Source organism: Marmota monax, unplaced genomic scaffold (genome assembly GCF_021218885.2).
Source record: "Marmota monax isolate L192 unplaced genomic scaffold, Marmota_monax_Labrador192_F-V1.1 WCK01_AAM20220418_F8-fsc00633, whole genome shotgun sequence".
Lineage (NCBI taxonomy): Eukaryota > Metazoa > Chordata > Mammalia > Rodentia > Sciuridae > Marmota > Marmota monax.
The window spans coordinates 842,245-985,618 of NW_026695216.1; the positions used below are offsets into that span (position 1 = coordinate 842,245).

At 46.3% G+C, this 143,374-nt stretch overlaps 3 protein-coding genes and 1 long non-coding RNA gene across 10 annotated transcripts; 3 read left to right on the plus strand and 1 right to left on the minus strand.

The window, feature by feature from the left end:
* Window positions 1-38,229: 38,229 nt before the first annotated feature.
* Window positions 38,230-46,581, plus strand: Alkal2 (ALK and LTK ligand 2). The gene is made up of 5 exons (XM_046431986.2): window positions 38,230-38,790; window positions 40,137-40,190; window positions 40,272-40,352; window positions 42,964-43,029; window positions 46,011-46,581. The coding sequence occupies exons 1-4, from the start codon at window positions 38,532-38,534 to the stop codon at window positions 43,026-43,028; spliced, it is 459 nt and encodes a 152-aa protein (XP_046287942.1). The 5' UTR covers window positions 38,230-38,531; the 3' UTR covers window position 43,029; window positions 46,011-46,581.
* Window positions 46,582-47,729: 1,148 nt separating this feature from the next.
* Acp1 (acid phosphatase 1) lies at window positions 47,730-61,468 on the minus strand. Of its 2 annotated transcripts, none has more exons than XM_046431981.2 (6): window positions 61,336-61,468; window positions 55,946-56,019; window positions 55,595-55,708; window positions 50,744-50,805; window positions 48,871-48,976; window positions 47,730-48,735 (listed from the first exon to the last, which is right to left on the minus strand). In XM_046431981.2, the coding sequence occupies exons 1-6, from the start codon at window positions 61,436-61,438 to the stop codon at window positions 48,658-48,660; spliced, it is 537 nt and encodes a 178-aa protein (XP_046287937.1). In that variant the 5' UTR covers window positions 61,439-61,468; the 3' UTR covers window positions 47,730-48,657. The 2 variants fall into 2 exon arrangements, with proteins under 2 accessions (XP_046287937.1, XP_046287936.1); XM_046431980.2 differs by lacking the exon at window positions 55,595-55,708 and adding an exon at window positions 55,745-55,858.
* Window positions 61,469-61,699: 231 nt separating this feature from the next.
* On the plus strand, window positions 61,700-92,040 carry Sh3yl1 (SH3 and SYLF domain containing 1). Of its 6 annotated transcripts, none has more exons than XM_046431978.2 (10): window positions 61,700-62,270; window positions 71,324-71,434; window positions 73,165-73,278; window positions 75,279-75,343; window positions 83,012-83,124; window positions 84,024-84,152; window positions 85,580-85,742; window positions 86,265-86,343; window positions 89,865-89,921; window positions 91,815-92,040. In XM_046431978.2, coding segments are annotated over exons 1-10 (1,023 nt in total). In that variant the 5' UTR covers window positions 61,700-62,269; the 3' UTR covers window positions 92,006-92,040. The 6 variants fall into 6 exon arrangements, with proteins under 6 accessions (XP_046287934.1, XP_046287930.1, XP_046287932.1 ...); XM_046431974.2 differs by lacking the exon at window positions 61,700-62,270 and adding an exon at window positions 66,110-66,334; XM_046431976.2 differs by lacking the exon at window positions 61,700-62,270 and adding an exon at window positions 66,110-66,319.
* A 16,370-nt stretch (window positions 92,041-108,410) lies between these two features.
* LOC124084665 (uncharacterized) lies at window positions 108,411-127,770 on the plus strand. The gene is made up of 3 exons (XR_006849180.2): window positions 108,411-108,654; window positions 109,953-110,126; window positions 125,611-127,770. It is a non-coding gene; the product is annotated as an uncharacterized LOC124084665 (long non-coding RNA).
* Window positions 127,771-143,374: the final 15,604 nt, after the last annotated feature.

Consider the following 143,374-nt stretch of genomic DNA (forward strand, 5'->3'; position numbering starts at 1 on the left):
TCCACCTGACAAAATCCAAATAAAGTCTATTTAAAAAACAAAGTTGCAATTATATCCTTGACTAATCAGGTAACTTCTTTCCCTCAGGCAGTATTGGAAACAGAATCCTCCTAGTTAGATGTGGGCGGCACAGTCTGAATGCTTAATTCTAAAATACAGCTTCCACTTTCCAGAGCACATTTTTATGAATGAGCTCAGGTCTGTTTCAGGACATGGGGGTGGTGTGTTTTTATGGCTTTGGTAAATTGCACCTGACAAAATAATGAGGAGGTCACGCCTGGCCATCAGGGAGCGAGTGGGAGCTGAGGGCAGAGGGTAGCCCAGCCCAGCATGGGGCCCTCCCAGCTCTCAGTCTGACCTCTGGCCTCTGTGGCTTGGACTCGATCATTCCTGTGAATTCTTTGTTCTAAGAACAACTTGAGAAAGCACAAGGGAGATCTCCTAGACATCAAGTGGCTCCTGAAGGTCAAGTGTACATAACTCACATTTGTTTCCGCCAGCCTGTCTCCACGACGTGCTAGCAAGGGAACATGCTAGCAAGGGAACACGCTAGCAAGGGAACATGCTAGCAAGGGAACACGCTAGCAAGGGAACATGCTAGCAAGATGTGCAGCAGCTGTCTGACGCCCTGCGGAAAAACCAGGGCTGTTGGAGCGTCTTCCTCCTGAGTGTCCTCCTGGGTGTGTGGGGGGAGCCTCACCCCCTCTGACACCACACCAGCCCCCAGCAGCCAGAGCAGTGAGTTCAACCTCACAGTGAAATATAGACAGCCCGTAAGTCCCCATCCAGCTGACCCTCCCACTCTGCAGTCACCGAGGAGCAAGATGCTTGTGAAGGATGCCAGGTTCTGTGAAGGGGAAAGTACTTCAAGCAATACTTGGATCTGCCTCCAGAGTGCTTCAGAACTTGTGGCGATATGGCCAAAGGCAGATGTGAAACAGGCCACTTGGGCGACAGTGAGACCCAGTCACTACTGAAAGCTACATGTAGGAGAGAAACAAAAGGGGCTGAGGGGCAAAGACAAAACCAGAGGAGGAAGGAGCCAGCCGAGGAAGAAAGAACCCAGCCAAGGTGCTCATGCGAGGGCAGGCCCCTGGGAGCCACAGTTCCCTGTGGCAAAGAAGGGACAGCTTCACGGGCCTCCACTTGATTTTAATTGTCATGTTATTTTAAAAGCAAGAGCTGTATGTACTGTCATAAAACAAATGTTCACAGATAATTACATAAAGGGAAAGGACTTTAAAAATTGTCTTGGGTTTTCATCTTTACTGGAAAAGATAACTTTGAAAAATGTGAAATAAGAATTATACCTGTGAGCATGTAAGTTTATATGCACCTGCCACAACGTTTTAAGAGTCTCTATATTATGAAGAAGACATAACCATTAGCAACCACTGCTTTTGTGACCTGAGTGACGGGAGAAACTGCGAAAGCATGATGAATAACTCTCGGGAAGATCTAACTGGAGAGCCACCGCTCAACGCCAAGTTAGCTGTGATCAGCCTCATAAGCTCATGCTCAGCCCGGTTCCCTGTGTCCATGGGTCCACAGAAGGGCCACCCCACCATGACACACACTCTGCTCTTCTCCCCCTTGAGGCTTGTGTGTTTGCACATGTAGGTTGCTGACCAAACATGGTCAGTAATCCAAATGGAACTGAAAGTGACCAGAAGCACAATGCCTGCTTACCCCAAGGTAAGTAATTCTCACTTCCTTGAAAACCCAACCAGCAAGTGTGCCACCAATGCTTATCCAAGACACTCCAGTTCTGGGACCTGATCTGAGTCCATAAGATAAAGTTCAATCTCAGGGACACAGCAAGCACATCCACATTTCTAAAAACCAGTATCTCCCTTTATCACATTGAATCCAATGGCACATTAAAAGGTTTATACAACATAAAGAATTAGACTTTGGGCAGACGCTGCTGCAGTGCCCGGAGGTCGCTTCTCTGGGCATGGCCTCTGTTACAGACACAAATTCCCACACTACCTCTGTGGTCGCTGGGGCTGAAAAGGAAGTCTGTCAATCAACTGCCTCCTATACCACTACTGCCATGGCTGCTGCCTGTTTCCGCTGCTGTCAGACTTAGGTTGCCTGGAGGTTTTCTTTCTGTGTGCTGCTCCACAGAAGAAACCACTGCCCGGGTGCAACCGCAGCCGACACTGCTGTTAACCCCCTGAGTTTGCCTGGTGACCCTACCTCCATGCCCCACAGCTGCAGTTGCCACCACTGTGGATCTGCTGCCTGCTGCCAACAACCAATGCCACTTGCGGCTACCACAGCTTAGAGGACTGCTTCAGGGGAGACTCTAGTTTTGGTTGCATGTTGCTGCACCCATTTTGGGACACCAGCCAGGGCCTGGGTGCCAGCAGGTTGAGCTCCACAAGAGCCTTTGTCTGGAAACTCCATCTGGGACCTGAAAGTTGAGTGTGGGGTGCCTGTGGGTTTGGAGAAGCCTGGGGTCTTCCTGCTGAGAGTGCTGGTGGCGCTTGTCTTGCTGCTGCATCTTGGGGTTGCTTCTTGACATGAGTGCGTCCCTGCAAGTAGGAGCAGCACTGAGATCTTGGGACTGCAGGTGGCTGAGCCTGGGGTATCTGAAGCCCAGATGGGAGGGATAGAGACTGGGTTTGTGAGGGCTGATCTGGGTTTGATGATCCCAAGACATATCAGAGACAAGGCTGAGAAACCGTTGAACACTGACAGAGATAGTTCAACTTTCGAGCAAAATTTATTTTATTTTATTTTTTGATTCACTAATATCTCTAAAATATTTGGAACAGGATTTTTTTATGCATCAGTGTTTTTATGTGCCAGTGGAGGACAATGATATATAAATGGTGTTTTGCATTTTTGTTATATTCTTATGTCTTTAATTTTTTTCTCTTTCTTTGTATTCTTCCTCTGTCTTATTTATTTTCTTTCCAACTTTTCTCCAACCAACTGCCAATCTCTGATGACTCATCTTCCACTCTTCCAGTGAATTTTTACTTCTAGCTTTTCTCTTTTTCCCTCATGAATGTTGCACACTATACTACCTCTGTTCTCTCATCCACCATTTGAAATTGTAAATTGTTTTAACAAATATTCTGTTTGTACTATAGGTAGTTATTGAACATTTTGGTTTAATGTGAGAAAGCAATAAACCCCTTGGTGGGAGCTATTGGGTTTAAGGCTACATATTGTGTACACTGGGAATGTTGATATTGGTCTCACCAGTAAAGGTGAAGCACTGAAACCTTCAGGGGCACTATAGGTCTACAGGGTAGAATTTATCCTGTCTTAAATACATACTTTTAGATGGGAAAACACACTAAGAACATGAAAAAACAAAGAAATAAAGCACCTCCCATAAACAAGATGCTTCAACAACAGAATCCACTGATAACAGAGTAGAAGAAATTTCCAGGAAGAAGTTCAGATTGTATATAGTTAAACTGATATGTGAAGTAAGGATAGATAAGGAGTGAAATCAAAGAAAAAATACAGGAAGTGAAAAACCACTTCAATAAAGAGTTAGAGATCATGAAAAAAAAAAGCAGAAATTCTCGAAATCAAGGAATCAGTAAATCAAATTATTAATTCAATAGAAAGCATCATCAACAGACCAGACCACTTGGAAAACAGAACCTCGGAAAATGAAGACAAAATATATAATCTTGAAGTACAGCTGACCATGCAGAGAAGATGGTCAGAAACCATGAACAGAACGTCCAGGAATTATGGGATAACATGAAAACACCAAATCTAAGAGTTATTGGAATAGATGGAGGAGCAGAGATGAAAACCAAAGGAATGCACAATCTTTCCAATGATATAATAGCAGAAAGGTTCCCAAGTCTAAAGAATGAATGGAAAATCAAGTACAAGAGACTTACAGGACCCGGAATGTACAAAATTACAGCAGACCCACACCAAGACACATTATAATAAGAATGACTAATACAGAGAATAAAGATTAAAATCTTAAAGGCTGTGAGAGAAAAAAAATCAAATGACATATAGGGGAAAACCAATTCAGATCTCAACTGAATTCTCAGCCCAGACCCTCAAAGCCAGGAGGTCTTGGAATAATATAATTCAAGCTCTGAAAGAAAACAGGTGCCAACCAAGAATTTTATATCCAGCAAAATTAAGTTTCAGATTTGAAGATGAAATTTAGACATTCCATGATAAACAAAAATTAAAAGAATTCACAACTAGAAAGCCAGCACTACAGAACATTCTCAACAAATATTCCATGAGGATGAAGTGAAAAAAAAAGTGAAAACCAACAAAGGGAGCATCTACACTTAAGTAATATTCAACCAAATGAGAAACTAGGACAAATCAAAAACCAGAAGTAAATCAAAATGACAGGGAATTCAAATCATATCTCAATAATAACCTTGAATATTAATGGCCTAAACTCATCAATCAAAAGACGTAGACTGGCAGATTAGATTAAAAAGCCAGACCCAACAATATGCTGTCTTTAAGAGACTCACCTCACAGGCAAAGACATCCACAGGCTGAAGGTGAAAGGATGGGAACATCTTATCACTCATATGGATTGCACAAACCAGCAGGAGTTTCCATTCTCATTTCAGATAAAGAAGACTTCAAACCAAAGTTAATCAGAAGGGACAAAGAAGGACATTTCATGATTCTCAAGGGAAGTATATATAAGAAGGACACAACAATTATAAATATGTATGCCCCAAACAATGGAGCATCTATGTACATCAAACAAACCCTTCTCAATTTCAAGAGTCAAATAGACCACAATGCAATGATTCTGGGTGACGTTAACACACCTCTCTCACTACTGGACAGATCTTCCAAACAAAAACTAAATAGGAAACTGTAGAACTAAATAATACAATCAATAATTTAGACTTAACAGACATATATAGAATATTTCATCCATCAATGAGCAAATATACTTTCTTCTCAGCAGCACATGGCTCCTTCTCTAAAATAGACCATTCCTTATGCCACAAAGCAACTCTTAGTAAATACAAAAAAAGCAGAGATAATACCCTTCATTCTATCAGACCACAATGTAATAAAATTAGAAATCAACGATAAAATAAAAAATAGAAGCTACTGTAACAAATGGAGACTACATAATACACAATTAAATGATGAATGGTTGGTAGAAGAAATCAAGGATGAAATAAAAAAAAATTCTTGGAGGTAAATGAGAACACTGATACAATATGTCAAAATCTCTGGGACACTATGAAGGCAGTATTAAGAGGAAAGTTTATTGCATTGAGTACATTCATTAAAAGAATTAAAAGTCAACAAATAAATGACCTAACACTACATCTCAAAGCCCCAGAAAAAGAAAAACAAACATCAAAAGCAATAGAAGTCAGGTAATAATTAAAATCAGAGCTGAAATTAATGAAATCAAAACAAAAGAAATCATTGAAAAAATTGACAAAATAAAAAGTTTTATTTATTTGAAAAAATAAATTAAATAGATAAACCCTTGTCCATACTAACAAAGAGAAAAAAAGAGAAAACTCTAAAATACAAGATGAAGAAAGAAACATCACAATGAACACATCTGAAATACAGAAGATAATTAGAAACTATTCTGAAAATTTATACTCTAATAAAATAGAAAATATCAAAGACATCAACAAATTTCTAGAGACATTTGACCTACCCAAACTAAATGAGGAGGTCATACATTATTTAAACAGATCAATTTCAAGCAATGAAATAGAAAACCCCATCAAAAGCCAACCAACCAAGAAAAGCCCAGGACAAGATTAATTCTCAGAACTAAAGAATTTTAATTCTTTCAAAGAATAATTAACACCAATACTCCTTAAAGTATTCCATGAAATAGAAAAGGAGGGAATCTTTCCAAATTCATTCTAACAGGCTAATATCACCCTGATAACAAAATCAGACAAAGACATATTAAGAAAAGAAAACTTCAGACCAATATCTCTGATGAACATAGATATAAAATTCTCAATAAAATTCTGGCAAATGGCATACAAAAATATATTTAAAAGATAGTGCACCACAATCAATTGGGAGTCATCCCAGGGATGCAGAGTTGGTTCAATATAAAGAAATCAATAAATGTAATTCATCATATTACTAATCTTAAAAACAAGACTATATGATCATCTCAATAGATGCAGAAAAAGCATTTGACAAAATACAGCACACCTTCATGTTCAAAACACTAGAAAAACTAGGGATATTAGGAGCATACCTTAACATTTTAAAAGCTATATATTCTAACCCAAGGCCAGCATCATTCTAAGTAGAGAAAAATTGAAAGCATTCCCTCTAAAAACTGAAACAAGACAAGGATGTCCTCTTTCACCACTTCTATTCAACATCATCCTTGAAACGCTAACCAGAGCAATTAGACAGAAGAAAGATATTAAAGGGATACAAATAGGCAAAGAAGAACTCAAACTATTGCTGGTGACATGATTCTTTATCTAGAAGATCCAAAAAATTCAACCAGAAAACTTTTAGAACTAATAAATGAATTCAGCAAAGTAGCAGAATATAAAGTCAACACCACAAATCAAATGCATTCTGATACATCAGTGATGAATCAACTGAAAGAGAAATTAGAAAAGCTACTCCATTCACAATAGCCTCAAAAAAAAAAAAAAACCTTGGAATCAATCTATCAAAAGAGGTGAAAGACCTCTACAATGAAAACTACAGAACACTAAACAAAGCAATTGAAGAAAACCCCATAAGATGGAAAGATCTCCCATGCTTCTGGATAGGCAGAATTAATATTGTCAAAATGGCCAAAAGTGTTGTACAGATTTAATGCAATTTCTATTAAAATCCCAATGACATTCTTCATAGAAATAGAAAAACAATCATGAAATTTATTTGGAAAAATAAGAGACCCAGAATAGCTGAAGCAATCCTTAGCAAGAAAAGTGAAGCATGAGGCATCACAATACCAGACCTTCAACTACATTATAGAGCTGTAGTAATGGCATGGTATTGGCACCAAATAGCCTTGTATACCAGTGGTACAGAATAGAGGACACAGAGACAAATCCACATAAATATGGTTATGTCATACTAGACAAAGTTGCCAAAAACATTCACTGGAGAAAAGATAGCCTATCCTACAAATGGTGCTGGCAAAACTGGACATTCATATGTAGCAAAATGAAATTAAGCCTCTATCTCTCCCCCTGCACAAAAATAAACTCAAAGAAGATCAAAGACTTAGGCTTTAGAACAGAGACCCTGCACCTAATAGAAAAAAAAATAGGCCCAAATCTTCACCACATCAACCTAGGATCTGACTTCCTTAAAAAGACTCCTAAAACACAAGAAGTAAAATCAAGAATCAATAAGTGGGATGAATTCAAATTTAAAATCTTCTCAGCAAAGGAAACAATTAATAAAGTGAGGAGAGAGCCTACAGATTGGAAGAAAATCTTTACCACATACATCTCCAATAAAGCATTAATCTCTACGACATATAAAGAGCTCAAAAAGTTTAACACCGAAATAACAAATAACCCAATCAATAAATGGACTAAGGAACTGAACAGACACTTCACAGAAGAAGAAATACAATCAATCAATTAATATATGAAAAAATATTCAACATCTCTAGCAACTAGATAAATGCAAATCAAAACTACTCTAAGATTTTATCTTACTCCTGTCATAATGGCAGTCATCAAGAATACAGGCAACAATAAATGTTGGTGAGGATGTGGGGGAAAAGGTTCACTCATACAAATTGGTGCAACCACTATGGAAAGCAGTATGGAGATTCCTCAAAAAACTGGGAATGGAACCACCACTTGACCCAGTTATCCTACTCCTTGGTTTATACCCAAAGGACTTAAAATCAGCATCCTATAGTGATGCAGTCACATCAATGTTTATAGCATCTCAATTTACAATAGCTAGACTATGGAACCAACCTAGGTGTCCCTCAATAGATGAATGGATAAAGAAAATGTGGTATGTATATTCAATGGAATATTACTCAGCTTTAAGGAAGAGTAAAATTATAGCATTTGCCAGTAAATGGTTGGAGTTGGAGAATATCATGCTAAGTGAAATAAGCCAGTCCCACAAAACCAAAAGCCAAATGTTTTCTCTAATTTATAGATGCTAATTCACAATAAGGCGTGGGGCAGTAGGGAAGAATAGTGTTACCTTGGATTAGGTAGAGGGAAGTGATGGGAGGGGAGGGGGAATGTGGAAATAGGAAAGATAGAAGAATGAAACAGACATTATTAATGTATGTATATATATGTTACTACATGACCTATATGATTCTGCAACACGTACACTCAGAAAAATGAGAAATTATATCCCATCTATGTATAATATATCAAAGTGCATAAATGCATTCTACTGTCGTGTATAACTAATGAAGACAAACAAAATATTTTTTAAATGATGGCAAAAATAAAGCATTAGACTTTGTGTGATTTACTTCAAGAACATGCAGATAATTTGACATAAGAACACCAGTCACTGTGACATACCTCATAGACGAAATGAAGCACAGGAAGATTATCTCAATAGATGCAGAAGTAGTATAAAATTCGATACCCTGTGGTGATAAAATGCATCCTTAAAGCTAGGAATGGAAGGGACTCCTTTAGCATGATCAGGGCTAATGGAAAACATACTGCTAGCAAACTTAGGGGTGAGAGACAAAGCTTCCTTCCAAAGCCATAGCAAGACAAGAATGGACAGCTTCATGCCATTGTTCAATACTGTGCTACAAGTCTCAGCAGAGAAATTAGGTAAGAAGGAGGAGGAGGAAGAAGAGGAGGAGGGTGACTCCCATATCCAAGTTGGAAAGGAGGAAGTGAAACTGTATTTTGCAGATGACATGTCTATATGCAGAACACACACCCACCACATGAAAACCCATGGGAGCTGAGAGGCCCAGCATGGTTGCAAAGTACAGATCAGATCAACACAGAGCCAGGCATTCCCAGTGGCTCAGGAGGCTGAGGCAGGAGGATTGTGAGTTCAAAGTCAGCCTCAGTAACTTAGCAAGACCCTAAGCAATTTAGCAAGACCCTACCTCAAAATATTTTTAAAAGGGCTGTGGAGGTGGCTCAGTGGTTGAGCACTCCTGGGTTCAATACCTGGTACCTCCCCCCAAAAAAATCAACACACAAATCAGTTGTGTTTCTGCACACCAGCCATCAATGATCCAAAGAAGAAATTAAGAAAGCAACTCCATTTATAGCATCGCCAGAATAACAAAATACTGTGAAACAAATTTAACAAATGAACTGAGAGACTTGTGTGCTCAAAGTATCATTATGTGAAGAAATTAAAGAATATCTAAATAAATAGAAAAATATCCCATGTCCATGGACAGGGAGACTTAGTATTGTTGATATGGCAGTACATCTCAAGTGATTTGCAGATTCAATGCAAATCCTATCAAAATTTCATTTTTTTTTCTTTCTTTCTTTTTCTTTTCTTTTCTTTTCTTTTTTTTTTTCTTTTTGCAAAAATGAGCTGATTTTCAATTCTTATGGAACAGTAAAGAGCCCTAAACTGCTGAATCAAAGATGGAGGACTCAGAGTTCCCTATTTCAAAACTGACTACAAATTTATAGTAATCAAAAGTGGAAGCGCTGCGAAAATGGACACAGGGCTTGGCATGTGGCTCGGTGGTAGAGCACTTGCCTGGCATGCACGAGCCTGCGCTCAATCCCCAGTGCTGACAACAGAAACAGACGTCAGTCACTGGGAAGGAGCCTGGAGTCCAGAACCAAAGGCCAACATCTAAGGCCAAGACATGAGGGAGGAAGGAACCGCCTCTCCAATAGGAGGCTCCAGAGCAAGCGGATGGACACGGGGAACAAAACTGGATCCCACCTACGACTCAAGCCATAACCCTCCCAGAAGAGGAACAGAGGCAAATCTTCCCTGATTTAGATTTGGCAATGGAGTCTTAGATTTGACACAGAAGTGACAAGCAGCAAAATTTTTAAAAAGATAGATTTGACTTCATAAAAATTAAAAGCTTTTGAACATCAAAGGGCTTTATCAAGAATGTGCTGACAATCTATAGAATGGGTGAAAACACTTGCAAATTGTGTATCTGATAAAGGTTTAATATCTGAAGCATATCAAAAAAACTCCTACAACTAAACCACAAAACAAATGGCCTGACCTAAACATGAAAAGACTTGGATAGTCATTTCTCCAAAGAAGATACACAGATGGCCAACTACACATCAGAAGGTGTTTAGGGAAATGCAAATCTGAACCTCACTGAGAGTTCAGTTCATGCCCACAAGAATGGCTTTAATCAAGAAAACACAAAAAGAGCAAGTGTTGATGGAGTATGAAGAAGAGGAACCCAAGTACATTCCCGAGGGAACATGTGGCCTGCGGGGCACACACACCGGAACTTGCTATGACGTGGATGAACCCCAAGAGCACGGTGCCAAGTGACAGAAGCCAGATGTGGCAGGTCACATGGCATCCCATTCCTTCTGCAGGATTTGTCCAGCACAGGCAAAGCTTGAGACAGAGACCCTGGAGGAAGGCAAGGGCTGGAGAGTGCCTCTGTGGCCTCTGTCCTCGCATTCTGAAATTCTCATGTGCTAACAAAATGAATCTCTAGTATGGGAGGTCTAAGTTTTCTAACTTTCCTCTCACATTTTCTAACTCTGTCTTTTAGCACTAAATTCCAAAAGACTTCTTCGACAACTTTTCCAACTCTTAATTCCTGAGTCTCACCTCGCAGTTACATGTGTTTTTAACTTCCACGAGTTCACTGTGCTCATGCAGATGTTCCTGTCCAGTAACATGACACATTTGATGGCTGTGCTCCCATTCCAATCTCCCTTGGGATATCAATGATTTTTTTCCTTTGCTTATAAAGTCTTCAACTTTGAATTATTTTTGTTGTGAGTTTCGTTCTTAACTTTCCTGTCATAAATTTCCATAATTCTTCCAAGAGTTTCTGCTGGTCTATACCAGTTGAAAGAGGCACCCGACACCTGATTGATGGGAAACTTACTCAATGACTAAGTGATGGGAGGAGCGCTGAGCCCAGTGTGGCTGGGCAAGCTTGTCATTGTGCCAGTGCCACAAACCCTGCCTCTGTGCTGGGGAGCCCTGAGATGGTGACACGGTCCTGGGCAATTCTGCTTGTGGGACCACCCAGGGCAGGCAGCCTTCATGACTGACACATCTACATGCAGCATGTGGCTGTGTGTGGGCACACCCATTCTGTGACACTGCCTTCTCCCTGCCTGGATCCAGTTGACTTCAGAGGTAGGAACAGGCTTTGCTTCAGCTGCTAATAAGGGCTCTGAGCTCCAAGATGTGGAAACACCTGAGTGAGGGGAGGACACACCTGAGTGAGGGGAGGACACACCTGAGGGAAAGAAGGGCACACCTGAGTGAGGAGAGGACACACCTGAGTGAGGAGATGGGCACACCTGAGGAGGGAAAGAAGGGCACACCTGAGAGAGGGGAGGACAAACCTGAGAGAGGACAGGACACACCTGAGTGAGGGGAGGACACACCTGAGAGAGGGGAGGACACACCTGAGTGAGGGGAGGACACACCTGAGGGAAAGAAGGGTACACCTGAGTGAGGGGAGGACACACCTGAGTGAGGGGAGGACACACCTGAGAGAGGGGAGGACACACCTGAGAGAGGGGAGGACACACCTGAGTGAGGACAGGACATACCTGAGTGAGGAGAGGACACACCTGAGAGAGGGGAGGACACACCTGAGTGAGGACAGGACACACCTGAGTGAGGGGAGGACACACCTGAGAGAGGGGAGGACACACCTGAGTGAGGACAGGACACACCTGAGTGAGGGAGGACACACCTGAGAGAGGGGAGGACACACCTGAGTGAGGACAGGACACACCTGAGTGAGGGGAGGACACACCTGAGTGAGGACAGGACACACCTGAGTGAGGACAGGACACACCTGAGAGAGGACAGGACACACCTGAGAGAGGGGAGGACACACCTGAGTGAGGACAGGACACACCTGAGAGAGGGGAGGACACACCTGAGAGAGGGGAGGACACACCTGAGTGAGGACAGGACACACCTGAGTGAGGACAGGACACACCTGAGAGATGGGAGGACACACCTGAGAGAGGGGAGGACACACCTGAGAGAGGGGAGGATACACCTGAGTGAGGACAGGACACACCTGAGAGAGGGGAGGACACACCTGAGAGAAGGGAGGACACACCTGAGTGAGGGGAGGACACACCTGAGTGAGGACAGGACACACCTGAGTGAGGACAGGACACACCTGAGGGAAGGAAGGGCACACCTGAGTGAGGGGAGGACACACCTGAGTGAGGGGAGGACACACCTGAGTGAGGACAGGACACACCTGAGAGAGGGGAGGACACACCTGAGAGAGGGGAGGACACACCTGAGTGAGGACAGGACATACCTGAGTGAGGAGAGGACACACCTGAGAGAGGGGAGGACACACCTGAGTGAGGACAGGACACACCTGAGTGAGGGGAGGACACACCTGAGAGAGGGGAGGACACACCTGAGTGAGGACAGGACACACCTGAGTGAGGGGAGGACACACCTGAGAGAGGGGAGGACACACCTGAGTGAGGACAGGACACACCTGAGTGAGGGGAGGACACACCTGAGTGAGGGGAGGACACACCTGAGTGAGGACAGGACACACCTGAGAGAGGGGAGGACACACCTGAGAGAGGGGAGGACACACCTGAGTGAGGACAGGACACACCTGAGTGAGGGGAGGACACACCTGAGTGAGGAGATGGGCACACCTGAGAGAGGGGAGGACAAACCTGAGAGAGGACAGGACACACCTGAGAAGGGAGGACACACCTGAGAGAAGGGAGGACACACCTGAGTGAGGGGAGGACACACCTGAGTGAGGACAGGACACACCTGAGTGAGGGGAGGACACACCTGAGTGAGGGGAGGACACACCTGAGAGAAGGGAGGACACACCTGAGTGAGGACAGGACACACCTGAGTGAGGGGAGGACACACCTGAGAGAGGGGAGGACACACCTGAGTGAGGACAGGACACACCTGAGAGAGGGGAGGACACACCTGAGGGGAGGACACACCTGAGTGAGGGGAGGACACACCTGAGTGAGGGGAGGACACACCTGAGTGAGGACAGGACACACCTGAGTGAGGACAGGACACACCTGAGGGAAGGAAGGGCACACCTGAGTGAGGGGAGGACACACCTGAGTGAGGGGAGGACACACCTGAGTGAGGACAGGACACACCTGAGTGAGGGGAGGACACACCTGAGAGAGGGGAGGACACACCTGAGTGAGGACAGGACATACCTGAGTGAGGAGAGGACACACCTGAGAGAGGGGAGGACACACCTGAGTGAGGACAGGACACACCTGAGTGAGGGGAGGACACACCTGAGAGAGGGGAGGACACACCTGAGTGAGGACAGGACACACCTGAGTGAGGGGAGGACACACCTGAGAGAGGGGAGGACACACCTGAGTGAGGACAGGACACACCTGAGTGAGGACAGGACACACCTGAGTGAGGGGAGGACACACCTGAGTGAGGACAGGACACACCTGAGAGAGGGGAGGACACACCTGAGTGAGGGGAGGACACACCTGAGAGAGGGGAGGACACACCTGAGTGAGGACAGGACACACCTGAGTGAGGGGAGGACACACCTGAGAGAGGGGAGGACACACCTGAGTGAGGACAGGACACACCTGAGTGAGGACAGGACACACCTGAGTGAGGGGAGGACACACCTGAGTGAGGACAGGACACACCTGAGAGAGGGGAGGACACACCTGAGTGAGGGGAGGACACACCTGAGTGAGGACAGGACACACCTGAGTGAGGGGAGGACACACCTGAGTGAGGACAGGACACACCTGAGTGAGGACAGGACACACCTGAGTGAGGGGATAGGCACACCTGAGTGAGGGGAGGACACACCTGAGTGAGGACAGGACACACCTGAGAGAGGGGAGGACACACCTGAGTGAGGGGAGGACACACCTGAGTGAGGGGAGGACCTACCTGAGAGAGGGGAGGACACACCTGAGAGAGGGGAGGACACACCTGAGTGAGGACAGGACACACCTGAGAGAGGGGAGGACACACCTGAGGGGAGGACACACCTGAGTGAGGGGAGGACACACCTGAGTGAGGGGAAAGCATAGACATGTTCCTGGTCAACCGCTCTGTCCACTCCTGCCCAGGCCAGGATCTGCCCCCGGGTTCCTCTGGCCCCATCTCTGCCCTGGTTGTGACTCCTGCTTGTCCTGACCCTTGAGGTCTGGGCACAGGTGGTATCTCTATGTCTCCTACAGAGGCAGCACCCAGGTGAGGCAGCACCCAGGGGAAGCCGCCCAGCTGTGTTCCTGCAAGCCTCTCAGAGCCTCCCAGGTTGCCATCTCCCCATGGCCTTTGTGCGGGCCCTAGGGCAAGTATGAGACCAGGTAGGGTGGAGCTTCAACTTTGTCTTTGTCAAAAGTTCTCTAGCAATTCTGGGTCCTTTGCATTTCTGCAAATATTTTAGAATTTCTTGTATTTTCAAAAGTAGCCTTTGAGATTTTGGTTAGTTGTATTGATTCTAAAAATTGGGGAATACTTGGATTCTTAATAAAATTAAGAATTAAAAAGAAAGTACATATCTCCATTAGTTCTTCAACTTCTCTGATCCTTTCTAGACCACTTTTGTAAAAAGATGGCACTATTGTATAGAACAAGAGGAGATACATCTCTTCTTGATTTATGAAAGCATTTCACTTTACACTTGATCACACTGCTTTGCAGAAATATGATTAGTCTTTTTGTTTATTTTGTGCTTGTGGCCTTGCTACACTCCTGTGGTTCCCACAGCAGTTGTCCTGTTTATCCCTTGGACTTTTCTGTGAGCAGAGCCCTGTGTTTCTTCCTCTCCCAGCAGCTGCCGTCCTTGTTTTCCTCAGCTCCAGCATGAGGCGGGCCTCAGTCAGAGCACTGTCACTGTGCTCCGGCTTTAATATTCCACTCTGTGTCGTCCTCATGGACACTGTTGCCCCACCAAGGAAGTTCCTTTGTATCCTTTGTACTTGCTAACAGGCTTGGTATGAATGAGTGTTAACTTGTCAGATATTCTCTGTGCTTACTGAAATGATCCTAGGCACCTGCTCCTTCATCTGCTGCAGGCTTACACTGATGCTTTTCGCATGTTGACTGACCTTGCCTTCCCGGCACCTATCACCCCAGCCACGGTTTGCTCTCCTCCTGTTGTCCAGTGAGATTCTTGAGCTCCGGCTGAGAGCGGTGCTGTGCTCCTTTCTCGACGTGCCCTTGCGGTGCTGTGAGGGGGCCAGTGAGGGCGCGGAGAACATGGGGTCCCATCCCTGCACTCTGAAAGCCTTTGTTTTCTGCCTTTCTCCCACCACACTCCTAGGTCCAGGCTCCAGGCTCCACGTGCCGCTGTGGTGAGGTGTTCTGAGGAGCTTCGGAGACAGCAGAGAAGCGCCGAGCCATTGGTGTGGGCTAGCAAGTGCCTCACTTTCTTTCTGTCGATTTTGGTAAGCTCATCTTGCCAAAGAACTTCTCCACTTCCTCTAAGTCATCAAGTTTATTGGGTTAACTTTGTTCATGATATTTCTTTATAATATTTCTGAATTATATAAAATTACATTGATATCCTCTTTTTCTTTTCTCATACTGATAATTTGTGAGGATTCTTAAAGTTCATTATTCTTCTTAAAAAATAGCTTTTTAAATTATCTTTATTTTTGTTTTTTTAAAATATTTTGCTTATTTCAGTTTTTTAATATTCCTTCTTTCTATTAATTTGGGGTTGGTTTCTAGATTCTTCGGTGAAAATACAGAACAAGTTTAAGTTCATGTTCTTTGATGTCAGCATTTGAAGCTGTAAATTTCCCTAGACACTCGTATTGTTGTGTTTATTTTCATGAAGCAAAAATAAGTTCTAACTTCCCAGTGTTTTCATCCTTTACCCATGAGTTGTTCAGGAGTGTATTGTTCAAATCCAAGTGTTTAGGAATTGTGTTAGACTTTTTCATTTAGTTCCACAATTACTGAGGAAAGAATGTTAAAAATATCCTCTGCAATTTTGGCTTTGTCTAATTCTTCCTTTCATGGCACCATGTTTACCCCATTTATGATGAGGCTGTGAATTTAACTGCATCATTGTTAATAATCATCTTTTCCTTTGGCCCTTTACTGTTGTGAAATATGGTATTAGCTTTCTGTCTCTGTAACAACATCCCTGAGGAAAACAGCTTAAAGGAGGAAAGGTTCATCGTGGCTCCTGGTTTTGGAGGCTTTAGTCCATCACTGCGTGGCCCCACTGCTGTGGGCCTAAGGTCAGACAACACATCATGGTGGCTATGGCTGAGCACAGCTGCTCCCTTGTGGAGGCCAGGAAGCAAGAGAGGACACTCCTGGCCTTCCAAGACATGCCTCCAGCCTGCCCCCTGGACAGGGCACACCTCCTCTGGCTTCCACCCCTCCCAGGTCCATTCAGCTGTGAACCCTCAATGGATGATCCCTTGACAAAAACAGACCTCTCATGCCCAGTCACCCTGAAGACTGCTGCCCGGGGACCAAGCTTTCAACACTCTGGGCCTAAAGGTGACCAGGCCCCTCTCAGGTTGTGGTGATGACCCGGCCTCTGGTCCACACTGGTACACTGTTGCCACACATCACCTTCTTAGCTGATTTTCTGGTGTGTTCTTTTTATCCTTTCACTTTCAACAGACATTGCATCATAGTTCAGGAAAGTCTCTTGGAGAGAGCACATGGCCAGCCTCACTTTCACCTTGTCTGACAATGTGTTTTGTTTGAAATGCGTGGCCCCTTTGAACCTCACCTTTTTACCTGTTCCTGGATGTGACTGATTGCCTAAAGGCTCCATGCCATCAGGCTGGGCCGGGCTGTCCTGGCAACTGAAGACCACAGGGAAAGGAACCCAGACCTCCATTGTGCTCCAGAGCTCCTGATCACAGCCCGCTGACCACTCCACTCTCAGTGAGGCCTCCTTGGTCCCCACCAGCTGGACCTGAAGCTATCCACCAGTGATGGAGAGACCAGCTGAGTGCCCCAGGCCGGAGCCTCGCCTGACTTACCCACCCAGCTCTGCACTGAGAACACTGCTGCTCACTCATAAGCCTCAAGGCCCTCTCTTGCAGGGCCTGAACTGCCCAACAGGTCTCACAGGCTGCTGCTTAATTGACAGATTGCCTGACCACCTCTTCCTCTGCCTGCCCACCTCTATTTTAATTCAAATTCAAATATCTCCTTGCTGGTACTTTCCCCAGATTATGTGTCTGTTTAGAATCTGCTAAGCCCACCTCTCACTAAATGTTTTGCTACGTTTCACTCCAGGGGATGATCATGTTTGAGTTCTTGACTTCAGAGACCTCTGCTTGCCCTCAGGGAATGATGTGCCTTTGTAGATGACCCAGGTAACTCCCCAAACCTTCATTCTGGCCATTAGGTTCCCTGTTTTCCCTCTAATGCATTTATCCAGTCTCAATCTTTCCCCTTCTTTCAAAAACAGATAGATCTGCAATAGAGTCACCAAGCATCTCTTTGTAGACAACCAAAATTTTCTCCCGTGTCTATTACTGAATCATCACGTAGGTAGGGGCTATGATGCTGCTGTAGAAAACCAAATCAAAATGCAGAGAAGTGTCTGCATGTTTTCATATGTTTGCCCTAAAGTTGTTCTTGCAGAGCTGAAAATATCCCAAGGAAAGAACAGAGCCCATAAAAAAAGTCCTTGGTCCCTAAACTACAAACATCAAGACACAAGTCAGGACCAACCCCAGGATCACAGAGCACCAACAGGTGTCATGAGGAATAGTGGATCCTCCAGCTCCCCCATCACAGCCAGCCCGCTGAGATCTCTGCTATGGCACAGAGGGCACACCGTGCACACTGGGGGGCACCTGCCACTTGCTGATCACCATGTAAGAGAAGGTTTGCACAAGATATCACTCACATTTCATGAATAAATTTTTTTAAAAAGTCAAATGCTTATTTTGGCATCACTTTTGCATCTGAGAATCATTTTTAGTGTAAAATGCAGGGTTCCTGAAGAACAACTCTGGAGACTAGAATATTAGGTACTGCTATTTGCTAAGCTATATTTGTTTTTATACCCTCTCACTCTCAAAGCACAATGTTTTATTTATGGGACTGCTATATAAAACTTGGAAAATTAAACAAAAACAAACAGACATGGTTGGCTTTGGAGTCATGAGAGCTGAAACTGGGCCCCAGGACCCTTCTGAGCCGCACCTCGATGAGGACTCAAGCAGACCTGCAGAGGTGGCTAGCCATGCCCCAGCCCACACACCACCCTCTTTTGGGACACACCCTGTTTCTCTTGGCTCTCTCAGGAACAATGAGGGTCCCAGATTCAGCCAAAGGCACCCCAAGTTTGTGAAAAATAACGTTTCTGGCTTCTAAGTCTGAATCTGCAAACCATGGACTTGGTGCATCTGGAGACATTGGGCTGTAGGATGCCAGCCGTGAGGGCGTCCTCAGAGCTGGGAGCACCCTGCCTGCCAGCCAGCTCTGCACAGAGCTCTCTCCCCCACTTCCCTGCTCACATTGGCCTCTGGGTGTGACCCTGTGACTCCAGTCGGGTGGGCGACCAGAATGAGACTTCCACAAACACCCTGTAAACACCCAAGCACCCCAGATTTTTCAGGGGGTTCTCACTGTGGTGTTACCCTGTGGAATCTGCAGGCTCACAGGCAGGACGCAGGTGTCACAGTCTTCCTGAGAAGTGGAGTCTGTTTTTATCACTTTTAGAAGCTTGCTCTAGGTACCAAGTTCCAAGCTGTAAAAGTTGCAGAGCTTGAGAACCACACCCGGCTGATAAATACACACAGGCACACCAAGACTCACTAGGCGAGAGTGTCACCCAGCACATGCTCTGGTCTCAGCGGAGCAGGCACCGTTCTGCCATCTGCACCTCCTCAGTGTGTTGCTCACTCTGCTCTCAACACATCTCTCTTCTCCCCTTCCTTTTAAGAGCCAGAGAGAATTCACAGACCAAACATGGGCCCTGGGGAACCCCAAGGATGGCACCACACCTGCTTTATACAACCCCCACTAAGCTCTGGATTCAGAGGCTCCTTCCTGCCAGCTCTACTGATAGGAGTCCGTGCAGGCAACACCTGTGCTTCCGCAAGTCCTGAGGCCAGATTCCTCCCCTGCAGAGTCCCCTGGAACTCCCACCATGCTGGGGCACCAGGGGCCTGTAAGCTCTCCCCAAGTGCCCAGCTGCAAAAGTTGCGGAGCGTGAGAACCACACCTGGCTGTGTGCTGTGCAGCTTTGGGGATGGTCTTGGTGGTGGCCTGTGTTCACAGGCTGCTTCCTACACCACCACTCCTTGCTCGCTGCACGATGATGATGGGCAGCTTCATAATGATCTCATCACTCAGACCCAAAACCATCATTGCAGTATCGAAAAATCAGCATTATCTTAGGTGCTCAGTACATCTTAAAGTTTCCTTTCTGACATAGTTTTCAGCCTGGACGAGTAGTGCCAGGCTGGGTTGAGTTGGAGACAGACACATCTCCAGACTCCTTGGTGAGCCCTTCGCATTTGTGACTTCGTCCCCACTTTGCCCTCTCAGGGTGAGGACACTGGGACTGGTGAGCATATGAGGCTGCGTCCCTGGCAACCTCTGTCACCTTACAGCCTCTCCCACCCCATCCTCCCAAGAACACCCTTTGCCATCCCTGGCTTTATTCTATGTGGGACATAAAAATCACCTCTATTGGGCCAGACCTCAGAAGCGAGAAGTGTGAGAATGAGGCTACCCCATCATGGACTTTCCCTGTGGTTCGCAAGGCCAGTAGGAACTGTGCACTTTTCCACTCCACAGATGTAAAACTCGAGGTCTACAGAGAGAAGGTGATTTGCCCTCCCCACCTGGCCACTGGAAAACCAGGCTTTCTCCACAATTTCACTGCACCACTTCTGTGACTGCAGCAAGCCAAACCCACCCCAACCACACAAATGGGTCAGGCATCTCCATGGACAGAGCACTTTCCCCAAATCAGCGGAACACGTACTGGCATGTGTCAATTGAATGACACTTTTCTTTTCTACCTTATTTATTTAAAGATTCTCTATAAAAAGTGGTTCTGCCTCATGTATGTGCTTCACCACCCACATCCTGGCCTGAAACTGCCACTCCATGTAATTCCCAGGTTGCGTGGAGCCTCAATGAGGTGTCTAGTAGTAAATTACCCAGAATCTATAAGCTGTGTGTCTAGTAATGGGCTGGCAGCCAGAGCTGTGAGGACACGCAAGACCGATCACCATCCATAAGGGCTCAGTGGGTAGCTGCTACGGACAATTCTGCTGCTGGGTGTGAGGCAATGCTCACATCTGCACTGCAGGACAGAGCATTCTGCCTATATTCTTCCAGGAGATTGGAGGAGAATCTGATCTCAGGGCTTAGACATGCAAGTGTTTTATCTTTCATACAGTCTCCCTCTCCTTCCTCCTCATAGTCACGTTTGGCCCTCCCCCAGCCTTTCTTAGCAATGTGCAGTCTTCCACAAGGAGAGATTTAAGAGAGGGTATCATTTAGGAGAGGCACAGTCTCAACTGTCCATTGCAACTTGACCTCACATAGTCTGACCTTCCAAAAAATGGTGACTTCCATAGCACCCCTTCCCAGATCCTTTTCTGAGACGGTGCCTACAAAAGCAGGTGGAATTCATTCTTGCACATGTGACCAGTGGGCTAAGTTTGGCTGTGACCAAAGCAAGAACCTCGGTGTGGAACCTCACTGTGAAAGCACTGGAGCTGAAGAGAGGGATCAGGAGGGTAGGCTCAGCTCTACACCATTCAATGACACAGAGACCCTGTGGCCCAGGACACAGATGCAGCACCCCTGGCTAAGCACAGAGACAGGAACTGGGAACTGGTTTCCGTTCCTGTGTCCTCATTTTGTATGATTATACACTGTAAACACCCATTCATGAAAAAGAGTTGGGGTTCCTGTTATCCCAGAGTTTGCAAATCTTTCTTCTTTCTTTTATTAATAAATAAATAAATAGAACTTTTTAGAATCCCATGGATGGGATTCAGAAGGTGCAAAGCAGTGTGGCACACCTCCCAGCGGCCCCTGGTGCACCTCCCAAGAAGCCACAGAGCCGAGTCAGCTTCCCAGCCTCTGTTCAGCTGATTCATAAGTCCCACAGGATCATCCTGGATACTGTGCCCTGGCCTCACCAATGCAAAGTGTTGAGTTTCCCCCTGTGCTCTCCTCCTTCATTGACTGGGTGGGAGCTTCTGAACCTGGTGGGGGAACTGCCTCCTCTGCCTTTGACTAAAGCTCAGCCCAACCCAGGGCCCTCTGCAAACTACCTTGCCAGGGTCCTGGGTGCCAGGTCCCAGGCAGAGTGACGCCCATGTTTTACTCGCCCTCTCATGAGGAGCATGTGCAGCATGAGCTGCCTGTGTCCAGGGCAGAGGGAGGGCGAAGGCCCCACAGAGCAGGGTCCATCATGTCAAGCAGTGGTGGGGGTGGGGTGCTGGCCTCGCTCCAGCCCGCCCAAGGCCCTGGTGCCGCTGTTTATATCTGGTGCTTTCCCTGTCACTTGCTAAGCCACCACAGAAGATGAAAAACTCTAGTGCTGGTGGTGCATAAGTGATTTGGCCAGAGGCCAAGCCAGTGGCCAAGAGGCTGCCATGCAAAGCTGATCACGGATTCTGCCTTTATTTGGGTACCAGAAGAAGGAACACGAGCAGGGAGGAAGAATGAAAGCTAAGAACATCCTTCTCCATGAAAAATACAAGTTTCCCTTTGGACATGAGGGCCCAGAGGCTTGTTCTAATGCTTTGGTGCCGAGGAAAGAAAACTCCTATGAGCCGCAGGCTTCCTGGCCCTTGTACATGCTCGACAGATGTCTTGCATTATGAGCAGAATGCTGTGGCATGAGGCTTGTCTAATCAGCGTTCATTAAACATGGACATATAAGGGAGCCAGATCCTCAGCAGCCCGTCCCCTCCATCGCCACAGACACTAGCTGTGATTTACACTTGGGGCATGTTGAGCAGCACACGAGCCCCAGCTCTGTGGTATAGCTGCTAGCTCGCCTTCTGCAGGTGGGCAGGAGCCAGAGTTGGTCATTCCTGCTTCCTGAAACAGCCTCCGCCTTTTGGCTGACTCCAGATCCTACAGATTTTGGCTGTTGCTCTGCTCTGAAGGCAACTTAAATCAGGTTTCTCAGTCTTTTTTCATCTTCTGATCACTATCACAACCTTGATTTGGATCTAAGTTTTGCATTACCAAGCTTGAAGGTTCACCTCTGCGAAACAAAGCCAGCAAGTTGTGGGGCAGTGAGAAACTTGAATCTTAGAGGGTAACACGCCAAAAACATTGCTTCACAAAAACAGGAAAACTTTTTGCCGATGACAGTCAAGCCTCCTGAGGCGCTGAGGAGGGTGTGGGGTGGCCTCCCTCTGGCTCAGCGGCCTCTTCACAGCAGTTCTCACTTAGGACCCAAACTCAGTGGAGACGTCCAGAGGCTGCTGAGCTTCTAGGTGGGGCGGGGGCGGATCATCAGCAACAGAGACGGCAGGGACTGCAGGAGCTTGAACCTTGAGCACATGGGAGTGGCCAGAGCACTCCCACTTCCTGCCTGTTCCTTCAGTCCCTTAGGCAGACATCAGGTGGCCTGGCCAGCACAGGAGGGGGCCCGAGATGTGTGTCTGAGCTGCCACAGAACCCTGCCACAGCCAGCAGGAAAGGGCTTTGGCTTTGTTCTGTCACAGTCAACACACTTAGGAGACTCCATCCTGGACTGTCTCCGGGGCCACAGCTCTGACCACAGGGCACAAGCACTTTCTCAGGTGAGCAGAGAGTCACGGTCACCACACTCCCGAATGTGTGTGGGACACACAGGAGCCTGAGGGATCCCTGATTTCATGGTAAGAGCAGGGGCCACAGTGCAGGTGCTGTCTGGGGGCAAAGGCCAGCCTGTGTCCAGCATGACCCGTAAAGAGCCCCTGCTGAGGAACCCTGGTTTCCCAGTGCCTTCTTGCCTGATTTGACTCAGCTGAGCATGCATTCTCCTCATTCGGGTATTTAAACCAAGCTTTCTTCAATGGTTCCAGCCATGCTGACCCTGATGAATGGGTTAGGAGCAGCCACAACTTTTTCAGTCCACCCACATGTTCTATGACACTCTCAGACCCAGGTGAGGCAGAAGGAAGGGACCCACCCCCCTATTGCTGTCCTGTAATACTTCTTTACTGGTAAATAAAAAATTTCATTTGAGCTCTACTAGATAATATTACGGGCACACGCCCAGGTACTGGTGCTAAGCCTAGTACACCATTAATATGAGCAACGCTGTCTGGTCCTTCCTGCAGATGTTAGTTTTGTTAGTATGAGCAATGCTGTCTGGTCCTTCCTGCAGATGTAAGAGTCCTTTTGAACTTGCTGGTGGCCCCATGAAAAACCTTGCTCCTGGGAACAGCAGCTGTTTCCATCTGACTGGCCTTTGGGAGGACCATTGCCCCCTGTCCAGCAGTTTTCTCTGTGGGTGGAGCCTGCACCCCTGAGTGAGCAGTTCTGGTCTTTTCCCCAGGACCTGCTTGCAGTCTGCACTGTGGATGGACAGCGAGGCACTGATTCACTGACTCATGAACCCCTGTTGATGTCTGCTAGGTGTAATCCTTCAGCTATCAGAGAAGTTTGCTGAGGGCAAGTCTTCCCAGGTCTCATGATGCTCATGGTGGCAAGGAAGCTGGTGGCTTTGATGTGAAGCTCACCAGAGGCAGCTCAGCATGCACCCAGGCCTGCTGCACCCTGCCAACCCAGCAGCACAACCCTATGGAGCATCATGGGGGTACTGGACTATGCTCTGCACGGACCAACACCCAGGTGCCTGCCCTGGGTGCTGAGTGGGGCAGTACTGCCCAGAAGCCACTACCATGCAGGTCACCCCTGCATGAGCCTCTTATTGCAGAAATTCATAAGATTCACTATAGAAATTACTGGATGTCCTCATTTTTATGTGCAAGAAAATAATAACAAATTGTTGTTCCTTCTTTCTCTTCTCCTCACTTCATGAACATCCTTTCCATTAAACCCAAGAGGGAAATACCAAGTGAGTATTAAGTGAATGAACTTAGGAACAAGTGAGAAACCCAAGCAGCACCTCCAGCACAACACAGGTAGCGATTTGGAGGGAGCTGCCCCTGCACCAGCAAAATCTTCTCTTGCAAGGAGATTCTACCTGCTGTGCATCCCCACATTCCTCCCAGCCTGCACACATCAGGGTGTGCCCACCTTAGCAGAGGCAAACACACTCATGCAGTCCCAAGAGTCCTGCAGACTCAACAGGGGGGCTTGGCTAGGTGGGACTCTGAACGTCTGGTAGGGGTCTGACGTCTCTCCTGCTTGAGCTGACCTTGGTGCTGCCATGCGTCTTGTGCATCATCCTGAAGACTAGCATTGGCTCTTTCTAAGTCACTTTAGGGAAAGCTATCATTCTCTCCTTATCTTTGTGGGGGCTCATGTGTTCCTGGGAGCATAATGCCTTCAGATGCCCTGTCCTGGCCCCTGAGAAGTGACCTACAAGGGTTCAATCCCACATCAAGCCCACAGAGGACAGCAAGGCAGTTTTAGAGTAGTTGATGTGCTTCCATTTTACTATTTTAAAAGAGATGGTCAGCCTCTGGAGGAGGGAGACTCCATACATCACAGAGGTGTGCTCCTCAGCGAAGTGGCCAGCCTCACGCGCCACGGGCCTCCCATCAGGCTCCCAGTGAGCTCACTGAGCAGAAGCACCCATCTCTGGATGAGCAAAGAACATTGAGCAGAAATCCTCAGGCAAGATAGGTGAGTTTTGCTCTATTAAAAAGTATGAGATGTAGGCTGGGAAGAGAGAGGGCTGGAGAAGATGGGAACTGTCTGCACCCATCTGTTCTGGAGTGGGGAAGGGGAGAAGCAGGCTTCCGGGGATGGTTTCCCAACCCCGAAGGAGAAGTGGGCACCTGACCTGTCCTGTGGAAAGCCAGTGGCGTGGCCCTCTAGCTGCAGCATGGTCTCTATGCTCCGGGTATCATTCCATGGAATACAAGAGACGTTCTGTGCTCTCTCAGATGCTCCTTGGCAAAGTTAGCCATTGACACAGCACAACAAATAACTGTAGATGCAGTGAAACCAGGGGGCAGAACCAGAAGGGGAAATATGGAGCAGAAAGCAGGGCTGGCTACAGAGTGCACAGAGCAAAGCCTCCTGGTCAGCAGAGCGGCCAGATTCCAGCTGGAACAGAATTTCCCTTAACAGTAGCATGAGTGGGTGGGGTGGTTGCCATAGCAACGCCAGCAAGCTAGGGCCTTTCGGAGCACCAGCTCTGTGTACTTGCTGAGTCAAAGTATTCCGACAATCTGTGACACAGCTCTCACCTGTAGTGCGTTTCCTCCCTCAGGAAGTCTGATTCTTATTGGACAGAAGCATTGGCACAAACTGCGTTAAGAAACAAACTGACAGAGAATATGCAATACATTTAAGAGAGTACATATGTGTTGCCATGATCTGCAAACTCACCACATCGCATGTCCATCAGCACCCAGGGTGTTTCCTCAGATGCATCAGCTCTCCTCTGGTCCCCACCCCTGACCTGTTTCAAAGGAGGTCACCCCTGTAGCCATCTGCCTCTGCCCTCCTTATAAAGTAGGCACCCCACACGCTGTGTGCATGAGAAACCAGAAGGGAGGTGGGAGCATAGAGCCCTCCAAAGCCAGTCTTTGCCTCAGCTCTGCCACTGTGACTTCAGGGTTTGAATTCTCTGAGGACTGAGAACAGGTAAGTACTTTAAACATGTGTTTAGGCAATGAAACTCATCATTTCCCCAAGTGTGGCCACAGGCAGGCCCTGTTGGCTGAAAGCAGTTTCCTGGATGAGGTGAGGTCAGCACCTCATGCCAGACTGCTGAGACTCCTGCCAAGGCTTGGCCACTAGCCCAGACCCTAGCGCAGCCCCAGAGCAGCAGTCCTGATCACGTCACCTAACAGGACAGCAAGAGAAACAATCAAGACTTTCACACAGACACTATTAAGCAGGAAAGCGTCCCACTGCCTATAAGATGGAGCTGGCCCTGCTCCCGGACAAACACAGAGATGGAGGAGTTCATCTGCACAGGTGGGGCCTAGAGCCAGGCTTGCAGGCAGCCCTGGGTCACCACTGGTGGGCAGCGGGCTGGTTCACTGACAGGCTAAAGGAAGGTACTGGGGTGAGTTTGGTAATAGGTACCAAGACACCTGCTTGTTGTGGCTTGACCAACCGGAGAACTACCTCTCTCAGGTGAGCCGTGCAAGGCAGGCAACCAGCCCTGGAGCAGGGCCATGTGTCCTCGAGTCCCCTACTTTCTGCTTCAAGAGTCCTGGACTTAGCTCTTGTCTTTTGTCTTCATGGTTTCCAGGTGGCTTTTGCTTGAACGTTGAATGTGTGAAGCTGGCCAAGGCTCCTGCTCTTGGCTGGGTTTCCATAAGTGAGAAGAGGAGGAGCTAGCTATGCCTGCTGCCTTCAGCTTGATTGGCTGGTGGCCTCTCCCTTTCTGCCCCCTGTGTCCAGCCTCAAGGGAGCTCCTGAGTGGAAAGAGGGATGCATGCTGCTGTGTCCCTTCCCTCTGCTGGAGAGCCATGGAGAAACTGTCTGTCCACCAGAGGTCATCTCTTCTGCACTGCCCTCTCCCTGGGAGTGGAGGGGACTTCCATGGTTGTTGCAGTCACCCTGGGGCTTCCTAGTCCCATTCCCAGTCATTATATTCCAATGACCAAGCAGAGTGTTGCTGTCCCTGACTGACCAGCTAGCATCCGTGCACACAGCCCCACCCACATGCTCCTCCTGTCCAGAGCCCAGGGCTCAGGCCATGGGAAGTGCTCCCATGAGGACCATGTGTGGTTCCTCCAGGCCACAAGCCTGAGACTGCCCATCAGCAGGACCGACATGCCTGGTGGAGGAGGAACCGGGATGGGCACCATCAAGTCTGCAGTCGAGAAGAGTCAGTGCCCTCTGTGGATATGATGCCACTGCTGCTGGAGAGCCCTGGCGGCGGGGGTAGCCCCCAGTGTGGGCCCCAGTAGCTCTTGCCACCTGGCCACGGTGTGTACTTCACGTGTCATTGTGAGCCGTTTCTGAGTCACTGCTCAGTTGCTCATTTTCAGCCTTTGTGTTGACTGAGATGGAGGCTGATTTGTGGATTTGGATGTGATGTGTGCATTGTCAGCCCTCAGAAGGAGAACATAATCCCAGAAGCAGAAAGTGAGAGTTGGTGGCATGGAGAGCACAAGGACAATGGCTTCATCTAATGTGCATGAGGATTTGTGACGGGTAACAGGACAGCCGGAAGCAAGACAGAAGAGTAGCTGCATTGGACATGGGTGAGGAGAGAGGAAAGGTGGTGGAACAAGGGCTTCTTCTCTTCATACCCACAAAGCAGTGGTTTTCAAGCAGTCTGGCCTCTTTACAATGGCCTGAGTTAGTGCCTCTCACCTTCTGTGTGGACTCCCAGTGCCGGCAAACTTGCCGAGAGGCAGACCTGATCCTCTGAGTGAGGTGGAGTGGGTGCACTGTAAGCCCTGAGCACATCCCAGCAGCACCTCCTTTGGTGGCCTCTAGGCACTCACAGGCACAGGACGAGATCTGGGCAAGCTCCTGGCCTGAACTGACCACTGTGTCCATGTGCCCTTGAAGGGAAGTACACACCCAGGAGAGGGCAACTGCACAGTGGGGGGCAGTCTCTGCTCGACCCCAGGCCGTCTCAGAGACAGCGGTGATGGTAGTGAGGAGGGGAACGTACTTTTCCTGAATGGCAGAAGGGGTGGCGTGTGCTCCCCAGCTGTCCTCAAGCTCAGGGCCTGGTGCCACTGAGGCCCGGAGAAGCCACTTCCACAGCACCTCTGTTCTCTGCAGCCAGAAAGTCTTAAATTTAATATTAAAATAATTATGGTAAAATAAACGGACAGAAATAATCAAAATAATTCTAAAGCATTCACATATTATTTTAAAAATCCATTTCTACATAGTGACATAAATTTAGACTGACCAAAAAAAAAAAAAATAACAATAATGGTTAGTGATTTTCCTTATGAAGTCCTTATTTGCTTTAAAAATAAATCACCCACAGGTTCTTCAAATAACAGACCTCATTAGCACATTTAAGATTCATTTCGACTTAAGTTTCACCAACATCCTCGGGATATATGTATGTAAGTAATCAGAAGCACACCCTTGGGCCAGCTCAGCAAGATGGCTTGCAGGGAGTTGTGCCTTCTGCAGAGGGAATTGCTAAGAATGTGGGGCAGCAGCGTTGTAGGCTCCATGTCTCATTTTGCATCTGATTGTTCTTGTATGTTGTAGAGTAGACATTGACATATAGCAGTTTCTCAATACTGAACACGTTTTAAGAAATGGAGGAAGTTGTAATTACCATACCCCTACATTCAGGACTGTTCTTTCACAAATCTGCTAATCATAAGAGTTCAAATAAAAGTCAAAGCTGTAGAGGCTTTCACTTCTTGTACATATCAGAGAAAACCTGGGCCCAATGAAAGCTATGACTTGAAGTTGACATAAATTTGCTTTCACTGTTTTCTATCACTCTATGATTTCAACCTGCTGACAATAAAAACGGAATTTTTTCATATTGTGGTATATACATGGAATCAGTCATTAGGAATATTCATCAAAGTCTGGGCAAGCACACAATCATAGGCAGGAAGAACTGTCAACTACTTTCAGCCAAAATATCTTCTCTCACCTGCCCACTGCCAACACCTCACCAACCAGGCCTGCACAGGGGCAGGAGTGTGCAGGTGTCCCCCAGCCCACCTGCACACCCAGGAGCATCACAGTTACTGGGGTCCCAGCCAGGGCCTGTATAACAAAGCCAGCCCCCAAGGTTCTGAAACTTGCAGGTGGCACTTACCTTCTTCCCTGCACACCATTGTTGTTTTGAAACATAAATACAATTTAAGGGTCAATTATCAAAATGTGCAAGGCTATTTGGTCTTAGCATATAGTTATGAAAGATACAGACTTTACAATAAAATTTCCCTTTTAAAGATTGGATCCCTTCTCAAATTCAAATATTTCTACATGGGGAAACAATAATTACCCATTGCCATCTGTCAAACCTCACTTGTGCAAGATACTGTTCAAACTTAAAACACAGAACTGTTAGAACCGACCATTATTATCCCTAGCCTGATGATTTTCTGAAGTGCATTTGAAATAAAAACAATGCCGTACATCAGCAAGACATATACCTAAAACATTCAGCTTCACAGCACTGATCAGTAATCAGGGGAGCTGGGGAGGGAGCCTGTGGCCAGCCCCAGACCCAGCCTCTGGTTCAGAAAGCAAGCTGACAGGCTCCTGCAAGCTCCCAAGGACCCATGAAAAGAACCACAGTATGGACTTGGTAATGACCTGTGACTATGGTCACCTGTCCACAGACAGGACAACAGGGAGGGTTCCAAATGGACCTCTTCTGAACACCTACAGATCCTCTAAAGGGGGCCCTCAGCTCAGCCAATGACAGGGCATGACCTCATGTGTCAGTGCAGACAGTGTTCAATTGAAAGTCAAGCTTACAAGGCCATAGGAACATCAGAGACTGACACCTCAAGCTGTGATGAAAAAACACAGTGGCTCTGCAACCTGCACATGAGGAGGGGAATGATCCAAAACACACTGGATGCACTTTGCAGAGTTTTGACCACACTGCAGTGGAAGCCAGGGCTCCCAGCCAACCTGGTCCTGGGAAAAGCGGGCCCTACACACTGGACACCACAGACACAGCCACTCACTGCACAGCACCACTGACTTGAAGGGGGGCACCTTCAGCCCTTGGGGCAGGTCTCTCTCTCACTTCAAGACTGCCATCTAGGAACAGTGCCCAAAACGCAGCACAGAGAGGAAGGCCAGGTGCATTCGTTCAAAGTCATGAACAGCATGCAGAATAATGCTGCCTGCTTTGGAGTTTATAAAGAACATTAAATCCTCTTTAAAAGACCCTGTGTCTACAAGGAATAGGTGCATCTCCTCTGGGCTCATGAGGACAGGAGCTGAAGGGACTGGTCTTGGGTGCAGCCAAAGTGCAGGGCAGACCCCATTGTCCCCGCTGAGTGATCTGAGTCAAGCTTCTCCCTGTATTCAGAAGCTGACTTGTTACTTCCTCTGGAATTTCACCCTCAATCCAGGCATACAGGAACAAAGAAAAACCTCAGAAATATGTCTAAGAAAGTCTGAATTATGCTGAGGATGGATTAAAGAAAGGATCTTCCACATAAAAATGTGAGCTTCTAGAGCTTGTGGCAGAGAGGTGCATGGATCACAGACTCAAGCACATCCGAAGACTCTAAGGGGATTCGCTCCAACACTGACAACAGCCAACAGAAGACTGGTAACATGAAGAGAACAAGGAGCATGCTCGCAGCAATGGCTTCTGGAAGGCAAAGGCACAGAGCTGGTGGACATGGGGTCTTTCCATGGTCCAGAGATCCGTACAATGCCCAGAGCTGTGCCAATCCCAGTGCCTGTCCATCTGTGCATAGTTGGGAACACACCTGGTTCTCAGCACCGGTCCCCTCTGAGAAGCCCAGTGCCATCCACCTGGGCAGCCATCCATTTATGTAGCAGGAAAGGTCCTGACTGAGGAACTGTCATCTTCAGTATCCAGACAAAGCTGAATTAGGGAGCTCTGCTTTTATAAAGCTTACTTTTGTGTGGCATTTCTTGTTAGTAAATTTTCTATTTATTTTTCTAAATAGGCTTAAGTTCCGTATTTGAAAGGCCAAGTCATGGGAACCATGTTTGCTCACTGCAGTGTGGCTGACCTACTGGGACTATGCTGCCCACGGTGGTCCAGGACTAGTATTTTCTGAGTGAGTGAATGGCTGACTTTATGGTGGTTATAAACCGTTACTACTTCAAATTTTCATTCCTTTTTCCCACTACACTTTTAAGTGAACTTCAAGAAGTGTTCATCTCTAGGAACGCCGTTGTCAGGATGAAACGATATAGAGACAGATGATCTTCCCAGGAAGCACAGACTTTTCTCTGCTTTCCATCTCATTGCCCCAGCTGGTTCTGTGCTCCCTCTTATATCTACAGCAATTCATGTATCACTTTCTCTGTTCAGTGACAGAAAGAAGGATCAGATGGGTAGATGATGGATGGATGAGTGGATGATGCATAATGGAGGATGGATGAATGGGTGAATGAATGGATAGATGGATGTTTAGAAGATGAATGATTGCATGGATGAATGGTTGGATGGTGGAAGATGGATAGATGGGTTGGTGAATGGATTGATGGGTGGATTGTAGATGGATGGATGGATGAATTATGGAAAATTGATGGGTTGGTAGGTGAATGGATAGATTAATGATGGAGGATGGATGCATGGGTGAGTGAATGATGGATGAGTGGATGGATGAATAGGTAAATTGCAGATGGATGGATCGATGGATGGATGGGTAGACAGTGGATGGATGGACAGATGGTGGAGGACAGACAGATGAGTAGGTGAATGGATGGATGGGTGAAGATCCCTCACTGACAAAATTGCCACTTTCCATAGTCCTTTTGGTCCTTTCTCTTTATCTAGCCCCAAAGAACAAATCTGACTATGTCAATCCCCTGCTCAAAGCTCACCATGTATAAGGTTCAAAGAACTCAGAATAGCATGTAGAATGGCCTCTTCTCGCTCATTTCCTCCATCACACTCTGCTCTAGAAAGGGACTCTGGAAGTTGGAGTTTCCAAACATGCCATAATCTTTTGTACTTCCATACTCTTTACACCGGTTTTCTCTCCTCCTTCTCCATAACCAAGCCTCCACACACACGCATCATGTTCTGTCTAGTGTTCTTTAACATACAACTAATTTGAGGGCAGAAATACTCACCAATGTCATGAGCACCTGAGAGTTCAAGTGTTGGCAATGGGATATAGGAGTGAGATCCTCGGTGTGGATTTGCCCTCCAGGGGAGGTATAGACTTGCTTTTGTCTCATGTCTGTTTAAAGCCTGAGTTCTACCAGGACCAGAAATCTGCCCTTATTGATGGGTGCTGCTATGGTCTGAATGTTTATGTCTCCCCCAAATGTACATATTGAAACTTAATCCCCAATGTGAAGGTATTAGGAGGTAGGGCCTTTGGAGTGGAGCCTTATGATGAGATCAGTGACCTTCTGGATGAGCCACTACTCTGAGCCTTCACCCACTGGCCTGGACCCCGAGTCGCTGGCCTGGACCCTCGGCCACTACTCTGAGCCCTTACCCACTGGCCTAGACCTGCAATCACTGGCCTTGACCCTTGCTCACTGTTCTGAGTCCCCATTGACTGATCTGAGCCCTCAGTCACCATCCTGATTGCTGACTGATCACATGAAAACTTACTAATTCAGGATATTTCAGTTCACTTGCTAACTATAGTTTCAATGCAGCTGCAAGCACGTCACAGATTCTGATGCCCCAGACACCCCATAGGATTTGAAAGATGCTGTTTTTCAGGATGCATTGTTAGAAATGACATCAGGGGAAGGGAGAGATATACCATGAGACAGTACATACCAAAAGACTTGGCCATTGTTACTGCCAATTAGCTGGCTTGTAAAACTTTTGCACACTGCACTATGAACTTAACAAATCTCAGTGTTCACAAAACCAGTTCATTGTCCCAAGAGCAGTAGGTCCTCGTGTTGTTTCCCTGACAGATGTGCAGAAAGGGGCTCCAGAGGAAATGCCACCCAGCTGGGGCAAGGGGTGGGAAGTAGTGGCTCTGGGCTTCTCCCCTCGTCCACACTGTACTCTGGAGAGCTGCCCAGCTGTGCCCCCCGCAGACTATCATTGCAGCTGGACTCCCAGGTCCCAGTCCCCCTTGGGAGCTTGCCTATTCACTTCTCCTGTCCAGCATGCACAGTACCTGGACCAACATAAGCAATTCCTACCCATCATCTAGGGCATTTCAAATGCTCCTTTCTGTCAGGTCTTCCAAGATAGCTCCAGGAAGGCATCATCATGTGACTGACAGTAGATTGACAGATCCTTCCTGAATGATAAGATCCTTCTAAAGAGATGTCCACATTCTCCTTATATTTCTAAACACTGGTTTTCACAGCATAGGTTTCTGTGATGACTGATTTTGGCATCAGCTTGACTGAGTTAAAGGATGCCTAGAAAATTGGTACCAAGAAGTGGGTGGTTACTGCGCCTGCAGCTCTGATGTGGACAGGCCTTTGGAATCTGGGAAAACTTGGGAATGCCATAGTGGAGCCTAACAAGCCGATCTGGTGGAATCTTTGAAGACCAGTACCAGTAGCCATGTGGACAGCAAAGGTGATACTGCCAAGGTTTCTGATAGAAAGGAAATTGGAGACTGGACTAGAGGCCACCCTTGTTAGGCCTTGGCAAAGAATCTGGTTGCATTTTTTCTCTGACCTGGGACTTTGTGGGAGGTCAGGCTTAAAGGTTATGAATTAGTTTGTCTGACAGAGGATATTTTAGGGCAGCACAGCACTTGGACTGTGGCATGGGTATTACTGGCTACTTTTAGCCAAATTTACAATGATAGAAAGAAGAGCAGAGCAGAAAGATTCGGGGGGAAAAAACACAGTCTGGGGAGAAAAGGAGTTTTACAGGTATGGCCAAGGAGGGTTCGTCATCACTGCCAAGAACAACAGGCCAAGTGCTTTGCACCAGGACAAGAGGAAAGATGCCTCACGTGCATCTCAGGAGGAGGCCAGACCCCACCACCACAGCTCAGAGATGTAAAAATGCAGATTTATTTCCAGGACAGAGTCTTTTGAGAAGAGAGCCCAGAGTATGCTGCCCCTACACAAACATGTGCCTAGGAATCTGGCTTCCCCATGTACTGCCATACAGGCACTTGAGGACAGCTGCACTGTCCTGAGTGGGCCCAGGTCCAGCCCACCTGGCTGAAGACCTTGGCACCATCCACTTGATGCTTGGTTTGCAGATGTGCAGAATGCCGGAGTTCTGAGGCCATGGAAGCTTCCACAAGATCTCACAGGGAAACCTAGGAGCCAGAGAGTGTACAGCAGGGTCAGCCTGCAATCAGTCCCTGCGAGGGTGGTATGTGGAGCTGTGAGAGTGTAACTGGACCTCAGGAAGTTGGAGATGCCAGGAGGCAAGCACAGGCAGTGAGCAAAGCCAGCCAGAGGGGCTTAGATGTCATGCCTGCCCCTCTCCCCAAACTCCTCTCAGTCCTCCTCACTTCCAATCAGGCCCATGTCCAGGTCCCAGAAAGGGAGGACCCTGGATTGAGATAGCCAGGCCAAAGGGCAGAGCCATACCTGGGCCTCAGTTTCTGTCATTTCATCTCCTGCAGAAACATAAGGAATGCAGTACTTGCGGGTCACACCTGCCTACATGAAGACTCTACTTTGTTCAGATATTCCCATGAACCAGTTTGGCAGTTGACAGCCCTTTTACTAAGTGGGGAGGGTCTTTTTTTTTTTTTAACTATTGAGAATGGGTGTGCACGTTCAAATTTATTCTCACTGTGGCCATCAAGACATGCCAGGGTCAGGAGTGGGGGCTCATACCTATAATTCCAGTGGCTTGGGAGCCTGAGGCATGGGGATAGCAAGTTTGAGGCCAGCCTCAAAAATTTAGTGAGACCCTGTCTTCAAATTTAAAAAAAAATTAAAAAGCTGGAGATGTAGCTGAGGTGGTCAAGAACCCCTGGGTTCAATCCCTGGTATCAATAACAAACAAACAGAAACATGCCAGACTGGGACTTCCAAAAGTCCAAAGCACCAACGTCTCAAGACTTCTCTAGCTGGAACTTCTAACTTAAACAGAAGTCCACATGTCCTCAGGCCTTTCCCATGTGAAAGTCCTCTTCATCTCTGCTACAGGTGGAAAAATCTGAATAAAGTCCATCATGCTGACTGGTATTCCAACCCTTTCTGCAAAATGTGTAACTCATGCCTCTTCTGAGCTACATCATGTGGTGTTGCAGAAGCAAAAGTTAAACCAAAGAATGTGAGAGGCCCATGACCTGGGTGTCCTTAGCATAGGAGGGAAAGAATCAGGCAGGAGGCCCCTCATGGACACAGGCAAAGCTGCTACTTGTGAGGCTGTGCTCCTGCACCTTCTCAGGGAGACGGTCCTATGAGCAATCTTGGCTTCCTAAAAGCTTTGGTCATTCCTAGCAGACTGATAGCTACTGACTGGTAAAGGCTAAACATGAAGCAATATTCATTATAGCACATGAGACTATCTTTTATGAAAGGTGATTGTTTTCTTTCTAATGAGATATTAGGTTGTTAAATGAGTGATATAATAGTTTAAAACCTGTTAATACATACCTTTGTCAGAAGTCTTTGTAGAGAGTTAATATTCATCTAAAATTAAATTAATACCTCTTTTGACAAGACAAGAATGATTGTGGCTGGGGTGCTGCAGCTTTCCTTACACTGCTTAAAACTGAGCAAATGATGTTCCTCTCATGAGCCGAACATCTTGAATAAAGGTTGAGGTGCTCACAACAACTAACTCAATTCCAGCAAACAATTTTTTCCAATAATTTCAAAACAGTTTGTTGCTAATTTTCCAGCTTTTTGGATCCTTGACAGTAGACATTTGTTCAGTTACTAAAGGAGAGAATTACATTATTTAATATAAATGCATTACCTCTTCGTGCCTGAAAGTAGATGGATAAGCTCATAATGATGACTTCAAGTGAATTACCTTGAGATTTTTGTAGGAAACACTGCATTTTTTCACATATTTTTGAAGATCGTGTAGTTTTACACTAGGGACAACTCCAGCCTCCCTGTTTTACACAAAAAGAAGTGGAGAGACCGAGTGACTTATGACACAACTTCCTGTCTCCGTGAGCTGGTACATACCTGCCTTCTCAGGCCTCAAAGCAGGGAGTTCAGCAGATCAGACTGCGCTTACATTGAGCACAAGACACATATTTCTGGAAGCTGGAGAACTTCACAGAGTTCATCCCAGCAACACTGCAAATTGAAAAGTCTAGGAAAGACTAGTAAACCAGTATAGTCTTCTATTTAAACTCTATAAATCTGTGTATATAACATGAGCGGCACTGGGAGTGACTTTAACACAGAACTTGACACAAGTGAATGAAAGAACACCTGGAGTTTCTAATCCTTAACTGTCAGGTTTCATGGATTCAAATTCCAACCAGGTGCTGGCTCTGTGCTGTGTAGGTATCTAGTTAGTGAGTGAGGCTGAAGCAGCATCCACACAGTGGGCAGCAGGAAGCAGCCATTCAAGGAATCCACTTGTCCCATTAAAAAGTGCAAAAGAAGAAGGGTAACGCTTGTCGAAACTTCCTTGTTAGTAGTATTTGTGGGAAGTAGATCCCACTGATGTCCTTTATAAAAGTGTAGTTTTTCATTCTGTGAAATGCTTATATTTAAAAATACTATTTAGGTAAGTCTAAAATAACACATGCTTAGGCTGGAGCAACAGCAGCAACGACAGACAGAAGCTTCATCAGCTCCCACTACCTTGCTCACCAGCTGTGTGCACACCCTGAAGCCGCCAGGCTACCCTGACCGCTCACCCAGCCAGCACCAGAAAGCATTGGGCGGCAGGCGTCGCTCTTGCTAGAGGAACTTAGAGAACTTAAATTTCTCCCTATTCATGAAAAGGGGAAAGGGAGAAAGGAAAAATATCTCATTTCATGTGCCTAATATATTTGACATAAAACTTTACTTTTTCCTGAGTGTATTTCAGCAGAAACGTTAGCATGTTAGTAATTTTGCTTGCAAACCCAAAACAAAACAAGAGCCTTCCTGGGAAGTCAAACCATTTGTTTTTAGAGAGCAGATATAGACATGCCCAAGGGTCCCGCTTTAGTATCTCCCACCTCTACCCCACCTCTACCCTGACACACATTTTTTCTCCCCCAACAGACCTAGGGAAGAGAGCACGCTGACGATAGACAGAACTGAGCCACTCTCCGCGATCGCTGGGGGACAGTGACTTTAGCCTCCTGTGGAGGTGCGGGTCTGCGCGCGCGAGCGCACCTGCACCTTGGCTGCATCTTGGTGCCACCGCCCGTGCAGCTGCCGGTTAATGGTGGAGGCTTTTAATCCTCGCCCACTCTCTCCCTTTCTGGGACTGTGTTAGAACACCTTTCCCAATCAGATCAGATCGCCGACTTGGAAGACATCCAGCTCTTGCCCAGAAAGCACCAATAAAATGGGAAAGTGCGCAATTGATTGATAATACATTTTACAAGAAAAAAAAAATCAAGTAAACTATGGAACCGAACCCTCACAAAAGTGCTTGGCTACATCCAAAGAATCAAACTTTCTTAAAGACGAAGCCCTGGAGGAAGTGCCCATGAGCAAACGACCCGCGGCCGAGGGTCCAGATTCGGGGCGCAGGTGGAGGGCCCCAGTCCGAGGCCCGGGAAGGGCGCGGGGTCCTGCCGTTCAGGGCGGCCCACGGGGACCCGAGCGTCGCCCCGAGCGTCGCCTTCTTCAGCCCGGGGACCCGACTCGGGCGGTGAAGACAGCTCGGGTCCCGAAAGCGGCTCTGGCCTCGCCAGCAGATTCCTTCAAACCGGACAGACGCTAATTGACTTATTAAATAGCGAGGCAGTCAGCATCTCCTTTTTCAATAGCCCCAGATCTGCATTTAGACAAAAACAGATCCGAGTTCCTGGTAGAGGCGTTTCTTCCCATCCTGTCACGAGTGACAGGAACGGGGAAATAGACTGCGGGAGAGGGGACAAGGAGGCGGGAGCGAGGGAGCGCAGAGGAGAGGACGCGCGCGGAGACTGGGGAGGAAGGGGCGGGGAGACGCGGGGGAGGGGCGGGGGCGGGGGCGAGCGGGCCGGGGGGGTCTGACGAAGATCCGCGCCGGCTGGGAGCGCTCGCGGCCCTAATTAAAGCCGCGCTCCGGCCCTGGGGACCCGCCTGACGTCGGCGGCCGGGGGGATAAGAAGCGCGGCAGCCGAAGGACTCGGCGCGGGCACCAGGCGACCGCGATCCCCTCGGAGCGGCGGTTCGCGTCCCCTGCGCTCGGGCGCCGCGGGCCATGGAGTAGCGTCGCGGCCGGGCGGACGACGCGGGTGGACGCGGGACAGACGCCCACGACGCGGGCGGACGCTGGGCGCAGGGCACACAGCCGGGCGCAGGTGGTGGCGGGCGACGCGGGCAGGTGCGGGCCGGGCCTCGCGTGGCTGAGGGCTCCCGGGCGCGGTCCCTGTGGCGTGGGACGCCGGCGGACCCGAGGCCGGGCTGCCGCTGCGGGCGGCGGCTTCCTCGCGGAGGTGGCGAGGCGCCCGGAGGCTGAAGAAAGTTGTGTGGACGCCGGGCCCTTGCGGACACCGCGTGCGGGGAAAGTTGAGGGCGCGCGGCCCCGAGGCGCCGGTGTCACCGCGGTCGCCCCCGGCACCGGTCCCGGTGATCTACAGACCCCACCTCCCACGCTCTCCCTCGGTCCTCGCGGCCCCACAGCCCTGCGACCCGGGACGATGCGCGCGCCCGGGCGGCCTCTGCTCCTGGGGCTGCTGCTGGTGCTGGGCGCAGCAGGGCCCGGCCGGGGACGCGTGCAGCCCCAGGGACCCACGGACCGGCAGACGTTGCTGCGGCTCCTGGTGGAGCTGGTCCAGGAGCTGAAGAAATACCACTCTGGGGAGTCCAAGAGGCTGCAGGTCCTCAGCGAACCGGACTTTGCCCTGGGCCGCAGGGAGGCCTCAGACTATGGGACAGACTCAGAGGAGCAGAGAGTGGGTAAGTGTCCCGCCAGTGTGGACCCTAGGGAGCAGCGAGAGGAGAGGGTCCTGGCTGTGTGGATCTGAGGGACAGAGTGAGTGCTCTGGGCAGGCAGTGTGCACAGAGAGGAGCAGTGTGAACTGGGGTCTGCTCCCCAACTGTCTAGCTTCCATGTCTGACACACTCGATTCATATTTACTTGGAAATGGAAATGAGAAGCACATTTTAAAAGATAAATCAAGTTGATTGTTTTTTAAAACCAAGGGGTATTTTTTTTTTTAAGGAAATGGGAATTCTGTGCCTGAGGCTTGCAGATAATTGCCCCTAGTTTGCTTATAAGATGTGGAGCTGTTGCCTAGGTCAGGAATGTGCACCGAACTGGCGTCTGTTATTTTGGAACTGGAAGTATTCTAAGCACAGCATTTCAGCTGAGAAGAAATGGTCCAGAGCTTTCCCCTATGCATTGGCCTTCTCAGAGCAGCTGCCCCACAGGGAATTTCCCAGGAAAGCATGCAAGCTTTTAATGCTTTCATGACACAATTAGGTCAAATATGATAAGGTCAGTTTATATGGATTGACTCAGGTGAGGAGTAAATGAAGACTGACACTAGTTTCCCCCTTGCACGAAGAAGGCTCCAGTGCATCTGTCCCTGTGCAAGGAGCAAAGCATGCTTCCGAAGTGCAGCATCACATACATCGCAGCAAAGTTCCTAACCCACATCAGGGGACAGAGAGTGACCAGAGGACTGTTAGAAAGCAAAGGCTGGAATCAAAGAATGGCAGGGCAACAGTGATGGAAGCAGGTGCCAGTGCAGAGCAGGGGTGTGGAGCTGGCTTGGGAGCCTTCTCCTGGAAAGTCTTAGCTGTCTTACAGGCCAGGCCATTGTGCCCTTCCATTCACACCTTCCTGGCAGGTGGTTTAGGCATTTAACCCTTTTTTCTAAATATATGTCCAGAAAAATGTAATGTTCTATCACTCAGCTTTTGTTTGAAGGGTCAAGTTTTCTTTCTAGCACTTTGAATGTCATGGGATTTGATTTAAAATGAAGTGTCTAAAAGTGATTTGTTCCTAGCAGCTAACCATTTAAGAAACAAGAAGTCTTCTTCATCCTGCAGCTCTGTGGCCCCTGTTTCTATCCTAGTCATAGAGAGTAGACAGATATCACTGGAACTTTATGAGTAGGTAACACTATTTGAAGAAAAACATGTCCCTGGTGTAGTCTTCATTCCATTGTATGTGAGGATCCAGGGGGCTCCCATGCATGATGCTGTGGCTAATTCACATTCGTGGGTTTCTCGACTTTAACTGGGGATCACATTAAACATGGTTTCTTCAGCCAGTGTAACATTTTCTCCCCCTACAGAAATTGTCCCTCGAGACCTGAGGATGAAGGACAAGTTTCTGAAGCATCTCACAGGTGAGCCCCCCCCCCCCTGCCCACTGCCTTCCCTGCCTCTCTGTTCTCTGTGTCTTCATGGCCTTCTTCTTCCTGTTCCAGGTCCTCTTTATTTCAGTCCTAAGTGCAGTAAGCACTTCCACAGACTTTACCACAACACCCGAGACTGCACCATCCCGGCATGTAAGTGAGCGGCCTGCCTTCTGAAATGCACTGGGGCCGACTCTTCACTAGCTAAGAGTTGGGCCACCATCCCCAGAGATCGGAAGAGATAGCTAACCTCTGCATCAGGCAGTGCCACACTGAACAAAATTTACGTAGTCTCTGGAATTAATAATTCACTGGAATTAGTCCATGCTTGGAGTAGGCTGAATGCTTTGATTCACTTTCTCATTTTGTTTATGAATTCTGGTGTGGTGTGTATATTTGTTCTGCTTAAATGTGACAATCAGACAGGTGAAGCATGAAGTACCAGCTGCCTGTGCAGAGGTCTGAGGTTTACATTTAAGTTGGCCTGGAACCTTCAGGTCACATTCTTGATCTTGTCCAGTGCTGTGACCTTTTTTTACATTAGTGATAACCTCATCACCCAAGAATCTTTCAGTTGTTTCAGAATTCTGCACTTCAGACTGCCTTATTTTCTAGCAGAGAAATGTCATTTGCTCTCATATGTCCAGTTCTCAGTCATGGCTGTCCCCTAGGGCTTCTTTCCTTTCTCCTTGGCATGCTTCCAGCTGTTTGGCCATAACAAAACATTTTATTTCCCCAAAAGTGGCTCTTTGTGCTCTTCATAAAGCTATTTTTTAATTGGGACAACTTCCACTTCATTCAAGGCTGACAGGAGAAAAACCATGAAGACTGCTTTCAGAGACCACCAAGGCCAGCAGCCTGCCAGAGACTAGGCATCTGTCCTGCCTTCCAAACAGAGCCAGGTCACAAGAGGTTGTTTTCCTTGTGGGGCAGCATAGCTGCCCTGGTGGTAATGTGCATTGTTTAAGAGCTGTGTCATACACCAAGAACTTTGCTAGGGCCATTCATATCACACCTATGGGTCTCAGCCAGTCTGGTAGCTTGTCTAGCATCTTTCACTGTAAGTAAAGTTCCTAGGTTCACAGGGAGCATTTCTTGAGCACCACACAGCTCCATCTCAGCTCATGGCACATTGACTGGAGCACCTTTATTCCCACTCCAGCCCTGCTTTCTTTTTGTTTCAAAATCACTCAGATGCTTCCTGGGGCCAAAGAAGCTTTTTATTGTTTAATGTGCATATATTTTAAGTTCAGTATTATCTTATAAGAGTAGGACCATGAATTTTACATGTGGAAGTGACCCTAAAGAAACTGCTAATCCTTTCATTTACAGATGGAGACAATTTTAAATTGCTCATTTTCAGTCAATAGGTGTCAGCAAGGCAGGATTCAGGTATCGTGTGTCACTCTCTGCAGTGTCTTTTCCAGGATGCCATGTTATGCCAATGTTGGCCACCTCCACTTGGTTGCAAAATACCAAAACTCCTAGTCACAGTTCACCCTGAGTCCCCAAAGGTGGAAGGCAACATGTGTGTGCACTTAGATGTGTGGCTGCCTTCTCCTCTTCTCAGCCTACAAAGAGCTGGAGAGCTAAGTTGACCACTTCTAGGTTGCTTTAGGCTGCATAAAAGCATATCCCTGGAATCCTGACATGCTGGAAGTGAAAGGGGTCTCAGAACCTTCTTACTCTGTGGTCCGTGGGAGCCTGCTAGAATGCAGAACAAAATCCCTCCCAGACCTAAGGAATGGAATCGACATTTAACTAGATCCCTAGATGAGCTCTGTGCATTAGGGTCTGAGGGGCAAGATTAGACACATCTGGATTAAACAGCATGGGCACCAACTGGGATCTCTAGACAAATTACAAATGGAAGTATTTACAGTTTGCCAATTAGACCATCCTTGAGGTGACCAGCTGCCAGTGGGTAGATAGTTTCCCTGCTTGGAACACAAAGAGTATGAACTCTGAATATTTAGAAGGTATACTCTTATTTAGAGGTGGAGTAAGTTCCTTGTCTGACATACTGTGCATACCTATTATTGTCAATTTACCCATTCATTCAGATTCTTAGTTCAGTATGAGCACTTCCCTTTTTAAGTTGGGTTTTGTTGCTTCTGAGAAAGAAGTGTTAGTAATTTATGAACAACTGTAGCTTTACACAGAATTTATCCTGAGGAAATTCCCTTATGGCTGTGGTCACAGAACCTTTCCATGGATTCTCTGAGGTAGCACCTGGTGGAATAGAGGAATGGGGAACACCAGTCTGCACTCAGAAACTAATTTAATTCAATCTCCAGCACCCCTCCTCCTCAAAAAAAAAAAAAAAAAAAAGGAAAATTAGCTTATTGGGTTTTTTTGCTGTCCAATCCGGGTCTGTGTTCCGCTAATGTGACCCACTTTCTTTAGGACATTAACACACAACTTTTTGCAGCATGGTCAGCTCAGTTTACACATGACCTAAAAGTTTAGTCATGCAAGGAAGGGCATACTAAGATTCTGTGTTCTTGTAAGCAACACTACAGGCATTTCCATGAGCTCTGACATCTGCTTGTGATGCTGACATCCTTGAAGAACCATAAATTATTAAGTCAACAACTTAGAAGCCATGAATGTGGATGACAGAGTCTGTGTCGTTTCCAGGAAATTCAAAATATTTTTTAAAGTGGCTATATCAGTTTATATATTTCCAAAAATTGAAAAATCTACTGTTTCTTTTAGTGTTGTTCAGATAACTGAAAGGGTCTGTGGTTTATTTTTGCTGTAGACTATAAAAGATGTGCCAGGCTTCTCACTCGGCTGGCTGTCAGCCCAATGTGCATGGAAGGATAAGGTAAGCTCCCCACAGCTGTGTTGGCCACTCCCTGAGGGTCAGAATCTGGTTTGGGATATGAGGAGCTCAGAGTTAGAACACTCATCCTTTGGCGGAGGAGTTAGCCTTCCTGAGAGAACTTAACACTCGGAATAGCTCAGAAGGCTACCATGAGGAGCAGGTGCCCCCTACTGGCGGTCCAAGCAGCCCTCAGCCGTCCAGCCCGAACTTAAACAGCAAGGAGCAGGCTGGTGGCTGACTTTGTGTAGATGTGTGCCTGAACTAGGTAGGGCACTCACTAAGAACCATGCCCATTTCCTTTCAGGCTTTCATTCACTCACTGCCACTGAAAAGTGAGTACCAGTGCTACTCAGTTTACAATGGGCTACGTCCCAGCAAATCCATCATCAGTCAAACATGCAGTACGCGTAACCTAGACAGTGTGCTGGCTGGAAGATGTGGCTAGAGGCTGCTGCTGCCTCACAAGGAAATTGTAGGACACATCAGCCCAGGAAAAAATCAGAAATCAAAATCTGAAGTACCATCTGTACCTCGTTGTTACACCAGGGTAAAGTTAAGACATCGTGAGTCAAACCATCCCAAGTAGGGGCCTGTCCATATGTGACTAGGTGTCCATGTGAATTTTATGCTGTACCTGATAAAGGTTGGGAATCTTTTTGTACCAAGAGGCTTCAATAGAATAGTCATCCTCTTTAACTGTTCTCATCAATGGTTTTCATAAGCTGTAGTGGCAGACATGTAAATGAATTCTCAAGAGTTTAATTTTACATTGGCCTCTCAAGGTGTGCTGTGTAACAAATAGTATCAGCTATTGTCCAGGCAGCCAGCAATGGCTAGGAGGTACAGCTTTACTTTCCTGACAGATGCCACAGGACCATCACTAATCCTGCACCAGCAGCAGGTGACTATAGGTAGTAAGTAGCATGGTGCACCAGCTCGTCTCAGCAGTGTATGAGTGTGGTGCTTTCACACATGCCTAGTGTGCAAAAGCAGCAGAGGCCGATTTGGATTCTGCTGTGTGCTGAGCTAGTGCCCGGGTGCTTCATGGCACTATCCTCACCATCTTCACATCCTCTTATCCCCATCAGGAGCAAGTACCCCTGGAAAGAGGAGCAGCACTGAGGACAGGGTGTGTGGGTGCAGAGGGTTGCAGAGGTTCCCTGGCTCGCTATTTGGTAGAGGTGTTCTGAAGCCAGTCAAAGCCAGAAAGTGCAGCTTCCTACTTCCCTCCACATCCTAAGCCCATCAGCTGCCTTGTGGCAGGCAGGCAGAATACTCCTTCAATCCATGAACAGACATATAGCCTACTTTCTTTCAAGCCAAGAACAGACATATAGCCTACAAGTCTCCCATGGGAAGGTGTGGGGAAGACAGGGCCTTTAGCTTGCCATCACTGTTTAGATGTTAGCCACACACCCTTGGAAGTTGCTATTCACTTACAAGTGGGGAGGGCAAAGGTGCCCTTGCCCATCTACAGAGCTCCAGCTACATGTTGCTATCTTCTGGGCAGACCACGGGTGGACATTTGGCAGACCATCAGGGACACTGGGCTTGTGTGGCTCAGCTCTGGCCTGCAGAGGGATAAGATCAGGAAAGTAGCCAGGGGAAGGCATCCTGTGTGCTGAGCCACAAGGCCCTGGCATGGCCTGCTGTCCCTTGGTCACTTCCCCATGCCCACTGCCAATTGTAGGATGAAGGCATGTGTTTGCATGCTTCCAGGCCCAGGGCCACCTGCTTGTTGCAGTCATGGTTGTCACAAATGTAGCCAGGTTCATTTTGGCCAGGAAATGGGTAGATTTAAAACAGTGGGATTTCTACTGTGATGTTTTCATGACTTTTATGTTTTAAAGATTAAATTCTTCCAAAAGTCTTAAATTGCAATAGCTAACTCCTAACTGGCTGGGTCACCAGTGTAGACACAGGTCAGTTTCTCTGTGCTTCACAGCTTGGCTTGGAACATCAGTGAGACCCTCAGAGGCAGAGCACATGTCCCATGACACCCATGGTGGGGATGATATGCTGGGAACCCTAAGCAAATGTTCTGCCAAGTGGCCATGCCATGTCCCTCTGCTGTGCCCAGTGGCCTCTTCTCCATCCCCACACACAGGCTGCAGGGTAAGATCCCATTCTCAGCACCTGCCCAGAGTCCAGGAGGGCAGGTCTCTATATCGGCCAGGAGCAAAGGTCAAACTTTGGGCCCCTTCTCTGGAGCTCACTGACCTCAGACCAAAGAGAAACTACATTCCCTACATCAAACATTCCTTTACAGGTAGTTGGATGAAATGCCTGAGTTCAGGGATATGTTCAAAAAAGTGTAGTTCTGAGCAGTATATGTAAATATCTGCTTTATCATACAGGCTACAGCCTCTTAAACTTGCAGATGTCCCCCACTTTTAAAAATGACGGGTAGGGGCTGAGGTTGTGGCTCAGCGTTAGAGCACTCATCTAGCACATGGGAGGCCCTGGGTTCGATCCACAGCACCACATAAAAATGCATAAAATAAAATAAAGGTATTGTGTCCAACTACAACTAAAAAATAAATGTTCAAAAAAGAATGAAGGGTAATCATTATTCTAGGAGTACCAGAAACCACAGCACTCCTTTTGCTCACCTGTGAATAGAGGTAGAAAGCTGGCCAGCCATCTCGCAGAGTAGCCACCAGCTGCAGACCCCATGGAATGAGCCTGAGGCTGTGACCACACACAGAGGGCCAGGCAGCTCAACATTCCTGTGCTAATGCTAATCAGAGTTCCCATGAGTGGATGGTTTTCTTCCTTTGGTGCAGTGGGCATATGGTAACTGCAAAACTGAATTATTTTCCAGAATAAATGAGACTGCTTTTTGGAATGCACAGCTATATGCACACACATAGAGACTCCATGTTTCTAAGTGTGCTCTTAAACAGCTAAAGCCACAGGTCCTCTAGCACTGATAAACAAAGTGTGTGCAGCCACATGACACCAGATGCATTTGTTTTCAGCTGGAAGGAGCCACACAGCAGGACCCTGAGCAGTGCCTTGGAGACCAGCCGGACAACTCTCCACACCCACTCCATGTGGACAGAGGTTTATTTTTACAGACAGACTCTTCCAAAATTCCTTTGCATTTTGTAAGCTGTTGACACTGTTTGCAGATATGTATTCAGTAAATCAGTGTATCTGACAGAGATCCTTGCCACTATATCTTAAAAAACAAGAGAACACTTCACATTTGATGTGCAGTGTTATGAGAGACTATTTCATTTTCCAGATTAGATGAAATTAAAAAAAATTACTTTAGAAACATAGGGAGAATCTTAAACTATATTTTCATAGAGCATATAGTATGATTCGATATTTTGTATTACTTTTACAATTAAACTCCCAGAATATTATTTGGACCTGCATGAAAAATAAAAAAAAAAAAAAAAAAGAGGTAAATAAAAACTTCAGTCATGTTTTGAAGACAGTGGAGTATAAATTTGTGAATATATCCAGGCCAGTTCCGTTTGTTCTTATATGGTAAATGAAAAACAGCACTCCTGCTATTGTGCAATATGTAAATACTGTAAATAAATAATAAATGAACAAATGTTGTTATAATGAAGAGTTTTTGGAGTGGTCCTTTACTTCTCTTGGGTTCATCACTGGGCATTTGTGGCTTACACACCTGTCAAGAGATCCATACACTGGCAGAAGTCCATAAAACTTAAAAGGCATAAGTGAATGGAATTCAACAGCTAAGGATCCCTGTAAAGGGCAATTAGCATTTTCTAAAAGCAGAGGTTACTATGCATCAATGACATAATCTCCTGAGGTAGCTTGGTCTCTGCTAGTTAAGTATTCCAAATAAGTTGTATCCACTGTTTCCCAGGTAAAGGAATTTTAAGACTTGTGAACAGTTAGGGTTGGATATATCTTGAAAAGACATGGGATCTAATTAAAAAGTTACGTTAAACTCACAAAGCAGAGAGTCCCTGGCCACAATGTGAGCAGATGACACCTAGGGCAGCTGTAGGGACACAGCATCATTCTACAGTTTGAGAGTCTGCTTTTAAGATGCATATCAGAGAGAACTACAGCATTTTTTTTATTTACAGGGATGGAAAGGATTAAGAAATACTCCTGACAATGGGATTACAAAGCAATTAATGACAGGGAACAGCCCTGTCTGCTTACTTAATCCTGCTTCCCTACTGTGGCTGATCATTTGACCTTTTCTTTCCAGTTCTTTAGCTTGGGGACACCATTATCATATCCCTAACCTAACCTCTGGAGTTTTCTGTATGACACAGTAATTCCGCCAGGACCCTCACTCAGGGTGTCAGTCCCCCAACTCTCCCTGTTCTTAGGTTGGTATTCCACTCAGCCTTTCAACAAGGACTGATTTTTTGACTAAAAGTCCTCTACAGGTTAGAGGTCACCAGCTTTGAATGCAGGACCAGGATAGGATAAAGCAAACTGCCACTCACCTGCTGAGTGGCAGGACAGCCCAATCACCACCTCCACAAGGAGAGTTGAGAGTGCCTCTGTCCCAGGGCCCCGATGTCTTCCATACCTAGATGCCAGTGTAAGTGGAACAGCTTATTATTTTCATCATTTTACTTCCTAGTACCAAGGGTAAATATGCACATACACACCACAGACCATCTGAAAGTGACAAGACAGACGGTTTCTCAATTGTTCCTCATTGGTAAATAAAAAGCAGGCGAGACATCAGATTTATCTGTTGCATTTTTATAACTCCCAAGTTTATTTTGAAAACAATCTTTTCTGACATATATCCATGTGAATTTGAGATTATAGTGAAATTACCTGTATTTGCCTATAGCTTTTAAATACTCATGAAACATTTATTAACGTATCAATACTTAAGGACACCAACATAATTGACTGCTTAAATTATTTTTTCATACCTAAGCCAATTTACATTTGAGTTACCTGTGCATATAAAACAAACATACCCCTCAACCAACCATAGGATACATAGCATACAAGTGTCCTTTCCAGATATAATTACATTTTTGGATACAAAGTGGCTCAAATGAGAGCAAATAAGCTGACTTGGTGAAATAAATCAGACAAAAACCAACAAATACTAAAGGTGCTAAAGATCAATCTCATCGGTCTGTCTCCTATCATGTGCACTGTGTGTGTGTGAGCTAAAACACTTGCTGAAGCCATGGAGAGCCGCTATGGACAGGGTCACTGTGACTCTGGATGCACAGATGAGCACAGGTGCCCTGTAGGCACTGGCCAGCCACACACAATCACTGCAGGGAGACCAGGCCATCCAACCTTACTGGGCACAGAGACTAACCTGGGCCTTTGGGTGTGTGTACTTAGTGGTTGGGGCTGTTTTTCTCTCTGCTCACTCCACTAGCATAATCAGGGCAAAGTGAAGGCTCCACTAGTCTAAGAACTCTCACTGCACCCTACAAACTGTCTTTGAGTCCAACATTTTTATTGATTCTTCTGTAGACACAGCTGGTTTCCACCTACAATGATCTGTCAGGTCAGGTCAGAGACAACAGTCAGCTGAAGGGGCAGGCGGGGCCTGGGGCAAAGGAGTGGCAGTACACCGGAGCACAGGATGAGGATGCAGAACGTGGATAGGGAGCGTCCCCAGCTGGTAGCGGGCAGGTGGTCCTAGTGGGCCTTCTCCAGGAAGGCTTTGCAGCACCTGAGACACTGCTGGTACACCACTTCAAAGTCAGCATCGTTCCCCTGGAAGACAGGAAGAAGGACAGCTGGCAATACCAGCACCCAAAGTGTCCTTGAGGGACCTCAGCCTGTCACTTAACACCGCAGGCCTGGACTTGCAGATCTTTACATTGGCCCTACCATGTGCACTGTACTTACGTAATAGGGATCTTCAATAATGAGTTGTTTCTGTGGATCATAGCTTCCAAGCAGTTCAATTTTAGCTTTGCAGTTTTTAACTTGATTACTTTTTCTATTCAAATCTCTGCAAAATCGAAACATGAACTTAGTTTTCTGATCTATGGTTTCAAGTTAAACAGGGACATCTGCTAGGGGTTTATGAAATACCCATATCAAAATCCAGCAAAAGTGACCTGATTTTCAGTGAAACCAAATCCTGCACTGAGGCACAGGCCCTTTGTGCAGCTGTGTGCCACAGCTCTGTCTCCTGGGCAGGGAGCGAGCAGCAATAGCACGTCCCGCTACTTCCTGCACACAGGAAGTACACCTCACCGTCAGACAGCAGCTCCGTGTTCTCTTGTGAAATACACTGAAACCATCAAGTCAGAAAGATATTTCAGAGAGAAACAAGGTGACATGAGGGAACTCCAAGAGCCACAGTTTCTTCCCGTGGTGGCCAAACATGCATGTTCATGGCTCTTGCCTCACTACTTATGCCCACACCACTCTCCTGGTGTCTTCACTTCTAACTTTCACACTGCTACATTTTTATCATTCTTCCACATAGCTGACAAATTCCAACTGAGCCCCTATGATGAGTCTAGGAGCAGGACAGACAAGAACATCCCTGTCCAAAGTCTCAGAGCTGAATCAGGCTCAGTCCCTGGACCTGCAGGGCCTCACAGTCAGTGGACAATCTGGTCCAGGCTGCAGGGCAACAGAAGATCCAAGAAGAAGTGAAATTAGGCTGGGACACAAAGGCCAGAGCACCAGGGGAGCTTCACCCAGAACTGACCCGACTGACATCCCACAGGGAACACTGTACACTCAGCAACAATCAAGAGTATCTAGTCTCCTGATAGGATGCCTTCTATAATACCTATAAGCTGTGGTATTTTTTTAGAAAAGTAAGGACAAAACAAATTAACAACTGAACAATAAAAATGAAAAAAAAATCTGAATTTTAATGAAGGGCCTAATTAATACAAAAACATAAGCAAAATTGTTATGATGGTTACTAGTTCATTCCTATAAGTAATTAAAAGCACAGATAATATCGCTTCATCAAAAACATGGAATATTTTTAAATAAGTAGTGATGCAAGTCAATAAATGCTTATGGTTACACTGACAGCAGCAATAATAAACACCAGGGGGCTGGGGGTGGACAAGATGAGGGCACGATGATGTGCGAGGAAGCTGTGGCGGTGGAGGCTACAGCCTAGGCCTCCCACATCCACCACCTTTGCTGTGCACCTGAAGTAGTAACTAAAGCTCGCCATTCCTCAGTTTCCTCTCTGACAATAACAGAAACTTCCTGCAGAAGTGCTGGGGCCTGCAGGCATGTAAGCTTGAGGTTTTATAGTCACTGGTCTATAATACCTCAGCCCATTAGTTTTAGCTCAATCTTAAATCCAGTAAAAGGTCTTCTGCCTTTCCAGTCTCACTTTGAGTGGGGGCAGTGCTAATGGAGGAACAAACACTCCTAGCTCGTGAATTGCTGCAGTAAGGAAATCAATCATAGGAATCAACACATCTCCTACAACCACAGACCCCAGCCCTATTGTCCAGCTCTATCATGCCAAACGGATTTTCCTGTCTATGTTTCTCTTTGTAAAGAGACCCAGGAGAAATACCAGATTATTCTCTGAATTTCCATTTATGTTATTTAAATAAATAATTATGCACATTGTAACAGCACTGTGTATGAGAAACTGTAACATAATGAAAGTCACTTTGGATAGCAAACTACTTGGCCTATTACCACACTGAGAATGGGATAAGATTACGCTTTGAAAATAGATTCAATCCCTGGTATCTCCCCTCAAAAAAAAAAAAAAAAAAAAGATTACCTCAGGTTGCTTTCATCCATACACAATATATAGTCGAATGTGGCCAAATCTTCTTTGGTCACCTAAAATTGAGCAAGAAGTCAAAATACAGTTATTTATATTTATACCTCTCAAAAATAGAGAAGAAGAAAAAATAAAACAGAACCAAACACTATGTTTCTTAAACTTGCTAATTAACAATGTAATTAAACAATTCAGGACACTTTTAAGTTAAAATACAGTTAATCTACTTCCCAAGTTGTACTAGGGCTTACAAGAAAATTTTATCTCCTAAGACTCCTTGTGGTGATCACTAAATAGTCAGCTTCATCCCCTAGAAACCAGATGCAGCCTGTGGGCACACAACCCTCCATCACTGTTTCTCATTCATGGGCACTGAGTGTCCCAGGCCCTGTTACAGACCCCAGCTGAAGCCACAGGCCTTGTCCTTGTGAAACTACCCAATCAGGCAGGAGGCACAGAAACCTCAGAAAACACCAAGGACGGGGTTCTGGGAGAGGGAGGAGGCTAAATTTCCAGCAGGGAGGTCAGAAGAGGTTCATCAGAAGCAACTGAATTGTGGACTTTACCCTGACCAAACACCCACAACTTAAATATGACACAAGGAGACTACCACTCAGGATCTCCTGAGTCTAACCCAACATCATCAATTACAAATGTAAACCACTTACGATGCAAGTGAAAACTTATTTTATAAACTGTGATTATTAAGAAAATAATAAAACAAAAGATCAACATGTTGCAGAATAAAAGTGAAAATAAACCCTAGAATATAACTTCAATAATAATCTTCCTTGTTGAAAAAAAATCCTCTAAAATGTCATTTAATATAGGAGACAATGAAAACCTGGTTGAAGGAACAGTAATAATCTAATAGATAATGAATACAGCAAAAGAACAATAAATATGCTTATTCTTCATTATTCTGTTAAAAATGACTTCATATGCACTTCCATCAATTTTTAGTGTAGCAGATCAATAATTACAAAGGACTGGATTGTATTAATACTCCCAAGACACTAATTAACCTATTAAAAAATAATTTATCTACTTTAAGATATTAGAACAAAAATTATACTAAGCACACTACATTATTTTTTCAAATCACATGTGAGAAATGTCCAAAGATTTACTGTTTAAAAATTGTTAATTTTGGATGAACAATTTGGATTGTAATTAATTTGCCCTAGAAAAAGAAATACTTAGCAACTTGCTAAGTGAAGTCACACATGATTTTTAGATGTTAAAATAACTGAGAAAGAACAGCAACAGCTATAACTTAATGCTTCACATGAAATGTCTAGAAGAGGATTTCTGTTTGCAGACAGACATGTATGGCTTGGGTCAAATTAACTCTACTACCAAAAACAACTAGAAGACCCTCACCCACCCATACTGCTCTTGAAGTCATGAGTGCTCCTGCAACCACTTGGTTTTGTGGCCCCAAGAACTCCTGAATGTGCTCAACTCTGCAGCTGTGGCAGCAATGCCACCAGATGGCACTCAACAAGCTGGCTGGTCTCACAGGCTGCTCACACAAGACAGCAGAGTCTCACCTGCTGATGTACCAACACTGATCGTAGCTCATGGTCAGCAGAAGAGCCTAGGAACTCTCAGAAACTATTCAGCCTTGCCTTAAAGCAACTTGTTTACAGGGGTTATATCTACCAATATTTGTCACCATTACTAATAATGTTTAAATAAATTAATTGTTACAATTTAAAACTTTTTTTATTTTTAATGAAAAACAACTATAGTCTCCAAACCAGCTCTTGGTTAGAAGAGTGCCACTGGTTAGGATGGATCTTCCTATGTCTATCTGCATTGCATTCTGTTGCAAAATGCTGCTGGAGTTGCACTACATGAAGTAAATTTAGCCCCACCCAAACATACAGTTTAAAGGAGTGTTTCAGCAACCCTGCAGATCACTACACAAAACTGAAATGTGATAGACAGCTTCTCAGTGGTCAGCTACAATGCAGAATTGGAGGTCCAGTCAACAATCATTTCACACCTGTCTATTCAGGCCCACTGCTCAGTATGAACCTTTTAATACATCTTCAAAGGAGACTGATGGCCACTGGGCCACACTTAAAAAGCTGTATTTTAGCCAGGGGACTGGGGTTCTCATAAGAGGGGACAGTGAGCAATGCCAGATGTTCTCATTGTCATGACATGGGGCGCTGATGCCAGGCAGGGTGCTGCCAGATGTTCTTCAAGGCACATGACAGCTCTCCATTAAGAACTGGGTTGCAAGAGTCTGCTTAAGAGGTAAGAGACCAAGGAAAGCAGGGCACCGCTGAGCTGTCAGAAGTTCAGAGGCTGAGAAGAAAACTGAAATTAGGGGTGGTGGGACAGCCATCCCTGGAGGAACACAGGTCCTGGAAGACGGGGGCCTGGCACATGCTTTTTTTCTAAGAATTTGCCAAGTCTTCCACCAACCCAGGGCAAGAAGCTCCAGAGGGCACCTGGAGGCTGCACAGACTCAGTAAGAGATGAGCACTCTACTGTAGAAGCTGCCACGTTGGAGGCATTCTGCCAACTCTGTGCCTGATGCTCCCAAAGGAAAGACTGGGAAGCTCAAAGGTGGATTAAGCCTCCTGAATGAAGGCTGTTGCCAGCCTCAAGTAGCTCCACCCGATCATACTGAGGTGACCACCTACCTTCTTCCCTGCAACAGCCAACCATATGGGGCAAAACACAATTACCCACAGGTTCCACCATGCCCCACATACCACGTTCAGAATTTAGTGGGAAGTTAGCAAGCATACAAACAGAAGAAACAAAGATAGCAGGGTCACAAATGATCTAGGCTTGAATTCAAACTGTTTGAAGTAACTCAGATGGGCTGGGAGATGTAGCTCAGTGGCAGAACATTTACCTCACATGTACAAAGACCCAGGTTCAAGCCCCAATACCTCACAACAAGAAACAAACAAAATAAACAAATGTGCATTTGGAAAAGGATTTCAGAGAATTAATCTATTAAAAAAAAACAAACAAGTAAACGCAGTCCGTCAATAAAACAAAAGTCACTAAGAACTCAGAATGAACAATTCCACAGACTTTAAATACAGAAGCGTTAGTATATCAGAAAACAGGTCAGTAGGAAATCTCAGAATGAAGAACAGTAAAAAGGATGGAAAATGGAGAAAAGATCATAAGAAATTTATGTTCAATATAAACTGACTCTCAGAAGAAAAGAGAAACAGGAGAAGTAAAATATAAAACGATAACATCCCAGAATTTTCCACAGGTAAGTAAGAACACTTTGGCCTCCCACAACAAAACTGCTGAAACTAAATACCAAAGGAAAACTTAGCCAGAGAAAAATCAAAATCTTCTTCAAACTTTTTCAAAGAACAGAAGTGGGAACATCTCAGTGTGCTCTGAGTCTGGATTCCCTGACATGTGGCATACCAGGCTGGGCTCAGCTGTGTGCTCACCACCCTCCACCACCTGTGCAGCCCAAATTAGCAATAGCCCACACCCAGCAGGGCACAGGGGCAAACAAGCTGTGGAACACACAGCATCCAGCAAGGACAAGGAAGAGCTTTTGGGACCAGCAGCAGCACAACAGAAACAGCTGGCACAAGAATGCAGAGGCCCAAGACCCTACTTCTACAAGGCTGAAAGGCAGGCAATATTTTGGGAGTGACCTTTGCAGGAATGGGCACTGGTTTCCAAAGGGCTTTAGGGCTACACTCACTCTGTGCATTTGTCAATGACAAGTTTACTGAAAAGAGGAAAGCTTGTATAACAAAGAGAAATCTCCATGCAACCAATGGACTGAGAGCATACTTCTCCAGAGACTGATTGAGTTGAAAAGAAGTGAGAACTGTAAAAATGTATCATCTATTACACCTAGGTTGAAAGTACAAGGGAAATAAGAAGCGTACTGGAACAGTCACTACACAAACTGTGACAACTGGTAAGGAACATGTGAACATAAAAGACCTGATGTGACACTGCTTACAGGCATGCATCACCACAGCCAGCCACAAAACATCCCTGAGAGTAACAGGAAGAAAAGCAGAATTAGACTCCAGAAATGCTAGTTCCAAAGCTGGTAATCAAAACTGCTCCTAAAGTTTTCAGCTTTGCTTTTTAGGGCATGTGTATTTGAAATAACCCATCCACATCCACTTTTGTTATATACCTAGTGCATGAAAAGACATCTGACCTGAAAACAGACTGCTCATAATGCTGAAGGACTATTAAAATAAATATATAACCTTAAAAAATACAAGTAGAACCTGGCAAGGTATGCAAAAGCCTGGAAAGATCACAATGAACACATGATATAAAATGTTTCATCTTCTGCCGAGTGAAAATAACAAGCTTAAATAAAGAACTCTCAGAAACACAACTGTATTTTCTGATTTATAATATAAATACAAAGCTACCTTCATTTGAAGTTTGTTAAACCTCAGTGGACTTCAAACTTAGGTCCAGCATGACATCCTTAATTAGGGACCCATAATAATATCAGTATTACCTTTTATTTGTTTAAGGTACTTATAGTTAAAATATGCTTTTGTATATACTACGTGACTGTGTTCTAGCAACAAACTTGGTAATGTAAGCAAACAGTCACAAAGGCCTTAAATGTCTAACTAAAACTCACGAGGTGGTAAGAGAACGGAGACCACAGCTCTAGCTGGCAGCCATCTAGCAGTCACTGCTCTCAGTGACTGACGTAATTTTATGTGCATTTTAGTAAGCAATCCCAAGGTCATGCAAGTCTTTCAGAACTCCACACGTAGCAGGTTGGTTCACCCCAAATACACACAGCTGTGAACACACAGGCCTCTCCACCTCTGTGCAGAAATTAAACAAGATCTCTTCTACCTGTCTTGCCTTATGGGCTGTGCTAATGCCATGATTTCTTAGGCAGTTCACGGCTCTCGGGTCCGGGGCCCGGCCCACGTTCCAGTCGGAAACAGCACCGCTGTCAATGGTCCACTGTAACACAGAACACAATCAGTTCTAGTACGGTACCTGCCGGGCAACGTGGTTCATGGGGATGCCATGCTTCCTCATGCAACTCTGCCCACGGTAGTCAGGGGGGTTCCCCACTTCATAGGTAGATGTGGCTGCACTGTCTATCCTCCACTGCATGAGAAGAAAGAGAATGTTTTCGGCACTTTCTTGCCCAGAGGTGTTCAGGTTGGCCTCTTTAATGTACTGAACAGTACTTACGTTGTCTAAATCGTTTTGATCAGTTACAAGTTTTCTGAAAACTGCTTCTGCGATGGGTGACCGGCAAATGTTACCTTAAAAAGAAGGGAGAGGACATAAAGAGTGTGTTAGTTGCGATGCAAAGACTCATATGCCAGGTGGGAGGTATCTGCATCTTCTCTACAGAAGAACAAAAAACAAAACTGCAGGGCAGAGGAACCCTGGCAGAGAATGCTGATCACCAGGTTCAGTGATCTGACACTAACTGCCCAGATACAAAAACAGAAAGCAATTTTAACCAATATTAGTTTTACAGGTTGCAACTAATGACCCGAAATAGGTTAAGAAATCAATGAAGTAGGTTGTCATCAGCTTAATTTAAAACAAAATTGAAAGAACGTATTTTCAAATATAGATAACAAAAATGTTTCATAAAATATGCAAATAAACAACTGTATTAAGACATAAACAGTGAGTGAACACAAACTTTTACTCAGCGATTGCTGCAAAGCCCTGTGCCAAAAGGACTGTGCCATCAGAAGTTAGCTAGCTTGAGGTTTAGGGTGCAACACTCCCAGCCACTCAACTGACATCAGCAGCCAGGTTAGGGACTCCTGGGTCATCCTCACTCCAGGCTAGCTGGCTACAAAGTCTGGGGCCCCCTTAGGTGTAATGATTCTCTAGGAAGATCATGAAGCTCAGGAAGTGCTACAATGATGACAGCTTCATTATAAGAGAATACAGATTAGAACCAGCCAGAGGAAGAAATACTAGGGCTATTCTAGAATGGTTCTAAACAGGAAGCTTCCATCTCTTCAGAAACCCTTACCCGCCTGCCCATGATCAATGCCAGTACTTTAAATAAAGGGTACTAGTACGGCCAACCTAGGAAGCTTGCCTGAGCACGGTGCTCAGAATTGTTATTGGGGTTCAATCACGTAGGGATGACAGACTGAACCTCCAGGCCCACCCCCGACACATGTGGTTCACAGAGCACATGACTCTTGAGTTCAGCATAAAATGTGGGGCCACTATGAGTAGTAACAGACACTACCACTCACAGAAAATCCCAAGGTGATTACAGGTTACCACCCAGGAGCCAGGACAAGCAATAAATTCCTTAACTGCACGGGGAAAATGACAAAAGGCAGCAGCTCTCATCTCCAAACAGATCATGTACAAAGTCACAACTTAGAGGAGACATAGTATAACAAAAATATGAAAGATATGCTAATAAACAAGCATTATACTACCAAAGCACAGAAAATAAAAATGCTACAAAGCACAGAAGAGACATAAGAAAACCAGACAGCTGATGTTTATGGGAAGAGAGTCCAATAAGTAGGGCAGGAGAGACATTTAAGTCAGGGCTGCAGGATTAAAAGACGTAACTATGGTACTTTAGGTACAGGAAGCAGTGGCTGCCAGCCAAGCACTGAGACAGGGCCTGCACACAGAGATATTTAAGACAACAGACTATTCCTACAAGTTAGAAAAGCAGCTGGCAGGGTTAAGAAAATGCTGGACAACCACAGGACTGAAGGCAAAAAGACCATCTATGAGGTGAATATGAGAAAGCACAGGAAAGACAGTGAGGCAGGAAGGTGTGACTCCTTTCCTCACTTATCCTAAAGACTGCAGCCTGCACTTCTATAACATAGGTCAAAAAAGAGAAAAGCATAACAGGTCGATTTAAAGTTTTATGTGACAATGGAGCCTTTAAAAGGAAGACCCAAAGGGGAAACTGTCTAGTTTTATGCTTAGGTTAGATGAAGAGTGACAGCTGTACAGAAGAATGAGTGAACAAAGGGCTACTAACTAATGGTAAGAGACAGGGAACTCAGTCATGCCACCTGTTCAGGCCCTTCCTGGTCTCTGATGCAGCACTCTTTCCTCCCAGGTCTGGGACAGGACTCACTGGAAGGAATGTCTTCAAGTGAGAAGGGAGAGAGACTCTAGGTCTGAAGGCTTCTTTGGGGAAAAGAATTCTCTTTTCAATAACCTGTCTTACAGAAATTCTGGTTTCCATGACTTGCTTCACTTCAGGAAGCAAGACACAGGAAGGCAAGAGATGATCAGAGAGACTTTTTTCAAAACTACTCATCAAGACAAAGTACCATATTGTGGGGTATTGTGTGATCCCTGACATTAGTAACTGATTTAAGGAGGTGTAATAGAAAATGAAGGGAGGAAACAGAAATCTCAGAAGAGACGAAGCTAGAGGACACACTTCACTCTGGCTTCTATTAAACATGTTGAATTGGAATCTTCCAAAGTGTAGTGAAACACACAGATGCCCCCTGGTCCTTGGGCCGGCTCACCACCCTGAGCACCAAACCGTCAGCCTCTCTTTTATAAGACTTGCGCTCTTCCACACACGTGGTTGTGCATAGTAGTTAAAAAGCTTTTCTGTAAGGCAAGGGAGGAAAGAAGACAGGAGTTCACCATGGATAGCCTCCATGTGCTAGTCTATGCTGTGAAGCTCTTCCCTTCCACACTCCAAATTTTGGTTTGATTTTTAAGACAAGTATTGCCATCAGCATTATTTAATTTCTGAAAAGCTTCCTCAGGGTGTGTTAACATGTCCCTTGTTACCACCGACCTGGCAATACTTTAATAGCAAACCCTCTCACCAAACTAGGACAACTGTTGTTATTTTCAAACTCTACAAATGATAACAGATGCCCAGTATCTCAGCATCTAAAGACACAATAAAAAGACTGGGACCACCCCTTTACTCATAATTTTCATTAACTGTAAAATAACAGATTAATTTTCCCACAATACAAAAACTTAGACTATTTAATGACTTAAAACACACCCATCCACACTTATGTTTTCCCCTGATAGCTCTATTTAAAGGAGACATGTAAAGACTATAATTAATAAAAACTAAGAGACTAGAAGTGAAGTCATACTGTCTACAATATCAACAGAAAAGAAATTGAAATGCTAGTAACTTGCCCTCTAGATTTCAAAAGTTGACATCACATATCACTGTGCTAATGTTATTAAAAAATGTACGGGCTGGAGGTATTGCTCAGTGGTAGAGCACTTGCCTAACATTGTGAGGCTTTGGGTTACCCCATCAACACCAAAATATAAATAAATAAAAATAAACCAGAAAATGCAGCACAGAAAAGTTATCACTAAAGCACAGAATCCCAGGTGCTGCCTCTAGGACAAGTTCTGGAAACTCTAATGCCAGCACAGTCTCTGGCCACCCACAGGGGTGTCCTCCTCCCAGTTCAGCTCCTCCTCCAGGCTATCTCAGCACTACAGCTGGAACTAGTCTTGTCCCTCCCACATCTGCTAGAAAGTTCTCAACGCTTGTCTCATTCACAGAGACCATCTCCTCACAGAGCCGCCCTTGATCTCCCCCTCAACACAGGGACTAAGGATGAGGGCTCATAGGCTAAGAATGATTTTTACAAACTTGAACAGATGAAAAAAAATGCAAAACCAGAAAATTTTGTGATATGTGAAAATTTACATGTAGGGTTCCAACACTGACTGGTATCTATGAACAGTTCTACTACACAGCCAAGCTTCATCTATGTGGTATCTGGGGCTACAACACTGGCAGGGCCCATGAAGCTGAAGTATTCACCGTGGCACTTTACAGAGTTTACAGAGCCTGCTCTAAAGCATCTGATACATGTAAGGAATAAACTTCCCATGCATCTAGAATGGCACTACTTAGGTATCCATGGAGCCAAGTAAACAGTCACTCAAGTGATGTACTGTGTCTCACACACAAGAGGACTCCTGGCTGAGAAGAACACCAGGTCTCCAAGCCCAGCCACTGTGGCTTCCCTGTTCTGGAATCTGGCTAGCACTCTCACCTAGAAACCACACAAGGTGTCCTGTGGGCCCAAGATGGGCATGTCTCCTGACTCCTTCAAGTCTCTGCTCAGAGCTCACCTTCAGGTGAAGGCTTTCTGACCACACACCTGAATGTCCCTGTTTTATTTTTCTTAACATCTCATACCAAAGAACGAGCCCATTCACGATGCCTGACTGATGATGAGACAGCGTGAGCTCCAAAAAGCATGGGGCCTGTCTGTGGGTCACTATTCTATGCATCCCCAGTGCCTAGCACATAGGAAGCACTAAAAAAATTGCTGAGCTATATCGAAGACAAATGCATGTGAACATATACCTCCCCTTTTTCAGTTAGCGTTGTGCGTCACGCCCACATAAGCAATAATATTAAGCAAAGATTAGCCTGGCAAGGGGACACCATAGGTACCCAACTTGAAATAAACTACTGTTTAATTTGTTGATTTCCTTAAAAATCAAATGGTGTCCACTATCAATGTGTAATGGAGCTTTTTACCTCCCCCCCCCATAGAAAATGTTATACTGTATTGTCCTGAAACTGGGGGGAAAAAAAGAAAAAAAGCCACAGTTATTGCCCACAAGAATGTTGGCTCTGGCTGGGATCTCAAAAGGCTGTCAAATAATTATTTGTGGAATACAATATCTCTATAAGGAATCAAAGGAAGCAACTAACAGTCTGAGAAACCAAAGAATGTAGAATTTAGGTTTGACTTTACAAAAATATAAGGGGTTCCATACAAAATACAACATAGTGTCCAGTAAAAGACTCATCAGTCAAGGCACAGTAGTGTTTCCAGTGTGAGTAGCAATGGTGCTGGAAAGTCAAGCCCTCCCATATTAGGTGGGAAAATGTAAGGGAGGCCAGGGGGATGGACCTGGCAGAATTCTATCCTCAAGAGGAGCAGAAGCAAAACAAACCAGGTAGAAAACACCAGGTAGAAAGCATAATTTGGGACTATCCCCCTTAGTGTGGAGGCACCAAGGAAGAATACTGCAAACTAATAGGAAAGTGAATTATATTTCAAGTAAGGGAGGCTACGTGCTGATACTCTAGGAATGAGAACAATTCTGATCTGGAAGGTACTTGGAGTAATAAATTGTAAAACCTCACTTTCATGTGAAACTGGTACACTGACAGGCTGGAGACCAAAGTTAGAGAGAGACCTGAACCTGAAGAACCCAGAACTTGGAATGATAGGGATGCACCTCTCATTAGTTGAGATCCACTGTGAGTGAAAGCCAAGGGCACCAGCAAGCGAACCAGTGTAGTTACTGGTGCAAAGCCCCACAGAGAACACTTGCAGCTTTGGGTCCATCTGGGCACAATGGAGGACAACCAAAGATTCTAGCAGGTGCAATGAAAAGCATCCGGCTTAGAAAGCCTGCTACAGATGCCAGGACTCGGCTGGGAGGCAGACGGCAGGTGAGAGGACACAGGATCGGGGGATCAGAAGCGAGGGTACCGGGCTCGGCCACCCGCCAGGCCCCTCCGGCCCGCTGTTCATGGTTAGCGACGCAGCCCAGAGCCACACGGCACAACCCGCCGCTCCAGGAAGGAAAACCCTTACCCAAACACACGAACAGCACGGACTTAGGACCATTCTCCGCCATCTTCAAACGCAGACACTCGCGCCCAGCGGCCGCGTCGGCGTACGTCCTGACGCAGCGCATGCGCGTCGCCAGCCCTGGACGGCGAGCCCTGGGCCGCGCGCCTGCGCAGTCCGCCGCCCGGCGCTCCAGCGGGGCCGCAGGTGGGGCGGTCTACATCCTGGGCGGGGGTGGGGCCTAGGGGAAGAGTCCCTTTCTGCCGGGGAAGAGCCGGAAGAAAGGGTTGGGGCTAGGTGGGGTGAGGGCCTCCCCACCTTGGGCAGGGGCCGAGCTGGAGGGGCGGGGGCGTGGTGAGCCGCCTCTCGCAGCACCTCCCGTCGGGGCGGGGACGGGTAGGCGAAGCCTGATTGGACCGGTCTCCTGCCTCCGCCAGGCAGGACGCCTGCAGTGTCTAGCGCTGCTGTGCTGCTCACCGGAGCGGCGCGCCGTAGGGGCGCAGCGATACCAGCTGGCGGGCGGCTGGCTGAGGGGATAAGCAGGGCCCTGCGGCAAGTGAGGCCTGCGGCACCCTCCGGGGCGCCCTCTGGGTCCCGGTGGAGGAGCCTCCTGGGCGTGAGGAACCCTCCGCCCCTGTCCGCCAGGCAGCCATCTGAGCTGTGTCCCGAGAGGCTCAGCGCGCATCGGTTGGGTTTTCCCTCTTTGAAATAATGGAATGTTTTCGAAACTCCGTGGAGTGAGGAGGTCGAGCGCAGCTGTATTGTTGTGCCCCGCGAAAATGTTTAGGTACTGCGCAAAGGTGGGGCGGCACACACTTGTTCCTTGCGCGTGCCAGGTGTGCCCCTCACTGGAGCCGTCCCCGCCCTGGGAGGCGGAACCGAGAGGAGGCCGCCCTTCCTCTTCCTGGGCAGGTGTGCGGAGCTCGAGGGGCGCGGAGCGGAGCAGCTCGCCGGCACAAGTGAGTAAGGCGTCTGGGCGCAGACGAGCCGCACCCGGAGTTGGGACGGGACATTTGTTAATCGTGACCACCTTCCACTGTTAAGAAGGCATTGCTGGCCACGGTTATCGTTGGTGACAGAGGACCAGAGAAAGATCAAGTCGCTGTCCACACTGGATCGTTTCGCAGATCGTCCAAGATCGGGATTGATAGTTGCCAGAACTCTTGGCCACAGCGGTTTTCATTCAAATTTAGCTAGTTCACTCCAGTTCGTAGGAAAACTCTTATTATGTTTCGAATTTTGACGACTGAAATGCACTGTGTTATTTAAAACTATCTAATCGGTTACCGATTTTCTCGTTCTAACTTGTTTTTATGAAAGGCTTCCGGTGCGCTTGACACGGGCAGGAGTCAGCTCCTTAGCTGCCAAACCCTGAACGTTCCTGTTGCCGGGTACTGCGGAAAGCAGGGACGAGCGCTAGGCCCCACCTGGCCCTGGGACCAGGAACAGGTGCGCCATCACTAAGGTGGGGAAGTCCCCAGCGCTGAGCCTGGCGCCGCTGGGGCATCTCCCTATGGTGATGGCTTTTCTTTTTAAAAATATGGAACTACTCTGAGTTGGTTGATAACCTTGAGGAAATAGGATTTTACTGTTGACTGGAAATCATTTTCACTCTAGCAAATATTCCATTGTTGCCGCTGCCTTGCTGCAGCCAAACTAAATAATGACACAAAGGCCAGAGGTTTCTGCCCTAGTAGAGAAGGCTTGGCTTGGCTCTTCTTACAGGGTGTGCCCGTCCTGCATTCTTGTTCACCTCAGTGTTTTATTAAGATATGAGGAAGTGTTTGGATTAAACATGAGTTAGTCAGAAAGTTTGCACACACCACTCAGAGAATAGTAGGTCTCTGGTTTAGGTGCTGCTTAGCCTGCTGTGCTGGCCTATTATTGAAATACCTGAGCAGTCTGATTGCTTCCAAATTGCTATGTTGGAGGTTAAAATAATAAGGGGGATGATCTCCATCCTGTCATCATATTTAAATTAAGAATTGGTTATAGGTTTATTACTGTTCAGTTTAAGCAAAATTTCTGTAAAACAAGTCAATACTAGTCGTTTTTAAGATTGAAAATAATTTTTAAGTGCTTTGGTACCTTTATTCTGTTTAGGAAAACTTTATTTTCAGGAGATATCTCAATATTCAGAAATAAGCTTTTGGTGTTCAAAAATAAAGTTGATAGGGGTCAAAGGGAACTATTGTGTGATGTGAACACTGAGGGCTAGTCCTGAGTCCCTTGTGCTCATCAGCTTATTTGCAGATGGTATCATGACAAGACATACTTCTCTGCCATTTAAGACCTAAGCATGTTGAATGTTTTTATTTTCTCTGGAAAGAGTCCATTTTTTATACAAGACAGTCAGACCAGAATGACCTGTCTGGTCCTTCAAGGTCTTGCCTAAACTGAGGAGAAGTGGAGCTGGTGAAAGCCAAGCATTTTCCCACCCGTCATTCCTGGCTCTTGACCTCCATCCACAGCCTTCAGTCAGAGGGATGAGAAAGAGGCACAGGGCACAGGAAGATCTGGTGTTCACATCGTTGGTTGGCTGGAAGTTTGAATTAAAGAGGTTGGTAATCTGACCAGGGACTCAGGTTCTGATTTCTAGAACTGACAAGCTTTGTCTCCTTTAAGACAAAGAAAGTAGTTTAACCAAGGCCCCAGAAAGATAGGCATGCTTCTAAGACACAAAGGCAGTAATTGTCAGGCAGCAGTGTTCAGAGTTGGATTTACTGAGAGAGGCAACATTTTAAAAGCCTCTTGGGAGATTACACAGATAAAGTTTATTTTGGCTAAGATTTAATCAGTTTGTTCTAAATTCTGTATATCCTTAGACACATTCTAGTTTCTTTTGATCTTGGTTTTGCAGTTTTATCAGTTTAGCAAGTTAACTCTCAATTCATGTAAATTATAAGATTTAATAATTTGATTAGTATATAATTAATGGAAATTTAGAAAACCATTTATAAGCTCACTTTTCCTATAGGTTTCCCTTCATAATTTAGGGTCTGTTGAAGAAAATCACATAATTGATGCTTACTGATGGAATGAAAGTTTGGGATCCCCGACTCTGGTTGATGGTTGGGGGAGAACCCTTTGGTTGCTGGCTGCTGTTCCTGACCCTGGGAAGAGGTCTAGGTTGGAATTGGTGGCCAGCTTTCTCACCCAGTAGCAGTTTATTACAACTAGGATTCAGATGTTGCTATTGGCCCCCAGGGGCCATAGTCCTGAGTTATTGACCTCTGGTCAACATGTAAAATTATTTATATATCTTAAACTCATTTAGGCTGTTGAGGTTTTCACAGTAAAAATTTCTTCCCAGCACTTCATAAACTCCTATTAAATTAAAAAAAAAAAGTCTTTGTACAGAAAATTTCAAACATTTCAATTGCTTTTTTATAGAATGCTGCACATCTAAGAGTTTCTTGGCTTGAGGTTTGGTGGCAACCCTTAGGAGAAAACTCAGGCATTAGTAGACAATTTGCTTGGCTTTGGAATTCAAAGCTTCAGACTTCATGACTGTTCAGATGCATCCTGACTCCGGCAGTGTGAGAGAATAATATCAACCTCCTGGTCAGATGTACTCTATTCCTCAGAGCAGAGAAGAAGGAAAAGTAGGTTAAAAACTGAGGACAGAAAGTGAGGTTTTATATCTAAATTTTTCATTTATGTATTTTAGTTATGACAGAAATTCACTGTGCATAACTAGGATCAGGCAAAGTGATTTTATTAGAAGTTTGATAGAACCCATAGTATTTTCTGAAGTTCAGACATGCCAGGAGTCCTCACTGTGGCTGGGCTTGTCAGCAGCCTGTCCATCCATAGCTGTGCGGCCTGTGGGGAAGCACTGCATGGACAGCAGCTCCTGGGCCCATCTGATCACAGAGCTCTCCTGCCAAGGTCACAGCACTGGCCTGACCTTCCCCCCAGCAGGACATTGCACAGCAACCATTGATTGTAAAATTTTCTTGTTTGACTGGTCTAATATAGTTCAGTTGAGAGATTTCAAAGTAAAAAGTCCTTGTGGATACAATTTATGTACAATTTACTGTGCTTTAGTTACACTTATCAGAAAATCTGACTTAAATGGTCCTTAACAGAACAGGATTTTCCTGGTCCATGTGACTTAAAGTCTGGGGATCCTCTGAATTCAACTTGCCTCCATAGTGCCCAGTTTCTCCCTCCACCTCTACCAAATGCTCTTATGCATGGTTATGTTCCCAGATCCCCTATGAAAATATCCCCCTCAAGTTACACCCAAGCGCCATGAAGGGCCAGGCAGAAGAGTAGGATTCCAGAGAGGGAGTGCAGGCTAAAACGTACTGTGTTGAGCTGTTTTAAGGTGTGTATGCTAATAGAAGAACTTGGTAGATCCAAAGTAACATACCATACATTTAGCATTTAATGAAAAGGAAAACCATGGTTATACTTTTTTTTTTCCAGAAGAACTTCCAAAAAATGTATTGTGAGTACTGAGTAATCGGAGATAAAAACATTGACATATAGGTTAATTGTTTATGTATTCTACCCATTTTCCCATTTCCTAAGTGACTAGAATGTAGATAAAGACCAGTCAAATCTAGTCCCATAGTAGAAAATTGAAGTTCAAAGTAATTCTCCAGCAAATACCATGGAGAGATCAGGAATATTCTTCAATGGTATTAGGGTATGGTTAGCTGCATAATAAATAAGCCTCTGGTTCCCACTGCTCAGTGCAGCAGGAATCCCCTCTCCCTCAAGTGGGGTGTTATGGGTGGGCTGGTCTTGCAGTAGTGGTTGAGGTCTCAACCCTTCCTTCCTCATCCAGCAAGTGGTGGACACAGCTTTCTTGACCATCCTGGTGTGGAACGCACACACTACCATCTCTGGGGATGGCCAATCCTATGGCAGGAAACGTGAATGAACACACAGCTGCACTGCCTTCAACCAGCATGGCAAACCCTCTGGTGGAACCCTCATTCTGTGAAAACCAAGGCTGTATGTCCTTGCTTTCCTTATGAGCCAAGTCAGGAAACAGGTGTGTTGCAGACAGGTATGTGTCGCAGCCAGAGCATGCACCTGGTGAACAGATCCGTCAACCTCAGCAGTTTTCTACTCATATGCTTGCTTGTCTTGCTGATTCACCACAGCTTGATACCTTCCCTCCTACAATCAAAATGTCAGGAAGCCAGTATGTACACACCAGAGAGTTCAAAGTCTGTGTGCTGAACAAGTATAGGTGGAAACTTGGAAACTGGAAATGCCCTTTCCTGTATTTTTTTTTTCTTAGTCATTTGTGGAATACCAAATAAACAGTTTTCCATCTTTAGTAAGTTACCTCAAATCACGACTGAAATCTGCCTCCATCAGTTGTGCTCTGTAGGCCCAAGTGTTTACCTGGAGTTTTCCTCCTTCTCAGTTTCTTAAGACTTTCTGAATCCAGACTGCATAACAAGAGCATTAATAAGAGGAAAATGTTAGCGGGCACCAGCAAATAGATGTGGGTTTTGAATGGCGTCCTTAAGACTCCTCCTGTGCTGTGTGGATTCTGGGAGAGGGACAGAAAAACCCTTTCCAGATGGAGGCCCAGGTCCACCAACATGACCAACCAAGCCTGTCTCTTGTTGGATGAGCAAGACCTCTGGGGAGTTCTTGAACCAGATCAACCCTAACAGTCGATTTAAACGTCCTGCATTCAGACTTCAAATGTGACTAAGGCTGGCTTGTGGCTGGACTGCTTAACCAGGGAGAAATTCTGAACCCAGGCGTCAGGTGGTGGTTCTGGGACTTGACTCCCAGAAGCTCCCCTGGGAACCTGCACTTTTCTTCCCAGGATAATCCTGTATGTAGTCAGAGCTCCACTTGGCCCCTCTGTCCTCTCATCTCTGGGAGGTGAGGGCACTGCACCCTGTCCTTGAATGTGTACACCTCTGCTGTCCTTGAATATTGGCTTGTGATTGTTTTCATCAGGTCCTGGAATTTTTAGGGGTGTAAATCAGGAACCTACCTGGACTGGGTTGAGGTCATGCTACCGCCTTGGAGGGACCTCCTTGCCCCCTGTCCAATGACACTTGGGTGCTTCTGAGCATCTTCCTGTGTGTGTGTTACCCTCATTTTCACCATTGCAGGTAAAAGCTGTGGCATCAAGCGTTTCAGGCTTTCCCTATCTCAAGGTCACCACCTAAACAGGACCGGTCTTCCAGGACCCACGGAAGGCTGCAGGAAGCATCTTCCTGCTTCCTGCTGCTAGTGACTCCTGGAGCTCCCTGCAGGCAAGCAGCCCTCTCCAGTTCTCTCTGCACCCTCTGTCTCCTGTGATCCCACTCAGGTGGTCAAGGTCCATTCTACAAGTAGGTCTCATTTTCAGGTTCCAGGTAGACCTGTATCTGGGACTGCCCTCCCCCATGCAAGCCCCTCAGATGTGCCCTGTTGGAGGCACTGCCTCAGGAGCTCAGGTCTCCTGTCCTGGAGGCTGGCTCTCTCACCATGGCCAACTGCCCCTGCACGCACTTCCTGGCAGACCTGTAGATTTTCTCTCTGATGGGTGAGAAACGCAGGCTCAGCCACCTCACTTTGCTTTCTCCTGCTTCCTGGTCCATCTGATCAGGTTTCATCCGCTTACTGACCACAGAGTCTTCCTCTCCTGCAAATAAGCTGCCTGGGTGCCTTGCCCAGCTTCCATGCTATCTGTCTCTCATTGAGTCCCAGAAGTCTCTCTATGTCCAGATCCTAGATCTGTGCAGCGTGTGTGTGTAAGAGTGTCTTCCAGTTTGTGGCTTCTATTTTCATCTTTGAAGTGTCTGTGGGCACATCTTTTTAGCTTTTTATCTGTAGTTCTCCTTTATTTTTATACCTTGTTTGTGGAGTTCCTTTAAAAAGATACTTTTTTTTTTTATTTTGGCATTTTTTTGTTTGTAAGTCGTGACATTGTGAACTGGTTTTATTTCATCTTAATACAGAGGACTGGTTATCTCAGAATGCCTTGTTGTGTGGTGTGCCTTGATGTTCAGATAATTTCGAATACAAATGCCTCATCCTATTGCTATCCTCCCAACATGCCTCCTCTAAGCAGAAGACACTTTGATGGCAATGCCCAGCAGCTCTAAACATGGCTAGTATTTTTGGAAAGCATATGGACAACATAAAAACTTTAAGGAATAGGCATGTGGCTCGGTGGTAGAGCACCTTGAGATTGTTGGACATTTTCCTTAGCAGTTCTAACTTAAGAGTGTGTGCCAAGATGATTACTACCCAGCGCAGGCGTCTGTGACAGCCAAGGCAGTAATGGCCTGCATGTGTAGTGCAGGAACCTTCCAGGTGCACCTGGGAAGGGGACTGAGCATTGGTGAGATTAGCAGCAGGGGCCTCTTTCCTCACATTTTTTGGACTTTTAGCTTTATAATGCACTTGGACCATAACTTCAGGTTTTTCCCCAAAGACCTTTGTCTCCTGTCACTTTGACATTGACCTGAGGCTCTGTCTTTGTCATACATGTTCTTGCATGTATCTGGGTCACTTCTGGGTTTTCTGCCTGGTGAAGCTGGTTCTGCCTGGGCTTGTGTCCACTGCAGGGCACTGAGATGAGACCTCTTCATATGCTCCAGCTTTGGGTGGAACTGGCCCTCACTGTTCTCCTTGTACAGTTTTCCCCAGCTCCTCTTGCTTCTTTATCTTTCCATGTGAATCTGAGAATTAGTATGTTTAGTTAAAAGAAACTTGTGGTACTTAAAAGATAGATTTGACTTAATTAAAGAAAAAAAGTGGAGAAGACCATCACAAAAGACAGATGGGAAACAGACTCCAGAGAAAGGTGAGTCCCCTTAGTGTAGGAGTCAGTAAGAAACTGTGTCCACAGGACTGTGTCCCCTGTGGGTGGACATGAAGTATGAAAGCACTCAACAGCAATGGAGAGGTGGCCTTGACTGCTCACTGTGAGGACCCAGGAAGTGCACACTGAGCTCTTGCCAGGACAAAGAAGCTGGAATACACAAAATCCATGATGCAAAGATCTTTTACAACTAAATAAAATAGAAAACAATCCACTTTTTAAAATGAGCAAATTTTTAGCACTTGCTACAAGATACAAAAATAAGCATAAGGAAGTGTTCAACACCATCAATTGTGGGAAATAAAAACAATGCACAATGAAATTCATGGAAATAACTCATTTACAAGACTGGCCATGCCAAGGCTTGGTGAGGATGTAGAGTGCTAGAACTCTCCCAAATTTCTAGTAGACATGTGAGAGGATCTCGGATAGCCTCCTTGGCAGCTAGCATGTGCTTGCCCTATAAACAGGGATCTTGTGTCTAGGTATTTGTCCAAGAGAAACACAACATCTGTGCACAAACTTTCATGGGAATATCTACCAGTTTCATTTGGAATAGCCCAAAACTGGGGAGGCCCCGGCAAAGGGAGGGCAGGAGGAAAAGTTCCCACAGGTCAGGTGCCCTCTGACCAGGAGGAGGGTGAACTTCTGATCCACATGGTGACATCACAGGTAGCGTCAATCCTGCAGTGAGTGAGATCAGCAGTGGAGAAGGAGACGCGCTCCACTCCATCTGTGTAGTGTTCTGCACAGACAAAAACTGCCATATGTGACAGAGATTGGAGTGGCTCTTACCTGTGGCTGGGAGAGGCTGTCTGACTGCAAAACTCAGGAAGGATGTGGCTGTAGGAGAGAAGTGTGATACACGCTCCTTATGCTGCCCTGAAAACATAGGTGAATTCCATTCTGGAAGGTGCATCTCAGAGGTAATTGGAAGAGCCTGCAGCAATAGCCAGTGTATCAGCCATTCTGAAGTAAAAGCTGGGAGAAAGTGAAAGGTGCCACGACATACGGGTGGCATGATGCCGAAGGGGGAAAAGGACACATCACACCATATGCATTTTATCCTGCTTGCACAAACTCTGAAAACATTCCTCTAAGCCAGATGCCATGGGGCACACCTGTAATCCTAGCAGCTTGGAAGGCTGAGGCAGGAGGAGCATGAGTTCAAAGCCAGCCTCAGCAAATGTAAGGCGCTAAGCAACTCAGTGAGACCCTGTCTCTAAATAAAATTCAAAGTAGGGCTGGGATGTGACTCAGTGGTTGAGTGCCCCTAAGTTCAATCGCTGGTACCCTCCCCCTCAAAGTAATTCCTCTACCCAAACTAGTCTCACTGATGATTCACAGACTTGACGCTGCACTGTGGAGTCTTGTTGATGCTCCTGTGTTGACCCAGAAAACCAAATTGACTTCTCAACAGAACGAAGCTCCAATATGACCCAACTCAGTTTCCAGTTTTAAAATGTATTGCATACAGTAAGCATGCCAGATGCCCAAATGCATCACATTACTTCAGGAGAAATACGAGTGTTTTGCTGGATCAAAGGACTCTTTCCCTGGGCCATTGGATCGTCCTGTCTGTCTGAGCGTCCTTTGGCATGCAAGTTGTACCAGAGACAATATGTGCAGGGGTGCCTTCACCTTGCCAGGTGTGCACCTTGCAGAAAGTTAAGTGAGGGGCCACCTCCCATACTGCAGAACCCCAGGGCCACGAGTGCTGTTAGAGAAGTACACCCAGGGGCACGTGTGTGCCCACAGCCCAGGGAGGCCTTGGTGAGTGCAGTGGAGCCAGTTCCCAGGCCCCCAGGATTCAGCTCTAGGAAAGTCTGCAGACAGCCTGTTCAGTGTTCTGATGAGAATGGCCAAATATGTTAACTTTACACTTTACTAGGACACCACTAGTTGTGAAATGCACCTTTTCCTAATTTTAAAATTCTGAATCTTTTTGATAGTCATAAGGTGCATTGATGATGTGAAGGAGACCCAAAGTGGGACTGTGGACCAGATTCTCTCATCCTTAGAATCCTACAATGTTATGATTTCTGAGATTTTGAGAGCTTAGGGTTTTCTAATCAGTAGATTTGATGTCTTAGGAAAAAGACAAAGTAGTCAATAATTGAAGAACACCAAGCCATTTCCTTGGGGGGATATGATTTATTAAAGCTTAATGTAGATTTCTTTCATTAAAATATGTTTTTAAAAAATTGTTTTCAGTGAATAACCCTATACCTTCCAATCTGAAATCAGAAGCAAAGAAGGCTGCTAAAATCCTAAGAGAATTCACGGAAATAACTTCTAGAAATGGACCTGATAAGATCATTCCTGGTGGGTGAATCTCTGAATGTGTTTTTCTACATTGCCCTTCTGCATTCCTCAGCATTGCTCCAGCATCGCTCTGCTGATCCCACAGAGACTAGTAAACATTTAGGCCACCTTTTTTTCTCAGGGATGATCCCTGCGGTGTCCTGGGTCTCCTGGGCAAGGCAGCAGCGGCCTGAGCCAGGGGCAGGGTCTTCCCCCAGCTACGAAAGAGATGCTGGGCCAGAGCCTTCACGGAGCCTTCTTGGTTCTCCTATACTTGCCCCACTCTAAGTGCTGCATAAGCAAATCTTGCAAACTTACTAGCTAGTAAGAAAGTTAACAACCTCAAAAACAAGTTTTAATTTTGTGCTTTTCTCTTCCATCTGAGATACCAGATTCTATAGTGGTGTACAGAGACATTTATCAATAATTTCCAACACAGCTGTGTATCACTATGCCTTTGTCATTAAAACTCAGGCCCTGAACCCTGTTCTGACCCACTGGACCAGATTCTGAGCAGTGGGGCCAGCAAAATGTGTACATATAACATATTCATGAGACTGTTGTGTGCTCAGGTGAGTGCTTGGAGCTCCTATCTGTGGGTCATCAGTTACTTCCAAGGTGTTGCATGGAATACTCCTCTCCTATGGAGAAGCTCCACAGGTAGTTGGTTTGGGTATGTGGCAGACTAATTATTAATCCCAGTACATGACTGTGTCATGTGTTGAATAGTTTTTTCTTAGACTTTCTGAAGTCATTTAACAGCTTTCAAGGAGCTTTAAAATGCTTGTTGGTGTAATGACGTTAATAGTAGTATCATTTTTTCTGACTTCAGCCTGGCTGGTTCTCCCGCCCTGAAAAGCTGGAGCGAATGGAGCTCTGCTGCTTGCTAGGTGCAAATGGCTGAGCTGCTGGGCCCCCTCGGCATTCATGAGGGGTCTCCCAGGCCTCAGGGACCTGCGTTTCCCAGAAGGTCCTCAGGGAGCCACACAACCGGCATGTGGGAAAAAACCCCAAGTGCCCCAGCAGTGTGCTGCAGCAGGGGACAGGAAGCCTCTTGGCCCAGGGGTCCACACACGTGAGCTTGGGTGGACAGTGTTTCCCAGCCTAAGATGCCAGTGTGGTTCATGCCCCTGGATGTTGTACAGCACAATTCTGTCTTGCTGTACATCCCAGGCTGTAAATGAAAAGCTAAAAGGCTCATTGTTCAGAGGTTCCCTGTGCTGGCACTTGATGTTCCTGGATTTGGATGGACAATCTGGAAAGACATAGTTGGCATATGAACCCTGTTCATTAAAGAGTATACTGTTGTGTTTGCTGCTTCTAAGCAGAGGTGATATATAATGACTCCAGGAGCTTTGGAGCTATTTCATGGGTATCTTTGGGCCTCATCATTGGTTTGGAAGCTGTGCCATTGTGTAGATTCTCAGAACACTGAGGTTCTGTGTTCAGTGGATTCCAACATTAGTCACCCTCATTTATACAGAATTCTCTGAAATGTGAATAAACCAGTATGTTAGAAATTGAGTTATAGTTTCAGTGTACTAGTAAAGTAGTGGTACAATTGAATACTATAGCAGATCATTTATAATGCTAAACAACTTCTTAAAGGAGCAAAATCACTTGACTGGTATTCTTGAATCACAGTTTTCACATCAACCAAAGGTGAACTTTTCTACATTGTGTTAGGGTAAGTTCTGCCCCACACTGCTTTTGCTCACGCTTTGGTTTTCTGTTTGCTTTTCTTCTTGTAGCCCATGTGATTGCCAAAGCCAAAGGCCTTGCCATTCTGTCTGTGATCAAAGCTGGGTTCCTGGTGACTGCCAGAGGAGGCAGTGGGATCGTCCTGGCCCGCCTTCCAGACGGAAGTAAGTCAACCTTTGTACAGTACCACAATTCCTTTTTGTCTTCTTTCCATAAGGATGCTTCCATGGAGGGCATGGCAGGAGCTGGACATGACATCCTGCCTGTTGGGAAGGAAGCCTGGGAGATGATGGGTAGGACTCAAGGGCAGGCCTGCTTCATACTCGTTCTGCAGGTCTTCCACACAGCCCGTAACGGAGCAGTGTCTGCTGTCTGTCACTGACTGTGAATGCTCTTCCCCATCTTTATTGGTATTGTTCTCTCATTTTTTCTGAAGTTGCTGTGGAAGAAAGGACCATCTGCAAGCACCTGTGGTTCTGTGGGACCCGGTAATATCTGCAGTGTTTGAAGAACCACCAAGGGAGAACCTACCCAGGCAGTCTAACTGGCTGTTACTTTCTGGGGTGAAATCTACTTTACCTCTCAGAGATGAAGTCAAAGTGTATTTGCCATGAATCCCAAGAACCAACACTTGTAGCAGTGTTTATAATGTATGCGGGTGTTGTGACCACCAAAGTGCCTCTACTGTGCTTTGACATTTGCTGTCCATCATATAGGAACACACTGCTCTGCTAATAGATATTTTATAACATAGTAATTTACACTTACAATAAATAGGAGTGTTCGTGGAACACACATTCTTTAAATTTCAGATGGTTGGACTCACTGTTTCCTCCACACAGCCCCCTGGGAAACTGAGGCTCTCTTGAAGTGTGGCTCGGCGTCATAGCTCTATGTGTGGCTGTGATTTGGGGCTGCACCGCAAGACCTAGTCTGCAAGCCACTGTATCGTATCCATCAAGCATCTTCCCTCTTCAGACCCTTCATGTGAAAGTTCAAAGAAACATGTAGATCAAAACTGTTTAATTGTTAATTAAAAAGTTTGTTTTCACAAACGTTAAAATAATCTTAAAAAGCCTAATCTTCAAAAATTGAAAACAAAAAGCATTGCCCACTGTTCATGGGAAGACTTTTCAACAGTAAAGCTGAGCAATGTAGCTTCTCTGAGGATTGCCTGCCAGGTGGGACTGGTATCTGCAGGAAGTTCTTGGAGCTAGGCTGGTGCAGGACCCACCCGCACCCAGCCCTGGGGGCCTGTCAGCTCCAACTCACCTTTCTACCATTCCAGAACCTCAGTTCCTCTCCATCCTGAGCAGTGGCTGCATACCAGGTGTGTGTGGGTGGGGGGGGGATTTAAAAACTGCATCGAGACAGAATGAGTTTTCCTCCCAGGGGCCTGTGAGCCAGGGCAGCTCCAGCATAAGTAAAAAGTAGCCTTGGCATTATCAGACTGACTTCCTTAATCAGCCTGCTGAGGCAGAGAGTGAACCTGAGAAGGCCTTTCTCATGCTTTCCCACCCCCACCAACTTTCTAGACTCGCTTAACGTAACTTTTTATATTGAAGAAAATACACAAAAATCCTAAAATATACCATATCATGGCACATGGAATTATTGCACTTGGTTTCCAAATGTAAAGAAACTTCCCTTGTTAGAATTCTAATGATCTTGAACTTGTTGTCTATAACTTGTGCTCTTCTAGGAACAAGAGCCTGCCCTGAGAATTGACAATGAAAAGAATTCAGTATTAGTTCACCCCAGGAGTGAAAATGAACTCTTGAATCCTCTGATACCTTTTGTCTATGATGAAATTGTATCCAAAGACTAGAGTTGAGGTTCGATGGTACAAATGTTGGCAGCTGAAGGTAGCAGACAGCACAATAGTTTGGAGTTATGCATGTTGGCAGGGAGGGTTATACATCTTGGCGGGGAGCTTGAGGACGTGAGTCTGTGAATCTCAAACCCATAGTAAGCATCTAACACCTTTGAAGTATCTTCAGCTTTTGGAAGACTGCATATGCTTTTTAAAGAATATTTTTAAATGCATAGAGAAATACCTAAGTAATTTTAAAAAGCCATCTTTTACATTTTATTATATTTCCACAGTCGTTCATATGTCAGGGGTGTTTAATGTTACCGTATGCTTTTGTTTTTGTTTTATCAGCGTGGTCTGCACCTTCAGCCATCGGGATAGCTGGGCTTGGCGGGGGATTTGAAATAGGAATCGAGGTGAGTGGGTAGCGTGTGTGTCCCTGAGGCCCTTGAGTCTCAACATGTGAAAGCCATAGGTTTCCCTTGGCTTCTAGTCTAATGCCTTGGGGAATGGTTCCCCCTTATTGTCATTCTGCATCCCCTCCCCTGCCTCCTCTTTGTTCTTTTTTTTTCTTTTTCTGTGCTAGAGATCTCACCTGAGGCATACCTGTGTGTGCAGACCCTGACCACATCCACCTTCTTCTGACTCCCCTAGGAAGCTTTTGTTCCTTTCCCTGGAAGGAGGGTCTGACAAATGGTTGTTGGCATTGGCAGTTGTGGGTCACTGACTGCAAAACTGCTTACTCCCTAGGTGGGCAGGCTCCACACAGGGCGTCACCATCTGTGGTTAAACACAGTTTCCTTCAAATTCTGGAAGTGCATGCTAGCACATGTTATTTCTGTGTATGACTTATCTCCTCATAATTATGGAGGTTATCAAACGACTAGGAATTACACACTGGGGTGTCCCTGTTTACAAGTCTGTCTGCTGATGGCTTCATCCTCAACAACAACAACAAAAAAGGTGTGGCGTCAACTCATCCACGCTGTTAGAGTTTCATCTGTTGCTTTACTGCTAAGTTCTTGGTAAATCAGATCTCCTGATGTGCTGAAATCATTTCTTTTCACATTTCAGTCAGTTCTTTCTGAGCTGTCTTTCATGATTTGGCCTAATTTTTTCCTCTGTGAAAATAGCCTTCCTCTGGCTTTAAACTGATGAGTGAATAAATGGGTTTATACCTGAAAAGCACTTGGAATGGTTGTATTGTTACTCAGCTTGTCATATATAGAACTTTTGATTGCAAAGCTTATCCTCATGACAGAATGGGAATCAACTCTGAAATTTCACTTAAACAACAGGCATAAACGATAATTACTAGCTTTTTAAGGTATCAGTTTCAGTAGAGATAATAAAAAGCATTTCCCAACATTTGGAAACCTACTTGAAGCTTTCTGAATGTGGCCAGACTGCTGCTCTGAGCCCAACCCTTGGAGATGATAAGGGGCAGTGATGCTAGAGCTGTCTGTCCGTCACTCTCCAGCATCAGCAGGAAGGATGTGTAGCTTTCAGCACAGATGTGGTCTCAGACCAGCCCCAGCCCAGCATTTCTGTCTGCTTGGGTCAGAATGGGCAAGGAGGCTAGAAAGAGCACAGCCTGCCACTTCCCTGAGGCTGCCCTTACGCTGTCTGCCAGGAGCTTTGGATCTGCAGTGTGCATAGCAGCATGTGGTTGGATTTTTTTTTTTTTTTTAACTCTAGCCTGACAGTCTCTGCCTTTCAGTTGGGTCGTTTAATCCATTTATGTGTACTGGTATTATCGGTACCATTTGATGGGTGTCTGACATTACATGTTTTCTCTATCTAAAGTTGTATTTTTCTTTTGATTTTTTATTATTTTTGAGTCATATTTTTAGTGGTTGCTGTAGAGTTTACAGCACATCTTAGCAAAAACTATTTCAAATTTATATTAGCATTATTCTGTAAGACATAGAATTGTTGTTTTATTTAGTCATATTCCCTTTTCTCCTTTTTTTTGCTATGAATGTGTTATTACATCTATAATTATAAGCCCAATTATACATTTTACAGTTGGCAGTTATATAATGTCATGTTTTTAAAGAAATCAAGTGAAGAATTGAGAGCAGGTGCTTATTTTCTGATCCCACTATGGGCCTTCTAACTTGCCACCTGTGGTCCTGCATGGCTGCTCCTGTGGATTCCAGGGGACAAAAGGTGTGGTGTCCATTCTGCAACTCAGCCCTGCCCCTGCCCACTCCTTTGATCTGCTGGTGGCAGATACATTGCATTTCTCAGTTGCAGGCATAGCAACACAGTTCATAGGAGGCATTTCAAACTGTGCGTTATACTCAGGTCAGGGACCAAGGAGAGAGACGTGTGCACTCCTGCTCCTGTTTCCATGCTTGTCTTTGCCAGTGCTCTGCTTTATATGGTTTTGATTGCCACCTAGGGCCCCTGGCTTCAACCTAAGGAGATGTCACTGGCAGCACTTGTAAAATGGGTCTACTAGCAACAGCATCCCCCAGTTCTTTTTCCTTTGGTCTGGGGACGTGTTAGTTTCACCTCCATTTCCAGAGGCGATTTTGCTGGTATTGGATTCTGGGTTGACAGTTTTCCCTTCAGAACTCTGATCTGCCATCTCAGGGCTTCCCAGTCTCCGCTGTTCCTGGTGGGAAACCTGCATGCATCTTGCTGAGGTTCCTTGCACATGGTGAGTCCTCCTTCTCTTGCTGCCTTTGAGATTTTTCTCCATGTTCCAGCACTTTTGCAGTTGTGTGTGGGGGTGGATCTCCACACATCTAGCCTGCTCAGGGCTCACTGTTCTGCTTGGGAACACTGTCTGCTCCTATCATCAGCTGGGGATGTTTCCAGTCATGGCCTCTTGGAGAGTGTCCTCTGTTTCTTCCCTATGGTGCTGGCATCCCCATTGGCACCTTGTACCTCGTGGTGATGGCATCTGCTCATCCTTCTTCTCTTAGTCTTAAGGTTCTTTATGGATCTGTCCTTACATCGCTGACTCTGTTTTGCCTGCTCAGCTCTGCGGTTAACCCCTCTAGGGGATTCTTCATATCTGTCACCTGTTTTCAGTCCCAGGACTTCTCCTTGCTCTTTATGTGGCCTCTGTCTGCACCAGTTGAGCAATGATGAAGTGCTCTATCTTTGAGGCAATGTTCTCCTTTTCCAGAGTTTGCCTCTTAATCATATAATTCTTTGAACATAATCTGAGCAATTTCTGTCTGCTAAATGGGAAAGGCAGTTACTCATGTTTGCTTTTCTTGTGTTTGGGTCATGTTCTCCTGCTTCTTTGCTTGTCTCATAATTTTTATTGAAAACCCATGATTTGGGTCACGCATCCTTGTCACTTAATGACACTTTGTCAAGGAGCCTCACGTGGGATGTCGTTTAGGGTTGTGTTATCTGGTGCTTACCCAGTTCTTGTCTGTAGCCATCCTCGTCCTGTGTACACTCTATGATAAGGATCTGCCTGGAAGTCGCTTGGTCACCTCAGGAGGTCCGGCCCCTGTCAGTCTCTTTACAGTAAGGGTGAGCGCAGCTGATTCTGAGGACTTGTCCAGTTAGTGATTCTGCTGGGCTGTCTCAGTGCATCCTCAGCTGCTCCTGGAAAGGTGCAGGCGTGGTGCGCAGACAGCAGGGCTCTTCCTTGGTCTCTGTGGAGCTGTCTGTTGATGACTGTTGATGTCACTCGGGTGTTAGCCTGCTGATGGCTTCATCCTCAACATATTGCTCCACTGTTCTCATGGAGCTCCAGCTGCTTCTTACTGTGTCTTCAGAGACCTTGTCTTGCCACTCTGCTTCAGTTCAGCTTGCTTCCCCAGGGAACTTTGGAACTGTGATTGAAGTCTGAACTTCTCTCTGGCCAAAATCTCCATGCCATTCCTCCAGAGCTGGAGGCTGGGACCGTGGTATGCTTCACTAGCGTGACTCGAGCATCTCTGGGCAGTCACAGCCTTTTGTCTTCTGGGTAGAACTCGTGACTGCAGGTGAGCCAGACCAAGGAGGAAGGGCCCTGCAACTCCTGGGTAGGCTTCTGCCACACAGGTTGTGTTTTAGTCAGCTCTTCCACTGCCACGTAAAGGACCTGACCAGCACAACTGTAGAGGAAGAAAAGCTTATTTGGGGGCTTACAGTTTCAGAGGTCACAGTCCATAGACAGTTAGCTCCATTCCTTGGGGATCAAGGTGAGACAGGGCATCATGGCAGAAGAGTGTAGCAGAAGGAAGCAGCTCACTTGATGATCAGAAAGCAGAGAGAGAGGTCTCCACTTGCCAGATACAAATATATACCCCAAATCCATGTCCCCAATTCCTACCTCCTCCAGCCACACCCCACCATTTCAGTTCCACCCAGTTAGTCCTATCAGGGGGTTAGTTCACTGATGAGGTTAAGACTTTCACAACCCAATCATTTTTCCTCTGATGCTTCTTGAATTGTCTCACACATGAGCTTTTGGTGGACACCTCACATCAAATCATAACAGGTAGAAAGGCCTGAGGAGGGGCTGTAGACAGCCCCTGGACTGCAGCCCCTGCAACAACAAGCTGGGGCCAGGGGCTGTGTCGTTGTGCCACTATCCTGTAGGGTGGCCCACCAGCCGAACCTGGGCTGCGTGTGTAGCACCAGTGTCACCAGCTGCAGCGACCTCGGCCAAGTCTGAACACAGTTCCTGAGTGTGTATCACTTTGTTGACATTGCTTGCCTGTGGGGCAGTTTCCACAGATGGGAAGTGCTTTTTCTAATTATTTTTCAAGTTATTGTTGGTTTGCAGGGACTCTTTGCACTGCTCTGGAAGCATTCCCCCTTTAAGTGTGTGTTGAGCCAACTTCCTGCTGCTCCAAAACCCTCCATCTTCAGAGAGCATTTGATTGGCAGATGTAAAACATAGACAGGGTAGAGAGTCCACCTAAGAAGTTCAGTTTTAGCTCTTCTTTTAGCCCTAGAACATTGGGCAAAGTATTGAATCTTTCTGAACCAACCCTTAGAGCACCAGGGCTTAATGCTGAGAGAGTCCTAGTGGAGAAAGACTGAAATCTTAATGTGGTTCTTTTCATGCCTTGCTGTCCGAGTGTATAACTGACAACTAGGGCTATGGACAGGGTGTGGCTTCAGCAAAGGCAGCTTGCCTGATGCTCCTGAGCAGTAACTGTGGAACCTTCACCACCCACAGCTTCATCCTGGTCTGTACACGCCAGGAACCCTGCACTTTGCCAGAGCCACAGGCACAGTTGACATGTTTGGACCTCAGATTCTGCAAGGTGGGAGTTGGGTACTGACTCCCTGTTCCTTTGGATATTGAGTGTACTGAGTAGCCCTCTAAATGAATAAATGGCTGCCTACATCTGGAATAAGGGGTAGTTTGGGTGGGGAAAGTTCTTTTGGTAGGAGAGATTGGTAAAGAGAGATGGTTGAGAGAAGTGAAGGAAACAATGTCACAGAGGCCCAGAGTGGCCTGTTGTGGGACCTGTTATGGTGGGACTACTGGATAGTATTGGATAGGAATCTATCCAATTGTCTTTTGTACCAAATTCAGAGTTCACATTGCATTAGTAACTCTGGGAAATCTTGCTTTCACTGCAGTTTGGAGAAAGGATTCAACTTCTTCCAAGGAGAGCTTACCTTCTGCCTTCCTAAGGAGGAAGGCCACTGGGCTCTAGCTGAAGAGTGATGTTGTTAGAGGCCAGTGTGAAGGACCTGTTGTGTAAGGAGTGGGATGTGTTCGGAGAGGTCCCAGGTTGGTTCTGCAGTAAATCTGGCCACATGCTGGGAGCAAGGAAACCTTGGGGCCCACACCGGAGCCCTCACCTGCCAAGAAGAGCTCAAAGAGTGGGGAGGGGAGGGCAGCTTAGCTGTGCCGGTGGGCAGGAAGCTTCCCACAGAGCCATGCAGGAACCCCAGGCCTTATCTGGTGCCCAAGTTGGCAGCCCCAATTCACATACAAGCCAGACTCTTAGCTGGAAATGGCAGCAGGGGCAGAGGGAGGTGGTGCTAGTCCCCAGCAGACTTCCGAGCAGCAGCTGCAGAGTTTAATCCTTAGAGTTACAGATTTGTTTAATTGACAAACTGGCATCTTATTGATTAATACCAAGGAAGCACCTATCACATTTTCTCATGGCTTCTCACCCTATGGCAGTGTTCCCCCTGCCGGTGCCCCTGCAGGAACCTGTTCTGCTCCTCATTCTGTGCTTATTTCTCTCCCCAGAAGTAAGCCTGGGGCTGCTGGTACTCACGTGCTGCTTGAGCTGTCTGTGGAGCTGTGACCTGATTCTCTGCTTCATTAGTGGTATTACGAAAGAACACAGGATCATTTTACTCCCATTTCAAAGGAACCGAACAGAGACGGATAGAAGATTAGAGATGGATGTTTTTCCTTAACTGCCTCTTAGAGCTTTTCCATGCTTAACTGAGACATCCCGAGCAGGACAGGGCAACTAGAGCAGCTGCAAGGTCCTGGGCAGGTGTACATGTTCCAGGTGTGGATGCTGAACACAGCGCAAGACCCAGGCCGTCTTGTCATCTGCAAGTGCCTGTGAGGCACAGGCTGTGATCACTGCCAAAGGGTTTAGCTTTGAGAGAAAATGCAAGTTGCTCTAAGTCATTCAACCCCATTTCTCAGAGATCGCCTGTATGTGAAGTGCAAGTAGTGCTCGGCAGGTGCCACAGGGAAGCCTTTCACATGGGTCAGCAGCCTCTTGTACTAGGAACTCCATCTGGTCCTTTCAAGTACAATCTCCTTTGGTAATAACATGATTTTTTGTAGGTCAACAAAAGCATTGGTTTGAAAACATTCAGAGAGTAAAGAATGGGCAAGTCAAAGCATCTGTCAAGGTTGACTTGGCCTCTGTGCTTTTTGAGATGTGGGGACTACTCCAGGCTTCGCCATGATTCCCACTCATCCTCAAATGGCCTTACAAATGCAGCTACTGTGATTATGCCCATGTTATATAGAGGAAACCAGGGATTCGAGTGGCTCAGTAGTCCCCCCAAGATCACATTGCCTCCAGCTGCCTGGTGCACATGGCCATTGGGTTGCTGCGTGGCCCTGTGGGAAGCTTTAAGGGGGTATTAACCTTGGGCTCTGACACAGCAGGACCTGCAGTGAGCAGTCAGCTGGCTCTTATCCCAGGTTTTCCTTCTACTTAGAGGAAAACAAACTCCCAGTAGTGGGCATTGCTAATGGAAACCAGGTTACTCCTGCACTGTGAACATCCATGGCCAAGTGCCTGGCTGCACTTCCCTGGGGGTGTGCATGCAGCTTCCCCCAGAGCACTATGTGGGTGCTGCCTGGATCTGCCACTGCAGCTTCCTAGGTTCCTAGGTTTGTGTTTTAGTCAGCTTTTTCACTACTGTGACAAAAAACCTGACAAAAACAATTAAAGGAAGAAAACTTTATTTGGCCTCACTGTTTCAGAGATCTCAGTCCATAAACACCAACTTCATAGCTCTGGGCTCATGTGAGGAAGGATATCATGGGGAAGAGTGTGGTGGAAGAAAACAGCTCAGAACATGACCACCAGGAAGCAGAGAGGGAGAGCTCCACTCACCAGGAACAAATATAAACCCCAAAGATATGCCCAGTGACCTACCTCCTCGAGCCCCAACCAGCCTCCCTACAGTTACCAGTTAATCCAGCTGTGGATCGGTGTGCTGATTAGGGGAGAGTTCTCAAGATCTAATCATTTCACTTCTGAGCACTCCTGCACCAGCTCAAACATGAGCTCTTGGGACACACTTCATACACACACCATTCCAGTCTGGCTCTCCTGGAGAGAGTAGTGGAGGATATCACAGGGCATGTAGATACTTCCCTCCTGCCCCACTTGGACGGTCCTGGCAACAGGAGTGGCAGCTTGTAGCCTCCTATACCTGGGTGCTGGCTGGAGCAAGGAATAGAGCCAGGTGCCCCTGGAGCACAGATCTAGTGCTTGGGGCCTGAGGGCTTGGGGTACCACTTCTGCACTCTTGGTGTCTTAGCTCAGAACATTGGCTTCCTGTTCTCTGTTTGCACGAAATTTTACTACATTATATTAGGATTTGTTTGAGTTTTAATCGACCTTATTTTAAATGATATTTAGTTGTAACTTTTTAAATAAATTGGTTTTACCTTTTAGGTATCGGATCTGGTGATAATTCTGAACTATGATAGAGCTGTTGAAGCTTTTGCGAAAGGTGGGAATCTGACGCTTGGAGGGAACTGTACTGTGGCTGTTGGGCCCTTGGGAAGGTAAGGTTTATAAAGTGGTTTTAGAATAGATATCAAAGGCGGTAAAGACTTAAAAACTCCTTTTTTTTTTTTTTTTTTTTGCCTTGAGATGAAATTTTAATTAAAATAGACAAACTTATGATTTCTGCATCTGCCAGAGATGGTTATCAAGCCAATGCAAAAAAAAAAAAAAAAAAAGAAGAAGAAGAAGAAGAAGAAAGACACGAAACAGCCAGCACAGAACAACACTCACCATGAGCTCTGAGGAAGATCGGTGGGTGGTAAAGGATGGCAGGGCCAGAAGAGGAAGCCTCTTTCTGAGTCCTGAGTGCTGAAGTGGGGGATATTCACAACAGTGAAGTTGCATATTTTCCTTCTCTGTTGATGAAGTGCTCTTCTTGGGTTAATTAAGCAGTGTGGGAAAATTTCACATTTAAGAAAGTCACACAGAAAAATCATCTGAAAGACATGTATTTTAATGAAAGTGATATGATGTTAGTTGAAATCAAGCTCTTCAGCACTCTCTTTTTTTTCTATTATTATTATTATTATTATTATTATTATTATTATTATTATTGTTTTGAGGCAAGGTCTCACCTTACTAAGTTGTTGAGACTGGCCTTGAAATTGCAGTCCTCCTGTCTCAGCCTCAGAAGCCACTGGGCTTACAGGTGTGCCTACTGCACCCAGTTCTTCAGCTCTCTGGAGCTGTTTCCATGTCTAAAGGGTGTCAGCTATCCATGCATCCTCTGCAGAGCAGGGCTCCAGTCGGGCACCCTCTGTCTGTTCTGGTGCCTTGCTTTCCCTATAGGCACCTCAAAGCTGTCTTGCAGCCATCAGGAAGTGACCCTGCCAGACCCCCTGGAGTGAGTGATGCTTGTACAGTGCTCTCTGTCATCTCAGGCCTCCGTGCTTTTCAGGAACCTGGAAGGAAATGTGGCCCTGAGGAGCTCTGCAGCTGTCTTCACATACTGCAAGTCCAGGGGACTCTTTGCAGGCATCTCTCTAGAAGGGAGCTGTCTAATTGAAAGGAAAGAAACTAACCGGAAGTAAGTTCATGCTGCAGATTGTGAATGACTTAGAAGGTGACAAGAAGATGATAGTTCAAAACTGATACAGCTCTTTAGTTTACAGAGTACCTGTGTATGTTTTCTTAAATATAATGAGATGTGACTCTAAACATATATTTTATATTGAAACATACAAGATAAAAGTAATATATACTTATAGAAAATTTAGAAGAAAAAAAAAAAACAGAAGAAAACTGCATCGCTCCAGCACTATCATTGTTTACATATACCTTCTGCCTCTAACAGTCTCCTAGGCATGCTTGTCCTTTGTCCCATCAAGGAAGGTTGCAGCATGCTATCTTTTCACTACCACCCTAAAGACGGTGAGCACTCACTGGTTGCTACATAGCACTCTGCTGGCCAGAGACCCCACTTCAACATGTTTGTAAAGGTCCAGGGAGGGCTTCGCGTTAAACTTGCAGGTCAAATGAAATGGGCCTCACTGTGAGAGATGTTCTGCTGTTACACTCTGCCTTTGCCTTCCCTCCTTATCAAATGGAGACCAATATTAATTAGAAATACAGTTTGGTTTTTAAAAAGCATTTGGAAGTCCTTACGGATGAAGGCTGCTCTCTAACTGACCTCTGGAGAGTTTTCCCAGCCGCTCCTAGATGTTGCCCTACTTTAGTCCAGTTAGGATTGTGGCTGAGACTGAGGGCAGGCTACTTCCAGAACCCCAGGAAGGCCCAGACCGCCTGCCTGTGACCCAGGTAGTGCTGCTTGGCAGAGCTTCCCCAGGGCCAGGAACAGACCTACCACCACAGGGGACAAGAGAACTCAGTAGCACACCTCACATTAAAGCGTCTGGGAGCCACTTGAAAGCAGTGTTGGTGGGGAGAGTGAGGACACAGGGCCGTTTATGCTGTGGAACCAGAGTTCTCATTGCTGGATTTAGTGGTCTGAGAAATAGGACTTAAGAATGCTTCATCAACTTCTGATTCCAGGTCTTTGGCTGACATTTCCACTAAAGTTCTACTAAGACAAATATAGTCCTTAATGAACCGCAGGACTTCCAAACATATAAGACAAATCTTTAATTTTAACAAAATGAACATTTTAAACATTTTAAAGAAATCACACAGCCATGTGTATAGCTACCATTTTTGAAGAAACTAACTTAAAGGGAAAAACCTATAAAACTGCACGATTTTGTTATTTCTGTAACCCTTTCCATGTAGATGTGTGTGGTAGATGCATAAGAATGGGTCTGTGTGCTTTCTGTGCCTACGGAGGAAGGGTGCGCGTCAGAGTACTCAGGGCAGTTGCCTCTGGAGGCAACCTGAGGGGACTGCAGAGCGGGACAGGACGGCTGGGGAGGCCGGCCCACGGGAGCCACAGCGCATGGCTGCAGAAGAGACATTCCTGTGCCTGCGGAAACAACTTTCTTAATGGCCTGTTCTTCTCAGATTCTACTGCCAGGACATTCGAGCCTGTGACATCTTATTTGGAGACGTGCCACGACCTGCACAAGCCGAAGATCTTTATGAGATTCTTGATTCCTTCACCCAGAAGTACGAGAGTGAGGCGCAGCGTGCCAACGCCAGGAGAGCAGCCAGGGAGCTACACAAGGTTCTGAGCTTTAGCCCTTGGTCTCCTCGCGTCCCAGGAATCCCCTCCGTAGAGCCCTCTGTCCTCTGTCCCTGGTGTCAGGCCCCACGACCCCTCCACTTCCCGTGTGACTTCAGTTGCATGGCAGTGAGTGTGAAGATGTCACGTGACCCTGACGTGCCATCTCAGGGCCAGACTTCCTGAAGGGGAGGACAGCCACACTAACCCCGTGCCAAGCCCACATCCTCAAACTCTGTGGGTGTTTCACCACGTCCCACGACAGCCTTTTGTACAGCCTGGCCCTTGCCGCACAGTGCGTGAGGTCACTGCCCTCCCCTGGGCTGCCCAGTCACGCCCAGCCCCCCTCCCACCCAGGCCTACTCGGTGTTCCCAGTGCCAGAGGTCCCTGTCAGCTCCTAGTGTGCCACCTCAGTAAGTGCATGGGGCGAACGTTGCTGCTTAGACTCATTAGACGCAAAAGCATCCTATGTTGCTAAGTGTGAACTGGACGGAAGAATTATGTCATATTGTCATTCCTCGCAGGCTAAGGAATTACCTCCAAAGCCGTCCTCAAGACCACAGGGGTCATCTGCAGCAGCCCAGCCAAGCTCCAGCTCTCAAAGTACATACTCTTGTTGCAATTTAAGTACATTATAATTAAGTAATTAATAAGTAGTTTGTTAAGACTTCAAGCAACATTGTTACACTTTTCAAATACAAGAAGTAATGGCGTATTAAGAAAAAAGAAAATGCTGGGTCTCTTCTGTATCCTGAGTTCTCAGCCATGTGATTTTGAAAACTTCTGTTCTCACTCATGAGATGCTTTCTTAAAGCTACAAAGAGATATATCTTTCAAGTTTTACCATTTACTTTGTCTTTTCTTCTGAAATGGCTGTGCTACTGATCCAAGCACAGGAGCCCACCCGCCTGTACTTTGTCACACTGAGGTTTACCAGTTTGAACACATAAACCTATTCTGGGGTATGTTCTCACACCTATGTTTCTTTTCTTTTTAAAAAGTTTTTTAGTTGTTGATGGACTTTTATTTATTTACTTATTTATATGTGGTGCTGAGAATCGAACCCAGTGCCTCGCACATGCTAGGCAAGCACTCTATCACTGAGCCACACACAACCGCAGCCCTCACACCTATGTTTCTGAGTATTATTTTTACCACCTATTCCTGGGATCTCAGGACGTTCTCAGGTGAAGTTTATAAAACATCCAATTTGGGTCTTTACTATCTATCAGTATGATAGTAACTCTGAGACTTCTGTTTTTCATATATACAAATTAGGTATAAATAGAAATATACTAAAATTGGTGCTCTTTCATGTAATGGACAATCATTATATAAGAGGCACTGTGCTGCAGTGTTTTGGAGCACAACTCAAAGATTCTGCTGTTAGTGGATTTCTGTATAGAAGGAGAGATTGCATATGAATGTGTAACTTTTACTATGGGAAGAGGATTAGACAATGTACTGAAGCTCTTCAGAGAGTAGAAAGCTCCTTCTCGGACTCCTCAGTCCTGTTTCACATCTATTTTCTCCAGTTTTCAGCCCAGCTCCCTCACATGGGTTCTTAGCATTCTCCACCACAACCACACCTGATCACGCTCATTCCACATCATATACCTTCCTGTCACACACACAGTCCACCTGAAACATGCTCCACTATGAGCATTCTGCCAGACACATTCCCCTTCCCAAACATCCCCAGGATATATGGGTGCTCGCCCCACAGGCTGCCCACCTGCATTCTTCCCACTCTCTCCCCCTACCTTGCTCTCCCCCACGCATTCACCACCACATACACACCCGCCACGACATTCCCAGAATAACATTACCTTCAAAATGTTCACATCCCTGCCCACAGCTTTTGGCTCTGGAGCATTCTCAAGTCTTTGAACGTCAAGACTGGAAGTTTTCATCCCCATCATTGTGAAGTCAACCATCTCAGATTACCAGTGTTTAGAATTTCTGTTGTATGAGCAGTCTTTTCATTACCTTGGTTCCTTTTTTCCTAATGGAATGTTTGTTGCCTTCTCAATTTTTGAAAATGATCTATGTTTCAGGGGCTTTGTCATTGGGTTGCAGTAGTTTTTTTTACATTTATTATGTGTTTATTTTATTTTTCATGTTTTACTAGTTGAGAGCTTTAATTTTTATGTAAAAATTTGCCTAACCATCTAGTTTTTATGAATTTATGTGTTTTAATCATGGTTACAAAGGTCTTCCTATGTCAGATAAACAATTGCATTCTCCAGGATTACTTGTGCTATTTTTATTTCTGATTCCTGAATACTTGTTCTTCCTGTATGTTAAGATCATTTACCTTAGCATTTCCTCCTCTGCCATCTTTCAGTTCTAGTTGAAATCATACTATGAACTCATGTTCATGCCACAGTATTGTAATTAATCACCTGGAGACCTGGGTCCCTTCTGCCTTGCTGTGGTGCTGTGTCTCCCAGTGGGCCTTCCTGGAGCTGTGCCCTTCCTGTGACTGGAATACACTTTTCCATTTCTAGACCAGGGTGCAGGAAATCACAAGGGGCGCACATTTTGCTGGTCTGAAATTTGGTTATTCACCCCAAATTATTTCTAGTCAGTTTCTTACAGCACATCCCTTGGAGTATCTGTCCTGCCCACCATCATTTGCAACTGTGTCTGACTGCCTGAGCTCCAAGGTGTGCTCCCGTCCTCAGGGTTCACAGAGATGCCAGCCAGGACCTGTGGGCTCAGGCATCTCTCAGGGCAGTTTCCAGATCCCAGGTCCTGGAATTCTTCCTCCAAGCCAGCCACTGAGCATTGTGTACAGGCTCCATCTGCATCTTCTGCCCTGTTTTCTGTATGTGAAGAGGAAAAGCAAACTCTCAAGCATGCTGATTCTCACCAAGTGAAATTGCCTACAGCCCTAAAAGCAGGCCAATTTGAAACATGGATGTGATACCAGTGCCCTGAGCAAATGGTTCTGGTGGACAGTAGAGCCTCCACGGAGTGATTTCTCTTTCTTTATATTCAACAAAATTGAGGAAGAACCTAAGTGAAATTTGTCTACTTTTATAATGAAAAAAGTAGTTCATAGTCTCATTATATAGTAATTATTTTTTAAAAAACCAAATAGCTATTCATCACCTAAACAAAAGTTATATAATGTTTTATTATCTTACAAATATGTTGTTTTGATGAATGATAAATGTGAGCTTTTTAAATTATTTTTTGGCTTCTAAGAAGGGCTATAAAATAATTCAGTTACATTGCTATAAATTCCCTCCTTCTAGTCTTCTCTAGTTTTTATAAAAACCACTTTTCCTATTGGGGGTGGGGGGTGGCACCTGTGGTCCCAAGCACCTGGGAGGCTGAGGCAAGAGGATCATAGATCCCAGGAGGACAACATAGTGAGGCCCATCTTCAAAAACAAAAAGAACCTCTCTGAGCACCTGTATCTATAGAAAAGTGCACTGAACCATGAATGGATGTTGAGCCGATGTCATTCCAACAATGAGAAGAAGTGACCTGTGCAAAAGAATGAATTTTAAAGCCTCATTCATCTATTCAGATGCTTTTCAAATACAGTTTTACTTTTATGTTTAGTAAGCTAACAGAGTTCAGAATATGCTTAAATTTTGATCAATCATCTATAAATAGTGATTATAATGATAACTCAATCTATTATAAGAATTTATTTAATAGAAGCTGTGCTTGCTTAAATTTAAAAAGTAAATTTACATACAGATTTCTGTTGTAGGAAAATGCTACATAAAAATACAGTTTAACACATTACTGTAACATTTTGAGACAAATGGCATCGAGGTTGAAATATGATTTGAAGGTTGAAGTGAGTGCTAGGGTAAGCCAGGGGATGTTCAGAAGTCCCTGGCTTGGGCTGACAGTCTTGTTCACTTAGCTTTTGCATGGCTGCTTCTGGAAACAGATATTTTGTGTCATAGGTACCGGGTTCCTGAACTTGGTGTATCTGTTCAGGTATACCTTTTGACTTATAGCACGACTGAATATTGGTTTCCTACTGTGTACAGCGTCTTAAGGTGATTGAGGGACAAGAGCAGGATTTGGCCTTCCTGTGTGCTTTATGATACAGTACACACTAATTACCTTTCTAAATCCTCCCCCCCTTTTTGCAGGTAACAGAAATGAACATAAACTGTATCCTGAGCTTTCCAGCTACCATGAGACAGTTGGTAAGTAACAAAAAATTATTAAGAGTGACTCATGGGCTGAGATTGTAGCTCAGTGATAGAGCGCTTGCCTAGCACATGTGAGGCACTGGGTTCGATCCTCAGCCCTACATAAAAATAAATAAATAAAATAAAGAAATTGTTTTCATCTACAACTGAATATATATATAATTTTTAAAAGAGTGACTCATCCATCTTATAATCAAACTTTCTAATCAATCTGGTAGATTGGGGAAAATCTTGAGAGCATATTTCATCCCCTGTGGTTTATAGGATTTCCATATTTGTTTCAAAAGTGCTTCTTGTGAAACATAGTGCTTGTGTTCTCTCACTGGCTTCTAATCTGAGAAGATGAGGGTACCTGAGCTCTTGAAGACCACTGCCCACCACCTGCAGTCACACCTGCACAGGGCCAGCTGCTGCCCATAGAGGGCTTTGGGTGCCTAGTGAGAAGAGTGCACATTTGGTAATTTTGCATTCCAACAATCACTATTGCAGTCTCTGAAAGTTTGGGCCCCATGAGTTTTATATTTTTAAGAATTGTTTTCCTTTCAAATATTTTGCTGTTATTGGGAACTATTTAATGAAACTTATTAAGCTTTTCCATAGTAAAAAAATAACCCTTCAACCTGACTTACTTAAAATAATCTTTAGAAATTTTCCTTGAAAGAATTAAGCAGTTACTTATAAAAGTGAGTGGCTCACAAATGGTCTCCGAGGTCTAAAGAGCCCTATTAATCTGTAACAAATAAGGTAAATAAGGTCACAAAGCCATACACCACAGAACTAATGCCCATGAGGAATTAGCCATTTCATGTAAATACGGCGTCAAGGAATCAGGTACCCAGATTGTTACCATGCAGACACAGTGCGCAGACTCTCTTTCCTGGTGGGCCTGGGTTTCATATGACACATCTGCACACAAACATGAAGTGACTTCATCAGTGCCACCCTCAGGACCTCTCCTCTCCTTCCTCCTCCCTCCCAGCCCCTTCCATGGTCCTCCTGCTCTCCTTCTGTTCTCATGAGGTACCTTTTCCCCCTATTTCCTTCTGGCTTCCACATAGGAGAGAAAACATGTGACACTTGGCATTCTGAGTCTGGCTTGCTTCACTTAAAACGGTGCTGCTCTCCAGGTCCTTCTACTCCCTGCAACCAACACAATGTCATTCTTCTTTATGGCTGAACCAAACTCCATTGTATACATACACCACATTCTCTTTATCAATTCGCCTCTTGATGGACACTGGACTGCCCTCCCGGCAGGCCCCCCCCCGGGTGGCCACAGAGCACCCCAGCGAGCACCCTCCCAGCAGGCCCCCTGGCTGTCACAGCACCCCAGAAGGCCACCCTGGACAGTCTCCCTCCTCACAGTTCTTCAGGGGAATCCAAGACCAAGGTGTGCAGAGACATATGTGTTGCCAGCTCCACCCCAGCTCTCAGGCACACTCCTTACCATGCCCTTGTTGCTGGCAGGAGCCCATTATGAGGCAGTAATCCCATTCATGATCACCACTGGTGGGGCAGGACTTAAACATAGGAATTTGGGGGAACATTCAGACCATGGCAATGACTATTCCTTTAAAATGGGCAAAGTATGAATAATGTTATTTTATGGGTCAAAATTCAAACAATTTTAGCCGTATACATTTCCTAAACATTTCATTATATATGTAAATAGTGTGTAGTTGTGACTTGTATGTGAATTTGGGAAATGTTACTGCCACATACTTGCTCTTTTCAAAGGAAAAAAACTCAACTTTCATGGTGCGCATCTTCCACAGACTGTGTGCCAGTCCACAGACCCTAACCCTCAAGTGATTATCTTCTGACCCCCTGCACATGCTACTTCCCCCTCAAAAGCAAGAATGATCAGAATGCCTTTTCTTATTTCAGGCGGTTCAAATCAGCCAATAGAAGTGACAGCGCTGTATTCTTTTGAAGGACAGCAGCCGGGAGACTTGAATTTCCAAGCTGGAGACAAAATCATAGTTACATCAAAAACTGATTCACATTTTGATTGGTGGGAAGGAAATCTTCGTGGCCAAACTGGCATTTTTCCAGCCAACTATGTAACCATGAATTAAAGTTTTGTTATTTTCTCCCTTGATAATTACAATTACATATGTGTGTGTGTGTGTGTGTGTGTAATTACAATTACACATATATATGTAAATGACAGGGTCTACTGTCCAGTTCAGCAGTGTTCAAAATAGGTTTTAAAATACTTCTTTCCTGAAAAATGTTAATCCAAAACGCAAGATATTTCTTTCTATAAAATAACAGCTGACCTGAGAGACCTCAAACTCTTTGTGCTGATTTCATGGTGTGCACCACTGAACATTGAACACTCTGCCATCTGTGTGGTCATGGTTCTTTTGTATTCACTGTCAGACATCAGCAAACGTCTAGTCTAGCCAGACAGTTTTAGCAAAACTCTCTTAGAGCAGTTGGTGACTTCCTGGAGCACTCAGTGCTGCATGTGGACTGGTAGCAGTGCTCAAGTCACGTGAACACTGGGTCAATCAATGAACTTCTGAGCCTCGGTAAAGTTTGATCATGGTTGACTGCAGTTTGGAGGGTTAAACGAGCTGGTGAAAATGAAGAGGCACCTGTTCTTTCCTGTGAACACCTGGGCCACATGCTCACCCATGTTTGCCCCAGACACAATGCTGGCCCCAAGGGAGAGAGGCTGCCTACTTGGAAAGGCTGCTTCTCACAAGCACTGGAAAGATGGAGAGGTCTGGTATACCAGGTGCAAAGTTGTCAACTGTAAATCCCCACTGAAGTTTTTTTTTGCAGGAAACTGCAATGGGGGATGACTGTGGTCATTCCCCGGAATTATGGGGATCATGGGTGTGTTGGGGCTCAGAAAGCAACAGCCCAGATGAAGGCCTCAGAAGCACTCTGCTAACTCCCATCCTCCTGCTTCCCACTCTCCCCAGGCACAGAGACTAGAATTTCTTCCCTGAGGCAGGTCATAGAAACTAAAACCATTTTCCTCCAAATCCAGCCATTAAGCCTCAAAGTGTTACTCTAATCTTTACCTGTTCTCTGACTTTCTGTCTTGGAACTGGCCATAAAGAAATTTTTTTTTATATCAGAAAGTGATAGATCACGAGTCCCCATTCCTGCCCTGGATCTGGAGGAAGGGATGCTGCATCAGAAGCCAAACAGAACCTGCAGAGGTAGGCTGGCTGTGTTCCCTCAGCTCCCACTATCAGAGAGCAACCTTTTGTGCAGTCATCTTTCTGCACGGTTTCCACACTTCACTGAACCTAAGCATGAAACTGGGGTTTTTGGTGGGTCTTTGAGTGTTCATTCTGAGGACTCCTGTGTAGAACAATTGAATCAATTTGTTATGCTTCTGTTAACTTTTCTTTTGGGCAAGGATTGTTAACCAGCCCTCTAACACTCAGAAAGGGGAGCCTTCTGCTTCTGGGCAGGACCCAGGCTTCTTGAGTAGTGCAGTAAATATCTGCCCCATGCAGAGCATGGGGTATGGCAGTCAGTAATACCGTCCTGTGCCGAGTGCACAGCATGGGGGTGAAGACTGCAAGCAGGAGCTGCCTTCACAACTGTGACCTGAAGAACTGTGACCTAGCTGCTCCGTGCCTTGGTTTCCCCACCTTTGGTGACTGACCAAAGCACCTTGAATACTGCTGAGCATATGAGATCAATAAATTAGCAAGTACTACCTTTCTCTGCATCAGAAAGAGCCCTTTCTGATGGCTTAGGCAGTTTTTCCAAGTGAGCTTGTGTGGGCCCTAGGGACAAGTCAGGCTGAACTAGGAAGCTCTTTCCTTTGCTCCACAGTTTGCTGCCTGTGTGTGGGGCTGAGCAGCTCACTAGCCGCGGAAAGGTCTGCTTCCCCTCAACATGAAGTTCAGAATACCTCCCTGCAACCGGATTGCACTAAGCCTGCAGTCCTGCTGGGATCTGCTCTGAGCTTCTCTTACTTGACCTGGGATGAGGCAGACTGTCCTCCCTGAAGGAGGAGGCTTACAGCCCACTGGTCCCAAACCTGGCTGGAAGGCTCTGAGACCTCCCTGGGCCACAGAGGATGGCCCTCCAGGCTTCAGAACGGGTGACTGCTCTTCGAGAGTTTCCCTCTGTCACTGATCAAATGGAGATACCCAGGGGTGACTCGGGTCATTGGTCCACAGGTACTTTTGGAGCACCTTTTTATTCAAGGCAAACTGAATGAAGCTGTCCTGATGGAGGGAAAGCACAATAGATTTCTGAAAGAGGAAAAAACAAGCCATTGCAGTGGTTTTAGACACTGAGAGGAAGGAATAAATCCTGGGGGTAAATCCTACTAGTAGAATCAGTATGTGAACCCATGCTTTTAAAGTTTTAAAGTTTTCTCTGCAATCTCAAGAAAGCTAGTTTGATTTTGTGTTCAGTACTATGAGAACTCTGAAAGATGCAAAGCTCTCTAGGAATTGCACAGATTACCCACTTTAGTGCCAAAGATATTTGTTACCCATTTGTATGTAACAATAAATTTCAAAATAACCTGCCTCACTTTGGAAACTACTGGCTTTAGTTTGGACAGTTCAAACGTAAACCCTGTTTCTGCTGACAATTAGCTGACAGCTGTAGTCGACCAGTGATCAGTCTCAGATCAGAGGTGCTAGAGCTGCCAGGTGTCCTGGCACAGTCCTCACACAGGATGGCCACAGTAAAACTGATCTGTTAAAGATGAAGAGTAATTTCTAGTTTGAAAAGATGTTATATTTTGCTGAATTTAAAAACCAAAGTACAAAACTGTAAGTCAGTGCAATTTCGTTTTATTTAAAAAATGGAGAAGATGGGAGGGAAAGAAAAGAAAGCGTAGATTCAAACTGATAGCTGGTTAAAACTGAGGTCTAAGCAGTGTAAATGATGGGCACATTTATGAATGAGAACAGTTATTAAAGATAAATAGAAATCTGTTTGAGCCACCAATGAGCCAGGTCTCCCGCACTGTGCCCTTGTGAGGGAGCAGGCAGGCCTGTGGTCCTGGGCCACAGTGGGGACCTCACAGGCTGCAGTGGGGGAGGAAGGCAGTGGTCAGGCAGCTAGCTCAGCAGCCCCTTTACCAGATCTGCCTCACCACAGGGCAGGCCAGAGGCTGTACTCTGAAGACACACATGCTCCCTCCAGCAGGCCTGCAGCCTTCCAGGTCCCTGCACAGCTTTGAAGGCCACCAGACCAGCAATGCCTTGCCCTCTACTCAGAGGCTACCTGCCTTCACACAGGAGGAAGCAGAGGCCATAGATAGAACCCCAGACTGCCTCCTCAGTGCTTAGGGATCACCTGGGGGTCATGGGTGACCAAGTGTCCCACTGTGGGCAATTCTCTAAGCCAGTGCAGCTGCAGGCTGAGCCAGCCCTGCCTCAGAGCCTGCCTGAATAGAGCTGCTTTCCAGCAGAGGATGTAAACACCCACTGGTGGTCCCTGCATGCACAGGGTCAGAGGGTCAGATGGGATAGGGGTTGCTGGAATTAAGTCAGGGCTTTCAGTTTTTAGGGAAACAGTTCAGCTTTCTGTCCCCACAGCCCAGCAATCTGCAAAATGCTCTAGGGTTGCACTTTGGAAGCGGCCATGAAAACTTGGCTATTCTGCTGAGGAGATTCAGGAAAGAGAAATGCCTGTTAGAAAATAAGAACAACATAAAAAACAAATTGAAGACAATGTAAGCACTGATTTCATCAATGGGCTCTAATATCAAACGTCACATCTCATGCCAGAAGATGGTGTGTAGGGAGACACAAAGGTGCCTGTATGGCCTCCTGCAGCTGGTGCTGCACCCAGGGTGGGAAGGCATGGCTGTTACCCCACCTGTCTCACCCTTCCTCACCTTGTGCTGCTGGGTCTTGCTCACCTTCGCAGGCACACTTCTGATGGAAGGCTCCTCCTAAAATGATGAAAATCCATGTTTAAGCAATTTTTCTACTGAAATAGCAGCAAGGTGCAGACAAGAAAATACTGCACTGAGCTTATCAGAATTTCCTCTTCTTAAATAATAGGAAGTAGGGAGACAGAGAAGAAGTTCAGAGATGAGAAAACCAGGGAAACCAGTCACTGGTGGCCCTAGGAATCAAGGTACATTTTATGGTCCTGAACCACTGATCTAGAGCTGGCATGTGGCATTTTCCTCATCCACCCACCCACCCACCCACCATCAATCTACCCATCAGCCACCCACCATCCATCTCTGTACTCATCCATCTACCGCCCATAATTCACCTACCCACCCATCATTCATTTGTCTACCCACTCACCTATCCATGCATCCATACACCCACCATCTACCCACCCACACTCTGCCCCCCACCTACCATCCATTCACCCATTCAGCCACCCACTAGCCATCTCTGCACTCATCCATCTACCCATCATTTATCTACCCCCATCATTCATTTACCCACCCATCATTCATCTATCTGTCCACCCACCATCTACCCACCCATCCATCCATCCACTCTTCACCTACCATCCATCTACCCATCCACCATCCACCCACCTACCATTCATCTACCCACTATCCACCTACCACCCACTCCCATCATCCACCCACCCACCAACCATCTCTGCACCCATCCATCTACCCCTCATCATTCATCTACCCTGCATCATTCATCTATCTACCCACCTACCATCCACCCACCCATCTATCCAACCACTATCCATCCACCATCCATCCACCCATCCATCATCCACCCACCATCCATCTGCACCCATCCATCTACCCCTCATTCATTAATATATTTAGTATGTTCTTTGTGTGAAGCATTATTTTCAGTACTAGGAATATAAAAGTGAACAAAGGAGACAAATTTATCCATAAAGCTTAAGACTTCTGGGAAAAGATAACAAAATAAGCAAATATAATAGCACAATTGCAGCATATCAAATTTCATGGAGAAACTTAAATTATGGGAAGATGGTGTTGCTCCAGGGGGGCCTGCTGCTCTGACAGAGTCCTCGGTGACACCCATCCTGGCTTGGAATCAACTCAAATCCAGAATTGGACAGAAGCCCCTGTGTGGAGGGTAGGTCAGGGGAGGCAGCATATGGACCACCTTTGAGGCCATGGGAGGATCTTGAGTTTTACTGGAGTAAAATAACCATTGAGGTTTGGAGCAGAGTTGTGCTGTCACCTGATTTATCTTTAAGGAGGATTTTCCTGGTTGCATCTTTGAAAATGAACTGTAAGAAAGGAAGGATGGAGTTGGTGAGAATCGGTTGAGTTCTGAGCCTACTGTGAATGTAAACAAAATACTGTGTTCGTGGGTGGGAGAGAGAGGGAGACAGGCCATAACAAGGCTGTTGTCTGCAAGATATTTGCCATCCAGTGAGGGGGAGAGAGAGGGAGGCCAAGCTCCAGAACTGCACATCAGAAATGTAACTTTGGACTGTCCACTAGGAGGTTCTGGTGTGAAGACTAATGTGGGACAGGCATTTTGATATAAGAGCTGAAGTTTGGAGGCTTAAGATTCAAATTTGGAACTTGTAGTATTCATGTGCTGTTTGAGGCCACTAGAGTGGATGAGGCATGAGTATACCATGAGGACAGAGAGAGAGAAGGCCCAGAATTGCCTGGGGTCCCTGGTGAGGAGAGGAGGGGGCCTGCGGGGAAATGGGTGCAGCCAGCACAGTAAGGGGACCCTCTGACCTGTCAAAGCCTAGGTCCTTGGAGAGGACGCAAGCCTGAGACAGGCCCCAGTGCTCAGGCAAGATCAGCTTGCAGCCTGCATGGCTGAGCCCTCCAGGGCTCACTTTGTCTCTGCACTGTGGGTGCACACAGCCCTCCTGATCCTCTTGCTAAAAAGCAGAGGTAAATAAGAGTAAAACTGATTTCAAAAATCATTTTAAATGAATTATATGGTCTCAAGAAAATAAGAAATTCTCACAGTCAAAAAATAAAAGTGGGAAACCCAGAGGATATTCTGTTTCCAAATTGTTGCCAAAGCCAGGTGCTAGAGGGTAAGAGGCCCTGCTGTGCTTCTGAGCAGCTACAGTTGGCCAAACAGCCAACAGCATGGGATGCAGCCTGTTGCGGGGTGGGGGGGGTCTGTGCCCACCTGGAGGCTCCTTCTGGAAATGTGTTCAATTTAATGAGGGAATCCTTCTCTGACAGTGGGGCTCAACCAGCCATTTCACACGCCCTTTTATGTCACAGTGCTGCTGCTTATAAGTCCAAAAAGGATTTCAAACTAAGTTGATTCTATATATTTATTTATTTATGTGGTACTGGGGGTTGAATTCAGGAGCAGTTTACCACTAAACAAAATCCCCAGAAGTTTTTATTTTTTATTTTGAGCCACGGTCTTGCTAAGTTGTCCATGCTGACCTCCAACTTGCAATCCTGTGGCCTCAGCTTCCTGGTAGCTAGGGTTACAGGTCTGCACTACCATGCCCCAGAATAATTGATTTCAGAGTGCTCCACTGTGAGTGAGGCCTCAAGGGTGGGGGAGAAGCAGACCCACAATTTCTCTTGAAGATATTGCTGCAAATGGGATCCTGAAGCATCCCACACTGGGCACTGCACTAAGCAAGGCTTCCTGGTAGGAGCCAAGAAGGAGCAGAAATCAGAATCAGGCTCCACATTCCTCAGACATAGGAGCACAGAAATGCAGAGTAGACTTGGCATGCTCAATAAGTTGAAAGAAGTTTAAGAGGATTAAAATGTGAGAAAAGAGCAAGAAATTAGAAAAAGAAGCACATTTAAAAATGGAAATTTTTAAATAGCATAGTGAATACTATCATAATAATTAAACTCTAAATTGAAGTGTTGGTTCAACATCAGGTCAGACTTAGATGAGGAAAATATCATTTAACTAAAATGTAGAATTCAATAAATTATTGCATATAAATAAAGATGGCAAATATGAAAGAGATGCTTAGAGGTATAAACTTTGGACTGACCATGTATAGTCTGTTTACTGTTCCAGCAGGAGAGGGAGAGGGAAAGCTTGATAAGAGGGGCCATCAGTTGGACATGCTATCTTGCAGGGGTGATGTACCTCCCCAGTCTAGAGACACAGGAAGCCTATAGAGGAGCTTTCAGTGGGACATTGCTACCTTCTGGGCATGATATATCTCCCCAGCCTATAGACACACAGGAAGCCTATAGAAGTACTAAGGTACCACAAAAGGAAATAAATTAACAATGAAGCACAGATCACCAAAGACAGACCCTAAAAGCAAGCAGAGAGAAGACTGACTACGTAAAAGATGCACAGCTGATGTTTGGATGGCAGGGATGAGCCACAAGGTGCGTGTGGTCCCAGGGTCAGAGAAAGTGACCTTATGTCTGTGGCAGTGAGAGAGGATGCCACACTCAGACTGCAGGAGTCTGCATAGAATGCTCTTGGAGATGGCTGACAGAGATCTCATGCAGACCAGCATTCGGCAGGGAGAGCTGCCGTGGCTGTGGGCTTCCCGGACCCAGAGCTGCCTCTTCTGCAGTCCTGAAAACAGTATAAGCAAGCTCCGGTCAGTGTTGCCACTCCTCTCTGTCTTTCACCTCCTAGGACCTCCGACCCTCAGCCACAGCTCAGTGGACCTCCCATTTCTCACACTTCACTGTTTTCTCTTTGTCTTACTGGACTGTGTTTTGGATGATTTTTAGAGGTCTTTCTAGCTTTCTAATTCATTCCCGAGTGTGGAACACGCTGTGGAACATGCTGTGGAACACTTCATCACAGCTTAAATTCCAGCTGCAGTATGACTTTCTTCATTTGTCCATGTGCTTCTTGTCTCTTCTCAGTGACTTCCTCGGGGTCTCTGTTCCTGCTGTGCTCTCAGATTCTCCTCTACTCTGTAGGGTGTCAAACCCCTCAGTCCCAGAGCCCATCCAGTCTGGATCTCTGCTCTTCCTTCGTTTTCTCCTGCTCATGGAACAGGCTTATTTGCTCCCGACTTTTTTATGGGAAATGAATCAATTTCCCAGGCCCTGTATTTGTGTCTTGGCTTAAAGTTTCAGAAATCCAGGGGATATTCATTTCTGGTCATCTCCTGGGGGCTCAGCAGCCCAGAAATGCTTCATCTTGGAACATCTCAGAGGCATCTGGGGCCTAGGGATGAATATGTGATTCAAGGCATAGCTCTCAGGACAACTTCCTTTATTTCTCATTGCATGGACTTGGTTTCTCATGTATTCCCATGCTGAGCCCCAGCTTCATTGGGGGCTCTCCTACTAGTCTGTCCTCCTGCGTTTCAAGTCGAGTGCAGCCTTCCAGGCAGAGCACATCTACATCTGTTCTAGTCAACTTCTGTGTTGCTATCACCAAAATGCTGAACAAGAACCACTTAGAGAAAAAAGTTTACTTAGGTTTCATGATTTCAGAGACCTCAGTTCACAAATAGACAACTCCACTTCTCTGCGCCCAAGGTGAGGCAGCACATTACGGTAGAAGAGCCCAGGGAAGACAGCTGGGTCAGGAAGCAGAGGGGAGAGGAACAGGATCACAGGGAAAACGTATCCATGCACATGCTCCTGCCTTGTGCATGGTTACCACCTGGTTAGTGCATTCACACAAGGACGGTTACAGGTCCACAAACTAATCACTCATGTCTGAGTACCTCTGCATTAATATGGGAGCTTGGGAAACACCTCACCTCCAACCATAGCATGCCTGCATTAACAGGGGACCTTGGGGGACATTTTACCTCCAACCATAGCATCCCTTTATTAACAAGGGACCGACTGTGGAGGATACCTCATCTCCAACCAGAGTATCTCTGCATTAACAGGGGATCTTGGAGGACACCTCACTTCCAACCATAGCATCTCTACATTAATAAGGGACTTGGGGGACACCTCACCTCCAACAATAGCAACATTTAATGGGCTTAGGCATCATCTTTCCTGTTTTTGTTTTGTTTTGTTTTTTTGTTTTTTATCTCTGCATCCCTCACTTGTGTACCAACTCAGCTTTGCTTTAAAGATACTAACCCTACTCTCTGTCTCCCCTTGGGACTGTGTACTTTGGTGGGCAAGAGGGGGGTGGTGGCTGTCCTCTAGGCCTCCACACTGCTGCACCAGGAGAGCTCATGCTGCTTAATCCTTTGGGAGAAGTCTCAGTGCACAAGACAAGTATGCATGGGTGCACATTTGAGGACAGAACCAGCCACCACTGGCAGCTTTGCACATCTCCCCTAATTATTCTAAAAGAATCACATTGCCCTGTTCCCACAGAATATATACTGACAGAGGTGGCATGCCACCCGCTCCAGACCTCGGCCATTCTGCCCTGCACCAACCTCCAGAAACGCAGCCTTGGTCCAAATATATTTTCATAATTACATGCACGTTATCTAAAAGAAACAAAGAACGTGGGAAACGACACAACTTAAAATAGACTTTAAACTGTGGGAATGCAGGGGACCAGTCTGGGAAAGAGTGAGCTCAGAATCCCTGACTCACTGTGCCAGCCCAGCAGGACCCACATGTGATAAAGAGTTGGTGTCCATGGTAGAAGCTAAGGACTTGGAAGGAAGGTGAATGAGCTCATTCTACTACATATAACTAATTTCAGACTATGTGAAAACATGGAGAAAAAATAGCCATTGCTGTTGTGAAGGTGAGATATGGACATCTCCTGAAGCCTGGGGCTCACTGATCCCTCCATCCTACCCCCTGCTATGCTTCTCTGCCCCACCATCTATCTGCTCACTACCCACCCACTGCCCACCTACTTCTCACCTGGTTCTTTCTCTCCTGAGTCCCTCCCCACAACGCGAGTGCCCTTTCTAGCCTGACCTTGAGGGGTCTGAAAATCTGGAAGAATTCTCCCTTTTGCCATAACACCTCTCCCTCCCCCCAGCTAACCAAACACTGATGTTCCCTCTGGCCAGGTGCCCTCCTGCAGACTAAGGCAGATCTCCACACAGGATATGGGACCTTTGCACATGCCCAAAGCAGAACTGGTGCAACTTAGTGAAGGAACTCACCTCACATACCAGAGGCCCAGGGTTCAGTGCCTAGCAGAGGAAGGAGGGAAGAAGAAAGGGAGGAGGGAATAGAGATGGAAGGAAGGAGGGAGGAAAGAGGTGGGCGGGAGGAGGGAGGAAGGAGAGAAGGAGGGAGGAGAGTGGGATTTTTACAGGGTTCTTGGTGGAAGAATGAAGATCTTCTGGGGAGAGATCACCCCAGAGATCTGTACCATCCCAAGGGAGGAGGAGCTAAGCTGCCAGGGAAAGAAGGGCAGGGCTGCTCCCCAGGTTGGGAGCCTCCTCTGGTGTGGAGTTTGTCTGAACCAGGGACTGCTGCAGTGCCCCTCTGGTTATGGGGCATCTCCAGCACCTGTGGACGCCCTGGGGTAGCTCAGAAGCAGAGAGGGTCTGCAAGCCTCTGGGGATAGGTGTGTGCACAGGAACTGCAGCACCCAGAGAGCGGAGGAGATCGAATCCTGGGGCCAGCTCTGGACGTGTGGAGCAGAAAGGCTGGGGGCACACTGAAGTTTAATGAAATGGACCCAGAGAATCAGTCATAGGGGAGGGTCAGCCAGACCCACTGAGGCCAGAGTGGTGTAAAGGCGGAGGGCCCTCTCCGGGATCTGTTTGGACACCAGGCAGGCTTCATAGGGTTGTTCTTCAGGCAGTGGAAATGAGGACCTGGAGCAACAGGGCACCTCCAAGAGGGATCTAGTGTGGAGAGGAGCACTGCCTGAAGGAGGCCCACAGGACACGGAACCAGAGCCTGGAGCTCGGAGGATCGGGTGTAGAACTGGGTGTGGAACTGTCCTCTGGGATCTTTCCAGCCCCACACAGCTACAGCCCTGCAGCCCCCTCCCAGTCCCTGAAGGTGCACTGTTGTTCAGCACAGCTGGCGAGCAGTGTCTTGAGGCTTGGTGACCTTGCTGTAAACTGACCTTCATCTTGGGCTCAAGGTCCCTTATTGGCTATGGGGACATGCACAGGCCACAGAGGGTGAAGGCCACTGAAACTAGAAAGTTAAAAAAAAAAAAAACTCTAAACTAACTGTCTCTCTCTCTCTTTCCCCCAAAACTAGAAAACACTGAGAGTCAGATGTTTCTGGAAGGAAAATAACATCTGGGAAGAAGGACGTGACTGAGCATCAGCATACCCTCAGCTGCCCTGAGCACTGGTGAAATGAGAGTGGCTGCTGGGGCTCCCGGAGGGCTCAGGCTCTGTGTGCACACCCCAGGCCAGCTCTCCACACACCTCTGCTGGCACATGTGCCAGGGGAGAGCCCCAGGGTGACAGGGACCTCTGCAGGGCACTGACAATGTGGGGGCTGAACACACTGGTGCCCACCATGCTGGAAGGCTCAGGAGGTGCAGAGTCATCTGAATCTAGCTGACAAGGAGGCCTGTGGCCTCCCCTCCTGAATGCCCAGGAGTGAGTAGAACACCCCAGGACTTCCTAAGGCACAAGAGCGAAGTCCAGCCCTCTGGATGAACAGACACCCACAGTGACTGCCCCTGGAAATACAATCTCCAGGTTGCTCCGTGGTGTGAGCAAGAGGCTGTTAGCCTCTCGGAGGTGTTCAAACTGCTGGAGCTACTGGTGTAATGACAACCATGTCACCAGTGCCCCAGCAGTCACCAGCACAAAGAAAAACAAACAAAAACAAAAACAAAAACCTCTACCTGGAAGATGCCTGGGTTCTTCCCAGGAATTAGGGAAAGTATTGCAGGGAATGGACGGTTGTTCTTGGATGTCTTCTTTTCTGGCTAGTGCCCTTGTTGAAGAAGCAAGGCCATGTGCGCTTTTCCTCCATTACAGTTGCAATGACACTCAAGTTCTCCCCATATTAGTTCCCTGATGTTTTACCAACCTTAAGTGTGCTGGCTGCAGCTAGACCTGGCACCCTCAAGTCTGTCCATCTTGTTTCTGGGAGAACAGCTGCTGCAGTGATGCAGGTTTACAGGGTGACCAGGAATGGGAAGGGGCCTGGGGAGGAGGCTGATAGAAACAGGTGCAGACAGAACAGAAAGAAGACTGACATGGGTCCAGGTCAGGAATCAGAGAACCCTGGGTTACGCTGAGATTTGTTCAAACTGACATCAGAAAGCTTCTGCTAGTCTTGGTACTCATGCCCTAAGGTTAGGCACACTTATGTGCTGTTGACACTTTTATTTTATTTTAATCTGATTTTTGACTGTAGTTACAACCATGTCATCAGTGCTAAGGACTTTGGCATTGCTGCACACAGAGCTCTAGAACTTGATGCCCATCAATACTAATTCCCTCCTCCCTGCTCCCAGCCCCTTGCATCCACTGGTTTCTGCTTCCGCTTCTGCAACTTTGACTTCTTGAGACACTCTGTATGAATGACCTCCCAAGGTGGATTCTTTCGTGGCTGCTTACTTCATTCGGCTTGACGCCCCTGCAGCTCACCACATGTGTTGTGGTGGGCAGCAGGGCTTCCTTCCTTTCAAAGCTGGGTAATATTCCTGTGAATAGCAGTTTCTTTTCCTGTTCACCTTTCCACTGGGATTGCTTCCACTTGGCTGTGGTGAAAACAAACGTGCAAAACACAGCCTTCCGCAGCCTGTTGCCCCTGGGGCCCTGCATCCCTGACCCTCCTGCCAAACTGTTGAGGGGCCTGTTCACTGCAGCCTCCTGCTGACTTTTCTGTCCTGGTAGCTAGTCTACTGTGTGAGGTGGTAGACTTGTGGCTCCGCCCTGCTTGTGTCCACCGTTAGTGAGGCCCAGCACTGTCGTGTGCTTGGTGGCCCTTTTGTGTCTTCTTTGGTCAGTCACCTGCTCAAGACCCTGCCGTCTTGTGATGTGATTCTTCGTGCTCTGCAGGTATCTGTGCTGTGGATTCATGCAGGTAACTGGGTTAGTGAAGATTTGGTGACTTTCCCCCATAAGTGGCACACAGGCGTGGGGTCTGGGGTCTGATGGGAGTAGGAGAAGTCGCACAAAAAAGAAAGATCATCTTTGAGACCCACCTGGCTCAGGCTTCTCCACGGCTCCCACGTGTCCAACTGGAAGGTCAGTGTGAGGCCCGTCTGTGCTCCGCCCTCAGCCACTGCTCCAGAGTCCACCCTCTCTAGGCAAATCGCCTGGACAGAAGCCATGACCTGCAGTTTTGCACAGGAACCTGGGGATGCTACTCAGGAATCCTTGCAGGTACTGTCCATGATGTTGACCACCTGGGTTTCTTAAGGCTTTTTCTTTCTCAGCACCAAAATACTGTGCACTGGAGTGAAGGTGGGTTTTATGCCTTGTGAGTATTTGTGGGATAGTCAAGAGAAAGAGAGCTCTTAATTCCGTAAGAGATTCCACAGTAGTTAACTCATGTGATACAAATGACTCCAAGGGGAAATGTGGATATTTTAGAGAAATTTAAACTTTTGTTTTTGCTTTAATATCTTATAAGGTAGTGATATGAAGCCCACATGCAGATACAATTTATTTGCAAAACAGCTAGCTTACTGTTATTTCAATTATATTTGACATGTGTACTGTACTCTAAGAATATAAAAATAAAACATCTCTCTGTAGACCACTTATAAATATTCTTAAAAAAAATAAACTTCATGTAATTGCTCTTGAATTTTGGCATGAACACATGTTGTTTTAAAATGACCATAAAACTCTTTTTCCCTGGTGCCTACTTTAGGAAACTATAAACTTATAATTCACCAATTATTTTAGCACAACTGACGTGTCTTGTTAATTGCCTTAATCATTAAACAAAGTATCAGGAAAGCCATCTTCATTCATCAGAAAGACCATGGAGTGTCAAACATCACTTCATAATCTTCCTATGTATAGGACCACAGTACTTTCCAGTTGGTTTGGAAATACATGTGAGCATAAAGAAAAACGGCACTTCCTTCAAGTCTTATGAATTAAAATGTGAGATTATGCTGTACATTATAATCTTTAAGTAACGTTTTAAAGCTATCCTCCCCCCACATTTAAAAATCTTCATAAATATTATCATGTAATATTACAAATTCCTCCTTGTGCTGAACCATTTTTAATTAATGTGCTAATGACTTATTTCCATTTTTTGCTACTACATGAGACACTGCCATACGTATCTTTGTGCTTAGAGTCTTCCTGTAGCATCCCACTTGCCAAGAGAAGTTTCTAAACACTGTCAGACTATCATAAAGCTTTGTACACACACACACACACACACACACACACACATACCTGACCAAATTGTTTCTTTAAACAAGTTGCACAGATTTGTTCAACACCAGTAGAAGCAAATATCCGCAGTGAGCATCATGGGATGCTGGCCTTGGGTTTCACCCATCCTTCAGAAGCCACAGTGACTACCCAGGGCACCTCCCAGCCCTTGCTGCTCAGGTCCCTGTGTGAAGTGGCCAAGTGCTCACATGTGACCTCTGTAGATTCAGGCCCCTTGTGAAGGGGCCAGTGTCACATGTGACCTCTGTGGGTCCTGCACACTGCTGTCTCTTGCTTGCCCACAACATCTGGCACAGCACAGGTATCATGGAGACAGTGGTCACCCTGCACTGTCAGGGATAATGGCAAGAAACACATGCACGCTCAGTGCAGATTCAGGTCTTCACAGCATTTTGGATCCATGTTGGTTTGACCTGGGTGGACACCTGCGCTGTGCAGCTGGTGTGGCTATGGCTGTGGCTACGGCTGTTCACAGCATGCAGGTGGAACAGCCCCAACCCACAGGTTCCCAAAGGCTCTTTCAGATTCCCAAACCCAAACTAGTAGATATTCACAAAATAATACCCATGGCTTCTGTCTTAGATTAATTTTATTTCACAATTTTATGAAATCGGGTTTCTTTCTCAATGCACCTTGCTGGTCTGGAATAGAAGATGACTCAGTATTTCCAGGACCCTGTGTCTTGGTCAGTCGGCCTGTGATTCCATGGGACAAACTACTCCCTCCACTCCAGGAGCAGAGGCCCTGGCTCTCTTGTGCACACACATTGCTGATCTCCAGTCTCACTGTGGTAGCTCACTCACAGTTTAACTGGCTTTTTTTTCTTTTACCATCTGGGTAATTTTCATTTTCCATTTTTTTTTAGGGGGAGGGGTACCAGGGATTGAATCCAGGGGTGCTTAACCACTGAGTCACATCCCCAGATCATTTATATTTTTATTTTGAGACAAGGTCTCACTAAGTTGTTTAGGGCCTCATTAAAATTGCTAAGGCTGGCCTTGAACTTGTAATCCTCCTGCCTCAGCCTCCCAAGCTTCTGGGTTTACAGGTGTGAGCCATTATGCCTGTAACTCTCTTCCACCCTTTCCCCTCTTCCAGTCATTCACATTCTCATTCAACCTCTCTTCATGCATTTTTGAATGTGTGCATTACTTCTTTTGAGCCACTGGAGAGACAGCTGGGGACACAGGTGTCTTTATCCCCAGAACCCTAAATGGACATTTCTTAAAAGTAAGAATTTAGAGTGGAGGGGTATGTTTTTCCCTAAGGAAACATGACAAATCACCCCAACTTAGTGTATTGGACACTTTCCTGTGCTCTGGGAATCAGGGTCCTGCACCAGCCTGCCATACAGTTGCATGGGGACTATGGCCCCTCTGAGGACCTGGCAGATCTGTCTGAGTTTGGCCCTAGGCTCTCGGATGCTCAGTTGGCCATCATAGAAAGAACCCAACTTCTGCCCAGAGAATTATGTCTTCTCCAGGGAAGACAATCCAGCTCTCTCGTGACACTCCACTGGAAGTAGTTGTGGTGCAGTGTGTTCTCAGAAGCCTGGACTCCAGGGTTCTGCCCCAGCCACAACTGAAGTACCTGGCAGTTCCAAGGCCCAGTCTGCCCACTGCCCACAGGGCTCACAATAAAAGCCAAATAATATATATTTTTTTTGCCACAACACATCCTGCAGAATTAGATGATTTGAGCTTTATGTTATGAGAAACAACAAAAACTAATAATACTTTTAAAAACTTGTGATGAAGGCACATTTCTATTCCTGTGTTATTTAATTGGAATGCTCGTCTCCGTGCTTAGGCCCAGTCCTGGCAGACCTGGGGTACATTGTGGCTCCCCTTCCTTGACAGGGACAAGGAGTCTTTGGAAGAGTGGAATGACTTGCTCAAAGTGTGAATCATCCCTTATACTTTCCTGCCAGTGTACAAGAGAAGCTGATGCTCTGCGGCTTGGGCTTCCCTGCCGCTTCCCCAGATTGAACAGCTTGATGCATTTGCAGAGCAGCCCGTGTCTGCGTGAGGGTGGGCGCTCACCACAGCCCGATCCTGCTCAGGACTCACTGTGTGGAGAGTATGAGCTATGCCACTAACAGACCAAACACATTCACGTCTGTCCACATGAACACAGAACTTACTGAATAACAGGGAATTCATAAGCTGCACAACTTGCAGTGGTGGCAGTTTTCCAGATACTTGCCCAAACCTGGTAGTTGTCAACTGGGCAGTCACAGGTTCTGTAATCCAATTTTAGTGTCCAGTATCTATGACTCTCAAGTCACACCCACACTTTATACATCATCTATAAATAAATCACAGAAAGACTCAGGAAGGACTAAAACAACCACATGGTCACAGGACGCTGAGCCAAGAGCAGAGGCAGAGGGAGAGATGAGCAGAGTCAAAGAGCTGCTGTAGGTGGTCAGCTCTGCAGAGAGTCTAGATGGTCCAGTTTCAGCTTCAGGTGTCAGCTTAGAGTGGCTGTGCTTGGTGTTCATGGGCAGGAGCAACCTCTCTGCTGAAGCCTGATGAGACAGGAATCTGGAGATTCTTCACTATGTCAGTCTCCCTGGGCACACCTTGAGATGAAACACCAGGTAACTGATGAGGTCAGGGTCCCACCATGTCCAGTTTGGGAAGGCTCCTCCTTTTATGGCTGTTAGGCGAGGGGGTTGCATCTGGTAAGGTTGATTAGCTGTGGTGTCTGGTGTTCCTGATATGATTTGGGAATTTAATTTCTTAATTTAATTTGATAAATTCATGGGTATAAGTTTTTTATCAATTTGTGCCTTATGGTGGTGCTAGGCAGATGGTGGTTGTTTAATTATATAAACAGGTGTAGAATCGTCCCACCTTGGCACATGTACTCAAAATGGAGTAGCTTGTGGCAAATTTTTGTTTAATAAAATGGAATAACTCAGATTTAGGCATAGTCTGAAAACTGTTGTTCTATATATGATAGAGTCACTCACAGCACGTACAGCCTGAGAGCTACGGACCATGGAGATATTCAGAATAGGCACAGCCTAGGAACTGCTCTTCTTCATATCATGGAATCACTCAGGGCAGGCACAGCCTGGGAACTACTCTTCTTCATATCATGGAGTCACCAAGGCAGGCACAGCTTGGGAACTGCTGTTCTACACACCATGGGGTTACTCAGGGCAGGCACAGCCTGAGAACTGATTTCTTTCTACACACCATGGAGTCACTAGGGCAGGCACAGCCTGAGAGCTGCTGTTCTACACACCATGGAATCACTCAGGGCAGGCACAGCCTGGGAACTACTCTTCTTCATATCATGGAGTCACCAAGGCAGGCACAGCTTGGGAAATGCTGTTCTACACACCATGGGGTCACTCAGAGTAGACGCAGCCTGGAATTGCTGTTCTGTACACTATGGAGTTACTCTGAGCAGGGCCTGGGCTTCTTCCACACCATTTTGTTGTATATTATTCTGCGCTTTCTTGTTTGTTTCATGTACTCTGATTCTATAAGCAGCACTCCTGCAGGTGACCAGGCAGCAAGCACAACACTGTGCTAGATGATTTGAACAGAGGGCACTGACATTTGGTGACAGGTGCAGCCTCCTGGGCCACAAGACCCATCCTGACCTACCTGCTTCTGCCTCTAGAGCTCCTGATTCCTGTGGTGTGTTTCCCTCAGCCTTGCAGAGCAGTGTGTGACCCTTTAGGTTTAGCCCGCTGTGGCTTTGCTGGGCCTGAACAGACGTGCATTGGACATTGAGCTTCCTTCTAGGCACAGTGCCACATAGCATATGAGGGAATGGATACTGTGATTTTTATTCAACTAAAAGGAAACTGACATTCAGGCTTCTGGGGTCTGGGGCCTGGTGAGGGGCTCCTCAGGTCTTTCCTCTGTCCACTTTTCACAGGGAGTCCAGCCACCGCCTGGTGAGATTCTTTTTCCAAACATGGGCAAGCTGAGGGCACTGGAAGGACACAACTTCTCCACCATCCTCCTCCCTGAACCAGAACCCTGCAGGAGAGTCTGAACCCCTCTCCTTGCATTGGGGTGTCCAAGGACTCCATCAACTCCAAACATCAAGGTAAAGATGTTCTCCACCCCTGTGTGCTCACAGCTGATGGCCCAGCAAGGGGCATGCTGACCCTCACAAAGTCAGGCAAGAGGCTTGCTGGCCCAACAGCTGTGAGTCCCAACTCCACTGTGGCTCGACAAAATGTGCACCCCCAAGACCCCAGTGTTCTGGAGAAGCTATTTACATGACTGTAAGCCCCAAGTGACCTTAAATTCTAAATAAAAGTTCCACAGGCAATTTGTATAAGAGGCTTGTTTTTAAAGAAAATAAATTACATGACAGGATTATTGTATGTATTACAAGCTGGCCAGAGAACACTTTACTCAACATTTAAAAATCTTTAAATAAGAGCTTTCAGTACATAGAGCTTATATAACAAGATCTCGCAAAAATCTGTAAAACCTAAACACAGTTCTGAGAGCAACGATCGTTCCAGAGCCGGCACTCAGCTCCCAGGGCAGCAATGCCGGCACACAGGCTGCAGCCTTGCCTTGTGCTGCCTCAGGACAGTTCGGAGAACTTGCAAAGCTGTGCTGCCCTAGAAGGTGGCCAGGGCATCTGCTAAGGCTCGGTGTCAACAAGGCCCCGCTTGTGCATCTAAACTCAGCCAGAATCGAAGCCTGGTGGCTCCACTCCTCGGCCTTTGCGTGGACCTTTTGTCTGGAGCATGGCTCCACATGTTCTTTCTGAATCTCGTACTTTTACCCATGGGAGAAATAGGCAGCCAGAGGCTGAGGGTGCTGATCTGATCTTCAGAGGAGTCAGGGAGCCTCCACCTCATTCTTACCCAGCTGGGGCTTGTTAAGTGCACATACATTCGAAACCACAGTCTTTGATAATCCAACCTGCCCTGGACACTCGGCTGAAAGCTTTTTAGAGGGGGTCGCAGAATTTCAACTTGTTTTATTTTTACGCATTTCCCAAGCAGATCATCTTAAAGATCAAGAGGACTTTGTCCCATTCAGTGAAGAACTTACAGCAGTGGGACAATGGTGGGATGTCTGAGCACAGCTCCGAAGGGTGCCCGGGGAAGCATGGTGAGGAGCACCAGGTCCAGGGAAAACACAGCAGGGCTCTGCACGCTGAAGCAGAGCCAACCTCAGGGGCAACTCCCCCTTCACTGGCCAGGAGGCCTCAATATGTTTGGATGCAGGAGGCGCCAGGCATGGAAAGTCCTCTGCCAGTGTGAGTCCAGCCAGGCAGCTGCTGGAGGGCACTGTGCAAGGACCCATGCCCTCTCTGACACGAGGTGCACAGTCTAAGCAGGAGGTTCTCAGTGGGCTTAGCACAGCCTCAGTGGGATGCACAGACAGGAGGCCATGCTCACTGTCTCTGAGCTTGCTGAGGGGAGCCATTCCTCTATCCTCAAGACATTAATATTCGGGCGGGCATTCAGGGACAAGTGTAGGGAAGCCATTCCCAGGCACCTACTCCATCTGCGCACTGCACACTTTCTTTCTTTCTCTCCTGAAGCTGTTCTCTCACTTCCTGGAGCTACACGCAGAAAGGAAAGGTAAATTATTATGGTTTGGATGTGAAGTGTCCCCCAAAAGCTCCTATGTGAGACAATGCAAGAAAGTTCAGGGAAGAAATGATTGGATGGTAAAAGTCTTAACCAAATCAGCGACTCCATCCCCTGATGAGATTAACTGAGTGGTGATTGAAGTGGTGGGGTGTGGCTGGAGGAGGTGGAATTAGGGAGTGGCTTTGGGTATATATTTGCATCTGGAGAGTGGAGTCTCTCTGCTTCCTGATCACTGGATTGTGGGCTGCTTCCCTCTGCCACATACTCCTCCGTAACATTCAGCCTCATCTCGAGCCCTGAGAAATGAAGCTGGCCTTCTACGGACTGAGACCTCTGAAACTGTGAGCCCTCAAATAAACTCTTTCTTTTCTATAGTTGTTCTGGTCAGATCCTTTAGTCACAATAGGGGAGAAGCTGACTAAAACAGAGATCATTTGTGCACGGGCCATAGGCGTCCTATAGGGCTTGGCTGGGCTCAGCAGCACTGGGTCGCTAGCATGCAGTGGCATGCAGCCCCAAGCAAGACATTAAGGCCCCAGCAGAAGCCAGGCACACACCACCAGTGCCAGGCTACCTGTATACCCTTGGCTTGTGTGTGCACACATGCATGTGTGTATGAGTGTGTGCACATTCATTCGAGGGTATGTGTGTATGAGTATGTGAGTGTATGAGTGTGTCATGTGAGACAGTGTGAAGGCATGCACAAGTTATTACATGCATATATGTGCATGTGAGTGTATGTTTATGTGAGAGTGTGAATGTGTGTGCAAGTGTGTAATGTTCACACAAGAATGTACATGAGTGTGTGAGTGTGCATGTGGGTATGTGTTCATGTGAGAGTGTGGAGAGTCTGTGTGTGTGTGTGTGTGTGTGTGTGTGTGGTCCACTTGCTGGTCTCCAGAAGTGTCCTCAGAAGCAGGCCTTTCCCTGGCTGTGTGTGGTGTATGTGGCGTAAATTCACTTCAGCTTCTGAGCATGAACCCGCATGGTCTTCAGGCCTCACCTTCATGACTTTCCTTCACATCTGGAAGATTTCAAGTTTTTCTTTCTTGGATGAGATGTTCCTCGGGCCAGCTGGAGACTGTCTATGTGGTGTTCTCCAGTTCCATGGCTCCATGACTTCTCCCCACGTGGATAAGCCTTGTATTTGCGTTGTCGCCTCCTTCACCTCTGCCTACCTGCCACCCTTTCAGCCACTCTCTTCCTGCTGCCTCTGCCTCAGGAACCCCCATGGCTGGGTCCCCTTGGCTCTGGAGTAACTGAAGCTGAGCTCTGGGTCCAGGTGATCTGGTCCTGGCTCTTTCTCCACCAGGCATCCAAAGTAGAGTTCAAGCAAGTAGTTTCATTTATTTGGTCTTAGATTTCTTGAGAGCTTGTTTGGAGGTTCTAGCAGGGGAGCGCAGCTACTCGTATACCCTTGACCGAAGAACGGTCCTCCTCTATTGGGGAAGGTCGTCCTCTTCGACCGAGCGCGCAGCTTCGGGAAGGACGCACATGGAGCGGTGAGGGAGGAAGGGGACACCCGCCTAGCCAGCCAGATCAGCCGAATCAACCCTGGCGATCAATGGGGTGACAGACGTCGCAGCCAGATCGCCCTCACATCCAGGTCTTAGATTTCTTAACAATTTTATTTTTCTGATTTATAATTATAGAATTGCTTAAAAATCAAACAAAATAAGGTATCTCGATGTGTCTCACAACCCCTAAAGCCCAATAAATGCACAATGTCTTGCTATTAAAATAAAACCCAATATTTTGCTACTGGGAAGAACGCAGAATGGCCTGCCATTATTACGTAATTACAAAATCTCCCACTGCTTGCTTCTTCCTTGGTTGCTACCAGATTTTGAGTCAATTCTGTTTTTTTTTTATTTTTCAAAAACTCTTGAACATGTGGACCTGCTGATTTTGAATCCATTGCTGATCTTTGGCTCTCAGAATACTTCATCCTAACAATTAAAACATAGCAAAATGTTGCACTTGTGTCCATAAGTGAACTGTCATGCAAAGCATGCTTATTTCTGAGGCTGTTGGTTCTCCCAGTGGGTCCATCTCAGCCTTGTTCTCTTAAACATTTGGTGTCCTCTTGGTGGCTGAGTTGGCAGTGATATAGTAATAGAGGATAGAGTCTGCCTGTGAGTTCAAAGCTTCTCTCAAGGTTCTGTCTGGGGGTTGATTTCCCAGATACGGTGAGTGATGTATTTGTCCTGGATGGCTCGCTCCTGTGGAGCAGGGCTTTCCTCCTCAGGGGAGGAGGGGACTTGACTGTGAGTGTGGAACTCCACTGCAGGCTGGGGTGGCTAATGGGGACAGGTGAGGTAGGACTGTTCAAGAGGCAGGCAGGAATGCCGGCTTGGGGTCAAGTGCTCCCACACTGCCTGCCCTTGCATCCCTGTGCCAGGGAGGCCCCTTCCTCTGCAGCATTAGTTACAAGTCACCTTCCAGCCCTGCTTGCCACTCTCCCACCTGCTGATGGCCAGACCACATGGTGTGGTTCTCGGGAGAGGAGGGAGATGCCATTGGTCTGCCATGTTTGACTTGGGAAGATTTCACCTAAAAATGTCAAATTTGGGAGAGGGTTTAAAAATATCCAGTAACCTAATCATTGGGGTTTTATTTATCTATTATTTTATTTATTAATTATTTACCAGTGCATACTGGGGATGGAACCCAGGGTCTCATGCCTGGTAGGCAAGTGCTCTACTACTTAGGTGCCCCTATTGCCCCATCTGAATATCTTAAGGTTCCAGACTCTTGAAAGAGGTGATAGAGGCATAATTAATTATTTTGCTTCTGCTTTGTTTAAACATATTATGCCGAGTTTTTGTGGTAATAGTCACACTCAAAAAGTACAGATCAGATTTTGTGATGGGTTTTTTGAAGAAACATATTAATTACTCTTCAATATCTCAAGGTTGTGACCACATTTTATTTGAGATAAAATGCATTGTTTCTCTACATAAATTAAGATATTGCACTGTGAAAACCAATTTATTATTTGGGGGTTCTTATATCTTTGTTGGTATTCTTTAACTTCTTATTCAAGAAAAAAAAATGACTTGACATTTGACCTTCTACTCCTGTTCCGCACCTCACTGGGTCTGGGAGGAATGGGCTCCTTTGTTACAGAAAGGAAGGGAGAAAGTCGCAGGTTCTGCTGGGGCCCTGTTTTGGGAAGAACAAAGAGGGTCACAAGTTTTTTGGTTTTTTTTGTGTGTGTGGTCAGAATTTTTATTCTATACACAAGCTTCTCTCTGGTACTGAGCATCCCTCCTGCTGTGGGTTCCTCTGCAAAGGCTGACTAATTATGACTGCCAGTGTCCAGGGCTAGTGCGCACCTTGTCTCTCATCCCTCCCTGCTGTGTTGTACATGTGATTCCAGAGGTGCTGTGACGCAGAGAAAAGCCCACATAAATACAATCACCCGATGTCAGACAGAGGTGTCAAAACAAACTTGGAGAAAAGATAGCCTTAAACAAAAGGTGCTGGGAAAACTGGAAATCCACAAGAAGAAGAATGGAAGTTGACTTCTACCTCTCACCCTGCACAAAAGTCAACTCAAAGTGGATCAAAGACCTCAGAATTAGACTAGAAACTCTGTACCTGCTAGAAGAAAACTTAGGCCCAATACTGCATCAGGTTGGCACAGGAATTGACTTCCTTAACAAGATTCCAAAGTACAAGGAATAAAACCAGAAATCAGTAAGTGGGAAGGCATCAAATTAAAAAGCTTCCAAACAGCAAAAGAATCAAGTAAGAGCTTGAAGAGAGAGCCAGCAATATGGGAGGAGATCTTTGCCACCTGCTCCTCGGATAGGGCATTAGTATCTAGAATATATGAAGCCTGACAGCAGCAGCAGCAGCAACAAAAACCAAATAACCCCATCAGTACGTGGGCGAAAGAACTAAACAGACATTTCTTAAAAGGAGAAAAACAATTGGACAACAAATATATGAAAAAAAAATGTTCAGCATCTCTAGCAATCTGGGGGCTTGTGAAAATAAGCGCAGCTGTTCTTTCCTGGTCACCCTGGCCCCAGCGGCTGCCACCTGAGCTTCCCACAGTCGCCTGGCGCCCTCTGGTGGTATGAATTCCACACTGCAACGCCTCCGCCACGAAGTCCCTGTGTGCGCTCCATCTCCAAATCCCCTTCCAGATAGGTAGATTCTCAGGCAAAGGAAGATTACTGTTCAGAGATTTTTTTTTTTTTTTTTTTTTTTACATTGCGAACTAGTTTTATTATTTATTTTTTTTTTTTAATTTTTTATTGTGGGTTGTTCAAAACATTACAAATTTCTTGACATATCATATTCCACACTTTGATTCTAGTGGGTTATGAACTCCCACCTTCACCCCATACACAGATTGCAGATTCACATCAGTTACACATCCATTGATTTACAAATTGCCATACTAGTGTCTGTTGTGCTCCGCTGCCTTTCCCATCATCCACTCTCCCCCCTCCCCACCTCTCCCCTCCCCTCCCCTCCTCTCTCTCTACCCCCTCCACTGTATAACCCTGAGGGTCTCCTTCCATTACCGTGCAATTTACCTTCTCTCTCCCTTTCCCTCCCACCTCTCATCCCTGTTAAATGTTAATCTTCTTCTCCTGTTCTTCGTCCCTACTCTGTTCTTAGTTACTTTCCTTATATCAAAGAAGACATTTGGCATTTGTTTTTTAGGGATTGGCTAGCTTCACTTAGCATAATCTGCTCTAATGCCATCCATTTCCCTGTAAATTCTATGATTTTGTCATTTTTTAATGCAGAGTAATACTCCATTGTGTATAAATGCCACATTTTTTTTATCCATTCGTCTATTGAAGGGCATCTAGGTTGGTTCCACAGTCTTGCTATTGTGAACTGTGCTGCTATGAACATCGATGTAGCAGTGTCCCTGTAGCATGCTCTTTTTAGGTCTTTAGGGAATAGACCAAGAAGGGGAATAGCTGGGTCAAATGGTGGCTCCATTCCCAGCTTTCCAAGAAATCTCCATACTGCTTTCCAAATTGGCTGCACCAATCTGCAGTCCCACCAGCAATGTACAAGTGTACCCTTTTCCCCACATCCTCGCCAGCACTTGTTGTTGTTTGACTTCCTAATGGCTGCCAATCTTACTGGAGTGAGATGGTATCTTAGGGTGGTTTTGATTTGCATTTCTCTGACAGCTAGAGATGTTGAGCATTTTTTCATGTACTTGTTGATTGACTGTATGTCCTCCTCTGGGAAGTGTCTGTTCAGGTCCTTGGCCCATTTGTTGATTGGGTTGTTTGTTCTCTTATTGTCTAATTTTTTGAGTTCTTTGTATACTCTGGATATTAGGGCTCTATCTGAAGTGTGAGGAGTAAAGATTTGTTCCCAGGATGTAGGCTCCCTATTTACCTCTCTTATTGTTTCTTTTGCTGAGAAAAAACTTCTTAGTTTGAGTAAGTCCCATTTGTTGATTCTAGTTATTAACTTTTGTGCTATGGGTGTCCTATTGAGGAATTTGGAGCCCGACCCCACCGACTGTAGATCGTAGCCAACTTTTTCTTCTATCAGACGGCGCGTCTCTGATTTGATATCAAGTTCCTTGATCCATTTTGAATTCACTTTTGTGCATGGCGAGAGAAAGGGATTCAGTTTCATTTTGTTGCATATGGATTTCCAGTTTTCCCAGCACCATTTGTTGAAGATGCTATCCTTCCTCCATTGCATGCTTTTAGCCCCTTTATCAAATATAAGATAGTTGTAGTTTTGTGGATTGGTTTCTGTGTCCTCTATTCTGTACCATTGGTCCACACGCCTGTTTTGGTACCAGTACCATGCTGTTTTTGTTACTATTGCTCTGTAGTATAGTTTGAAGTCTGGTATCGCTATACCGCCTGATTCACACTTCTTGCTTAGCATTGTTTTTGCTATTCTGGGTCTTTTATTTTTCCATATGAATTTCATGATTGCTTTCTCTATTTCTACAAGAAATGCCATTGGGATTTTGATTGGCATTGCATTAAACCTATAGAGAACTTTTGGTAATATCGCCATTTTGATGATGTTAGTTCTGCCTATCCATGAACAGGGTATATTTTTCCATCTTCTAAGATCTTCTTCTATTTCTCTCTTTAGGGTTCTGTAGTTTTCATTGTATAAGTCTTTCACCTCTTTTGTTAGGTTGATTCCCAAGTATTTTATTTTTTTTGAAGATATTTTGAATGGAGTGGTTGTCCTCATTTCCATTTCAGAGGATTTGTCGCTGATATACAGGAATGCCTTTGATTTATGCGTGTTGATTTTAAATCCTGCCACTTTGCTGAATTCATTTATTAGCTCTAATAGTTTCTTTGTAGAGCCTTTTGGGTCTGCTAGATATAGAATCATATCATCTGCAAATAGTGATAATTTAATTTCTTCTTTTCCTATTTTTATGCCTTTAATTTCTTTCGTCTGTCTAATTGCTCTGGCCAGTGTTTCGAGAACTATGTTGAAGAGAAGTGGAGAGAGAGGGCATCCCTGTCTTGTTCCAGATTTTAGAGGGAATGCCTTCAGTTTTTCTCCATTCAGAATAATGCTAGCCTGAGGCTTAGCATAGATTGCTTTTACAATATTGAGGTATGTTCCTGTTATCCCTAGTTTTTCTAGAGTTTTGAACATAAAGGGATGCTGTACTTTGTCAAATGCTTTTTCCGCATCTATCGAGATGATCATATGGTTCTTATTTTTAAGTCTATTGATGTGGTGAATAACATTTATTGATTTCCGTATATTGAACCAGCCTTGCATCCCAGGGATGAATCCTACTTGATCATGGTGTACAATTTTTTTTATATGTTTTTGTATCCGATTCGCCAGAATTTTATTGAGGATTTTTGCATCTAGGTTCATTAGAGATATTGGTCTGTAGTTTTCTTTCTTTGAAGTGTCTTTGTCTGGTTTAGGTATCAGGGTGATGTTGGCCTCATAGAATGAATTTGGAAGTTCTCCCTCCTTTTCTATTTCCTGAAGTAGCTTGAAAAGTATTGGTATTAGTTCTTCTTTAAAGGTTTTGTAAAATTCTGCTGTATACCCATCGGGACCTGGGCTTTTCTTAGTTGGTAGTCTTTTGATGGTTTCTTCTATCTCCTCAATTGATATTGGTCTGTTTAGGTTTTCTATATCCTCCTGACTCAATCTGGGCAGATCATATGACTTAAGAAATTTATCTATGCCTTCACTATCTTCTAATTTATTGGAGTATAAGGATTCAAAATAGTTTTTGATTATCTTCTGTATTTCTGAAGTGTCTGTTGTGATATTGCCTTTTTCATCCCGTATGCTAGTAATTTGAGTTCTCTCTCTTCTTCTCTTCACTAGCATCGCTAAGGGTCTGTCGATTTTGTTTATTTTTTCAAAGAACCAACTTTTAGTTTTGTCAATTTTTTCAATTGTTTCTTTTGTTTCGATTTCATTAATTTCAGCTCTGATTTTAATTATTTCTTGCCTTCTACTTCTTTTGCTGTTGTTTTGCTCTTCTTTTTCTAGGATTTTGAGATGAAGTATGAGATCATTTATTTGTTGGTTTTTTTCTTTTTTTAAGGAATGAACTCCAAGCAATGAATTTTCCTCTTAGAACTGCTTTCAATGTGTCCCATAGATTCCGATATGTTGTGTCTGTGTTTTCATTTATCTCTAAGAATTTTTTAATTTCCTCCTTGATGTCTTCTATAACCCATTGATCATTCAGTAACCTATTGTTCATTCTCCAATTGATGTATGCTTTTTCCTTCCTTCTTTTATCGTTGATTTTCAGTTTCATTCCATTATGATCAGATAAGATGCATGGTAATATCTCTACTCCTTTATATTGTCTAAGAGTTGCCCTGTGACATAATATATGATCTATTTTTGAGAAGGATCCATGTGCTGCTGAGAAAAAAGTGTAACTGCTTGATGTTGGGTGGTATACTCTATATATGTCAATTAGGTCTAGGTTATTAATAGTGTTATTGAGTTCTATAGTTTCCTTATTCAACTTTTGTTTGGAAGATCTGTCCAGTGGCGAGAGAGGTGTGTTGAAGTCTCCCATGATTATGGTGTGGTGGTCTATTAGACTCTTGAACTTGAGAAGAGTTTGTTTGACGAACATAGCTGCACCATTGTTTGGGGCATAAATATTTATGATTGTTATGTCTTGTTGGTGTATGGTTCCCTTAAGCAGTATGTAGTGTCCCTCTTTATCTCTTTTGATTAACTTTGGCTTGAAATCTATTTTATTTGATATGAGTATGGACACGCCTGCTTGTTTCCGAAGTCCATATGAGTGATATGATTTTTCCCAACCTTTCACCTTCAGCCTATGTATGTCTTTTCCTATCAAATGCGTCTCCTGTAGGCAGCATATTGTTGGGTCTTGTTTTGTGATCCATTCTACTAGCCTGTGTCTCTTGATTGGTGAGTTTAAGCCATTAACATTTAGGGTTATTATTGAGATATGGGTTGTTCTTCCAGCCATATTTGTTTATTTCTGTTACTAAACATTGTTTGTTTTCCTCTTTGATTGTTTCCCCCCCCCCTTTACTGTCCTACCTCCCACTGTTGGTTTTCATTGTTATTTTCCATTTCCTCTTCCTGTAATACTTTGGCTAGGATGTTTTGAAGAGATGGTTTTCTAGCTGCGAATTCTTTAAACTTTTGTTTATCGTGGAAGGTTTTAATTTCATTCTCCATCCTGAAGCTTAATTTCGCTGGATACACAATTCTTGGTTGGAACCCATTATCTTTCAGTGTTTGAAATATGTTATTCCAGGATCTTCTAGCTTTCAGAGTCTGTGTTGAAAGATCAGCTGTTATCCTGATTGGCTTGCCCCTAAATGTAATCTGGTTCCTTTCTCTTGTAGCTTTTAAAATTCTCTCCTTATTCTGTATGTTGGGCATCTTCATTATAATGTGTCTAGGTGTGGATCTCTTATGATTTTGCACATTCGGCGTCCTGTAGGCTTCTAGGATTTGGGATTCTGTCTCATTCTTCAAGTCTGGGAAGTTTTCTTGTATTATTTCATGGAATAGACTGCTCATTCCTTTGGTTTGGAGCTCTGTACCTTCCTGTATCCCAATGACTCTTAAGTTTGGTCTCTTAATGTTATCCCATATTTCTTGGATGTTCTGCTCATGGTTTCTTAACAGTCTTGCTGAGCTGTCTATGTTCTTTTCCAGTTGAAATACTTTGTCTTCATTGTCTGATGTTCTATCTTCTAAGTGTTCTACTCTGTTGGTAGTATTCTCCATTGAGTTTTTAAGTTGGTTTATTGCTTCCTGCATTTCTAGGATTTCTGATTGCTTGTTTTTTATAACCTCTATCTCCCTGTATAGTTGATCCTTTGCTTCCTGGATTTGTTTGCGTAATTCGTTGTCGAAGTGATCTTTCATTGTCTGATTTTGCTGTTTAATGTCTTCCTTGATACTCCAGATCATCTGAAGCATGTATATCCTGAATTCTTTATCTGACATTCCATCTGCTGCAGCTGTTACCTCTTCTAAAGTTGCGTTGACCTGCATTGCTTGTGGTCCTTTCTTTCCTTGTCTTTTCATACTGCTTGCGTATCTTTCCTGCAGGTGCGGGCGGCGGCTCTGCTCTCTCCTTATTCCAATTGGGGTGTCGTGGCTACCACGCCGGCAGGTCACTGGGCCTGTTCTGGGAGCTGGTGGCGGCTCTGTTCTGCCCCTACTCCAATTGGGGTGACGTGTCTGTCGTACCAGCAGGCCACTGGGCCTGTCCTGCTGGTCGGTCGCAGATCTGCCCACCTTTCGGGCACGAGTGGAGGCTCTGCTTTGCCCCTACTCCAATTGGGGTGTCGTGACTACCCCGCCTGCAGGATGCTGGGTCTGTTCCTGGCAAGGGAGGCGACTCTGCTCTGTCACTACTCCAATTAGGGTGGTGTTTGTACCCCGCCGGCAGGCTCCTGGGCCTGATCCGCCGGTCTGTTGTAGGTCTGCCTACCTTGAAGGCGCGGGCGGCGGATCTGCCCTGCCCCTCCTACCACGCCTGCGGACCCCTGGGCCTGATCTGCAGGTTGATCACTGGTCTGCTCACCCTGCGGGCACGGGTGGCGGTTCCGCTCCACCCCCACTCCAATTGGGGTCACGTGACCACCACACCGGCAGGGCCTGATCCGGGCGTGGGATAAGGATCTGCTCTGCCCCTACTCGAGTTGGGGTGACGTGTGTACCACACTGGCAGGCCACTGGGCCTGACCCGCCAGGCTGTCACAGGTCTGTTTACCTTGCAAGCGCGAAGGGCGGCTCTGCCCTGCCCCTCCTACCACGCCCATGTACTACTGGGTCGTGGGTCTGCCCACCTGGCGGGTGTGGGTGGCGGCTCCGCTCCGCCCCCTCTCCAATTGGGGTCACGCGGTCACCACGCTGGCGAGCCGCTGGGCCTGCTCCGGGGGCTGGCGGCGGCCCGGCTCCTTCCCTCTGGCTCGAGGACAAATTGAGGAGACTCGGGTGACTGAGCCTCACCCCCCTTACCAGGAGACCAACTGCTTATGTCACCGCTGGTATTGATGAAGATCTCTCCTCCACCGCTTTCTGCTGACATCAGATCTCTGCCATGTTGGTATCCTATGCGAATGGCAGCATTTCGTTCCCCTTGCCAGGCAACCCAAGCAATGGGTGAGTCCTGACCTGCCCTCAGCAGGACCCGGACCGAGACACAGTTTCCGCGGGCTCCTAGCCCCGGTCCAGGGAAGTTCCGGGAGCCGGAACTCGGCCGCTCCGTGCTCGGTGTAAGCTCCTATAAGTGTAGGCTCCAAGAAGCAGCCCCCGCGGGCTCAGTTCCGGGAGCCGGAATTCGGCCGCTTAGTGTTTGGTGTATGCTCTGATAGTAGCAGGGTCCAAGAAGCAGCCTCCGCGGGCTCCGCAGCCCTGAGCCAGGGCGGTTCCGGGACGGTTCCGGGAGCTGGAACTCGGCCGCTCTGTGCTCGGTGTAAGCTCCTATAAGTGTAAGCTCCAAGAAGCAGTCCCCGCGGGCTCAGTTCCGGGAGCTGGAATTCGGCTTCTTGGTGTTTCGTGTTTGCTCTGATATTAGCAGGGTCCAAGAAGCAGCCTCCGCAGGCTCCGCTGTTCAGAGATTTTATGCCTGTGAAGTTCTCTGAGCCAACAGCTTTCAAATGAGTTGAGGAAATTCCAAGGAACTTCAGATCCTATAAATGTCCTATTTGAATTTAGTTATAGTAAGGACTGTGGCTTCTTGTTCTTGGGCACGAGTTTTAATACATGTCACAATTGATAAACTGCACTTGCTGTGATGAAGTCTCCTCTGTTCTTCTGAAGAGGATCACTATATTAGTAATGAGCTTTCTTTTGGTGTCTCAGGATCCAGAACAGCCAAGGCTCAGCCATTAGCTGCTCTGTGGCATTCAGATGAAGGGAGGCCTTGCTTCCTTCTCTTTGCAAGGCCTCTTGTCTCTGCAGAGCTCCCTCAGGTTAAGATGTGGAAAATGCCCCTCCACTGAGGGACATCTCTGGGGCTGGTATGGCCAGCCCATTGTCCCTCCTGGCTCCCTCCTGCCATGGCTGCCAAGTGCTGGTTCTTCACAATGAGGGGGATGGGGCTGTTAGTCCAGCTTAACCCCATAGATAATTCTAGATCTCCCTGGAAAAGATCTTGTTGTAAGTTGTCAAGGCAAATGCTTTCTTTTCCCCTGTGGCCCTTAAAGACTGTAGTGAGTTTGTGTGTGCTGCGCGTGTGCTTGTGCATGTGCCTATGTTAGATTCCTGATCTACAGAAACCTGCCTTGGCCTTCATAAATGAAGAACAAATGGGGAAGGTAGTGCTTTCTTCTTCCCTGGCATATCCAGAGTGCACATCATAAATATGTGAGCTGATTATTTCTCTAGTAACTCAGCCTGCAACACGCAGACTTAAAAGTCATAACAATGCATTTAAGGTCATGCCAGGCAAGTGCATTGTAAATGTGTCATCAATGAAATAATGACACGGACCACCCATACCTGTCTCCCTGCATGCCATGAGAGGAGCTCTATGTACACATTGTCCCTCTGTGCCCCTGAACAGAACACAGTTCACAGTGGGGAATGACTCATGCCTGCAGCCCCCTCATGGACACTCACAGGATGCACCCTGCTGATAGGCACACTGCGGGTGCAGTCGGAGGTGAACAGGCTTCTGCTCAGGCCTGTGCATCTGGGTATCACCATCCAGTTGGCCACAAAATTGTGCTTCTTTTCTGTCTGATGTGTTTATATTAAGGTCAGTGTTAGATGTTTGTAGTCATTTAGTTTTAGGACATAACAAACTTATCTAGAATTTTCCAAAAGAAATAGCAGGAAATTTTAAAGGACATCTTGAGATACAAGTCAGGATGTGCCCTTTGGAACTGCCCACCTGCACTCCTCAGGGTATACCAGCAGCAAAGTATTAAGGAAAATGGGGAAGAGAAGTGAAAGCAGCTACATGGAACTGCAGCCATCACTCATTTGGTTATTTCCTGTAAAACAACTATAGCATATAAATTGGTCACTTATGTTTTATAATGTTTCTTATAAACTTTAATTTACCAAAGAAGAAAAGGTTTTGCTGTTAAGACAGCTTTAGAGGTAGACATAGCCTAGCTCTTCTGTGGCCATAGGTAGCACCTTGAGGCTCCTGAAGACTGCGGATGCATCCAGTTGCATGTGAGCACAGCTGAATGTCACTCATGGTCCAGAATGCCTCTGGACAATGCTCGCTGAATTATTGAGTCCATTTTTTATTTTTTATTTTTTTTTTATTTTTTTTATTTTTTGAGTCCATTTTTTAAACAGGCACATACTAGTCCCAAAGTATCTCAGCCCATGGAAGATGGGAAGCGAGGTCTTGCAGGCGAGGACCTGGATTCTAACTCTCTGAGGTGGATTATAACTCTCCCCTCTTGGCTCATTAGAAGTAGAGTGGCCTCCCTGCTGCAGGACTTCAGCAGGAGCCCCCTGCCATTGCAGCAGGCATCCTAGTTGGATTCCAAATGTGTTTGGAGCAGAGGGTGAAGACCATCCTATGTCACAAAACCTTTGCTTTTCAAGGAAAAACACAGATTGAGTCCAGAATTAGTCATACTGCTGAAATTTTAAGTGGCTCTGGAGAATGCTCAACTCTGAGAGGTCCAAGGAGCTCAGGTGGGACCTGCAGTCTTGTGCTCTGCTGGCTGAACTGAGCCCCAGTGAAGCACCAGGGCATGCAGGAAGGCGGATAGGGACCACATAACCATTTGCACCACTGCTCAGTTGTAAGGGATGAGAACTTGTTATTTAAGTAACATTCTGAAATGAGCCTGAGAGAGCTGATAAATCCTGCATATCTAGAGCATTCCTCCATCCCCATTCAGGAAGCACATGATAAAGAAAGGTAAATGGAAGGTGTTTTCTCTTATTCGCTGAACTTTGGTAGGGCTAGCTTGCACATTCTATGGGCTAGAGTCTGCACGACATCATGGGTCCACCATCACATTGTGATCTCACAGAGCAGTGCCACTGCACAAAAGCCCCAGTCTCCAGCCCCCTCTCTCCCTGGCAACCACAGATTTGTCACTTTCAAAACTTTTATAGTTGGAACCACACTATGTGTGACCTCTTCAGACTGGTTCTTTCACTGAACATATACATTTGGTTTCCTTGTGTCTTGATGGCTCACTTCTTAATTGCTGAATAATACTCCACTATCTGGAGGTATCAGAGTTGTCTATTCCACTGCTGAAGCACATCTTGGTTGCCTTCAGTTTGGGGCAATTACGACTAACCATTCCTGAAAGGATCTGCCGTGTGTTGAATGGAAGCATGTCCACATTGACAATAAGTTGCAATCCCCACAGGATTGGTATGGGTTATGATGGGTCTTCTCAAGCCTGAATGAGCATCAGACTGGCTCTGACTCTTGCTGGGTGGGACATTAAAAATTTAATGAAGAAATTCTTTTCTGAGATTATAACAAGGACTAAAAATATCTAATTCTCATTTCAGCAAAGAGGATATACTGTGACCCTTCAGTCAGTCCCTCCTTCAACTCAAAGGGTATTTATCAAGCACTGCTCTTTGGAACTTAAAGAGGAGGCACTACTTCTGCATCCAGAGAAATACCTTCCGATGTCCAAAAGGGTTTCTGGTTTGGAACCCACATCAATGTTTCTGATGCCTAAAGAGACAGCCCATGTGGAATTAAGGAAATAGCTGCTTTGAATTGATTCTAAGAATCATCCTTGGAACTGGGGTGCACACCAACGTGAAATAATGAAGGGCCACAGTACTTAGCCAACTTTAGGAGGGCATCGCCTTTAGATGACACACTGCATACCACCCTGCATGGCTCTAGGCACCTGCAACCTACCACATTCAGGTCCAAGTAAATGGCTTTTCTTAAAGTTGGGAAATATTCCGGTGTTAGATCTCCGAACTGCAAATTTTTGTTCTACAGTTGGATGGCTTCTATCCAGACACAGAAGTTTTCCTGGTACTAAGACCTGCAAGAGGCTTCACATGCAGTTTCCATACAGCAAATCCCATAAAGCCAGCATCAGCAGAGGGCGTGCACAAGTGCTACACAGCTTTTTATTTCCACAAGATGCAGAATGTGAAGATCAGTAACTGGAGCGGGAGTTTCCTTAGAACTTGCTCAAGGTCAGCAAGTTACCATGTCTCATCCGAACCTTCATAGGAGGACAGCACAGCCTGTGAGTTCAGGATGAATGTCCCTCCAGTGAATTGAGCTGCCTTCCTCCAGCACAAGCCTGCTGGTTAGATTTTTACCCTCAGGAGCCACAGATGATGTGTGCATGTGACTTCCCCACATGGCTACAATTTGCCTCAGATGGCTGTATGTCCCCACCCTATGGAGAAGGGTCATTGCTCTATGACTCTAAAAAGCCAGCCATCTAGTGATGTTGCCAAGCATCAATTTCAGTGGGGAAACAATGAAACCATATTTCTGTCATGGAAGTAGAAGCTTGATTTGTTGATATGTAGCTCTTCTCAAATTTACTGTACTATTCAACATCATCAGTCATATTGGGGGGGGCAATGCATTAAAAGTGAAAAATCATTGTTCTAAAATGCATGAAAATATGGAATAGGAAATTTCATCACATCTGTATAACCAGCAGGATGAGGATTCCCAAGGCAGCAAAATCTACAGGAAAAACAGTGGTTTCCAAATTTTCTTTGCATTTATCATGGTGAAAAAAGAAAACCTAGTTTAATGTCCTTTCACAAATCAAATTCTGATTTGCTTCCTTTACTGTCCAAAGACCATAACTAACAAAACACATAAGAGCATTTGAACCCCCATCCAATTTGTTAAATATTTTGGAAAGCCAAGGACTAAGTAAAGTAGCAGATATGTGGCCAGAGGAATTTCATTTTCAGAATTCGTATCCCACAAATACGTAAATCATGTAGTAAATAGTAATCATGATAGTAAATCATGGAGTGTTGCCTTAGTTTGAAACAAAGGGGCTCTTTCTTGCTCTCTGCACATTTTTGAAGCTTTACACAGGGATTTAAGGGTCATAGGAGCTGGGCACAAGCAGTCAGAGGACAGGTTGGGTATGACTGGGAGGATGGAGTGAATCAAAGCTCACTGAGAAGGAGTGGATCATGGAGTATGCTGAGGAGGAACAGCAACTGACCAGTCAGAGGCAGTAGCTGGAGTAGCTGGTTATTTCCAAGGACCCATAAGGCCAGGGCTGAGCACATCTGTATCCTTGGAATCCAGCTGGAAGAGGTGGCACAGCCTGCAGGAACTGGGGACAGGGTGTGTTGATGGTGGACCAAAGCGAAGGGCACCTGGTAGGCCCGTGCTCAGGCCACACACACACACACACACACACACACACACACACACACACACGCAGAGGGCAGGGTAGATCCGAGGAGCGTGCAGCAGGAGTGCAGGGGCTGCCTGGGCTCCAGGCCCTCTCTGCTTCCTGGGCATCTGCTTGAGCCTCCCTAGTGCACAGCCAGCCGGAAGTCAAAGTCAAGAAGGATTTCCACCAAGTCCAGGGTGCAAAGCCAGTGCGGCAATGGGTGGGGTCAGGAGGCAGCGTGGCAGCCAGGCATGCCCTCTTGGTGAAGGCGGCCCACTGGCTGCCTTCTGGGCATAGCAGAGCCAGCCCTGGAGGCCTGTGGAAAGAGCCAATATACAGGCAGAGGCCTGATGCATTTCATTCTGGGAAATGTGTATGGCAAACTAAAACATAAATTGTTTCCCCTTTTATATGTCTGCTAATTTAGTGCATGTTTGTTCTATTCAGGTTTGTTTAGCCAATTCAATTAATTATACATGTGCCAGAGTCAAAAACAAGATTACCAGCCGGGAGTGATAGCACACTCCTGTAATCTCAGCTGCTGAGGCTAAGGCAGGAGAATCACAAGTTCAAGGCCAGCCTCAGCAATTTAGTGAGGCCCTGAGCAACTTAGTGAGACTCTGCCCTATAATAAAAAATAAAAAGGCTGGGGATGTGGCTCAGTGGTTAAGTGCCTGTGGGTTCAACTTCTGGTACCAAAAACAAACAACAAAAAACAAAAAGAGGCAGACAGGGATTCCGCACAGGAATCCACACAGGGGTGTTGAGGAATATGGCAGGTTACAGGTGTCTGTTGGGTTTTCAAGAGTCCCTAAGTTACCATAGCAACAAAACAGCATAATTTCTTGGACCTAGAGGCGCAGGCCACCCAGATGTCATACAAGTTACCAAGCACGGGTCTAGCCTGATGGTGAGACCTCTGTGAAGCCCTTGTCCTTCAGGTCCAAGTGATATTGGCACTGGGGCTTCTTTGACCTGACTTAGATGCTCCCTGCAAACAGCTTTCTGACAAGCAGTGCACGTTTATGCCATTTCCCCATCACAACTGTAGAAAGATCACATGTGATTCACAGCCAGATTCTCCGTGTATCGTGGGAATGGTTTGTTGGTGGCATGAAGAAGCCTCCCAACAAAGCTTGCTGCAGCTCTACACACTCCCCCGTCCAGAGCAAGGGAGTCCAGGCACATAGAGGAGTGAGCAGAAGCCTGCAGCCAGGGCTCACACTGGGTGATCACTACCAGCAGTCCCTTCTCCAGCACCGTGGAGGGGACACTGGCCACTGGCAGCTAGAGTGGCTTCCTCCACTTTCACCTTGGTGCGCCATCCTCCAGCATCTCAGCACGATGTTTGCTCCCTCAAGAGAGTGAGGCCCTGTTTCCGGCAGCACTGGGCAACCCAAGCACTGGAGCTTTTCCTGTGGGGGAGGCTGCTGTGATAGTGAAACAGGCTAAGCTCAGGAGAAGATCATTTCCCATTTGCAAGTCAAGAACAAATGTCCCAAACACCTGACTTCACTTTGATCATATTGCAATTTGACTCGAGAGGCTAAGATTTCAATGAAGCCAGGGCTTCATTGTTCTATTCAGGTTTGTTTAGCCAATATGTGTACTGTGACCCACATGTTGAGACAGCATGGATCCTCACAATGTGGAACACACTTTAGGTTCTACAAATGCCTACAAGATACAGTAGGACCCATTGCCAGAAATATTGGAAGACTTTGTATGGAAAGAAAAACCTTTAGGTATAGACAGGAAATCTGACCTCAGCCAGCACAGGCCCTTGCTTGCAGACTCAGAGTAAAACAGACTGCAGCCCAGCCCCAAGCAGCTACAACTGGTAAGCAGCAGTAGGACTTCCCCACTCATCCACTTCACTTTATTTTTGGGAGCTAAGCACTGGTATTTTTAAAAGTCTCCCAAGGTAAACTACTGATTTAGAAGAAATCCAACACCGAGCAGCTGAGGCTTTGGATCAGAGTTTACAGTGTTTGGACAGATCTCTGCGCAGTCCTCAACAGGGCTCTGCTTGGGTCATGCTGTGCTGAAGAGCAAGTGGTATTTGCTAAATGTCAAGATGGCTCCATATAGTCCTTGTGGAGAGCGATGCCAGATTCAGACTGACTCATTCCACCAACTTACTTTACTGAGCGATGAAATCTATGCAGACCAGGCAAAACTCCCCCCATCTCCTAACCTGTGATAGTGATTTCTGATTTTATTTTGAAGATAAGAGGTCTTGTGATTTTTGAAATGATTTCTCTATCTACCAGAAATAGCTCTGTAATCTAAACTTTTAACTGTGGGCTCATATTCTCCGAGAAGATAAAACTATCCATATGTATGTTCTATTTCCTTCAATGAAGATCTTCAAAATTACATGAATATATTAGTAAACCTTACAAAAAGAAACTGACACAATACCCTGAGCTTGTCCTTTCTTCCTCACCTCCCACTCTGTCCTTTGCTTCTGTCAGAGCCACATCAAGATTATTTAAGTCATCCTCATTATTGCCCTGGGGTCCTGCATCACCAGGGCTGCCTGGCTCCTTCCAGGCTCCTCTGAGTTGGCCTGGCCTATGGTATCAATCCCAACCTGAGTCTGTCCTGGTGCCAAGCCTTCCTTAGCTGTCACCATCCGGGGCATCCTCCTCCTCCTCCTCCTCCTCCTCCTCCTCCTCCTCCTCCTCCTCCTCCTCCTCCACCTCTTTTTTTTGTACTAAGGATTGAGTCCAGGGGCACTTAACCACTGAACCATATCCCAGACCCTATTTAATATTTTTCTTAGAGTCAGAGTCTCACTAAGTTGCTGAGGCTGGCTTTGAACTCAGGATCCTCCTGCCTTAGCCTCCCAAGCAGCTGGATTACAGGCGTGTGAAATTTAATCTTCTTATCTACAGAAGCATCCATCATTAAAAGCCCAGTGGACACCATGTCACCTATAAAATCATTCAACCACTTAACTCAAAAGCCCAGTGGGCCTCATGGTTTTGGCACACTGTTACCAGTTGTATCAAGGGCAACTTACACTGGTGTGTCTATGTTAAGTGTTACAAATTAAATGTTCTTAAGACTAACGCAGATAAGATACTGTGTAGTCTGTCCTTGTGTGTAGATAGGTAACATGTCCAGGTGTACTGAGATTTTTGTGTAGGATGTCTATATGTATGGACAGTTAATGCATAGGTTGTCCAGATGTCCAGGTAGGCAGAGTATTGGTTGTCCAAGTGTACAGATTTAGGCAATGTGTAAGTTGTCCAGATGTGCAGATAGGTAGGGTATGATGTCAAGTGTCCAGGTATACAAGAGAAAAGCATTGATAGGACCTCTGGCTGCTGGAACTGTCTATCTGAAGGGGTCTATGTGGCAGCCCATCCATGGTCCTAAGAGCCTTCAGCCTGCTCAGGTGAGAATTTGAACCACACTCTCTGACTTTTCCACTTCTCAGTGTGTGCTTTATGCACAGAGGCAAACGACTTCCGTACCTCTCACCTCACTTCTGGAGACGCTGCCCCATCCACTGTCTTCTTTCCTGTGCACTTCCTGCCAGGGGCCAGGCCTAGCTTCATTCTGTGGGGTCTTTACAAAACTGTGAGGCCTGGGGACCCTGCCCTCCTCAGAATGGATCTCACTGATGCTTGGTCACAGTGCACCACCTGCTGCTTATTTAGCACACCACATCAATCATCTGCCCTCTCCCAAGCTCTTTCACAGCTCCACAACAGAAAACACCTTGTCACTCATGTTGGTGCCCCTGACTCTGACAGGTCCCAAAGCCCTGGAGGGCAGCAGAGGGAGGGGACATGCACAGGAGCTGACATGCTCGAACCTGCAGGCCAAGGCCTTTTCCTGGCAGGGCTGCAGGCCCTCGGGGAAGGCTCTACCTCCACAGTAGGAGGGTTGACTACATCCTCAGTACAGTGCTGCCTAGTGTACACCAGACAACAGAGGTAAAGCACTTATCCCAATATTTGACATGGGTTAGATTGCCAAAAATGGTAGTTGTCCTAGTGTACAGACAGGTAAGGCAACGTGTAGGTTTTCTGTGTATACTGACAGATTATGAGTAGGTTGTGTGTCTGTAAGGACAGTTAACATGTACTAGACTTTGTACTGAAGAATTGAACGAATATGAGATTTAACAGTTTCACTAAATTAATATTAAGAGGGTCACCTGCAGGCATACTTGAAATATAAATGTCAACAATAATGTCAAGACTGAGACATTCTGTGGTGGAATAGTGGTTTAGGTGTGGGGAGCTGCAAACATGACAGGAAACTCTCAGAGTCTCTGGTGCAAAGAACCTCTGGCACTGAAGTGACCAGAGGTCCTCACTCCTGGCACTGCCCCTCAGCCTTTAGTCTATTGGGGAAAACAATGGAAGGGCAGTGCTCTGGGGTCTCACAAGATGCAACTCCAAGCAGGCTTGCTGTACGGCAAGAATAAACAGTGCTCATATGTAGAAAGGCCCCTTCAGAGGTGACAAGAAACTCCTGCAATTGGACTTGTTCTCATGAATAAAGAGATGACATGAAATTATTAATAACAGCAACAACAAGAACCTCTAGGGACTGAGGTAGAGACAGTGGAATTCTGAGTGTTCTAGAGAAGCATGTGGGAAAAGAAGGCCAAGGAGCAAAATGTTCACTCAGCAACACCCCGAAGATCAGAGGGAAGAGCATGTGAAAACTGACCTGTGAACTCTGCCGCCTCACAGGTAGCAGAAAAGTCTTCTCACTGAAATGTGCATTTCCACAAAAATATCCACCAAAGGATTCTATCTTTTCATGTTTCACAGTATGTGCAGAAATCTTAGCCTCTTCTTTTAGAGAGGAGGCTCAGGGAGTTCACAATGTCCTATAAGTGATAACAGGTGAACCATGATTTAGATGCACCTTCTGCCCTCAGCCCAGCCTTGCCCCTCACCCTCTGTCCTGCAGGTGATGAGGGCCGAGGGGTGGCCTAGATGCACCTTCTGCCCTCAGCCCAGCCTTGCCCATCAGCCTCTGTCCTGCAGGTGATGAGGGATGAGGGGTGGCCTAGATGCACCTTCTGCCCTCAGCCCAGCCTTGCCCATCAGCCTCTGTCCTGCAGGTGATGAGGGCCGAGGGGTGGCCTAGATGCACCTTCTGCCCTCAGCCCAGCCTTGCCCATCAGCCTCTGTCCTGCAGGTGATGAGGGCCGAGGGGTGGCCTAGATGCACCTTCTGCCCTCAGCCCAGCCTTGCCCATCAGCCTCTGTCCTGCAGGTGATGAGGGCCGAGGGGTGGCCTAGATGCACCTTCTGCCCTCAGCCCAGCCTTGCCCATCAGCCTCTGTCCTGCAGGTGATGAGGGCCGAGGGGTGGCCTAGATGCACCTTCTGCCCTCAGCCCAGCCTTGCCCATCAGCCTCTGTCCTGCAGGTGATGAGGGCCGAGGGGTGGTCTAGATGCACCTTCTGCCCTCAGCCCAGCCTTGCCCATCAGCCTCTGTCCTGCAGGTGATGAGGGCCGAGGGGTGGTCTAGATGCACCTTCTGCCCTCAGCCCAGCCTTGCCCATCAGCCTCTGTCCTGCAGGTGATGAGGGCTGAGGGGTGGCCTAGATGCACCTTCTGCCCTCAGCCCAGCCTTGCCCATCAGCCTCTGTCCTGCAGGTGATGAGGGCCGAGGGGTGGCCTAGATGCACCTTCTGCCCTCAGCCCAGCCTTGCCCATCAGCCTCTGTCCTGCAGGTGATGAGGGATGAGGGGTGGCCTAGATCCGCCTTCTGCCCTCACCCCATTCTTGCTCCTTTGCTTTGTGGGAATGGAGCCTTGGTCTACCTGCTCGCATAGACGTTTAAAAATTTATACTAAAATGTGAACTAATCTCTGTGGTCCTCATCCCATTTCTCCTGAGTCTCTCCTCTTCTTCTTTTCTCAGTAGGGAAGTGTGCCCTCTCTTACCCTTTTTTGTGTTAACTTCCTCCTGTAGAAGTTCGGCTACACCTTACACTCCTCACAACGTAGAGCTCTTCACTTCTTGTTTGGTTTGCTTTATCTCCTAATAGACTGTGACCACTTTTGCTCTGCCTCCATCACCTGACCCTGCTCCCCAGCTGAGTGGTCAGCTCATGGTCCTCTGAGGGACCATGGTGGCATACACACTCAACTTTTCCCTCTCCCCTGAACCAAAACTGTGAAAGCCATCTCATGGGCCAGGGTTCCCCCATGAAATGTGGGTTAATTCCTCTTCTGTCTTCTTTCATATGTAGCAACCATTGTAATAATGACTTGTCACAAATATTTACATTGTGTTTTCAGAAGCTGAATATCCCAGTGTTCAAGGTGGATTGATTTCTTGAGTTAGGCCCTTGGTTTCATACCAACTTGCCCTGTGTTTGCTCTCTGAAACATGCACCTACAGGAAGATTTTTAAATGTTTGAAGAAATTTGAATTTCTGGTTAAATAGATACCTGGCATCATAATGGAGCCCGTGCTGGTTTGGCATGTGCTGGACATCTGTTGCTACTTGGAAAGAGTGGAATTTCTGATGCCCATACATCTCTGGCCCAGTGCAACCTGCACATCTCAGTGGGCTCCCATTTTCAGGGTCCAGCAGTGAGTCTGGCAACTTCTCAGACTCCACATTCCCTCCAGAGTATGTTGCTTTTCCCCAGCTGTCAGTTGGCAAGTTGCTGGGCTTGAATGGACATCATAGTTGTAGAGTCCAGTGGCAGGGAAACTTCTCTCTTCACAGGCTCTTAACATAGTCAGAGAGAGCTGCATGGATCACTCCTTAGAACTTGCATTTTCTAAGACAGGGTGAGATGACAAACCTCCCTGTTATACTTGGACTTCTGAGAACCCTGACGACTTCGCAGGGCAGGTCATCTGCAAGCCTGCCGCAGTCTTTGCTTCTCTCCACTCCTCTGTCCTTCCCACTGTGGCCTTGCAGTGCCTCTCACTCAGGATTGGGGTTAGATGCCTGCAGTGTCCTGAGTGGCACTGTGGCCGAAAGAAGGCTGGCAGACCTGAAGCAAGCAAGGTCAAGGAAACCTGTATTCCTGCTGCCCCTCACTTCTCTTGGGCATGAGAAAGCACCCAAGCTGCCTTGATCGAGGACGGGAGAGACATGTGGGTGTGAGCACCTGGGACAGACCAGCTGCCCAACTATAGCCACAGGCCAGTCCTTAGAGAGCTGACCTCATACCAGTGGGCAGCCAACAGGGCTGCGAGCTACTGTCATCCTGAGGCTGGCCATCGACCTGGAGGCCTCCCAGTGTAGCTGAACCACTGCCTTACACTAAACAACTGCCTTACACCCTAGGTTTAGAGGCCGTGCATCTCATGGCATTGTTGAGACATATTAGACCAGAAGGACCCAGTCAGGCTAGAGGACAGTTATTCTCAAGTGGCATGGCACAGGATGACTTCACACCATCATCTGGGCTCAGCATATCTTCCTGCAGGTGGTTGTCCTGGGGGTGCACACTGCCTCCAGGGCAGTGTGAATGCCCTCAGAAGGCTCTCTGTTGTCAGAGCCTGAGCACTGCCAGCCAACCCCGCACAGCACCCCACTTCTGACAGAGTCCTACACATTGAGGTTAGGGTTCCATCTCCACAGAACTGCAGTTGCAAACATTTGTCACCACTTAACTACATGTCAGAAGAACAAAGCCCCCAGTATGCCTGTAAAGGTGTGCCCTCCCAAAGCAAAAGGACTCCCGGAGGCCATCAAGTCAAGGCCTGCATGACTGGAGGGCCCAGTGTGAACATGTGGGTCCTTAAGATAAAGAGGCGCAGGGGTTGGAGTCAGGGAAGGTGAGGTAGAGCTTCTCTGCAGGAAGAGGGCGAAATCCAGGGAGTCTGGGAAAGCTGGAGACGCCAGGGAGACTGCTCTTCAGGCTTCTGGCCTCCAGCACGGTACACAGAATACTCATGTTCCTGCTCCAGGGTCACAGGCATGTGCTGGTGTTCCCACAAGTCTCTGAGCTGCAGAGGTTTGCTGCAGAAACGATGGAACGAGAGACCATGTGCTGCTGTGATTCCAGCATCTGGGTGTGACCTCTCACTTCCCACAGTGCAGGGGGATTTCTGAGCCACTCAGGCACTGCAGCCCACCCATGCCTGACCAGACCTGTGATGGCCTGGTGAGCTTCGCTCAAGGAGATGTACACCAAGACTGCTTCGTCCCAGCCCCCGCTGAAGAGCGCTCTCTGCGATTTTATGTTACCCCTTCTCTAGCTTTCCATTCCTGTGTGGCTCCTTTTTATTCACTTCTGTTCTCTGTTTAGGAACCTCAGTCTTCTCTGAGTGGGAGTTGAGTTCTGCCTTGGGGAGTCTCTGTCCTGTCATCTGAATAAAGTCCACCCTGCCACCTTTAACAAGTGTCTGGCATTGTCTTCCTTTGACAGTGGAAGATTTTGTTAAAGCATAATCCAGCTACTTCTCCCATATGATCACAGAATACCTGAAAATCAATGCCTGAATTTTGAAAAAAAAAATAAAAAAGAAAAGTCCCACCTCTCTAGAGGTGCCACTGAGGTACTCAAGGCAGAAGCAGGGTAAACAAACTAAGCTCTACTACATTCCGTACGTTCACGCTTGAGGGTGTCAAGATGAGTGTCCCACAGATACACAGGGAAAAGCTCTTTGCTTGGAACTGAGGAACCCAACAAGCAATGTCATATGCCAGCTCACTGTCCTGACATCTCCCTGTCATTGATGCCATCAAAGGGCTATCTAGACCAAAGGAGTCACCTTCTTCCTAGACAGCATATGGGTAGAAAAGAAACTGAGGCTTTTGCACAGCTTTGCCCAAAATTCAGTTCTGTCCCTGGGCATTTTATGGTGCATTGTTGAGATAACTAAGCCCTCAAGCTTCAAGTTTATCTGCCATAAATTTGGAATAATGATGATTTTAGAAAAAAGAGCCAGCAGATATAGATCCCTTGCACAGGCAGGCAGAGGACAGTCACGGGTCCCCAGGGTAGGCAGGCAGACATTCATAAACATCTCTGTCTTCATGTTGACTGTACCTTTGCTGCCTCAACCTTGGGTCAGCTTTACTCTGCTCTGCACTTAGATGAAATCTTTGGAGAAATGCTTTGTGCAGGACCATAATGTGGGCTTGACCTGACCCAGACCTGTCTTGTCTCTGCCCTCCACTTCAAGGCTAAAGACACTCACCAGCTGCCAGGAATGGAAATCCAGATGATGAAAGGAGTGAGCAGAGGTGGCCCCCAAGTTCCTGGAAGGTCCTTGTCCATTCCCAGAAGGAACATGAACATCCCTCCCCTAGTTACTGTTATAACTGTTGTTCTCCTTCTCCTGCATTATTCCTATGTTGTATCTGCAGCATCTCAACCCCTGGAGTGTAGCCAAGCACCCCCTTCTCGTGTTCAGCACTGAACACCGCCTTTCTTCTTCTCCACCCTGCTCTTCCTGACATTGCTGTCTCCCTGGGATGACAGTCCAGTTCTGGATTTGGCAACATCAGAAGACAGAGCTGCTGTAGGATGTGCTGGTCCCCTAGCTGAATGGTGGCAGAACAAGGGCCAGTTTACTTCTGTTCACTGGTCTTGATTTGAAAATTTGGTGGGTGGATTTGAAGGGCAAGGGGCGCTAGCATCATTTCACACCCAGGTACTGCAGAATAGGGGGCGGCTGGAGCCCTGGAGCAGAAAGGGTGACCTGGCTCTGAGTGCCTGGAGGGGGCTAGAGGGCTTCCTCCAACAGGAGAGAGCAGTGCCCTGGGTCCTTGCCAGAGACCTGAGAGAGGGAGAGCTGTGACAACCGCATGAGAGTCAAGGGAGGCAACCTTCCCACACTCTGGGAGGGCAGCTGCAAAGTCAAGCAAGGAGGAGGTGCAATCCGGGGTTGGGGGTAAGATAGGAGTACAGATAAAGAGCCCCAGTGTCCACTTCATGTCCCTGCGTGCTAGAGCAGTGGGGCAGGTTGCCAAGAGGCCAAGGAAACCCCTGGAGACAGGATATGAGACACGGGGGTTATTGAGAAGTAGTTATGGGAGGTCCCGGTGGGCTGGACAGGTGCAGCTCTGTTGCTGGCTGTGTATGCAGCACATCACCAGAGAGTGTTGTCTCGTGGCCCTCATATGGTTTTGACCCTGGATAGCAGGCTTGAGAAGATTGCTGCTCTGGTGCAACCCAGACCACAGAGAGGGGCTAGCAGGGTAGGCAGCAGCAACGGCAGCATCTCAGCTTGCTCTATACCACTGTGTGCCCAGCACCACAAGGAACTTGGCATACCATCAAGAAAGCAGATCTCTGGGTAACACTAATCTGCCCCTTTTCCCAGCACACATGAGAGAAAAAACAGCGTCCTTGGGGGCAACACGTATCTGGACATTCTGGCACGACCTGCCCTCCTTGTTCCTTAGACCTGGCTAGGTATTTGGGAATAGAAAAGGGCACTGAGGAACATGGTGTTATGCTGTCCCCCTTCACTTTCAGGGTGATACAGGCTTATGCTGGAAGTCACAGATAGCCACTCATGTGTTTATATATTTGTACCCCTTCTTACCTACTATCTGCCTGTTAATAGCATCACTGTAACAGAAAAATAATTGAAGGACTCCACACTGACCTGACATCTCTTGGAAGAAGGGCTTCAGAGAAGCAAGGGGCAGCAAGAACATAGGGCTTCCCTGACCCCACTGGCTCCAGGTCTGCCAGCCTTCTGCTGGCCACAGTGCCAGTCAGGACCCTACCGACATCTAACCCCATTCCTGAGTGAGAGGCACTGCAAGGCCATAGGGGGAAGGACAGAGGAGTGGGGAGAAGCAAGGACTGTGGCAGGCTTGCAGATGACCTGCCCTGTGCAGCTATCAGGGTTCTCAGAAGTCCAAGTGTAACAGGGAGGTTTGTCATCTCACCCAAGTCTTAGGAAGTGAAGTGTTCTAATTGGCCAGTACAGCTCTCACACCCACGACACATGTCCTCCTGGAGCTCAAGGCACTCAAGCACAAAATAAGAGGCACTGAGGACAAAGTCAGGATCTGCCGTGCAGCTGGGAGAGCAAGCCCTCAGCACATTTCCTCCGACTTCCTGGGAAGCATTGCGCGGGCAAGTTGTACACTCCACAAGTCTCCCACAGCATCTGGAGACTGTGGGGACAAAGTGCCCACCCTCTGTGGCTTCCAAACACAGTCACTAACTCAAGACCCATGGTTTTGGAATTGAGGGAAAGGCAAGATCTGTGAGTGAGGGGAAAAGCCATGTGTCAGGGAAGGCAAAGCAATCGCCCCTCCATCACAGATCCCGTGGAGTGTGGGCCATCACCCGGCACTGTACTGGTAAGAAGGCATTTCTTTGGTCTGGTCACATGACTAGTAAGCAGCAGAGCCAGGAATGGACCTCAGAACTTCTGGCTTCAAAACCACTGTCCTTTCTCAAGCCCTCTGAATCAGAGCCGCCTTCTCGGACCAGGAACTAGAGCCAATGTGTCCAGATGGCTACTTCTTGAACCAAGGCCTCCCGACACCTAAGCCTTTAAAATCAATAAACTTTCTCCTTAAAGGGCAAAATAAGTTAACAAATTTCGCAATTATCTCTGCAAATGGACTTTAGCATAGGTGATTTATTAATCAGCCTCTGTTTAATTAACGACCTATTCTTAGTGTCTGGCTTAGGAAACATCTCAGCTTTGATTCAGAGAGGGAAGCCTGTTGCTCAAGGCTGACACATGCACACAGCCATCCCGTCATTGGCCACCAGCACATGTATGCCACACCACTGCCCTTGTCCCAGTGTCCCTTCCTTCCTTGTCTGACTCAGACCCAGGAAAAACCGTGCGGCTCCTGAGGTGGGCTGTTGGGCTCCAGCCACCCACCTGCCTGGTCAGGACAAGTCCAGTCAATATGCCAACTGCCAATTGCTCCTGTAAAGTTGTTTGTGTTGAGATTGACAGGACAATGTCTCCAAGCTCTGGGGCCAACAGTCAGTACATGACTGCAGTTTGACACCATGTTTCCTTTTGCTCATATTAAAAGGTCACCACTTGAAACATTGAACCAAAGCCTGAGCACAAGGAGTTCTTGTTAAGGAAGAACAATCTGCAACTTTGTCATTCTCTCTAGTTTGCCACAACCCCCTGAGGAGCCTGTGTACTATGGATCCAGCTTGAGCACCGCAGCCCTTCTGTGTCCAAGAGTGTATTTCCCCATTGTTCCTTGCTTTCTGATGAACTCCAGAGCTGCCCTAGTTATCAAATGGAGAAGAGAAAGCATAAGAGTTCAAAGAAAGGCGACTGAAGAGATCCAGAGTTGTGAACAAATAGTGGGAGGGGATGTTAAGGAGTTGAGAGTAGTCCTCTTGCTGGTTGATGGCTTTGGGAAAGGATGTTGACCAGTTTCTCCACTTGTCTGTGAAGCACTGAGAGGAAATAGGTGTGTTTAAAAAGATGAACCGCAGCCAGAGGAAAGGGCATGGACATTTCAGGGCCTGTCATGAGCTTCACCTTCAGCTCTGACCCAGCCAGAGTTTAATAAGCACTGCATCCCCATGATGCTGTTTGATGACCAGAGGCATTCAAGAGAATGGCCTTGCCCTCCCAGAGCAGACCCATGGTCAGACCTGCAGGAGCTGTCCAACTGCTGGGTGCAGGTAAGCAGCACACACTTGCTCTCCAGGAAGCAAGAAAAATTAAGTGGAAAAAATTAAGCGGAACTTGTTAGTATAGATGTTCTCAGTTCTTCAAAATTCTCATATGCAACCTTAATCACAGACAAACACAACAGCTTCAGAGAAGATTTGCCAGGCTCATCTCAAGCAGGGCGTGCCCTCCTGGCATCCCGAGGTGTCTCCTGCAGTGTAGTTCTGCAGCTGCGAGGTGGGCAGCACTCCTTCCAAAGCTCAGCAAGAGCCCCTTAAGAGCTTGCCAGGCTCAGTGGCACACGCCTGTAATCCCAACAGCTTGGGAGGCTGAGGCAGGAGGATCACAAGTTCAAAGCCAGCCTCAGCAAAAGCAAGTTACTAAGTAACTCAGTGAGACCCTGTCTCTAAATAAAATACAAAATCCAGGCTGCTCCAGGACCCAAGGCAGTCCCTAGCTCTGTGTGGCTTCCAGTTCAATTACCTCATAACTCCCCTCAGGAGGTGCCTTGGGAAACCCTGTTTCCTGTGTGGCCCAGCCTCCACCATGATACCTGCAAGGCCACCCCATGCCCACTGGGTGGCATGTTCCTTCCACGTTTCCTTGCCCCTGCCCCCTTCCATTGTTGGATTCACTACATAAGAAACACCAGCTCCACGGCTGGTAGAGCAGGTGACCAGCACGTTGTAAGGCAGTAGAGCACTTGCCTAGGACACCTGGCCTCAGTCCTAAGCACTGTACAAAACCAAAATGACAAGAGATAAACAAACAAATGAAAGGATTTTGTATATAGTGCCTGCATCTAAGAAAATGCTCAGCAAAACCCAAGGCCCTCTGCAATTAGCAGTTAAGAACTGGGACAAAAAGCAAGTGCTGTGGCAGACACTGCAAAAGACTAGGCCGTGACACTCACAAGAGGGAAGAGCATCAAAGCTGAGCAGTGCCCATCCCCGTCCTGTGAGAGGTGGCCACGGAATACACATGGAGAGAGGGCTGCTGCCAATCTCGCCCAGGTCCCACTCTGGAGATGGAAATTGGGTTTCCTCTGCTGATTCGGGCTGGCTGCAAAATAAAGCTAAGAAAAGGAAAGGCAGCGGAGAAACCACACTACACAGAAAGTAATTTTGAAATGCAAGAATGGGACGGCTCTACGAACTTAAGGGTCCAGCTTCCACACTGGGAAGAGAGAGAGAGCGCCCGCCCACGTTTGGTTTATTTATATATGGGGGAAACATCAAAAGGTGTTCTACAGAGTATTCTTTGCCAAATAAGGTAGGGGGTGGGCTGTTAGTTCCCAATAATTTACACCAACTCCGGAGCTATGAGAGCTGTCCCATTAGTAGGGTGAAGGCAGAGATCTCATGCCTTGGGCAGTCTACACACAGGATGCCAGGATCATTCCCAAGGGGAGACCTAAGTCCCCCATGGCCCAGTACTAAGTAAAAGACCACTCAAGTAGCATCACAGGTGGCGTACCACAGCCGAAGCTGCGTCTGCCTGTGCAGTCTCCTTGTGCTCCAGATGGTGCCCAGCTCTGCACCACTCTGAGTGCAGGACACTTTCAGGTATGCTCAGCAAAGTCTTTTTCCTCCTCATGAGGTCTATGTGGTTAGAATCCTCTTCCCACAGCACACAGACCAAAAGCAGTGCCTTTGTTGGTGAGGCATCTTCACTGGGCTTTCGGGTCTGGCTGTGTCTCAGGTTCCACCACTACCATAATGGAGTCACATAACTGGCTGAAAGCACAGAAACCTGTTTTCTCAATTTGCTAAGAAAGCTGTAAATGTTAAAGGCAGATAATTTCCGACTAGAGTTTCAGAATGTTGAAAATAGTAACAGACCCCTAGTGTCTGTTTTGAGGGCAGATGCAGAAACCTGGGCTGAAAGTTATGTTCTGGACACACACAGCCAACCTCCTTCTCTGGAGGCTCCACACACCCTTGGCCATCAAAAGGGTCTACAGCTACCCACTTAACAACTTGAATGACGATTCTGATTTGCTTCTACCTGCTCTTCCTCCACTGTCTACCTCTTTCCCCAGTTTATATCCACCAAAGAGATGAAATCTATCTAATATAAAGACCTACACAGGATGAAGTTTATGAGAGCCTTGGTGTTCTGGACAAGCCTTCACAAGGGAGATGAGTCATGCAGAGTTTAGGAGCATGTACTTTGAACAGATAGCAGCACTTGGGTTTGGTTTGGTTCTAAAAAAGTCTTTCTGCAAATTTCTTTATACCTGGAGTGCTGGGAAGCATCACCCTTCAAACCTACACCAGTACCCTTCCAACCTGTCACATAGAACCAGCCAGACCTGAGGCATTGCACAGGTCAGTTGCCTCCTTTACAGAGGGGGAATGGAGCTCATATGTTAATTAGCTTGGACACAGAGTTAATTATATTAATCATGTGTTAATTAGTCACACAGCTAATTAGCATGGGCATATGACTAGGGTGGCCACATATCCAAACTGAGGTGCTTCTGAGAACAGAAAGCAGTATGAGCACGTACATTGGGGTGACAACACAGCTGGGGTTGTCACAGGAAGACAAAGATAAATGTTCCGCAACTGACAATTGGACTTCTGCATCTGACAATCAGCCTGTCCTAGTTAAGGGAAAACAGTGACTAATACATTTGTGCAGTGATTCTGTTGAAAAGGAAAGTGGCTTTTGGTAGAGAAAAAAAACCCTATATTTGGGTTCACATACTGTTGAGAAAATTACTTTAATGTTTATGCAATTTGCTATAATAAATACTGACTTCATTCTTCACTGTAAAACTCATATCATAGCTTTGCATTAACCCAGGTACAACGCAACAAAGCCATCAAGTAACAAGGTCATGCTCCAAATCCCTCCATGTGCATGGAAGAGCTCATTTATTTGAGGACTGGAATTCAGTCATTTTGGAATTTAAATTTTTAACTTAGTTTTTACATTAGATTCAGAAATTTGCCATTATCTATATGTGGAAACAGATGTCAAATTTATGAAGAATACAAATGCTGTTATTAACACTTTTTATTTTTAATTAATTTATTTTAACTAGGTATGTATGACAGCAAAATGCATTTTGACTCATTGTACACAATTGTAGCACAACTTTACGTTTTTCTGGTTGTACATGATGTAGCATCACACCACATGTGCAGTCATACATGTACCTAGAGTAATGATGTCCTTCTCATTCCACCATCTTTCCTGCCCCCATGCACGCTCCCTCCCCTCCCTCCCCTTTTCCCAAAGTCCCTCCATTTTCCCCATGCCTCCCACCTCCCCATTATGGATCAGCATCCACTTATCAGAGGAACATTTGGCTATTAGTTTTTTGGGGGGATTGACTTACTTCA

What these genes read in the sequence shown, in the direction of transcription:
- Alkal2 (XM_046431986.2), top strand. Translation starts at nt 38,532, where the DNA reads ATGCGCGCGCCCGGGCGGCCTCTGCTCCTGGGGCTGCTGCTGGTGCTG. An exon ending in GTTTCTGAAGCATCTCACAG is followed by an intron (nt 40,191 to 40,271) that starts GTGAGCCCCCCC and finishes TTCCTGTTCCAG; the next exon opens with GTCCTCTTTATTTCAGTCCT. An exon ending in AGACTGCACCATCCCGGCAT is followed by an intron (nt 40,353 to 42,963) that starts GTAAGTGAGCGG and finishes TTTTTGCTGTAG; the next exon opens with ACTATAAAAGATGTGCCAGG.
- Acp1 (XM_046431981.2), bottom strand. Translation starts at nt 61,438, where the DNA reads ATGCGCTGCGTCAGGACGTACGCCGACGCGGCCGCTGGGCGCGAGTGT. An exon ending in CAGCCCATAAGGCAAGACAG is followed by an intron (nt 50,806 to 55,594) that starts GTAGAAGAGATC and finishes GCTCAATTTTAG; the next exon opens with GTGACCAAAGAAGATTTGGC. An exon ending in ATGGATGAAAGCAACCTGAG is followed by an intron (nt 48,977 to 50,743) that starts GTAATCTTTTTT and finishes TCGATTTTGCAG; the next exon opens with AGATTTGAATAGAAAAAGTA.
- Sh3yl1 (XM_046431973.2), top strand. Translation starts at nt 70,599, where the DNA reads ATGCCCAAATGCATCACATTACTTCAGGAGAAATACGAGTGTTTTGCT. An exon ending in ACCTGATAAGATCATTCCTG is followed by an intron (nt 71,435 to 73,164) that starts GTGGGTGAATCT and finishes TTCTTCTTGTAG; the next exon opens with CCCATGTGATTGCCAAAGCC. An exon ending in GCTGTTGGGCCCTTGGGAAG is followed by an intron (nt 83,125 to 84,023) that starts GTAAGGTTTATA and finishes CGTGCTTTTCAG; the next exon opens with GAACCTGGAAGGAAATGTGG.